Source organism: Salvelinus fontinalis, chromosome 25, assembly GCF_029448725.1.
Source record: "Salvelinus fontinalis isolate EN_2023a chromosome 25, ASM2944872v1, whole genome shotgun sequence".
In the NCBI taxonomy this organism is placed as follows: Eukaryota; Metazoa; Chordata; class Actinopteri; order Salmoniformes; family Salmonidae; genus Salvelinus; species Salvelinus fontinalis.
Window position 1 is genome coordinate 23,660,087 of NC_074689.1, and position 121,896 is coordinate 23,781,982.

At 45.5% G+C, this 121,896-nt stretch overlaps 1 protein-coding gene across 1 annotated transcript; it reads left to right on the plus strand.

Annotated features, from left to right (window-relative positions):
• Positions 1 to 60,962: 60,962 nt before the first annotated feature.
• Positions 60,963 to 119,157, plus strand: LOC129823002 (serine/threonine-protein kinase 17A-like). Its single transcript, XM_055881653.1, has 7 exons — positions 60,963 to 61,544; positions 93,499 to 93,711; positions 109,118 to 109,262; positions 113,176 to 113,302; positions 113,412 to 113,460; positions 115,221 to 115,400; positions 117,663 to 119,157. The coding sequence occupies exons 1-7, from the start codon at positions 61,369 to 61,371 to the stop codon at positions 117,994 to 117,996; spliced, it is 1,224 nt and encodes a 407-aa protein (XP_055737628.1). The 5' UTR covers positions 60,963 to 61,368; the 3' UTR covers positions 117,997 to 119,157.
• The last annotated feature ends 2,739 nt before the right edge of the window (positions 119,158 to 121,896 follow it).

Genomic DNA, 121,896 nt, shown 5'->3' on the forward strand with positions numbered 1-121,896 from the left:
ATTTAACCCAACATAGAAACACATAACATAGAATGCCCACCCCAACTCACGCCCTGACCAACTAAACACATACAAAAACAACAGAAAACAGGTCAGGAACGTGACAGATCTGCTAAGCCATTACAATTATAACTGGCTATACTTATTTCCCCACTTACCATAATGATACCCACATTTCAATTATACTTACTACAACCAATGTTTGTAAACTTACCATTAAAAAGCACCATGATGATTAAGTGTCCATATAGCTGTACTATAATAATTTGCACTGTTAAGCACTAGCTGCAACTTTGTAAACCTCCAATTGTCCTAATATTCCACCCACTAAAACCTCCCCCCCATATCTAGATCTGTTGTCACTAAGACCATCAGACCATCTCCCTGACTCATGACACACCTTTGCATCCTAAGGCAAACCCATGGCCGCCAACTGGTGTTAGCCAGAGGGAAATCTGGGCGGTCCCATGATAACATAAATATCTATGAGGATGCTTAAGAGAACTAACCAAATAACATGGACAACAGTCAGAAAAAACAAATAGTAACAATAATATATTATATGAATAGAAATAACAACAGCAGAATCTTATAAATGCTCATTTTTGAAAGTCCTAGCAAGACTATATGCATGTCAACCCAGCGTGCTCAGTTCATGTCATGAGTTTTTGCTTGTGTCTGTCCGGAGTGATTATGTGTTATTATCTTTGATAAAGAAATACCGGAGGAAAGTGGAAAGCATACCTAAGCACACGTGAAAAAAATGTGCTGCGTCAACCTCTCTCTTTAATATAACTTATAATTGGATGAGGCGATGGAAGCTATCAAATCATTCGGAATTGTTTTCAACATTCCAGAAACGACAGTTGAAAGTTCCACATGTTTAGCAAGTAAAGCATCATAACGTGATATTACCTCTGCAAGCTCCTTGTAGTTGCCCTTGTTTCCCTCTCGTCGTGTCTTCCTAAAAGCAAATTCTTACATGCCTTGCTTTTGTTTTTTAATTTAGCTGAGCGATCAATGTTCTTCAAGTCACTGCACCCACCTTTCGACCAAGGCTCAGATTTTCCAAAAAGCAGATAAGGCCAGCAATACAGGCGGCCTGATGAAAGGCTCCCTGTTAACCAGTTATACTTTTGATTCAAGTTAGTATTGAACACCCTCAACTTTTTCATCCGTCTTCATTCATCTGATCTCAGGCAGAGGTCGACCATCGCTTTTAATTCGCACCTTTTCCGTGTACTCCAGAAAGGGGCTCTTCAACTAAAAGTCCACAACATTATTGGCAGCGTTGGCCGTTCTACCATTCTGGCGGAGAAAACTGCACACTCGCGCTGGTAGCTAGCTACTGAAGTTAGCAAAGCAAATTTAAATAAATTGCACTAACTGAACACAAAAATAAAGTTCTAAAAACCAAGAAAACTATTTATAATATACCTCCTCCGTCTCCTGTAATTTTAAAAAACAAATTTGAATTGAATAATATGCAAAAAATGCTTAACTATCAGTCTACACTCATATTATCTATCCAACAATGTCACCAAGCCTTTCAACACATAGAACCCCCATAATGCTCTGTGGCACAATCCTAATACAACTCACTAGGTTCGTTCTCTGATCCCAATTCTCCTAGGTTTTGTATTGAAGTCAATGTAGCCAGAAGAGGATGGAAGCTAGCTGTCCTCCGGCTACACAACACCAGACAGTGCTGTTGAAGTTACTATAGACCTTCATTGCAAAACAGTGTATTTTAATAAATTATTTGGTGACATATGAATACAGTTGAAGTCGGAAGATTACATACACTTAGGTTGGAGTCATTAAAAGTCGTTTTTCAACCACTCCACAAATTTCTTGGAATCATTTTTCCAACAATTGTTTACAGACAGATTATTTCACTTATAATTCACTGTATCACAATTCCAGTGGGTCAGACGTTTACATACACTAAGTTAACTGTGCCTTCAAACAGCTTGGAAAATTCCAGAAAATTATGTCTTGGCTTTAGAAGCTTTTGATAAGCTAATTGACATAAATTGAGTCAATTGGAGGAGTACCTGTGGATGTATTTCAAGGCCTGCCTTCATACTCAGTGCAACTGGACATGGCGACAAAGATCGTACTTTTTGGAGAATTGTCCTCTGGTGCGATGAAACAAAAATAGAACTGTTTGGCCATAATGATCATTGTTGTGTTTGGAGGAAAAAGGGGGAGGCTTGCAAGCCGAAGAACACCATCCCAACCGTGAAGCACGGGGGTGGCAGCATCATGTTGTGGGTGTGCTTTGCTGCAGGAGGGACAGGTACACCTCACAAAATGGCTGGCATCAAGAGGAAGGAAAATTATGTGGATATATTGAAGCAACATCTTAAGACACCAGTCAGGAAGTTAAAGCTTGGTCACAGATGTGTCTTTGTCACGTAGAGTAGGCCAGAAGGCTAAACTGGAAAACCTAACCTCTAGCAAAATAAAAAGATGGCGGAACAGCAAAAGTTCTTCTGTGCAAAGGTGTTTATTTACAAGGTGATTCCGGAACAAAAAACAACAGTACTGCCATCAAACGTCTACCTTATGGGACAGCTTAAAACAATGCTGTCCCATCCACAGCTCGATCCAAAATGCCTCTCCCATGAACTGAAAGAGAGGCTCCTTTTGTAGGGCTAGCCCCTCCCCTCAGAACAATTAACACTAATTAATTAAGCAATTACCTTGTCAAACGTACATTTTCCATTAACTAAACATACTAAAGGATATACATTGCAACACGGTTTTAAACAATATCACAACATAATATTTGCAACATTACATCACTACTGACAGTATCTTTCAATATGCCCATATACATTAATAATGAGCCATTTGGGCCAGGCACTATAAAGCCAGCCCAATCCCTTAGCTCGGGTCCTTTTCCAGCATACCCGGAAGCTACAGAGATGGAGAGAGAGGAACAGAACAAACAAACAAAGCGCTCATCCACAACATTGATAAGTATAATAAATATTGCATATCTTAAATATGAACACTGACAAGTGTGAAATGTATGTACTAAGAAAGAAGTTAATTTGTGTGTCGACCCACATTGTTAACTTATCTTATAACGGAGCAGGGAGGAATGATGAATGTGTGCGTGCGTTAAAGAACCAAATGCTGCCCGCGGCCAGTGACGGACTTCTACGTCACAGTCTTCCAAATGGACAATGACCCCAAGCATACTTCCAAAGTTATAGCTAAAGGACAACAAAGTCAAGGTATTGGAGTGGCCATCACAAAGCCCTGACCTCAATCCCATAGAAACTTTGTGGGCAGAACTGAAAAAGGTTGTGCGAGCAAGGAGGTCTACAAACCTGACTCAGTTCCGCCAGCTCTGTTAGGAGGAATGGGCCAAAATTCACCAAACTCATTGTGGGAACCTTGTGGAAGGCTACCCAAAATGTTTGACCCAAGTTAAACATTTTGAAGGCAATGCTACCAAATACTAATTGAGTGCATGTAATCTTCTGACCCACTGGGAATGTGATAAAGAAATAAAAGCTGAAATAAATCATTCTCTCTACTATTATTCTGACATTTGACATTCTTAAAATAAACTGGTTATCCTAACTGACCTAAGACAGGGAATTTTAACTAGGATTAAATGTCAGGAATTGTGAAAAACTTGGCTAAGGTGTATGTAAACTTCTGACTTCAACTGTATATTTAGTATAGTTTTATGTTTCACCATTTTTATTTGTATGAAATTTCACTGAGGAGGATGGTCCTTCCGTTCCTCCTCTGAAGAGCCTCCACTGCTGTATGTGTATATTTTGCTGTCTGCTTCTTCTCCAGGACGGACCTGTCATTTACAATTAAAATTGACCATTGAGGGTGACAAAACCACGGGCAGAGGGAGCGAGAGAGGTGCAAATGACATTCAGCTGCTAGAGATTTTAAGTGGTGGTGCAGCGGCGGTGGGGGTTAGGGAACATTAACTAGGTGCCAGTGCAGGGAGGAATCAGTGGCTTCATTGTTGCTTTTAGTGCAAGCAGCAACTCAAGCGCAGCAGATACTAGCAGATCAACCAAGCCAGAGTGTTCCACTACGACGCTGCAGCTGAAACCTGATAGCAGGCTAGCAGTGGCACAACCGGACGGTTGGTTCAAGGTGATCCAATTCAACCCCCCTCCACGCCAAGGCAATTTTTTTCTTCCGCTGAACTGTGACCGATTGGACGCACTTCAGCAAATCTACTTTCACAGAGGACTTAACATCACAAACCCTGTTATAGTACGCCCAGTGGTTACCCGTGCTCTGGGACACTGCAAACACACATCACCTTTCTTATCTACATTTCAAAACCACCACAACCCTACAGTGAAATGCCAATTTGTTTTATTTATCTGCAATATTCACTGGGCAGGATCCTCCTCCGGTCTCTAACGTTTTGGATGGAGTTCAAACCTTTCTCTCTCTCTCTCTCTGATCCCTGGCTGAGGGAGAGGGTGTTTAAGAGCCTTGGACAGTGCTCAGATTCTGTTGCCGCCTGCCTGGTCTCATTCAGCACCATGGACAGCAGCAGAGACAGCCCTGAGACAGAGAGGAAGGGAGAGAGTTAGAGAAAAAAAGAGGGAAGGAAGGAAGGAAGGAAGGAAGGAAGGAAGGAAGGAAGGAATTGAGGGAGAGAGATAGTTTTGGGAAGGAGGAGAGAAGAGAAACAGATAACGACTGACTTAAGCAAGCGAGAGGATTCACATGTCAAAAACCTTTTCCTTCAAGAGACCAATGTTGTTATACATTGAAGACATAATCCAAGCTCTATACTCCATTAGAAGATGTCTGTTCATGACATCAAAGTTTAATCCCCCCCCCCCCCCCCCCCCCAAAGAGAGAGTCTTCAGAGTATGTTCACATTGGGCTTGTAGTCAGGGAACAGAGCGGTTGACTAAAGAGGATTTTGGCTGAATTCCCAGAAGGAAACACTGGTGTTTTGTCCATTATAAAGGCTCTTTAAAGCAGAACTCTGTCATCAAGATTGTTTTTTAAAAAGTGCATGTACTTTTGAAGGTTTCATCGATGAGAAGCCATACCTAACAAAATATATACTGTGTCTTCTGCTATTCTTAATAGCTCTATTGGTAACACCATGAATGGTCGTGAAAAACATGATTTTAATCTCGGTTACCCAGAAGTAAAATTTCTTGCGAAAGTTGTCCCTTCCCGTTTAACCACCGTTTACACATGAATCTGTCCACAAGAGATTAGAATGCTAGTAGTCTAAGTAACAAAACCCAAACAGCAGTTATCATTATGACGTCATTACCGGAATTACCATATCATTCCTCGGGAAAAAAGAAAAACTGTAAACAGCTAAATTGTATAATAGAGTCTAACCAATCGAGTGATATTATTACCAAGCCAATGGGCACTAACATAACATATCTTTAAACTTTGTGTCCCTGCCTACGGACGTGCTGGAGATGGAGGTGAAGGACAAGTTTTCTAAGAGCTGGCTCATCATCAAACGTTTCCTGGGCAAGCTGTCAATGCCGGTGTAGAGGCTACTGGAGAAGCATGCCATCGGGTAGGTCACCTGACCTGACAACAGCCACAGCCACACCTACACACTCAGTCCCACTCGGCTGTTAGTTATCAGACAGTCTAGAGATCCATGTCCCCTGTGTATACAGTGTGGATATGGTTATGCCAGTCAACAATAAAGAATGGCACCGGAGGAGATGGCTGCCGTTTTATGGGCTCCTAACCAATTGTGCGATTGTGTGTGTTTTTTTTTCGAGTTATTTGTAACTTATTTTGTACATAATGTTTCTGCTACCGTCTCTTATGACCGGAAAAATCTTCTGGACATCAGAACAGCGATTACTCACCTGGTACTGGACGACGAGTCGGACGCGAATGATTTACTACAGACACCGGACAAGGCCCAAATCCCTGTCATTAGTATGAAGAAGAGATGGAGATATAGGGGACATAGGTCGGGATGCCTTGTAAGAATCCGACGGCGAGTTATATGAATTTTGAATTATACGTCCTATTTATTTATTTATTTATTTATTTATTTACTGTCCTATCATGGTGGAACAGTGTTTTAAAATAAATTGTACATTTGATTTATTTATTGTCCTATCATGGGGAACGACATTTTTTAAATAAATTATATATTTCATTTATTTATTTATGATCCTATTTTGATGGAACTGTCCACAACCCTATACCCTAGACACCCACCTGAATGACCCAGATACTAAGGAGAAGTCCCTAACTGTTTTATGGGCCTGCTGTAAGCAGTCTGTATGTAGCCAAAATGTGGTCAGAAACCTAGAGCAGCACTGCCCCCTCAAGATTCTGAGCCTGCTTGGCAGGGTTGGTCCTGCAAAGCCAAAGCCCCCTAAAGGGAGAGCATAATCAACAAGGAAATTCTCAAAGCTGCTAATGAGAACCTTGACGACCTTGTACCTAGCCGGTGGGGATTCCGGTGGGGGGTGCCCCCACCCAGGCAGTGGCAGTGCTGGCAACACTAGCTGCAGTAACCCATGGGGAGGGGGTCACACTCGGACATTCAGAGAGGGAGTATATTATTGTGGCCCTGGTGGCACAAAATCAAAAGTCTGACTGCGTGGAGATGCTTGGGAATATGGTCAATACGGGGGACCATGATGTGGGTGTTTCAGAGAAATGGTGTACATTTGACCTCCATCATCTAGGACGTAACAATGGTTAATAAACTCTCTCCATTTCTGCCCATTTTCTTGCACAGTCTTGCAGGCCTTCTCATACAGCTGCAACTGTATATGCATTCGTAAATCAAGACCTTTCTTGAGTTGGGCTCTGGGATGGTGCAACTGTTGAGAATATGAGCCTATAGGTGTGTGGGGGGAAAGGGTTGAGTGTGTATGACTGTGTGGGTGTATGTGCGTATCCGAAAACTGTTGTGAAGGAGTTAAAGATGTTAGGGGCAATAAAGGATGATTCACAATAATTGTTTGCTAATATAATAATTGCTTGCAATAATGTCCTTTTGGTAATGGTGAGACTGGTGAGAGGTAAAATCCTTTGCATAAATTTCCTACATTACTACAAATGTTAATAGCTAATTATGGAAAATAAAAAACTGGATTTTTAAAATATCATTTTTTTTTATGGCTATATATAATCCAAATCGAGGTGAGGGCGATGGAAATGCATTTGGCAGTTGATCTACTTCTGTTCTGTAAATGGCACTGTGTGCTCTTTTTGAAGAATGGATCCCAGTATTTTCAGGGCTATGGGATACGAGGGGTCGGGGGTGGTCTGTCGGGCATTGGGATGACAACCGAACTCGGGATGAGGAGGGCTTAGAAAATAAACAAACAGCTATGTCCTGTTCCAGGAAACAGCAATATAAAGTCTTCTTGGATAGAAACATGAGAAGGTTGAAAGTGCTTGTTAAACAGAAGGGAAAAGGTGGAAAAGAAAAGCACATAAGTGATCCTTTTGTTACAGACCTGTGTAAAAACTGCTTGGCACCATGTGACCATTAGTTGTTATACTTATCACCATGTTATTGACAATACAGACAAATACTTTTATGAATAGTGGGGACCAATTGGAGGTTTACTTAGTAGCAATGTAAATATCATAGTACAGCTATATAGACACTCAATCATCATGTTACTTTTTAATGGTACTTTTACAAACATATATATTTTGATAAATAGAATTGAAAGTTGTGTCTCATTATGGTAAGTGGTGAAATAAGTATAGCCAGTTCCAATTGTCATGGCTTTGCAGATAAGAAGAAAAGACGATCAGTATTTACCTGGCTAAAAGACAAGGAAAATATTAGCTCTTGTTTACAGGAAACTTATTCACCAATTTTAGATTAAGTTTTGTGGACAAAGGACTGGGGGGGCGAAATATATATCTCCCATGGGCAAAGAAATTCAAAATGGGTGATGGTTTTAATTAATAGTCATTTTGATCCAAATGTGCAAATTGTCCAAACAGATCCTCGAGGTAAATGGATTAGTTTAAATATGTTATCGGACAATAAACAGATATATCTTATTAACCTATACGGTCCAAATAATGATGATCCAAGCGTCTTTGAAAATATATATAATAATTCATCAACTCTACAAGCAACACTAGACTCACACTAACACTAGATTTTAATACGGTCTTAAATACCTCTATGGATCGGAAAGGAAATCACACTACAAATCACTACTACTAACTATCACCCTCAGGCACTTAAGGAAATCATGAATGTCATGGATATATTGTAATTAGTGGATATATGGAGACTTAAATACCCTAGTGAGATATACATGGCGGAGGCTTAATCAAGCTAGTCATCTTGACTACTTTCTTATGCAATTCTCTCTGGCACCAAAAGTTTAAAAAGTGTTGATAGGGGACAGAATGCGGTCGGATCATCACATAATTGGCATTGCGCCAGACAAAGCATTTTCCTTGATGGCCAAAAAGCTCAATTTTAGTGTCATCTGACCAGAGTACCTTCTTCCATATGTTTGTGGAGTCTCCCACATGCCTTTTGGTGAACACCAAACGTGATTGCTTATTTGTTTCTTTAAAAACATCTTGACGCACAGATCCCGTTAGCGATCTATTCAAGTAGACTGGGATTTTGCTGTAATCTGTTTCCTAATTCATTTCTAGCCAGATGAAATAGTTTCCTGTTTTGATTAATTTTATAGACTGGGTTAGGTCTGCTCTATACCAAGTTAGCACACCCCCTGAGTCTCTTCCCTGTTTCAAACCTGGTAGTTTGGTGGATGGGACTACCAGCTCTCTGTAACCTAGAGGGCAACCAGTGGGTCCTTCTCCTCTTTCCCATGTTTTTGTAGGATGACAATGTGTGTATTTCCAATTTCTTTGATGAATTCCAGGTTTCCTGCTCTTTAGGCCAAAGGCAGATGACTTCAGACCTTATATTCCAGGATGAGATAGTAAGAGCTTTGTGTTCCATAGTGTCTAGTGTTGTTTTGGTGTGGTTTAGGCCCGGACCATCACAATAGGTGTGAGCAGAGCACGTTGATCATGTGATACATGCCTATTAGGTCACAGGATGGGGCTTGGGTGGGTGTATTAGTGGGGCTTGGGCCTGTTGCTCTGTTCACAGCCTGGGCATATGTGTGGCTGTCATGTTGAGGTCCTTGCTGCATGGGCAGGGGGCATGTGGGGGGCAGAAGGGGCATTAGACTGATCTGGGGGGGTCTGTATAGGGTGTGGCTAGGGTTTATTTGGGAGGTGTCGACTGGTGTGGGTGGGGGTTTGGCTGGTGGTGCTGTGGTGTCCTCTTAGGTAGATCTTCTTGGTGCAGGTCTGAGAGGGTGTCTTGGTGGTCTGGACGGGGTGTCCGTTTCTCTGTTGCTCTGTTGTGTGAGGTGCTGGGGCTGCGGTTGAGGGTAGGTGCCTTCATAGTTCTTGCAAAGGACTGCTGCCTTGTAGAGGTGGACCTGGTCATAAAGGTTGTTCAAGTCCAAGGTGGAGTGGAGGGCCATGTAAACATTTTGTTATGAGGCACAGTCCCGGGAAATGTGTGTCCTCAGTGGGTGTGGGGGGGTTGTCAGGACGGGGGGGGGGGGGGGGGGGGGGGGGGGGGGGGCAGATGGGGGAGTCTGCTGGGTTGGTGGATCCTGTCTGTCCTGCTGTGGTGTTAAGACTGTGGTCGATGTCTGAAGTGGACTGTTCTGTTGGCTTCTCTGGAGGGGACGGCTAGCTGTCTCATGAGTGGTTCATTGTCACACCTCAGTTTTCTCACCTCCTCCTGCAATGCTGTTAGCTGGGCTGTGTGTTCCTCTCTCTCCACCTTAAGGTCTCTCACCTCAGACCGGAGTGCAGCCAACTCTCTCTGTTGTTGTGCTGGTCTGTTTGTTTTGTCTGTGCTGTCTGGAGTGTGTGGACTAGCTCTCTGAGCTCCACCATGTCTCTATCCAGCTCTATGAATGTATCCCTCTCAATGATGGAGGAGCAGTGCAGTTGTGGGAAGATTTCAGTGCTGGGGGGGGGTGACTATCCTCGACTGCAGGACAGTTTGAAGAGGTGTGATCAAACTCGCCCTGGGTGGTGGAGTCGTCACCAAGAGACAAGCTGCTCCTGCCGTGCACTCTCTTTGATTCTGTGGAAGTCCTTTTGGAAATGTAGGATGTTGCCCTGCACTACCACTGTTCCATTGTTGTACAGGTTGACAGAAGGTGTATCAGTCTCAGGGTCCTCGTGTTACACTATTCTGCTTTTCCACCCTCCGCCAATACCCTCTCTCGTAAAAGAGGGGTAGTGTGACATGCCCAGAGATGGTCTGTGTGGAATATTAGGTTGCTTACGCTCCCATTTTTGTAGCAGTCTGCAAAACGTTTCTCTGGATTGTCTATGAGGACTCTCTCTCTCTCTCAATTCAATTCAATTCAATTCAAGGGGCTTTATTGGCATGGGAAACATGTGTTAACATTGCCAAAGAAAATGAGGTAGACAATACACAAAAGTGAAACAAACAAAACTAATTAACAGTAAACATTACACATACAGACGTTTCAAAACAATAAAGACATTACGAGTGTCATATTAAATATATACAGTGTTGTAACAATGTACAAATGGTTAAAGCACACAAGTTAAAATAAGTAAGCATAAATATGGGTTGTATTTACAATGGTGTTTGTTTTTCACTGGTTGCCCTTTTCTTGTGGCAACAGGTCACAAATCTTGCTGCTGTGATGGCACACTGTGGAATTTCACCCAGTAGATATGGGAGTTTATCAAAATTGGATTTGTTTTCGAATTCTTTGTGGATCTGTGTAATCTGAGGGAAATATGTCTCTCTAATATGGTCATACATTGGGCAGGAGGTTAGGAAGTGCAGCTCGGTTTCCACCTCATTTTGTGGGCAGTGTGCACATAGCCTGTCTTCTCTTGAGAGCCATGTCTGCCTACGGCGGCCTTTCTCAATAGCAAGGCTATGCTCACTGAGTCTGTACATAGTCAAAGCTTTCCTTAAGTTTGGGTCAGTCACAGTGGTCAGGTATTCTGCCACTGTGTACTCTCTGTTTAGGGCCAAATAGCATTCTAGTTTACTCTGTGTTTTTGTTGATTCTTTCCAATGTGTCAAGTAATTATCTTTTTGTTTCTTCATGATTTGGTTGGGTCTAATTGTGCTGTTGTCCTGGGGCTTTGTGGGGTGTGTTTGTGTTTGTGAACAGAGCCCTAGGACCAGCTTGCTTAGGGGACTCTTCTCCAGGTTCACTCTCTCCCTCCTTCTCTCTCGCTCTCTCTCTCTCTCTTGCTCTCTCTCTCTCTCTCTCTCTCTCTCTCTCTCTCTCTCTCTCTCTCTCTCTCTCTCTCTCTCTCTCTCTCTCTCTCTCTCTCTCTCTCTCTCTCTCTCTCTCTCTCTCTCTCTCTCTCTCTCTCTCTCTCTCTCTCTCTCTTTATATATACAGTCAAAGTTGGTAGTTTACATACACTTAGGTTGGAGTCATTAAAACTCATTTTTCAAACACTCAAACTATAGTTTTGGCAAGTTGGTTAGGACATCTACTTTGTGCATGACACAAGTCATTTTTCCAACAATTGTTTACAGACAGAATATTTCACTTATAATTTACTGTATCACAATTCCAGTGGGTCAGAAGTTTACATACACTAAGATGACTGTGCCTTTAAACAGCTTGGAAAATTCCAGAAAATGATGTCATGGCTTTAGCAGCTTCTGATAAGCTAATTGACATACTTTGAATCAATTGGAGGTGTACCTGTGGATGTATTTCAATGCCTACCTTCAAACTCAGTGCCTCTTTGCTTGACATCATGGGAAAATAAAAATAAATCAGCCAAGACCTCAGAAAAAAATGGTAGACCTCCACAAGTCTGGTTCATCCTTGGGAGCAATTTCCAAACGCCTGAAGGTACCACATTCATCTGTACAAACAATAGGATGCAAGTATAAACACCATGGGACCACGCAGCCATCATACCGCTCAGGAAGGAGAGGCGTTCTCTCTCCTAGAAATGAACGTACTTTGGTGCGAAAAGTGCAAATCAATCCCAGAACAACAGCAAAGGACCTTGTGAAGATGCTGGAGGAAACAGGTACAAAAGTATTTATACACACAGTAAAACGAGTCCTATATCGACATAACCTAAAAGGCCGCTCAGCAAGGAAGAAGCCACTGCTCCAAAACTGCCATAAAAAGCCAGACTGCAGTTTGCAACTGCACATGGGGACAAAAATTGTACTTTTTGGAGAAATGTCCTCTGGTCTGATGAAACAAAAATAGAACTGTTGGGCATAATGACCATCGTTATGTTTGGAGGAAAAAGGGGGAGGCTTGCAAGCCGAAAAACACCATCCCAACCGTGAAGCACGGGGAGGCAGCATCATGTTGTGGGGGTGCTTTGCTGCAGGAGGGACTGCTGCACGTCACAAAATAGATGGCATCATGAGGACGGACAATTATGTGGATATATTGAATCAAAGTCTCAAGACATCAGTCAGGAAGGAAGCTTGGTCGCAAATGGAAGCTTGGTCGCATCAGTCAGGAAGCTTGGTCGCAAATGGGTTGGAAGCTTGGTCGCTTCCAAATGGACAATGACCCCAAGCATACTTCCTAAGTTGTGGCAAAATGGCTTAAGGACAACAAAGTCAAGGTATTGGAGTGGCCATCACAAAGCCCTGACCTCAATCCTATAGAAAATGTGTGTGCAGAACTGAAAAAGCCTGTGCGAGCAAGGGGGCCTATCAACCTGACTCAGTTACACCAGGTCTGTCAGGAGGAATGGGTCAAAATTCACCCAACTCATTTTGGGAAGCTTGTGGAAGGGTACCCGAAACATTTCACCCAAGTTACAATTTAAAGGCAATGCTACCAAGTACTAATTGAGTATGTACACTTCTGACCCACTGGGAATGTGATGAAAGAAATACAAGCTGAAATAAATCATTCTCTCAACTATTATTCTGACGTTTCACATTCTTAAATTTATGTGGTGATTCTAACTGACCTAAGACAGGGAATTTTTACTAGGATTAAATGTCAGGAATTGTGAAAAACTGAGTTTAAATGCATTTGGATAAGGTGTGTGTAAACTTCGGACTTCAACTGTATAAACATTGAGTGTACAAAACACGAGAAACACCTTCCTAACAGAACAGCCTCAATTCATCGGGGCATGGACCACAAGGTGTTGAAAGCTTTCCACAGGGATTCTGGCCCAGGTGTGACAAGTTGGCTGGATGTCCTTTGGGTGGTGGACCATTCTTCATGGGAAACTGTTGAGCGTGAAAAACCCTGCAGCTTTTGACACCGGTGCGTCTGGCACATACCCCGTTCAAAGTCTCTTAAATATGTTGTCTTGCCCAGTCACCACTCTAAATGTCACACATACACAATCCATTCTCATTTGTCTTTTGGCTTAAAAATATGTTTTAAACCTGTCTCCTCCCCTTCATTTACACCAGGGGTTCCCAAACTTTTTTGGCCCACAACCTCATTTTGATATTTGAAAATGATTGCGAACCAAACCATGTGAAAATATGTAACTAACAGCCAATGTTTACTTTTTTATTTCGGGCTATGGCTGCTAATTGAAAAACAGTCTAACAGTATTTTTGATTGTCTTCTCAACTCACCATCACATACTTTTAATATGGGGCTATGCCAGTTAATTACAAATTAATCTGACATAATTTATCTTGTCTCAACACCACTAATGAGATGGGAGTGCTTGATGCATGTCGCGTCGCACCTCACCTCTGCTGTCACATCCAATCTGGATCAATACTAGGTTTTAATGCAGAAGAGAGCACTGAATCCAGCTTCACACAGATATGAGCTGGCGAAGAGTACCATGAGTTATAATGCTCAGAGGGAGACGTAGTGAACCGTGAATGTCCGCACCATTCGATCACATGACAGCTCAATAAGCTGTTCGATTTCACTTACCGGCATGTCAACTGAGCCAGGGTCACAGTCTAATGGGTTGAGAAGTAGGTCCCAAAGTGCTGTCCCAAGCATTGGAGGTGAGCAGTCATCACTCGTGTGGGACACTTACTGATGCTGTGTTCTGTTAGAAACATGCACAGCCAAGTGAAGGCGGGCAAAGTTAGCTTTTGAAAGTGTCTCTCCAATAAGACATCTATCCTCTGAATCCACTGATTTGGTCACTCATCTGTAGAATGTTTTTGCATTTCCTCTGCATGCTTGCGTTCAGTTCATTCACTTTCCCAAATATTTATGTTACATAGGCAAGCAGACACGTTTTATTATTTCATTACACAGAAAGTCAACAGTCTTTTTAACATCCATTGCGAATGACAACAGTTCCTCTCTCAATGTGAAAAACCTTTCCAACACTCCCCCTCGATAACCATCAAGCATTGGTGTGAAATAGAACATTGTCATACTCTGATCTCATATCTCCACATAATTTTGCGAACAGGCGTGTGTGCAGTGGATGTGGTTTGATGTAGTTTACAATCGATGTTACCTGCTGCAGTATATCTCTGAGTTCTGTGCTCAGCTCTTTTGCTGCCAGTTGCTCTCGGTGTATCCATTATAGCTCAGTGGGTGTATCATACAATGCGTCTATATGTCAGAGGGAGACACATTCATAACTAGAGTGTAGAGGCCTGTCGCCGTCCCGCCATAGATGGATGGAGCCCTATCTGTGCCAAAGCCCACCATTTGATCCCATGGAATGTGTTTTTCGTTAATGTAGCCACGCAGCACACTGAACAACCCCCGGGCCGTTTCATGCTCGGGAATCGTGAGACAGAACAACATGTCCTCTTGAATAGCATACCACAACATGTAGCGAACAAAAGTCAATGCATCTCGGCCCTCACAGCTAACGTCCATTTAGAGATCATACGGTGGGAAGTTGAGTTGTTCAGTCAGTTTCCTCTTGATTGCTAGCTATAGCATCAATTCTTCGTTTAACAGGGTTATCTGATAAAAGGTATTGATGTGAGTTTCTGAGCCTCTGCCTCCCCACTGTTTTCACCATATCAATTGCAGCCAGTTATATCAAAGTCTCTGCAATAGTTTTCATAGAGTAGCAGGCTTAGCCATTCTCTGTGGTAATGATTCAAGTGCAACGGTCAAGTGCAGCCTTTTCCCATGATCTAAGGATGCTCTCTCGTTGAATTTTATCTTTTAGATTTGAATAAATTTCATTTAGATTTAAGGTTAAACATATTACTATGATTTTTGATATACAATGACAATATAATATATGCAGTACCAGTCAAAAGTTGAGACACACCTACTCATTGCAGGGTTTTTCTTTATTTTTAAATATTTTCTACATTATAAAATAATAGTAAGGACTTCAAAACTATGAAATAACACATATGTAGTAACCTCTAATTGAGAGTCATATTAAGAGTCATATTAAGGTAGGTGTTTTCACACTGTTTGTTGTGGGTGGTTGTCTCCTGTGTCAGTGTCTGTATGTTACGCCACACGGGACTGTTCTCGGTATGTTTGTATGTTTGTTTTTGTGTAGTCAGTTTTTCCTGTTATTGCGTTCTTCGTGTTTCATGTAAGTTCGTCGTCCAGGTCTGTCTACATTCGTTTTGTTATTTTGTTAGTTTATAGTGAAGTTCGTGTTTTCGTCTTTTCTGTAAATAAATAATGTCAACTTCAGAAGCTGCGTTTTGGTTCAATCCATGCTCCTCCTCTTCGGATGAAGAGGAGGAGGAACACCGTGACAGTGAGTAAAACAGAACTCATTTGGCACAAACTTCCTGACCAGGAAGTGGAAAATCTGAAATCGATGCTCTCTTCTGGGTCCTGCCTATAAATGGGCATGATACCTATTAGTATACATGCACGTCATACACCTTCCCCTGGATGTCAAGATGCAGTGAGAGAAGAAATGGAGTGTTTATCTTGGTCTGAGATGGAATACGTCCTCTTGGAATGACGTGTCACCCATTTCCTGTTTTCAGGAAGGCGCGAGGTTGGACCTGGATTTGCCTTCTGAATAGCTTTCGTTATAGGCGACTATTATCTCCGGCCTTGATTTTATTTGATACATGTGACAATATCATCGTAAAGTATGTTTTTTCAATATAGTTTTATTAGATAATTGAAATTTTTTCGGGACGTTAGGCGTGTTGCGTTGTCTGCGTTTGTTGACGATGGAGAGCTTTGCGCCACTTCGCTAGTGTGCTTGCTAATTCAAGAGGGAAAAATGCCATTCTAAAACCAAACAACGATTGTTCCCGACAAAGGACCCCTTGTACAACATTCTGATGGAAGATCATCAAAAGTAGGACCCATTTTATGATGTTATTTCATATATCTGTCGTACATGTGTACTATTAGTTTGCGCCCAGATTTTGGGCACTCTCTCGCCATAACGTAAACTGGATGTTGTAATGAAGTTATTTTTAGAATTCTAACACGGCGATTGCATTAAGAACTAGTGTATCTATCATTTCCTATACAACATGTATTTTTTAGTTACGTTTATGAATAGTTATTTGGTCAGAATAGGTGATTGTCATAAAAATATCCGGACTTTCTGGGAAAAAGTAGCTACGTTAGCACAATGTATAACCACTGATTTCAGCTCTAAATATGCACATTTTCGAACAAAACATAAGTGTATGTATAACCTGATGTTATAGGACTGTCATCTGATGAAGCTTATCAAGGTTAGTCAAAAATTATATATCTTTTGCTGGTTTGTTACGATCGCTAACTTTTGCTGCTGGTAAATGGCTTGTGTTTCTGGCTATTGTGGTAAGCTAATATAATGCTATATTGTGTTTTCGCTGTAAAACACTTAAGAAATCGGAAAAATTTGCTGGATTCACAAGATGCATGTCTTTCATTTGCTGTACACTATGTATTTTTCAGAAATGTTTTATGATGAGTAATTAAGTATTTGACGTTGGTGTCTGTAATTATTCTGTCTGCTTTCGGTGCAATTTCTGATTGTAGCTGCAATGTAAACTATGATTTATACCTGCAATATGCACATTTTTCGAACAAAACATAGATTTATTGAATAACATGTTATAAGTCTGTCATCTGATGAAGTTGTTTGTTGGTTAGTTTGGTTGGTTCTTGGTTAGTTAGGTTGGCTTTGTGCATGCTACCTGTGCTGTGAAAAATGTCTGTCCTTTTTTGTATTTGGTGGTGAGCTAACATAAATATACGTGCTGTTTTCGCTGTAAAACATTTTAAAAATCGGACAAGTTGGCTGGATTCACAAGATGTGTACCTTTCATTTGGTGTATTGGACTTGTTAATGTGTGAAAGTTAAATATTTCTAAAAAATATATTTTGAATTTCGCGCCCTGCACTTGAAGTGGCTGTTGTCATATTGTGGGCGGCCTCGGGCTTGCAGCCAGAAGAAGTTTTAACATCTATTTAATGAACGGTAGCTAGCAGCAGACCCATGACAAGTGAGCGGTGTCGAGTAGCTGATGTCCTGTACGGTAAACAGTGACGCGAAAAAAGGAGCATGAGAGACGGTCTGTGGTTAGGCTGGCAAACATGAGTAATTTCCTCGAGCCGTCATGATAGATTTTTATTTTACTATTTTGGTACAAACATTTACCCGCCAGTGCGCCAGATAGCCTTCTGAGATTTACTCTCCAAACGGAAAATCTACCCGCATTTGGTGCTTGGCGGGTGTTAATTTCAGACCCTGATCCTACCCATCCATCTCTCCGTCTATCAGTCCTACCAATCCATCTGTCCGTCTCCCTGTCCTACCAATCCATCTGTCCGTCTCCCAGTCCTACCCATCCATCTGTCCGTCTCTCACTCCTACCAATCCATCTGTCTGTCTACCATTACATTGATTCATCCATGGCGTTTTCTGTTCGACCATTCACACCATAGTGGTTTGACCTTGTAGAAGTGTTATTTCTTGTCGCGCTGGTTCCACTGGAGTCACGATTTAGATGTGGCGTGTTTTATGTTTGACAAGGAGGGTTTGCTCTACATGCGTTGCCAGGTAGGGTTTCTATGAACTACTATATGCTACGATGTGGCACCCTGGGTTACTGTTCATCTAACCATCTCACACATCAGGCACCACAGCCCTCACCACCGCCGTTTTCATAGTGACAGGCCGTAGAGTGGCAAAGAGGCAAAGGCAACTTGTATTTATATCAGCAGGGTGTCTGATACCTGTGGAGCACAATGTAAAGGCTGAGAAGGGTCTGCAGGACTACAAGTTCCATGAAACCCTTGAGAAGAGATGAATGTGACGGCAACTGGAAAATTTAGTTTTCTCGCTAACATGGACATGGGAGTGAGAGAGGGAGCGAGAGAGAGAGAGAGAGAGAGGCAGAGAGAGAGGCCGAGAGAGCGAGTGAGAGTGCGAGTGAGAGAGCGAGAGAGAGGGGTGGCAGGAGTGAGGTGACAGGAGAGAGAGAGGGGTGGAGGGAGAGAGAGAGAGAGAGAGAGAGAGAGAGAAAGAACGAGAGAGAGGTTTGGTGGGAGAGAGCGAGAGAGAGAAGGAGAGAGAAGGGTGGAGAGAGAGCTAGTGAGAGAGGGACAGAGAATAGGGGTTGAGGGTGAGAGAAGATGAAGAAGAGAGTGAGAAGAAAGGAGGATGAAGAGGAGAGAGAGTGAAATATTTAAAGGGATGTGTTTGGAAAGTTTGGGGGTATAGGGTATTGGCACCCTCTGAAGATGACGAGAGGGAGGAAGGGGAGGGATGATGAAAAAGAGAGTTTGGAGTTTGGCTGGGGTGAGGCACAGCTTCTGAACCCCCTGGGGGTTTAAAGAAGAGATCGTGGAAAGTCAGGGAAAATGAAATATGTGGAGAGAAAATATTTAGATTTGATTAGGATCCCTTTTAACCGACGCCAATGGCAACAGCTAGTCTTACTGGGGTGTGACACATTACGAAAAATACATAACAGGCAAAAAACATTTTTTTTTACATTAATCTTAAAACATTAACATGCAGTGTGTGTGTGTGTGTGTGTGTGTGTGTGTGTGTGTGTGTGTGTGTGTGTGTGTGTGTGTGTGTGTGTGTGTGTGTGTGTGTGTGTGTGTGTGTGTGTGTGTGTGTGTGTGTGTGTGTGTGTGTGTGTGTGTGTGTGTGTGTGTGTGTGTATGCATCTATCAGTTCCACATACATGTCAGTACACACACAACAAGGAGGTCACATGGGGGAGAGGCGTTGTGCCATGAGGTGTTGCCCTTATTTAACACTAACAAGATAGACCATAGAAACCAGATTTACTGTTCACTAACAAGATAGACCATAGAAACCAGGTTTACTGTTCACTAACAAGATAGACCATAGAAAGTTGTGTTGATGCTGAGAACGGAATGTATGTTTTTAAATAACATTCTTGGAACGTTCTCTGAACATAACTAAAGTTTTCATGTGGTCTTTTTATGGAACGTTTTCTTAACGTTCTCGGAACAATTTGAGAACATTTCTTTAAATAGAACCACTAGGAAACGTGTACGAAACGTTATGCTGAAGTACTGAAACACAGAGGAACATTATTTCTTAATGTTCTCTAAACTATTTGAAAACATTCCCAGTGTCAAACCAGCTGGAGAATGTTCCTAGAACATTACCAAAATTGAAATGAAATGTAAACATGTTTGAACTTTTAGTAAACGTTCTGTTACTAAAGTAATGAAATATCAAGAAAATAATGTTTTTGTCAAGTTCCTTAAATGTGCTGAGAATGTTCCAAAACCAAGCAACTATCCTGCACCGTTCCCAGAACGCTGTGGCAAGGTTGTACGCAAAATAACCACAAGACAACCATGCATTCACCAATCTCCAAGAAACACATGGTTCTCAGAACGTTATGTGCTAGCTGGGATGTACGGTGGACTATGTGGTGAGAAGGAAGCTTAATAAGGGAGGTACTTGTTTAGAATTGTCAAGCTCTGTCTGGTTTTGGGAGTCCACTTGACATGCTGGCTCTTGACTACAACTCTTGTCCTCCATTCAGTCGTTCATGTATTCATCATAGCTAGTCATCAGACTTGAACTCTCACGTCACAACAGATGCAATTTGGAAAAACCTTCAAGTTTTAAACACAATCGTATTATATATATTTTTTAATCTGGAACGACTCCTTATATTTTCACTTCCAGTTTGCAATTATCAACAGTATGTGTCAACATCAGGAACACTGGTGAAGTGTCACTTTGCTCTCGATGACCTTCACTAATGTGTGAAATCTGTGGGCGAGGGTTCTCTGTTGCTATGGAGGTGTGTACGTATAAGTGATTTCTATAGGGATCACCAAAGCTGACAAGGATTACATTCCAAATGGCACCCTATTCCCTATTTAGTGCACTACTTTTGACCAGGGGGCCCATAAGGTTCTGGTAAAAGTAGTGCACTATATTGGGAATAGGGTGCGATTTGGGGACGTAACCAAAGACTAGACGGTCATGTGATGGTCACCATTTACTGAGAGTCAGCACCGTAAATACGGTAGCGGAGGATGCCTCACTTCCTGAGTTGTGTGAGCAGAGAGGGGGTCCACTTCAGTGCATCAGATGGCCAGAATGGGTTGATTGAGCATCTCTTAGGATGCCTTGCCTTAGTCATATCATGCGCTGGCCAGTTGGATTTCCAGTCATGAAGTCTGTAACTAGTGTTTGTGTGACTTCACCTCTGTGTTAAGCCGAGTCAGCCTCCTCTGTGTGTGTTGTGCTGCCATCTAGTGGACATGCTAGGACATGCAGCCCAACCTAACTGATATCGCTGTGATGTGATTCTTCCTTCCAAAGTTTTCTCTCTCTCACGCACAATCACGCACACAGTGGTGGATTTAGGTATAGGGGATATGGGCAGCCACACAATTTTTTGGGGAGTGGTGACATTTGCGCAATCGGCTTTCTATCGCTCATTTGCACGTCACGTCAATGATATCATGTCACCATGTGGGACTGTGGGTCAATTAAAACCTTGTCGCTCTGATTCTAGTTTGTGAGCTAGGCAGGCTACTGCCTGGGAAGGTCTCTCACTCAGAAGTACGGGATGGGGAAGGGGGTTGGGGTAGCTTGACCTCAGGTCTCCGCACTGGAAGCCCGAGGTTGGGGAAGCGGGGGAATCTATCAAATAGCGCACCTAACTTTGTACAGTACTAATGCAATTAGTCAAATCAGTCACACTACGAAATGCTACCAAATGAAACACAATTCATTCATAATACTGTGAATATATAGTTTCACAGACATATTGTTGCATTTTATTCTGGTTCGTTTAAAATCGAATCAACAGTGTGAACAGTAGCAGATCAAGTGAACAGTAGCAGATCAAGTGAACAGTAGCAGATCAAGTGAACAGTAGCAGATCAAGTTAACAGTAGCAGATCAAGTGAACAGTAGCAGATCAAGTGAACAGTAGCAGATCAAGTGAACAGTAGCAGATCAAGTGAACAGTGTGTACAGTAGCAGATCAAGTTAAAAGTGTGAACAGTAGCAGATCAGGTCAACAGTGTGAACACTAGCAGATCAAGTCAACAGTGTGAACACTAGCAGATCATGTGAACAGTAGCAGATCAAGTGAACAGTGTGAACACTAGCAGATCAAGTGAACAGTGTGAACAGTAGCAGATCAAGTGAACAGTGTGTACAGTAGCAGATCAAGTCAACAGTAGCAGATCAAGTGAACAGTAGCAGATCAAGTCAACAGTAGCAGATCAAGTGAACAGTGTGTACAGTAGCAGATCAAGTCAACATTGTGAACAGTAGCAGATCAAGTTAACAGTGTGAACAGTAGCAGATCAAGTGAACAGTAGCAGATGAAGTGAACAGTAGCAGATCAAGTCAACAGTGTGAACAGTAGCAGATCAAATCAACAGTGTGAACACTAGCAGATCAAGCCAACAGTGTCAACAGTAGCAGATCAAGCCAACAGTGTGTACAGTAGCAGATCAAGTGAACAGTAGCAGATCAAGTCAACAGTGTGTACAGTAGCAGATCAAGTGAACAGTAGCAGATCAAATCAACAGTGTGAACACTAGCAGATCAAGTGAACAGTAGCAGATCAAATCAACAGTGTGAACAGTAGCAGATCAAGCCAACAGTGTGTACAGTAGCAGATCAAGTCAACAGTAGCAGATCAAGTGAACAGTAGCAGATCAAGTGAACAGTAGCAGATCAAGTCAACAGTAGCAGATCAAGTCAACAGTAGCAGATCAAGTCAACAGTAGCAGATCAAGTCAACAGTAGCAGATCATGTCAACAGTAGCAGATCATGTCAACAGTAGCAGATTATGTCAACAGTAGCAGATCAAGTGAACAGTAGCAGATCAAGTGAACAGTGGCAGATCAAGTCAACAGTAGCAGATCAAGTCAACAGTGTGAACAGTAGCAGATCAAGTGAACAGTAGCAGATGAAGTGAACAGTAGCAGATCAAGTGAACAGTAGCAGATCAAGTGAACAGTGTGAACAGTAGCAGATCAAGTCAACAGTAGCAGATCAAGTGAACAGTAGCAGATCAAGTGAACAGTGTGAACAGTAGCAGATCAAGTGAACAGTAGCAGATCAAGTGAACAGTAGCAGATCAAGTGAACAGTGTGTACAGTAGCAGATCAAGTCAACATTGTGAACAGTAGCAGATCAAGTTAACAGTGTGAACAGTAGCAGATCAAGTGAACAGTAGCAGATCAAGTGAACAGTAGCAGATCAAGTCAACAGTGTGAACAGTAGCCGATCAAATCAACAGTGTGAACACTAGCAGATCAAGCCAACAGTGTCAACAGTAGCAGATCAAACCAACAGTGTGTACAGTAGCAGATCAAGTGAACAGTAGCAGATCAAGTCAACAGTGTGTACAGTAGCAGATCAAGTGAACAGTAGCAGATCAAATCAACAGTGTGAACACTAGCAGATCAAGTGAACAGTAGCAGATCAAATCAACAGTGTGAACAGTAGCAGATCAAGCCAACAGTGTGTAGTGTAGCAGATCAGGTCAACAGTAGCAGATCAAGTCAACAGTGTGAACAGTAGCAGATCAAGTGAACAGTGTGAACAGTAGCAGATCAAGTGAACAGTGTGAACAGTAGCAGATCAAGTGAACAGTGTCAACAGTAGCAGATCAAGTGAACAGTGTGAACAGTAGCAGATCAAGTGAACAGTAGCAGATCAAGTGAACAGTAGCAGATCAAGTGAACAGTGTGAACAGTAGCAGATCAAGTCAACAGTAGCAGATCAAGTGAACAGTGTGAACAGTAGCAGATCAAGTGAAAAGTGTGAATAGTAGCAGATCAAGTGAACAGTAGCAGATCAAGTGAACAGTAGCAGATCAAATCAACAGTGTGAACACTAGCAGATCCATCCAACAGTGTCAAAAGTAGCAGATCAAGCCAACAGTGTGTACAGTAGCAGATCAAGTGAACAGTAGCAGATCAAGTCAACAGTGTGTACAGTAGCAGATCAAGTGAACAGTAGCAGATCAAATCCACAGTGTGAACAGTAGCAGATCAAGCCAACAGTGTGTACAGTAGCAGATCAAGTCAACAGTAGCAGATCAAGTGAACAGTAGCAGATCAAGTGAACAGTAGCAGATCAAGTCAACAGTGTGAACAGTAGCAGATCAAATCAACAGTGTGAACACTAGCAGATCAAGCCAACAGTGTCAACAGTAGCAGATCAAACCAACAGTGTGTACAGTAGCAGATCAAGTGAACAGTAGCAGATCAAGTCAACAGTGTGTACAGTAGCAGATCATGTGAACAGTAGCAGATCAAATCAACAGTGTGAACAGTAGCAGATCAAGTGAACAGTAGCAGATCAAATCAACAGTGTGAACAGTAGCAGATCAAGCCAACAGTGTGTACAGTAGCAGATCAAGTCAACAGTAGCAGATCAAGTCAACAGTAGCAGATCAAGTCAACAGTGTGAACAGTAGCAGATCAAGTGAACAGTGTGAACAGTAGCAGATCAAGTGAACAGTAGCAGATCAAGTGAACAGTAGCAGATCAAGTGAACAGTGTGAACAGTAGCAGATCAAGTCAACAGTAGCAGATCAAGTGAACAGTAGCAGATCAAGTGAACAGTGTGAACAGTAGCAGATCAAGTGAACAGTAGCAGATCAAGTCAACAGTAGCAGATCAAGTGAACAGTGTGTACAGTAGCAGATCAAGTCAACATTGTGAACAGTAGCAGATCAAGTTAACAGTGTGAACAGTAGCAGATCAAGTGAACAGTAGCAGATCAAGTGAACAGTAGCAGATCAAGTCAACAGTGTGAACACTAGCAGATCAAGCCAACAGTGTCAACAGTAGCAGATCAAACCAACAGTGTGTACAGTAGCAGATCAAGTGAACAGTAGCAGATCAAGTCAACAGTGTGAACAGTAGCAGATCAAATCAACAGTGTGAACACTAGCAGATCAAGCCAACAGTGTCAACAGTAGCAGATCAAACCAACAGTGTGTACAGTAGCAGATCAAGTGAACAGTAGCAGATCAAGTCAACAGTGTGTACAGTAGCAGATCATGTGAACAGTAGCAGATCAAATCAACAGTGTGAACAGTAGCAGATCAAGTGAACAGTAGCAGATCAAATCAACAGTGTGAACAGTAGCAGATCAAGCCAACAGTGTGTACAGTAGCAGATCAAGTCAACAGTAGCAGATCAAGTGAACAGTAGCAGATCAAGTGAACAGTAGCAGATCAAGTGAACAGTGTGAACAGTAGCAGATCAAGTGAACAGTGTGAACAGTAGCAGATCAAGTGAACAGTGTGAACAGTAGCAGATCAAGTGAACAGTGTGAACAGTAGCAGATCAAGTGAACAGTGTCAACAGTAGCAGATCAAGTGAACAGTGTGAACAGTAGCAGATCAAGTGAACAGTAGCAGATCAAGTGAACAGTAGCAGATCAAGTGAACAGTGTGAACAGTAGCAGATCAAGTCAAAGGTAGCAGATCAAGTGAACAGTGTGAACAGTAGCAGATCAAGTGAAAAGTGTGAATAGTAGCAGATAGTGAACAGTAGCAGATCAAGTGAACAGTAGCAGATCAAGTCAACAGTGTGAACAGTAGCAGATCAAATCAACAGTGTGAACACTAGCAGATCCATCCAACAGTGTCAACAGTAGCAGATCAAGCCAACAGTGTGTACAGTAGCAGATCAAGTGAACAGTAGCAGATCAAGTCAACAGTCTGTAAAGTAGCAGATCAAGTGAACAGTAGCAGATCAAATCCACAGTGTGAACAGTAGCAGATCAAGCCAACAGTGTGTACAGTAGCAGGTCAAGTCAACAGTAGCAGATCAAGTGAACAGTAGCAGATCAAGTGAACAGTAGCAGATCAAGTCAACAGTGTGAACAGTAGCAGATCAAATCAACAGTGTGAACACTAGCAGATCAAGCCAACAGTGTCAACAGTAGCAGATCAACCCAACAGTGTCAACAGTAGCAGATCAAGCCAACAGTGTGTACAGTAGCAGATCAAGTGAACAGTGTGAAAACTAGCAGATCAAGTGAACAGTAGCAGATCAAATCAACAGTGTGAAAAGTAGCAGATCAAGCCAACAGTGTGTACAGTAGCAGATCAAGTTAACAGTGTGAACAGTAGCAGATCAAGTGAACAGTAGCAGATCAAGTCAACAGTAGCAGATCAAGTGAACAGTAGCAGATCAAGTCAACAGTGTGAACAGTAGCAGATCAAGTGAACAGTAGCAGATCAAGTGAACAGTAGCAGATCAAATCAACAGTGTGAACAGTAGCAGATCAAGTGAACAGTGTGAACAGTAGCAGATCAAGTGAACAGTGTGAACACTAGCAGATCAAGTGAACAGTAGCAGATCAAGTGAACAGTGTGAACAGTAGCAGATCAAGTGAACAGTAGCAGATCAAGTGAACAGTGTGAACAGTAGCAGATCAAGTGAACAGTGTGAATAGTAGCAGATCAAGTGAACAGTAGCAGATCAAGTGAACAGTGTGAACAGTAGCAGATCAAGTGAACAGTAGCAGATCAAGTGAACAGTGTGAACACTAGCAGATCAAGTTAACCGTGTGAACAGTAGCAGATCAAGTGAACAGTAGCAGATCAAGTGAACAGTGTGAACAGTAGCAGATCAAGTCAACAGTAGCAGATCAAGTGAACAGTGTGAACACTAGCAGATCAAGTGAACAGTAGCAGATCAATTGAACAGTGTGAACAGTAGCAGATCAAGTGAACAGTAGCAGATCAAGTGAACATTGTGAACACTAGCAGATCAAGTGAACAGTAGCAGATCAATTGAACAGTGTGAACAGTAGCAGATCAAGTGAACAGTAGCAGATCAAGTGAACAGTAGCAGATCAAGTGAACAGTAGCAGATCAAGTGAACAGTAGCAGATCAAGTCAACAGTAGCAGATCAAGTCAACAGTAGCAGATCAAGTCAACAGTAGCAGATCAAGTCAACAGTGTGAACAGTAGCAGATCAAGTGAACAGTAGCAGATCAAGTGAACAGTAGCAGATCAAGTGAACAGTGTGTACAGTAGCAGATCAAGTCAACATTGTGAACAGTAGCAGATCAAGTTAACAGTGTGAACAGTAGCAGATCAAGTGAACAGTAGCAGATCAAGTGAACAGTAGCAGATCAAGTCAACAGTGTGAACAGTAGCAGATCAAATCAACAGTGTGAACACTAGCAGATCAAGCCAACAGTGTCAACAGTAGCAGATCAAGCCAACAGTGTGTACAGTAGCAGATCAAGTGAACAGTAGCAGATCAAGTCAACAGTGTGTACAGTAGCAGATCAAGTGAACAGTAGCAGATCAAATCAACAGTGTGAACACTAGCAGATCAAGTGAACAGTAGCAGATCAAATCAACAGTGTGAACAGTTGCAGATCAAGCCAACAGTGTGTACAGTAGCAGATCAAGTCAACAGTAGCAGATCAAGTCAACAGTAGCAGATCAAGTGAACAGTAGCAAATCAAGTGAACAGTAGCAGATCAAGTCAACAGTGTGTACAGTAGCAGATCAAGTGAACAGTAGCAGATCAAGTCAACAGTGTGTACAGTAGCAGATCAAGTGAACAGTAGCAGATCAAATCACCAGTGTGAACAGTAGCAGATCAAGCCAACAGTGTGTACAGTAGCAGATCAAGTCAACAGTAGCAGATGAAGTGAACAGTGTGAACAGTAGAAGATCAAGTGAACAGTAGCAGATCAAGTGAACAGTAGCAGATCAAGTCAACATTGTGAACAGTAGCAGATCAAGTGAACAGTAGCAGATCAAGTCAACAGTGTGTACAGTAGCAGATCAAGTGAACAGTAGCAGATCAAATCAACAGTGTGAACACTAGCAGATCAAGTGAACAGTGTGAACAGTAGCAGATCAAGTGAACAGTAGCAGATCAAGTGAACAGTAGCAGATCAAGTGAACAGTGTGAACAGTAGCAGATCAAGTCAACAGTAGCAGATCAAGTGAACAGTAGCAGATCAAGTGAACAGTGTGAACAGTAGAAGATCAAGTGAACAGTAGCAGATCAAGTGAACAGTAGCAGATCAAGTGAACAGTGTGAACAGTAGCAGATCAAGTGAACAGTAGAAGATCAAGTGAACAGTAGCAGATCAAGTGAACAGTAGCAGATCAAGTCAACAGTGTGAACAGTAGCAGATCAAGTGAACAGTAGCAGATCAAGTCAACAGTGTGTACAGTAGCAGATCAAGTGAACAGTAGCAGATCAAATCAACAGTGTGAACACTAGCAGATCAAGTGAACAGTGTGAACAGTAGCAGATCAAGTGAACAGTAGCAGATCAAGTGAACAGTGTGAACAGTAGCAGATCAAGTCAACAGTAGCAGATCAAGTGAACAGTGTGAACAGTAGCAGATCAAGTGAACAGTAGCAGATCAAGTGAACAGTGTCAACTAGCAGATCAAGTGAACAGTAGCAGATCAAGTGAACAGTGTGAACAGTAGCAGATCAAGTGAACACTAGCAGATCAAGTGAACAGTGTGAACAGTAGCAGATCAAGTGAACAGTGTGAACAGTAGCAGATCAAGTGAACAGTAGCAGATCAAGTGAACAGTGTGGACAGTAGCAGATCAAGTCAACAGTAGCAGATCAAGTGAACAGCGTGAACAGTAACAGATCAAGTGAACAGTAGCAGATCAAGTGAACAGTAGCAGATCAAGTGAACAGTAGCAGATCAAATCAACAGTGTGAACAGCAGCAGATCAAATCAACAGAGTTGACAATAAAGTGCCTCGATGCGATAAGGTGTCTCAATGGTCCACAGACACACTGTGATGTCACTTCCTGTTCCTGTCCAGGTACCAGAACATCTATAGAACCATGGTGACTTAGGATGAGTGTTGCGGGCAGAGGTTAGAACGAAGTGGCAGCACAGAAACAGACTCTTCACCACAGGCCAGTGGTGTGTCTTTACCTCACCCCTGTTACACATAATCTAATCAATGCCATGATATTGACATAATCATATTGTATTGTCAATGTACTGTAATACTGTATACAGTATTGTGTTTTATACATCATATGTGACCCGATTCAGGAAACTAGGCGTATGTCGTAAGTCACGACTTCATAGAAGAGCCATTTGAACGAAAAAAAAAAAATGTTTTTATCGAAATGCGTTTTTGGGCAGAAATACCTTCTGGAACATGTGTACTTTCATGTGCCTTAATAACAAACGTGTATGCCATATGTAAATGTCAATACAATTGTTAAATTTCGAGCCTTGTTGGTTAAGCCACAGAAAAATACAAAGATAGCAACCTTTTCTACGATACATATCGTACATATATTGCTGTATATTTAACAAGTACTTTCTCTGTGTGCAGAGCTGAGAAGAGACGGTTCCTCGTCCCCGGTCAGCCATTGGAAAGGTCACCCTGTTCCTCCAGTGCCCCTCAAGTTCCTCACCCACCTCGAGTTCTTCACGGTCCTACACGTTAATTACGTAAGTGCTGTTCAGACAGGAATAGTGCTTCGCTCTTTGGATGTAATGTTTGACTGTCAGATCAACCATTATTTACCATCTCATTCTACCTACTGGTGATTCATTCCCCCTCTGAGTAAGTAAAACACTGCCCCTTGATTCCTACAGTATGTTGGTCTCTGTTGAACGACACAGTTCACCTCTGTCTCACCCTCGATCCTACCAGTGTACATGATGACACGGCACGTGTTAACGCTGACCTTGTTGCCCTAGTAACACGGCCCTAGTGTTTCCCCTTCCTCCCTCAGAGCACAGCACAAAAGACAGGTCCATTTTCAGATGACGCAACACTGCTGTTGCCTTGGTAAACTATGTGTATTACTGGCGATGGTCCTGGGACTTCACGGTCCTCTCACGGGCCGTGACCTCATCAAGCTGAGCCCAGCTGTTACGGTCAGGTCGACAGGGCGGTGTTCCATACCGATGAGCGATCTTTTAATAGTCTGGTTATTGATCCGTCAACTGTTGGAGTCGGCGCTCGCTGCAACTTCCTGTCAAAGCAAGAGGAGCAGATGTAAACGTCGGGACCTGTCAACTGAGAGCGAGAGAGAGAGGCGAAGAGGGAGAAATACTTCCCCTGGGCTAAAAAGGTGTTTATAGACATTTGATCTGATGGAAAGGTCAAATCGTGTTTAGTACTTACAAGGTCACCCGGTCAGATAACTGGTTGTTTGTGTCTCTCGTTTTTCACATTCCGTGACATTTTATTTCAGGTTGTGTCTGACAGCATACTGTAAACATAACCTTTCTGTGTAGACTGAAATCATTTATCTAATGACGTCTAGAATGTTTGTGTGGAGAGGACCTTCTGTGTGCATTTCACATTGAATCCAATAGCATTCAGTAGCACTACAGGCCAATGGGACTTTTATACTATCACACTATAGACACATCATGTTATGTCACGTGTTCTCTGTGTCCTGCACCAGGGTGCTTACCGGATACTCACCAACAGTACCTGTCTGAAGCACATGATCCTGAAGGTCCGGGCAGGACGCACATAACTTTGAGAGCAACCAGCACAACAGGGGACCTGGTGACTTTCCTCAACAAGTTTGCCGACACCCAGCTGAAGCTGCCCCGAGGATAGGAGATCAAGACAGACCCACAGGGCAAGGTAAAGGGCTGGACCTATTTTCATAAAGCCTCTCAGAGTACGGGAGATGATCTAGGATCAGGTCCCACCCTGTCCATGTGTAATCTTATTCATTTTGATCTTTAAAGGCTAAACTGATTCTCGACCAGCTGTGCACTTTCCTTCTAAAATGTTTTATGAATACAAGCCCAGCTCAATCATCTAGTCCATAAAAATCTCCTAGTTCTGTTACATTGGACAGGTGGTGCTATATCTGAAATGGCCAATAATGGAGATTCAGTTTATTCGACTTTCATTCCACAATTCCGCAGTTGAAGTCAAATGGAAGCTTAAGTCATCTGATGTTAGGATTCCACCTACACCACAGTGGAAGCTTCAGTTATCTGAAGATAGGATTCCACCTACACCACAGTGGAAGCTTGAGTTATCTGAAGATAGGATTCCACCTACACCACAGTGGAAGGCTCCATCCTATATCAATCTCTGTCATTTTTTTCCTCTTATTTTCAGGTCGTTTTTCGTGGACCACAACAGCCCGGCAACGACCTTCAGTGACCCCAGGATCCCCGTACAGAACGGCCATCTGCCCAACCACCGGACCCACCGGACCCACAAGCAGCACATGCTCAGGAGATGTGAGGGTTAGGGTTAGAGGTTACACAGCTACAGGAGAGGTGAGGGTTAGGGTTAGAGGTTACACAGCTACAGGAGAGGTGAGGGTTAGGGTTAGAGGTTACACAGCTACAGGAGAGGTGAGGGTTAGGGTTAGAGGTTACACAGCTACAGGAGAGGTGAGGGTTAGGGTTAGAGGTTACACAGCTACAGGAGAGGTGAGGGTTAGGGTTAGAGGTTACACAGCTACAGGAGAGGTGAGGGTTAGGGTTAGAGGTTACACAGCTACAGGAGAGGTGAGGGTTAGGGTTAGAGGTTACACAGCTACAGGAGAGGTGAGGGTTAGGGTTAGTGGTTACACAGCTACAGGAGAGGTGGGGGTTAGGGTTAGGGTTAGAGGTTACACAGCTACAGGAGAGGTGAGGGAAAAACACTTTTTGATAAACTACTAGACAAATCTGACACAATGCATTCATACCCAAGTGGATCTGTGTCTGTGAATCAGGGTTGGGTTCAATTCGGCCGTCAATTCAGGAAGTGATTTGAAAATTAAATAAAAAGTTTGAAATAAATAGTTGTACCTTTCAGTTTATTGTCGAGTCATCGAAAATAGATGTCCCTTTTTGAATTACTGACTTGGAATGTCAGTTTACTTCCTGAATTGATTGACTCCCTTCAATAGTGGGAATGCATACCGATGGCGGCCCCGTGGACTTACCACAAATTCCTTGTTTTGCTAAGTTCGCTCTGTTGTATATTGCTCTGCATTACTCTTTTTTTTGTACGGTCGTTAGCAGAATATACATGATCTCAATTTTAGCTTCAAGACACCGGCAATTTGAAAAAAATGAAAAGGTAGATTGTGCTGATTTATTGGCACATTGAACCATATCGCACCCCGTTGTTTAAAAACACCGCGGATAGTGTTAAAACAATGATGCCATATCTGAATTCTACCATCTTTATGCATGTTTGCCATTGGAATTGACTCCAACCCTTCTCTGAATAAACGTTCAGCATGCTGGGGATTATAAACATATTAATGGTGATGATGATAATGCTGATGATGATGATAATGCTGATGATGATGATAATGGTGATGATGATAATGCTGATGATGGTGGTGGTGATGATAATAGTGATGATGGTAATGCTGAAGATGATCATGCTGACGATGATGATAATGGTGATGATGATAATGCTGATGATGGTGGTGGTGATGATGATTATTTTAGGTGTTTAGGCATCCGATGTGTCCCGGAGTCGAGTAGCGTCCCTGATTCACAGACCTGGGAACAGCCTGGTAGTCGCCATACGAAGCCAGCACCACTCTGACTCCACACCGTGAGGTACGCCATGTAACTACTGCAGCAGCAGAGTCGATATTGTTCAGTTGTTGTGTTATATTTTACAATCCTTTTACTCTCTCCCTATTCATAGTCACACTTATTTTGTCCATTTGTGTACAGGCATTTAGCAGACTTTCATTCAAATGATCTTGACAACGGGCTCCCGAGTGGCGCAGCAGTCTAAGCCACTGCATCTCAGTACAGACCCTGGTTTGATTACAGGCTGTATCACAACCGGCCGTGATTGGGAGTCCCATAGGGCGACACACAATTTGCCCAGCGTCGTCCGGGTTAGGGTTTTGCCGGGGTAGGCCGTCATTGTAAATAAGAATTTGTTCTTGACTGACTTGCCTAGTTAAATAAATATATATATTTTTTAAACATACCGAAATTCAGTGTAGGTGGTCCATGCAAGAATCCAACCATCCTACCAACTGAACCACCCCAAGTGTTTCTAGTGAGGGCCAAACCAGAAGCAGACAGCTTGTTTCAATGGAGAGTCTCTCTGCTGATGACATGATTTTGGGACCTCTCGTCCCCTGAAAGACATCTTCTTCTCTATATCCTAATTACCATGAAAACTGATCCTGAATCAGCCAGGCCACAGACACAGCCCTATCCAACACAGAGGGTGCCGCGCTCAAAGACATCCTGGCATTCCACGACAATTCTCTTCACCCTCGTTCCCCTCATATACACTACCAGTCAAAAGTTTCGGCACACCACTCATTCAAGGGTTTTTCTTTTTTTTTACTATTTTCTACATCGTAGATGAAATAATAACACATGGAATCATGTAGTAACCAAAATTGTGATATATAAAATATATTTTATATTTGAGATTCTTCAAAGTAGCCACCCTTTGCCTGGATGACAGCATTGCACAATCCTGGCATTCTCTCAACCAGCTTCATGAGGTAGTCACCTGGAATGCATTTCAATGAACAGTTGTGCCTTGTTAATTTGTGGAATTTCTTTCCTTCTTATTGCATTTGAGGCAATCAGTTGTGTTGTGACAAGGTAGGGGTGGTATACAGAAGATAGTCCTATTTGGTAAAAGTCCAAGTCCGTAGTATGGCAAGAACAGCTCAAATAAGCAAAGAGAAATGACACTCCATCAATACTAGACATGGTCAGTCAATCCGTAAAATGTCAACAACTTTGAAAGTTTCTTCAAGTGCAGTCACAAAAACCATCAAACGCTATGCAGAGGATAAGTTCATTCGAGTTAACTGCACCTCAGATTGCAGCCCAAATAAATGCTTCACAGAGTTCAAGAAACAGACACATCTCAAGATCAACTGTTCAGAGGAGACTGTGTGAATCAGGCCTTCATGGTCGAATTGCTGCAAAGAAACCACTACTAAAGGACACCAATAAGAAGAGAATTTATTGGGCCAAGAAACAAGAGCAATGGACATTAGACTGTTGGAAATCTGTCCTTTGGTCTGATGAGTCCAAATTTGAGATTTTTGGTTCCAACCGCCGTGTTTTTGTGAGACGCAGAGTAGGTGAACGGAAGATCTCCGCATGTGTGGTTCCCACCGTGAAGCATGGAGGAGGAGATGTTATGGTGTGGGGGTGCTTTGCTGGTGACACTGTCAGTGATTTATTTAGAATTCAAGGCACACTTAACCAACATTGCTACCACAGCATTCTGCAGCTATATGTCATCCCATCTGGTTTGCACTTACTGGGACTATCATTTGTTTTTCAACAGGACAATGACCGCACACACCTCCAGGCTGTGTAAGGGCTATTTGAGCAAGAAGGACAGTGATGGATTGCTGCATCAGATGACCTGGCCTCCACAATCACCCAACCTCAACCCAACTGAGATGGTTTGGGATGAGTTGGACTGCAGAGTGAAGGAAAAGCAGCCAACAAGTGCTCAGCATATGTGGGAACTCTTTCAAGACTGTTGGAAAAGCATTCCAGGTGAAGCTGGTTGAGAGAATGCTAATAGTGTGCTGCAACGCTGTCATCAAGGCAATGGGTGGCTACTTTGAAGAATCTCAAATATAAAATATATATTGATTAGTTTAACACTTTTTTGGTTACTACATGATTCCATATGTGTTATTTCATAGTTTTGATGTCTTCACTAATTTTCTACAGTGTAGAAAATAGTCAAAATAAAGAAAAACCCTTGAATGAGTAGGATGTGTACAAACTTTTGACTGGTACTGTAAGTCTATGGTTCCCTCACATCCTCCTGCCTCTTGTTACGCGGAATGAAGCTGGAGAGACGAAGCAGGTACGGAGAGTAACATTTAAGAAATTACGGACATATAACGAGACAGGCACAGCGTCAGCAAACAGAATCTAAGACAAGAAACAATCAATGCAGCAGCAGGGAACAGAGCAAGGAAACAGACAATTATAGGGGAGGAAATGACAGGTGATAAGTGAGTCCAGGTGAGTCCAATAACGCTGATGCGAGTGACGAGGGAAGGCAGGTGTGCGTGATGGATGACAGGAGTGCGTGATGCAGGGTAATATGGCGCCCTCAAGCGCCAGGGGAAGGGAAGAGCGGGAGCAGACGTGACACCTCTGTAGCGTTCCAGCGAGCTGTGCGGCGCTGTCTGGAATTAAAAAGACCAGAGCTCCACAGAATGCCTCTCCTCTCCTCAGACATGACAGGACTAGGACAGAGTGACGGGAAGTTTTATTATGACAGCCATCTTCTGTCGGTATGTTTTTTTCACGGGGGTAGTTGTGTTCACACAGACATAAATTATTTAGATGCATGTTTTGAGTGAAGACCGGGTGACATTTTCTCATAACGGAGGATAAGATGTGCGACCAGACACTTGCCCCTACTCTGTCAAACAGTAAAGACGTAGAATTCAGTAACATACAGATGACCAATGTATTTAGCATCTGTTGGATTATGTAGAATAAGTATCATCTTTTGAAGTTCCCCGGACCATCTTGAGTTACTAACAGAACATCTATTTCTTACAATAGTTTGTATCTACCACATATTTTCAAAACAATTTTAAAGATAAACAAAAACAAAGATGGGATCATATTAAAGCAGGATGTAATATTATATTTTAGTGATTTGTGTGAATAAGAATAACCTTAAAGAAATCTCCTATCAATAATATAACACTTAAATGTATGAGTCAGCTGGGGCCTCCCCAGTACTAAAGTACTGCATCGAATAATAGTGAAGACATCAAAACTATGAAATAACACATATGGAATCATGTAGTAACTCCTCTTTCTATTCTGGTTAGAGACAGTTTGCGCTGTTCTGTGAAGGGAGTAGTACACAGCTTTGTACGAGAGCTTCAGTTTCTTGGCAATTTCTCGCATGGAATAGCCTTCATTTTTCAGAACAAGAGTAGACTGACAAGTTTCAGAAGAAAGTTATTTGTTTCTGGCCATTTTGAGCCTGTAATCGAACCCATAAATGCTGATGCTCCAGATACCCAACTAGTCTAAAGAAGGGCAGTTTTATTGCTTCTTCAATCAGAACAACAGTTTTCAGCTGTGCTAACATAATTGCTAAAGGGTTTTCTAATGATCAATTAGCCTTTTAAAATGATAAACTTCGATTAGCTAACACAACGTGCCATTGGAACACAGGAGTGATGGTTTCTGATAATGGGCCTCTGTACGCCTATGTAGATATTCCATGAAAAATATGCCGTTTCCAGCTACAATAGTCATTTACAAAATTAACAATGTCTATACTGTATTTCTGATCAATTTGATGTTATTTTAATGGACAAAAAAAGTGCTTTTCTTTCAAAAACAAGGACATTTCTAAGTGACCACAAACTTTTGAACGGTAGTGTATATATATATATATAATGGTGTGTATATAGACATTATGGACAGTTTATGAATAGAAAAGGTGTGTAAAGTAGTTATATAGATTGAGCCTTGACTAGAATACAGTATATACATATGAAGTGGACAGCAGTAGTTATATAGGATGAACCAGGACTATAATACAGTATTATACATATGAAGTGGACAGCAGTAGTTATATAGGATGAACCAGGACTATAATACAGTATTATACATATGAAGTGGACAGCAGTAGTTATATAGGATGAACCAGGACTAGAATACAGTATATACATATGAAGTGGACAGCAGTAGTTATATAGGATGAACCAGGACTAGAATACAGTATATACATATGAAGTGGACAGCAGTAGTTATATAGGATGAACCAGGACTAGAATACAGTATATACATATGAAGTGGACAGCAGTAGTTATATAGGATGAACCAGGACTAGAATACAGTATATACATATGAAGTAGACAGCAGTAGTTATATCGGATGAACCAGGACTAGAATACAGTATATACATATGAAGTGGGTAAAACAGTATGTAAACATTATTACAGTGACCAGTGTTCAATGACTATGTACATGTGGTAGCAGTCTCTAAGGTGCAGGGTAGAGTACCGGGTGGTAGCCGGCTAGTAACAGTGACTAAGTTCAGAGCAGGGTACTGTGTGGAAGCCAGTCTGAAGGCCTGGAGATAGAAGCTGTTTTTCAGTCACTCGGTCCCAGCTGTGATTCCAGCTGTGGATTGTTTACAGTCCACAAACCAGCCAACAGCCATAATTTGATGCTTTTATAGTCCACCGACCCAGACGGACAGAATTGGTGTTTATTACAGTCTGTCTACCATGTTTGTGAGGAGAGAAAACCCTGTAATCTGCATAGATTAGGATGGGATAAAGATGAAACACTTTGAGAGCTATCTGTGGGTATTTCTGTATAGATTGTTGGGATGAGTTCCTTAATCATGAAATACAATGGAACGTGATACCTAGATTAAGGCAGCCCTTCGCACCTCCCTGATTCAGAGGGGTTGGGCTAAATGTGGAAGACACATTTTTAGTTGAATGCATTCAGTTGTACAACTGACTAGCGCTGTGTTCGAATACCCATAGTAACATAATGTATACTACAAACTGACTAGGTATCCCCCTTTCCCTTTCCTTACATTCAAGTTATCCATAATATTTGGACTATTTGTGAACTATCCCTTTTAACCCTCTCGCCCTCTCTCTCTCTCTCTCTCCAGCCCTCTCCACTCCCTGTCGCTCTCTCTCTCTCACTCTCTCTCTCTGACTCTCTCTCTCTCCCTCTTTCTTTCACTCTCTCTCCATCTCTCACCGCTATCCATCTCCCTCTCTCTCCATCTCTCACTGCTGTCCCTTTCTCTCGCTCTCTCTCTCTCTCTCTCTCTCTCTCTCTCTCTCTCTCTCTCTCTCTCTCCATATCTCACCGCTGTCCCTCTCTCTCTCTCTCTCTCCATATCTCACCGCTGTCCCTCTCTCTCTCTCTCTCCATCTCTCACCGCTGTCCCTTTCTCTCTCCATCTCTCACCGCTGTCCCTTTCTCTCTCCATCTCTCACCACTGTCCCGCTCTCTCTCACTCTCTCCATCTCTCACTGCTATCCCTCTCTCTCTCTTTCTCTCTCTCGCCATCTCTCACTGCTGTCCCTTTCTCTCTCTCGCCATCTCTCACCGCTGTCCCTCTCTCTATATATAGTATATATATATATAAAGTTGAAGTCAGAAGTTTACATACACCTTAGCCAAATACATTTAAACTCAGTTTTTCACAATTCCTGACATTTAATCAGAGTAAAAATGCCCTGTCTTAGGTCAGATAGGATCACCACTTTATTTTAATAATATGAAATGTCAGAATAATATTAGAGAGAATGATTTATTTCAGCTTTTATTTCTTTCATCACATTCCCAGTGGGTCAGACGTTTACATACACTCAATTAGTATTTGGCAGCATTGCCTTTAAATTGTTTAACTTGGGTCAAACGTTTCGGGTAGCCTTCCACAAGCTTCCCACAATACGTTGGGTGAATTTTGGCCCATTCCTCATGACAGAGCTGGTGTAACTGAGTCTGGTTTGTAGGCCTCCTTGCTCGCACACACTTTTTTCAGTTCTGCCCACACATTTTCTATGGGATTGAGGTCAGGGCTTTGAGATGGCCACTCCAATACCTTGACTTTGTTGTCCTTAAGCCATATTACCACAACTTTGGAAGTATGCTTCGGGCATGATGCTGCCACCCCCGTGCTTCACGGTTGGGATGTTGTTCTTCGGCTTGCAAGCCTCCCCTTTTTTCCTCCAAACATAACGATGGTCATTATGGCCAAACAGTTTTATTTTTGTTTCATCAGACCAGAGGACATTTCTCCAAAAAGTACGATATTTGTTCCCCATGCGCAGTTGCAAACCGTAGTCTGGCTTTTTTATGGCGGTTTTGGAGCAGTGGCTTCTTCCTTGCTGAGCGGCCTTTCAGGTTCTGCCGATATAGGACTCGTTTTACTGTGGATATAAATACTTTTGTACCTGTTTCCTCCAGCATCTTCACAAGGTTCTTTGCTGTTGTTCTGGGATTGATTTGCACTTTTCGCACCAAAGTACATTCATCTCTAGGACACAGAACATGTCTCCCTCTTGAGAGGTATGACGGCGGCTTGGTCCCATGGTGTTTATACTTGCGTACTATTGTTTGTACAGATGAACGTGGTACCTTCAGGCATTTGGAAATTACTCCCAAGGATGAACCAGACCAGACTACAATTTTTGGTCTGAGGTCTTGGCTGATTTCTTTGGATTTCCATGATGTCAAGCAAAGAGGCACTGAGTTTGAAGGTAGGCCTTGAAATAGATCCACAGGTACACCTCCAATTGACTCAAATTATGTCAATTAGCCTATCAGAAGCTTCTAAAGTCATGACATAATTTTCTGGAATTTTCCAAGCTGTTTTTAGGCACAGTCAACTTAGTGTATGTAAACTTCTGACCCACTGGAATTGTGATGTAGTGAATTATAAGTGAAATAATCTGTCTGTAATCAATTGTTGGAAAAATGACTTGTGTCATGCACAAAGTAGATGTCCTAACTGACTTGCCAAAACTATAGTTTCTTTACAAGAAATTTGTGGAGTGGTTGAAAAATGAGTTTTAATGACTCCAACCTAAGTGTATGTAAACTTCCGACTTCAACTGTATTCATATGTCACCATATCTACAACAAAATCCATGTGTACGTGTGTGTATAGTGCGTATGTTATTGTGTGTGTGTACGCATGTATCTGTGCCTATGTTTGTTTTGCATCACAGTCCCCGTTGTTCCATGAGGTGTATTTTTTGTTGTTGTTGTCATTTTTAATCTGATTCTACTCCTGGCATCAGTTACCTGGTGTGGAATAGAGTTCCATGTAGTCATGGCTTTAAGTAGTACTGTGCACCTTCCATAGTCTGTTCTGGACTTGGGAACTGTGAAGAGAACTCTGGTGACATGTCTTATTGTGTGCTGTGTGCTAGCTGTGTGCTAGCTGTGTGCTAGCTGTGTGCTAGCTGTGTGCTAGCTGTGTGCTAGCTCGGTGCTTTCCACATGTCAATAACTCTCACAAATACAAGTAGTGATGAAGTCAATCTCTCCTCCACTTTGAGCCAGGAGAGATTGACATGCACAATATTAATGCTATCTCTCTGTGTACATCCAAGGGCTAGCAGTGCTGCCCTGTTCTGAGCCAATTGCAATTGCCAAGTCCCTTTATGTGGCACCTGACCATATGACTGAACAGTAGTCCAGCTGTGACAAAAATAGAGCCTGTGGGACCTGCCTTGATGATAGTGCTGTTAAGAAGGTAGAGCAGCGCTATATTATGGACAGACTTCTCCCCATCTCAGCTACTGTTGTATCAATATGCTTTGACCATGACAGTTTACAGTCCAGGGTTACTCCAAGCAGTTGCTCAATTTCCACATTATTTATTACAATATTTAGTTGAGGTTTAGTGATCAGTGAATGATTTGTCCCAAATGCAATGCTTTTAGTTGTTTTAATATTTAGGACTAACTTATTCCTTGCCACCCATTCTGAAACTAACTGCAGCTATTTGTTAAGTGTTGCAGTCATTTCAGTCGTTGTAATAGCTGACGTGTATAGTGTTGAGTCATCCACATACATAGACACTCTAGCTTTCCTCAAAGCCAGTGGCAATTCATTAGTAAAGATTGAAAAAAGTAATGTGCCTAGACAGCTTCCTTGGGGAATTCCTGATTCTACCTGGATTATGTTGGAGAGGCTTCTATTAAAGAACACCCTCTGTGTTCTGTTATACAAGTAACTCTTTATCCACAATATAGCAGGAGGTGTAAAGCCATAACACATGTTTTTCCAGCAGCAGATCATGATTTATAATGTCAGAAGCCACACTGAAGTCTAACAAAACAGCCCCAACAAGGAAACCGAATTCCAAGAAGAGCATTCCAATTGTAGTGAATATACTGAATTGACTGTAATTGAAATGGAACAGACCCAAACCCTGGCGAGGAATTTTTTTTTATACAAAATTTAACCAGGGGAGTCTCGTTGAGATATGAATCTCTTCTTCAAGTGAGCCCCGGCCAAGAGACTATTAATTAATAAAAAGAAGAACTTGAACCAGATGTTTTACAGTGGGCCTCTGTAGATCTTTAACCACTTAGACCAAATATTTAAGAGCACCATGCAGCTGGTGTATATAAAATTGCAGAATGGTTATTATCTCTCATTAGCATTTTATTTTGGGTCTAGGGGGGGTCATGTAAAACCGAGCATTGTTTAACCTCAACATTTAACTTTCCCCTTGACACAAGACATAATGATAATACTAAAACATGGTATGCTGTATTCACTGTCTGTGTAAACCTTGAAGCAGTGGGGACTAGCTAGTCCCTGTTTTACTGCTTGTGGAAATGCAGCCTTGTCAGCTCAGTTCATTTGGCACCGGTATTGAGAGCCTAGAGCAATGAAAGTTATTATCAGACATGAAATGGTTGCCATAGCATCCCTATTAGCCTGTTGTTGGAGGCTGGACTTGAAACAATGAGGGCAAGGTTTGTAGCTTGGCACCCTGCCGAGTCATTAATTACCAATCACACGTTGAAAGTAAATGAGTGTCTATTATACTGTTGCCTAACTGCATCCATTATATGCCCTGACAATAGACCCTTCCTGAAATAGATGATTGCACTTTTATCTGTTTTCGCCGTTTGGAAGACTTTATTAAAAAACAAATATTAACCTGTTTATCCAGGCGAGTCAATTAAGAGCGCATTTTTATTTACAATGACGGCCTGAAAGACAAAGACAGGTTTATGTCACTTGTCCTGTCCAAGACCATGCCTGTCAATAGTCTTTCCTTTCTGGGTTCCACTTCAGTGGACGTATTCTAAGGGCTAGCCCTGATCCACTAGTATCTACTACAGATGCCTTCTTCACACGCTCCTTCTACAAGGCCCTCCTCAGGCCATGGCTGCATTTAGCCATGATGGCGATTGCCATGATGCATTTCAGTCACTTCAAACCAGTCACTTCTTCAGATTGAAATACTGTCAAAAATACTGTCGGACTGATTTGTAATAGACTGTCATAGCCCCAATTAATAAAGTAAACAGTGACCGTTGATTACATCACATTTTTTTTTACATGGTGGGATCACGGAAATAAATGTTGATATCAAAATGGGGTCGCAGGCCCAAAAACGTTTGGTAACCACTGTCCTACACACACATGTCCTGTGTCACAATCTACCTCCCACGCCCCACACACCCCTCCCCTCTATACTATGTGTACTAACATGACTATGCTAAACGTCAACTAAAGTCCTACCGTTGCATCATACCAATGAATGAATCAATCAATGTGTGTCAATCAATCAGTGTTCCCACGGAGCCATAGACCTGAGTGATCTGGAGTGCCTGGATGAGGAGTCTCCAGTGGATGAAGGACACTGACATCACTGACATCCTGGACCTCACCTTCACCGACAATGAGGTCTTTGGTCAGGTCAGTCTAAATTAGGGCAACGGTTCCCAACCTTTTCCGTTCCGGGGTACACCAAATCACTGTTAAAAGCTCTTGAGGACCACCATTTGCAGAGTGACTTATATATCTTGCCGGTCAAATTTAGAGTCAATGTTATCAATTAATGTAACAGATTAAAATGCCTACAATTATTATTATAAAGTACTGTATTGTGAAAATAATATTCAATTGCATATAATGCGATTGATAATCCCAACGTTATCCTTTTTTAGAAGAAAAACTATCTATTAAAAAATAAATATTACATTTTAAAAAATGTAAACATTTGCAGGCCACCTCCTGGGATCAGTCTTATACACTCTTCAAACATACAGTTCTCTGATATCATTAAATGACAAACAAAAATGTTCAATGCCGAAAAGTAAGCCTATTGTTTGTTTGGCCCATCAATAAATCGATCAGATTTTGGCAGCAACAGAGTGCTTGTTTTATAATTTAAATTTAAATGTTTATTTTCCGTCATAGGATGCAACCTTTCCAACAAGTCAGTTAGTCAACTTTATTCCCTGGTTGAGCTGCTCCGGTCAACTGTAAGTGCTATTATTTTGAAATGGAAATGTCTAAGAGCAACAGCGGCTCTTCCATTAATTGATAGGCCACACAAGCTCACAGAACGGGACCAACGAGTGCTGAAGCGCATGGTGTGTAAAAATCATCTATCTTTGGTTGCAACACTCACTACCGAGTTCCAAACCCTCTCTGGAAGCAACGTCAGCACAATAACTGTTTGTCGGGAGCTTCATGAAATGGGTTTCCATGGCCGAGCAGCCGCACACAAGCCTAAGATCACCATGCACAATGCCAAGCATCGGCTGGAGTGGTGTAAAGCTTGTGGCCATTGGACTATGGAGCAATGGAAACTGACATATCTGGGTTTGACAGATGCCAGGAGAACGCTACCTGCCCCAATGCATAGTGCCAACTGTAAAATTTGTTGGAGGAGGAATAATGGTCTGGGGCTGTTTTTTATGTTTTGGGCTATGTCCCTTAGTTCCAGTGAAGGGAAATTTTAATGCTACAGCATACAATGACATTCTAGACAATTCTGTGCTTCCAACGTTCTGGCAACAGTTTGGGGAAGGCCCTTTCCTGTTTCAGCATGACAAAGCGAAGTCCATAAAGAAATGGTTTGTTGAGATAAGTGTGGAAGAACTTGACTAGCCTGCACAAAACCCTGACCTCAACCCCATTGAACACCTTTAGGATGAATTCGAACACCGGCTTTGAGCCAGGCCTAATCGCCCAACATCAGTGCACAACCTCACTAATGCTCTTGTGGCTGAATGGAAGCAAGTCCTCGCAGCAATGTTCCAACATCTAGTGGAAAGCCTTCCGAGAAGAGTGGAGCCTGTTATAGCAGCAATGTTCCAACATCTAGTGGAAAGCCTTCCGAGAAGAGTGGAGCCTGTTATAGCAGCAATGTTCCAACATCTAGTGGAAAGCCTTCCCAGAAGAGTGGAGCCTGTTATAGCAGCAATGTCCCAACATCTAGTGGAAAGCCTTCAGAGAAGAGTGGAGCCTGTTATAGCAGTAAAGGGGGGGACTAACTCCATACAACTCCACAACTCCTTAATGCCCATGATTTTGGAATGAGATGTTCGACTAACAGGTGTCCACATACTTTTGGTCATGTAGCGTATAAGCAACATGGCAGATCCTTCTCATTACCATGTTGCTTACACCTATCCAGTCTCTTCAGGTTTGTCAACGCCAAAGTTAGGGTATCCAGAGGGTTGGTGTCAGAGACATTATTCTATCCCACCATTAATAACAGGTGAATTCCATTCGTTTGTGGAACAATCATCCATTGGCCTCAGCTGGTCATCACAGGGACGGTTGAGATCGACCTCAACGACTGGAGGACCAACACAGAGTACAGAGGAGGTGAGACAGTACAGATCTTTCTGTTCTGGGATAGCCATCTTGTGAAGTGTCCTAGGGAAATATGTATAAAAAGCACTATAGACCTTATGTTCAAACTGAAAGTGACATGGCTTCAGACAAAACAGAGGAGCGAGGAAAGCACAATATTAAAACAAAGACCAGGTAAAGGACCAGGTAATGGACCAGGTAATGGACCAGGTAATGGACCAGGTAATGATCCAGGTAATGGACCAGGTACTGAACCAGGTAATGATCCAGGTAATGGACCAGGTAATGGACAAGGTAATGGACCAGGTCATGATCCAGGTAATGGACCAGGTCATGATCCAGGTCATGATCCAGGTAATGATCCAGGTAATGGACCAGGTAATGATCCAGGTAATGAACCAGGTAATGGAGCAGGTCATGATCTAGGTAATGGACCAGGTCATGATCCAGGTAATGGACCAGGTAAAAACCCAGGTAATGGACCAGGTAATGATCCAGGTAATGATCCAGGTAATGAACCAGGTAATGATCCAGGTAATGGACCAGGTAATGAACCAGGTAATGGACCAGGTCATGATCCAGGTAATGATCCAGGTAATGATCCAGGTAATGGACCAGGTAATGATTCGGGTAATGATCCAGGTAATGGACCAGGTAATGATCCAGGTAATGATCCAGGTAATGGACCAGGTAATGATCCAGGTAATGGACCAGGTAATGATCCAGGTAATGGACCAGGTCACGATCCAGGTAATGGACCAGGTCACGATCCAGGTAATGATTCAGGTAATGGACTAGGTAATGATCCAGGTAATGGACCAGGTAATGATACAGGTAATGGACCAGGTAACGATCCAGGTAATGGACCAGGTCATGGACCAGGTAATGGTGTCACAATAGCGTGTATAAGTGGCAGAGGAAGTCAGGCGCAGGAGAGTCAAAATAGAGTATAGCATGGAGTACTTTAATTAAAGTCCCAGTAATTTGCTCCATAACACTCACGGAAAAATATAATACAAATCTGGGTACGAAGACCCATCGCACACCTATACACAAACAACACAACACTTGACAACGAACAATCTCTGACAAACACATGAAGGGAAACAGAGGGTTAAATACACAACAGGTAATGAATGGGATTGACAACAGGTGTGTGGGAAGACAAGACAAAACCAATGGAAAATGAAAAGTGGATCGATGATGGCTAGAAGGCCGGTGAAGTCGACCGCCGAACACCGCCCGGACAAGGAGAGGCAACGACTTCGGTAGAAGTCGTGACATTACCCCCCCCCTGACGCGCGGCTCCAGCAGCGCGTCGACACCGACCTCGGGGACGACCCGGAGGGCGAGGTGCAGGGCGATCCGGATGGAGGCGGTGGAATTCTTTTAACATAGAAGGATCTAAAACGTCCTCCACCGGAACCCAGCATCTCTCCTCCGGCCCGTACCCCTCCCAGTCCACGAGGTACTGAAGGCCCCTCGCCCGACGTCTCGAATCCAAAATGGATCGAACAGAGTACGCCGGGACCCCCTCGATGTCTAGAGGAGGCGGAGGAACTTCACGCACTTCAGCCTCCTGGAGCGGGCCAGCCACCACCGGCCTGAGGAGAGACACATGGAACGAGGGGTTAATACGGTAATTAGTGGGCAGTTGTAACCTATAACATACCTCGTTCACTCTCCTCAGGACTTTAAACGGCCCCACAAACCGCGGACCCAGCTTCCGGCAGAGCAGGCGGAGGGGCAGGTTTCGGGTCGAGAGCCAGACCCTGTCCCCTGGTGGGAACACCGGGGCCTCACTGCGGCGACGGTCTGCGCCAATTTTCTGGCGCCTTATGGCACGCTGAAGGTGGACGTGGGCTGCCTCCCAGGTTTCCTCAGCGTGCCGAAACCAATTGTCCACCGCAGGAGCCTCGGTCTGACTCTGATGCCAAGGAGCCAGAACCGGCTGATACCCTAATACACATTGAAAAGGAGTAAGGTTAGTGGAGGAGTGACGTAGCGAGTTCTGGGCCATCTCTGCCCAGGGCACGAACTTCGCCCACTCCCCCGGCCGGTCCTGGCAATAGGACCGCAGAAACCTGCCCACATCCTGGTTAACTCTCTCCACCTGCCCATTACTCTCGGGGTGAAAACCTGAGGTAAGACTAACCGAGATCCCCAGACGTTCCATGAACGCCTTCCAGACCCTTGATGTGAACTGGGGACCCCGATCAGACACTATATCCTCAGGCACCCCATAGTGCCGGAAAACGTGTGTAAACAGGGCCTGTGCAGTTTGTAAGGCCGTAGGGAGACCGGGCAAAGGGAGGAGACGACAGGACTTCGAAAACCGATCCACAACGACCAAGATCGTGGTGTAACCCTGTGAAGGTGGAAGATCAGTCAAAAAATCCACCGACAGGTGCGACCACGGCCGTTGAGGAACAGGTAAAGGTTGAAGCTTACCTCTAGGCAGGTGTCTAGGAGCCTTGCACTGGGCGCACACCGAGCAGGAGGAAACATAAATCCTCACGTCCTTAGCTAAAGTGGGCCACCAGTACCTCCCATCAAGACAGCGCATCGTCCGACCTATCCCAGGATGACCAGAGGAGGGTGACGTGTGAGCCCAATAGATCAATCGGTCGCGGACAGCAGACGGAACGTACAGACGACCAGCTGGACACTCAGCAGGAGAGGGCTCTGCACGTGACGCCCGCTCAATGTCCGCGTCCAGCTCCCACACTACTGGCGCCACCAAACACGAAGCTGGGAGTATGGGAGTGGGATCCATGGACCGCTCCTCTGTGTCATACAGCCGAGACAATGCGTCTGCCTTGACGTTCTGGGAGCCTGGTCTGTAAGTAAGAGTAAACACAAAACGAGTGAAAAACATGGCCCACCTTGCCTGGCGAGGATTCATTCTCTTCGCCTGCCGGATGTACTCCAGATTGCGGTGGTCAGTCCAGATGAGAAAAGGGTGTTTAGCCCCCTCAAGCCAGTGCCTCCACACCTTCAAGGCCTCTACGACAGCTAACAGCTCTCGATCCCCCACATCATAGTTTCGCTCCGCCGGGCTGAGCTTCTTCGAAAAAAAAGCACAGGGGCGAAGCTTCAGTGGCACACCCGAACGCTGAGAGAGCACTGCTCCTATCCCAGCTTCGGATGCGTCCACCTCTACCATGAATGGCAAAGAGGGATCCGGATGAGCCAACACAGGCGCCGAGGTAAACAGAGTCTTCAGGTGTCCAAAAGCCCTGTTCGCCTCAGCCGACCACTGCAAGCGCACCGGGCCCCCCTTTAGCAGTGAGGTAATGGGAGCCGCAACCTGACCAAAACCCCGGATAAATCTCCGGTAGTAATTGGCAAACCCCAAAAAACGCTGCACCTCCTTTACCGTGGTTGGAGTCGGCCAATTACGCACGGCTGTAATGCGGTCGCTCTCCATTTCCACTCCTGAAGTGGAAATCCGATGCCCTAGGAAGGAGATGGATTGTTGGAAGAACAAGCATTTCTCAGCCTTGACATATAGATCATGCTCCAACAGGCGACCAAGCACCCTGCGCACCAGGGACACATGCTCGGCGCGGGTAGCGGAGTATATCAGAATATCATCTATATACACCACTACACCCTGCCCGTGCAGGTCCCTGAAGATCTCATCTACAAATGATTGGAAGACTGATGGAGCATTCATCAACCCATATGGCATGACCAGGCACTCATAATGACCTGAGGTGGTGCTAAATGCCGTCTTCCACTCATCACCCTTCCGAATACGCACCAGATTATACGCACTCCTGAGATCCAATTTTGTGAAGAAGCGTGCCCCGCGCATTGATTCCATAACTGTATTTATCAGAGGTAGCGGGTAACTATATTTCACCGTGATTTTATTGAGACCTCGATAATCAATGCACGGGCGTAAACCGCCATCCTTCTTCTTCACAAAAAAGAAACTCGAAGAAGCGGGTGAAATGGATGGCTGAATGAACCCCTGACGCAGGGATTCAGAGATATATGAATCCATAGCCACCGTCTCCGCTTGCGACAGGGGATACACGTGACTCCTGGGATATGCAGCGTCTACCAGGAGATCTATCGCACAATCCCCCTGTCGATGGGGTGGTAATTGAGTCGCCTTCTTTTTACAGAAGGCGAGTGCCAAATCGGCATATTCAGGGGGAATGCGCACGGTGGAGACCTGGTCTGGACTTTCCACCGTAGTAGCACCAACGGAAACCCCTAAACACCTACCTGAGCACTCTCGCGACCACCCCGTGAGAGCCCTCTGTGGCCAAGAAACAGTGGGGTTATGACACGCTAACCAGGGTAGACCTAGCACCACAGAATACGCAGGGGAATCAATAAGGAAAAGACTAATCTTCTCCTTGTGACCCTCCTGCGTTATCATATTCAACGGTGCGGTGACCTCCCTGATAAAACCTGACCCTAATGGTCGACTATCTAAGGCATGAATAGGAACAGGCATATCACAGACACAATAGGAAGCCCTAAACTATGAGCTAATTTTTTATTAATGAAATTTCCAGCCGCGCCTGAATCTACTAGCGCCTTATACTGGGACTGCAGGGAAAAATCCGGAAAAGTGACAGAAACAAACATAAGTGCAACAGAGGGCTCTGGATGAGAATGGTGCCTACTCACCTGGGGTGATGCCAGAGTGCCCTGCCTGCCTTCTCTATTCCCAGAGGAACCAACCCGGCACCGACCAGCAGTGTGATCTCTGCGACCATAGATGGTGCTCGAGTGGGAACCCCCTCCGGTCTCCCGGCGCACCGTCCCTCCCAATTCCATTGGTTCGGGAGAGAGGGTGCGGGAGGATGGAACAACCAGACCCCGATCTAGACGTCCACGAGTAGCCAGCATGTTGTCCAGCCTGATGGACATGTCCACCAGCTGGTCGAAGTTAAGGGTGGTGTCTCTACAGGCCAGCTCCCGACGGACGTCCTCGCGTAGGCTACAACGGTAATGATCGATCAGGGCCCTGTCGCTCCATCCAGCGCCGGCAGCCAAGGTCCTAAACTCCAAAGCAAACTCCTGGGCACTCCTCGTCCCCTGCCTCAGATGATAGAGGAGCTCACCCGCCGTTTTTCCTTCGGGAGGATGGTCGAATACTCTCCTGAAATAAAGGGTGAACTCCTCAAAATGGTCCAACGCCGCATTCTCCTCTCTACACACAGCGCTGGCCCACTCCCGGGCTTTCCCGGTGAGGCATGAGACGAGGGCGGAACCCTTCTCCCGGTCGGATGGTACTGGGGAGACCGTGGCCAGATATAAGTTCAGTTTAAGGAGGAAACCCTGGCAGCCAGCAGTATCTCCGTTGTAACCCGTGGGTAGGGGTAAACGGATTTTGTTAGGTTCAGGTGGGGAAAACGCGTTAACGGTAAATCCCAGTTGTGGCAGTGGAGGCGCTGGAGAAACTCCCTGTCTCTCCCAGCGATCCATATTCTGGACAATACGATCCATGATGGCGCTCAAACAGTCAATCTCCTTCGCTTGTTCCATAACGCGCTTTTCCACCTCCATGGCCGTCGTGTCCTCTCCTGCTGACTTCATATATTATAGGGTCAGAGATTCTGTCACAATAGCGTGTATAAGTGGCAGAGGAAGTCAGGCGCAGGAGAGTCAAAATAGAGTGTAGCATGGAGTACTTTAATTAAAGTCCCAGTAATTTGCTCCATAACACTCACGGAAAAATATAATACAAATCTGGGTACGAAGACCCATCGCACACCTATACACAAACAACACAACACTTGACAACGAACAATCTCTGACAAACACATGAAGGGAAACAGAGGGTTAAATACACAACAGGTAATGAATGGGATTGACAACAGGTGTGTGGGAAGACAAGACAAAACCAATGGAAAATGAAAAGTGGATCGATGATGGCTAGAAGGCCGGTGAAGTCGACCGCCGAACACCGCCCGGACAAGGAGAGGCAACGACTTCGGTAGAAGTCGTGACAAATGGACCAGGTAATGATCCAGGTAATGGACCAGGTAATGGACCAGGTAATGATCCAGGTAATGATCCAGGTAATGATCCAGGTAATGGACCGGGTAATGAATCAGGTCATGATCCAGGTAATGGACCAGGTAATGGACCAGGTAATGATCCAGGTAATGATCCAGGTAATGATCCAGGTAATGGACCGGGTAATGAATCAGGTCATGATCCAGGTAATGATGAAGGTAATGGACCAGGTAATGATCCAGGTAATGGACCGGGTAATGAATCAGGTCATGATCCAGGTTATGGACCAGGTAATAGACCAGGTAATGATCCAGGTCATGGACCAGGTCATGATCCAGGTAATGGACCAGGTAATGGACCAGGTAATGATCCAGGTAATGATCCAGGTCATGATCCAGGTCATGATCCAGGTAATGGACCGGGTAATGATCCAGGTCATGGACCAGGTAATGGACCAGGTAATGATCCAGGTAATGATCCAGGTAATGATCCAGGTAATGAACCAGGTAATGGACCAGGTAATGGACCGGGTAATGAATCAGGTCATGATCCAGGTAATGGACCAGGTAATGGACCAGGTAATGATCCAGGTCATGATTCAGGTCATGGACCAGGTAATGGACCAGGTAATGGACCGGGTAATGAATCAGGTCATGATCCAGGTAATAGACCAGGTAATGATTCAGGTCATGATTCAGGTCATGGACCAGGTAATGATCCAGGAAATGATCCAGGAGATCATGCTCTGTTTAATGTAAAGTGTCACTTTCTGAAGGCATAAATCAGTCAGTGTCCTTTCTGCATTACAATGTACTACAGTCCATATGTTCCAATTGACAGGGATGCTACAGTACACTAATGACAGAGCATTCAACGGCAAGTAAAACAACACAGCATCAATCTCACGGCCTCGTTAGCACACATGCCCCATGTCACCTGACCTAAGACTAAGAGAGAGTGTCTGTGACTGACTACGGCTACGTCCTGTCTGTGACTGACTACGGCTACGTCTTGACTGTGACTGACTACGGCTACGTCCTATCTGTGACTGACTACGGCTACGTCGTGACTGTGACTGACTATAGCTACGTCATGACTGTGACTGACTACGGCTACGTCCTGTCTGTGACTGACTATGGCTACGTTGTGACTGTGACTGACTATGGCTACGTTGTGACTGTGACTGACTATAGCTACGTCGTGACTGTGACTGACTACGGCTACATTGTGACTGTGACTGACTATAGCTAAGTCATGACTGTGACTGACTACAGCTACTTCTTGACGGTGAGTGACTGCGGCTAAGTCATGACTGTGACTGGCTATGTCTTGACTGTCACTAACTGTGGGTTGACTGACTACGGCTACATCGTGACTGGTACTGACTACGGGGTGACTGACTAAGGCTATATCGTGACTATGACTGACTACGGCTACATTGTGACTGTGACTGACTACGGCTACGTTGTGACTGTGACTGACTACTTCGTGACTGTGACTGACTATGGTTACAGCTTGACTATGACTGACTATGGCTACGTTGTGACTGTGACTGACTACGGCTACGTTGTGACTGTGACTGACAACTTCGTGACTGTGACTGACAACGGTTACATCTTGACTGTGACTGACTAAGCCTAAGTCTTGACTGTGACTGACTATGGCTACGTCATGACTGTAACTGACTACGTCATGAATGTGACTGACTATGGCTACGTCGTGACTGTTACTGACTACGGCTACGTCTTAACTGTGACTGACTAAGCCTAAGTCTTGACTGTGACTGACTATGGCTACGTCGTGACTGTGACTGACTATAGCTATGTCGTGACTGTGACTGACTATGGCTACGTCGTGACTGTGACTGACTACGTCGTGACTGTGACTGACTGTAGCTATGTCGTGACTGACTACGGCTACGTCGTGACTGTGACTGACTATGGCTACGTCATGAATGTAACTGACTACGTCGTGACTGTGACTGACTACAGCCACGTCGTGACTGTGACTGACTACGGATACATTGTGACTGTGACTGACTACTTCGTGACAGTGACTGACTATGGTTACATCTTGACTGTGACTATGTGACTAGCTATGTTGTGACTGTGACTGACTACGGCTACGTCGTGACTGTGACTGACTATGGCTACGTCATGACTGTAACTGACTACGTCGTGACTGTGACTGACTACGGCTACGTCGTGACTGTGACTGACTACGGATACGTCGTGAATGTGACTGACTATGTCTTGACTGTGACTGACTGTGGGGTGACTGACTAAGGCTACATCGTGACTGTGACTGACTATGGCTACATCGTGACTGTGACTGACTATGGCTATGTTGTGACTGTGACTGACTATGGCTACATTGTGACTGTGACTGACTACTTCGTGACAGTAACTGACTATGGTTACATCTTGACTGTGACTGACTATGGTTACATCTTGACTGTGACTGACTACGGTTACATCTTGACTGTGACTGACTATGCCTAAGTCTTGACTGTGACTGACTATGGCTACATTGTGACTGTGACTGACTACTTCGTGACAGTGACTGACTATGGTTACATCTTGACTGTGACTGACTATGGTTACATCTTGACTGTGACTGACTACGGTTACATCTTGACTGTGACTGACTATGCCTAAGTCTTGACTGTGACTGACTATGGCTACGTCGTGACTGTAAGACTATGCCTAAGTCTTGACTGTGACTGACTATGGCTACATCGTGACTGTAAGTGACTACGTTGTGAGTGTGACTGACTACGGTTACATCTTGACTGTGACTGACTACGGTTACATCTTGACTGTGACTGACTATGCCTAAGTCTTGACTGTGACTGACTATGGCTACGTCGTGACTGTAACTGACTATGTTGTGAGTGTGATTGACTACGGCTACGTCTTCACTGTGACTGACTACGGCTACATCTTCACTGTGACTGACTACGGCTACGTCTTCACTGTGACTGACTACGGCTACGTCTTCACTGTGACTGACTACGGCTACGTCTTCACTGTGACTGACTACGGCTACGTCTTCACTGTGACTGACTACGGCTACGTCTTCACTGTGACTGACTACGGCTACATCTTCACTGTGACTGACTACGGCTACGTCTTCACTGTGACTGACTACGGCTACGTCTTCACTGTGACTGACTACGGCTACGTCTTCACTGTGACTGACTATGGCTACGTCGTGACTGTAACTGACTATGTTGTGAGTGTGACTGACTACGGCTACGGCTTCACTGCGACTGACTACGGCTACGTCTTCACTATGACTGACTACGGCTACGTCTTCACTGTGACTGACTACGGCAACGCCGTGACTGTGACTGACTACGGCTACGTCTTCACTATGACTGACTACGGCTACGTCTTCACTGTGACTGACTACGGCAACGCCGTGACCGTGACTGACTATGGCTACGTCTTCACTGTGACTGACTACGGCAACGCCGTGACCGTGACTGACTACGGCCACGCCGCCACTGACTGCAGTTACTTATTGATTACCATTGCATACAATTTCTCTCAGCCTCCTTTGAACAGACAGATGTGGCGGAGAGGCCGGCAAAGCCGGCGAAGCCTGAAATTCCCATAAATGTCTGTAAATCATGAATCACCCAGAAGGGCGTGCTCCAGCTGCCAGGCCGCTCATCTGGTACTCATTACAGCTAAGTTCTTAATTGGCCAAACTCATCATCTGTTCAATTGAAACCGTTTGACCCAGTTGTTTGGCCAAAACCTCAATCTGCTGTGGATGGATGGATTGGATCACGAGCAGGACTGGAAAGAGCCTCCAGTCAGCCGCCTCCTTTTCACCACAGCCTCCAAAGCAAACAGCACCCTGTTTAGACTGCAGTTTGTCTTATAAAGTGGAAGCATTCCAAATGGAGAGAAAGGGGCGGACGTTACATTTGCCCTCAGAATGTAAGCTAGCTTTTCAGTCTTTCAGTATTATTAATCATGACGGTGACTTGCAGTTATGTACTGTAACACATTTCTCAAACACTAAGGCTGTGTTGAGAGGCAGCCCAATTTTGATCTTTTGGATAATTATTGGGTCTTTTGTCCAATCAGATCAGATTTTTTTGCCAATAATTGGTCAAAAGATCAGAATTGGTCTGCCTGTGTATACGCAGCCTAAGTAAGGGGGTAACTCAATCCCTTCCACCAGCCTTGTGTAGCACCTACCTGTATGTACGGTTGATACAGAGCAGTGAGGATAACCACGGTTTGGTACCACTCACACCTACACAGACTGACCCCACCAATGACCCCAAATGAACCCTATGCCCCTCCCCTCTTCACTCCTCTGCAGATTACCATGATGACTACATTGTGATTCTGGGGTTCTGGAGTGCGGTGGAGCACTTCAACAAACGAGCAGAGGCACCTCCAGCATGCCCTACGAGGGCTTCTCCGCCCTACAAGGAAGCAACGGCCTGCGGCAAGGTCAAATCGCTACCCAGGTACTAGACAGGAAATACAACCAAATTGTGCTTATCGAATATAGAAAATTATATAGTTTGGCTATAGAATGCACAAATCATATAATAATCATATCTGTCTAGGACAAGTTTTACCCTTGTCAGCTGATTCTTAGTAAAAGCAAAGTACATTATAAGTAGTATCAGCAGTGCAGTGTTCCTATGATTCTTATAAGCATCAGTCTCTCTCACCCTTTTTACTTACCTTACCTGACTCCCCTTACCCTTACCCTTGCCATTACCTGACCCCCCTTTACCCTTACCATTACCTGACCCCCCTTACCCTTACCATTACCTGACCCCCCCTTACCCTTACCCTTACCATTACCTGACTCCCCCTTACCCTTACCCTTACCATTACCTGACCCCTCCTTACCCTTACCCTTACCCTTACCTGACCCCCCCTTACCCTTTCCTGACTCCCCTAACCCTTACCCTTTCCTGACCCCCCCTTACCCTTACCTGACCTAACTTACCCTTACCATTACCTGACCCCCCCTTACCCTTACCATTACCTGACCCCCCTTACCCTTACCCTTTCCTGACCCCCCCTTACCCTTACCCTTACCATTACCTGACCCCCCTTACCCTTACCCTTTCCTGACCCCCCCTTACCCTTACCTGACCTAACTTACCCTTACCCTTACCTGACCCCCCCTTACCCTTTCCTGACCCCCCTAACCCTTTCCTGACCCCCCTAACCCTTTCCTGACCCCCCTTACCCTTACCTGACCCCCCTTACCCTTACCTGACCCCCCTAACCCTTACCCTTACCATTACCTGACCCCCCTTACTCTTACCTGACCTAACTTACCCTTACCCTTACCTGATCCCCCCTTACCCTTTCCTGACCCCCCTAACCCTTTCCTGACCCCCCTAACCCTTTCCTGACCCCCCTAACCCTTACCCTTTCCTGACCCCCCTTACCCTTTCCTGACCCCCCTAACCCTTACCCTTTCCTGACCCCCCTTACCCTTTCCTGACCCCCCTTACCCTTACCTGACATAACTTACCCTTATCATTACCTGACCCCCCCTTACCCTCACCTGACCTAACTTACCCTTACCACTACCTGATCTCCCTTTACCTTACCTGACCCCCCTTAGCATTACCTGACCTCCCTTCCCCGACCTCCCTTACCTTTACCTGAGCTCCCTTACCGTTACCTAACCTCCCTTACCCTTACCATTATCTGACCCCCCTTAGCATTATTTGACCTCCCTTAAAAACCTCTGTTAAAACCAGTCACCTACAATCCTCTTCATTCTCCAGTCTCTACCCGCAGTGCACCCCCACTGTTGGACGTCGGAGGGAACCTGCCTACGTCATTCAGGCCATCCTTGATTCCAAACTCCTGAGAGGTCGCATCCACTACCTAGTGGACTTGGAAGGTTATGGGCCTGAAGATTTGTCAGGAGCCTCCCTTGGGAGGGGGGGGGGGGGGGGGTACTGTAAGGTTCGTAGCCTTGTTTCTTTGTGTTCTGGAACGTTGCCCTGTTTCTTTGTGTTCTGGAACGTAGCCCTGTTGCTTTGTGTTCTGGAACGTAGCCCTGTGTCTTTGTGTTCTGGAACGTAGCCCTGTGTCTTTGTGTTCTGGAACGTAGCCCTGTTTCTTTGTATTCTGGAACGTAGCCCTGTTTCTTTGAGTTCTGGAACGTAGCCCTGTTTCTTTGTGTTCTGGAACGTAGCCTCGTTTCTTTGTGTTCTGGAACGTAGCCCTGTTTCTTTGTGTTCTGGAACGTAGCCTCGTTTGACCATTGTCTACCTGTGTTTGACCATTGCCTGCCTGTGTTTGACCATTACCTGCCTGTGTTTGACCATTGCCTGCCTTTGTTTGACCATTGCCTGCCTGTGTTTGACCATTGCCTGCAAGTGTTTGACCATTGCCTGCCTGTGTTTGACCATTACCTGCCTGTGTTTGACCATTGCCTGCCTGGGTTTGACCATTGCCTGCCTGGGTTTGACCATTGCCTACCTGGGTTTGACCATTGCCTGCCTGTGTTTGACCATTACCTGCCTGTGTTTGACCATTGCCTGCCTTTGTTTGACCATTGCCTGCCTGGGTTTGACCATTGCCTGCCTGGGTTTGACCATTGCCTACCTGTGTTTGACCATTGCCTGCCTGTGTTTGACCATTGCCTGCCTTTGTTTGACCATTGCCTGCCTGTGACAACGATTCCTGACTTCTGCTAAGGCCTAATAAACATCCACCGCGCTCTGTGGGTGAATCTACACCTTTTTCTCCCTGAGTACTCATAACAAAACGGAAAAGTAGAAGCAATTATATATTTGTTCATGTTATATTCAAATCACTTCCTGAATTGACTACCTTCAATTCAAATCACTGCCAATGTGTCATGTAGAAAATAAGTAGTTTTGTTGGAATTGTCTTGCATTGTATATATTTTTTTTAAGTGCTATTTTTACTGGCTTTATGAAGAAGTTGATCCATAGAATATCCTGGGCATCCCTTGGTAAAAGCATCTACTATGTTATTTAAGGGAGATGCTATTGATATTAACTATTCAAATATTTAAGACCATAGCTTGATCAGAGCTTTCAAAATAAATGATGCAGCGATAATTAAATATGGAGAGTCGTGTAGCTGTACTGTACTGTAAGTTTGTTTGAGGACCTTATTTGTGTGAATTTCTAAATCAAACTATTTATTTGCATATTTTTTTAAATGTTACATCCCCTTGGAAACAGCAAAGTAAAACAGTAGTCTTTAATTCATAAGTTGAAAAGTGGCAGAAAAGTTGTGATTTATACTGTAAATGAAGTAGATTCAAATTCAAATTGATACCTTTATGATATGACTTATATATTGCAAAAAGAGGGAGCCTGTTGGGAAACCATTGGTCCTTCGTTCTCTCTCTTTTAACTACCTTGTCCTGTATGACTTTGTCTTGCAGAATTGAGACATTGTAAAATACATGTTTATGATGAAATCCGATTTGCTTTGGTTTGATACTTCTACTACTGCTACGACTGCTACTACTTCTACTACTACTGATACTACTGCTACTACTACTAATGCCAGTACTGCTATTGCTACGGCTACTGTTACTACTACTACTGCTACTACTACGACTGCTACTACTGCTACTACTGCTACTGCTACTACTAACTACTGCTGCTGCTACTACTACTACTACTACTGCTACTACTAACTACTACTGCTACTGCTACTACTACTACTACTAGTGCTACTACTGCTACCACTGCTACTAGTACTTAGGTTACTACTACTACTACTACTACCACTACAACGTCTACTACTACTACTAAAACTGCTACTATTACTATTACCACTACTACTACTACCACTACTACTACTAAATACTACTACTACTACTACTACTAAAGCCACTACCACTACTACCACCACCACCTCTACTACTACTACTACTACTACTACTACTACTACTTCTACTACCACTACCACTACAACTAACATTACTACTACTACTACTAGCACTAGCAAAACTACTACTACCACTACTACCACTAGTACCACATCTACGCCTGCTACTACTACTACCACTAATAATACCACCACTACTACCAGTACTACTACCACTACCACTACCACTACTACCGCTACTGCTACTACTACTACTAATATTACTACCAGTTATACTACTACACTACTACTACTACTACCACCACTACCAATACTCACACTACCCCTAAAACTACAACTACTCCCACGTCTACTACTGCTACTGCCACTACTACTACTACTACTACCACCACTACCACTACTACTACTGCTACCACCGCTACTACCACCACTACTAGTACTACTACCACTACCACTAACACTACCTCTACTACAACTACTACCACCACCACTACCAATACTACCACTACCGCTACCACTACTGCCATTACCACTACCACCACTACCAGTACTACTACTACTACTACTGCTACTACTACTACTGCCACTACCACTACCACTACTACTATCGTTACTACTACTACTAATACCACCACTACTACTACTTCCACTACTACCTCTACTACTGCTTCTGCTACTACTACTATTACTACTGCTACAATACTACTACAACTATAACTACCATTACCACTACTGCTGCTGATACTACTACAATTACTACTGCTATTACTACCACTACTACCACTTCTACCAATACTACTACTTCTACAACCCCAAACACTAGTAGCAGTACTACCACTACTACCACTACTACTACTACTACTACTACTACTACTACTACTACTATTATTATCATTGCTACTACCACTACCACTTATACTACTAACACTACTACAACTACTACTACTACTACTAACACTAATTCTGCTACTATTACTACCACTACTACTACTACTACTACTACTACTACCACTACTACTACTACTACTACTACTACTACTACCAATACTACTACTACTACTAGATAAACAATAAAGTATTATATTGTAATCTACTCTTCTATCTTCTATTCTGATGACTCTCACAGGTTAATGTGTTCAGGTTTGTGTACATTGCCCAGATTTTACTATGACAAAACACTATGAAAACGGATACAGGTTAGACAAGGGGAATGTATTGACAATCGATGGATTACATCTTCCTGGGAATTCTCCCAGCTCCCAGTGACCTAATGGTTGTGCTGTGTCCGATTACCAGTTAGGAGATTTAAAGCTAATTGAAGTTAATTGAATAAGACTGTTGGCACTGCAGCCACTGTAAGCAGATCTAACTGGTATGGAGCAATGATTTATATATAAACAATAGATGACTAATAGAGGGTGCTGTTTTGAAGCCACCAGGCCTCAATCTTGTTACTCCTCCTCCATTGTAAAAAAATATGTTGGAAGCTATGGAAATGCATTTATTAATGTGTACATTTGTTTTTGCCACATTTATTATATTACAGACCTTAATACATATGTTTTTCTCATTTTTATTTCACCTTTATTTAACCAGGTAGGCTAGTTGAGAACAAGTTCTCATTTACAACTGCGACCTGGCCAAGATAAAGCAAAGCAGTGCAACACAAACAACAACACAGAGTTACACATGGAGTAAACAAACATGAGGTCAATAATACAATAGAAAAAGTCTATATACAGTGTGTGTAAATGAGGTAAGATAAGGGAGGCAAGGCAATAAATAGACCATAGTGGTGAAATGATTACAACATAGCAATTAAACACTGGAGTGATAGATGTGCAGAAGATGAGTGTGCAGGTAGAGATACTGGCGTGCGAAGGAGCAAAAAAATAAAATAAAAATAACAGTATGGGGATGAGGTAGTTGGATGGGCTATTTACAGATGGGCTATGTACAGGTGCAGTGATCTGTGAGCTGCTCTGACAGCTGGTGCTTAAAGTTAGTGAGGGAGATATGAGTCTCCAGCTTCAGAGATTTTTGCAGTTTGTTCCTGTCATTGGCAGCAGAGAACTGAAAGGCGGCCAAAGCAGGAATTGGCTTTGGGGGTGACCAGTGAGATATAACTGCTGGAGCGTGTGCTACGGGTGGGTGCTGCTATGGTGACCAGTGAGCTGAGATAAGGTGGGGCTTTACCTAGCAAAGACTTATAGATAACCTGGAGCCAGTGGGTTTGGTGACGGATATGAAGCGAGGGCCAGCCAACGAGAGCATACAGGTTTCAGTGGTGGGTAGTATATGGGGCTTTGGTGACAAAATGGATGGCACTGTGATAGACTGCATCCAATTTGCTGAGTAGAATGTTGGAGGCTATTTTGTAAATGACATCGCCGAAGTCAAGGATCGGTAGGATAGTCAGTTTTACGAGGGTATGTTTGGCAGCATGAGTGAAGGATGCCCTGTTGCGAAATCGGAAGCCGATTCTAGATTTCATTTTAGATTGGAGATGCTTAACATGAGTCTGGAAGGAAAGTTTACAGTCTAGCCAGACACCTAGGTATTTGTAGTTCTCCACATACTCCAAGTCAGAACTGTCCAGAGTAGTGATGCTGGACGGGCGGGCAGGTGTGGGCAGCGATCGGTTGAAAAGCATGCATTTAGTTTTACTTGCATTTAAGAGCAGTTGGAGGGCACGGAAGGAGAGTTGTATGGCATTGAAGCTCGTCTGGAGGTTAGTTAACACAGTGTCCAAAGAAGGGCCAGAAGAATACAGAATAGTGTCATCTGCGTAGAGGTGGATCAGAGAATCACCAGCAGCAAGAGCAACATCATTGATGTATACAGAGAAGAGTGTCAGCCGAGAATTGAACCCTGTGGCACCCCGATAGAGACTGCCAGAGGTCCGGACAACAGGCCCTCCGATTTGACACACTGAACTCTGTCTGAGAAGTAGTCGGTGAACCAGGTGAGGCAGTCATTTGAGAAACCAAGGCTGTTGAGTCTGCTGATAAGAATGTGGTGATTGACAGAGTCTAAAGCCTTGGCCAGGTCGATGAATACAGCCCATATTATGTGAGTTAAACATAAACATTAAAAATGAAGTACTAATGTTAACAAAAAACACTTAAATACATAAATGTTGTCCTTGAACCATTTCAATTAAATGCTGTAGAATTCCATTCATTCTTATGGAGGACTGCGTTTCTGAGGAGGGCCAATATGGCCGACAACAGTCTTCAAATCCACTCATTGGCCAATGCATAAAAGACAATCCAGGGTTTATATACATTATTGATGTGGAGAGCCCTCCCCCTGCCTGTTGTGAAGAAGCATGCGCCACCCTATTTGGTCAAATTGCTTGTCAATCAAGAGTGCTACCACGGTGACAGAGACAAAGTATCTGACTGTAAATTTGAAATATATTATTTAATCCGTTGTTCAGACAGATGAGCGAGCGAAATCAGATTATACGGCCCGGTTACAAACAGTCAGTTGAGTTTAAAATATTGATACATTGTTGCACGCTTCGACATCATTTAATTAAACATGAAAGTAACCGTTTTCTCCTCTGAAATATCCATGAGGGATGCGATCTTATTTTATCACTCCTAAAGCAGTGAAGTACTGCTACTTTTGCGGTCATATTTTAGCCAACGTCTACTACTAGTCTTCCAGCCTACTAGGGAAGTTCGGGTTGCTGTCGTTGTCTGATTTGTTTTAAAGTGACAGGAGGAGACAGCACGCTGTAAAACATTCAGCCCTGATCGTATCGACACGATGATTCCTGAATGTCCCCGGAGCGGAGAGACAAGGAACCGAATGCAGTGCCACTATGGCCAGGTAGCCGAACCAAACCAGAACTGTTTTGGGCTACTTTCCGAGATCAAAACTCTTATCAAGAATGAACCATTCACTGACCACTACACCATCATTCCGGGCAGAGAGCTTGGCAGGTAACTAACGTTAAATACGTTTTTAGTAAACAACGTTACTGTAGATCTGGTGCTGAGCATCTATCCAGCTTGTCAGTTTGTCTCTCTGTGAATTGTCTGAAGAACTTCTGAGCTACAGCGGCTGTCTGTTTCCATACTTCTGATAATGCTGAAGATGTCATGTAATTTTTTTTGCCATTTCTTGGAATAGTTGATATTCAAATATCACCGTTTCTGGCTGTGGTATAGCTATCTGTAGTTAGTTGTGGTAGTCAGAGCTCCTTTCCCGCTGTCATTGTGTAGGTATGTCTGCACCACAAGTTATTTAACTTTATGGCATGATATTCTGTCCAGCAGTTAAGGGTTGCAACATGTATTTTTGATTGCACACATCGGTGTAAATTGGGGAATCCATTGAAGGGATTTGCGTCAATGTCACCGTGCACTTGGAGACAAGCCATTAGTGCATTTAATGTTCAACCTTGCATTTTTTATTTTTTTATTTCACCTTTATTTAACCAGGTAGGCTAGTTGAGAACAAGTTCTCATTTGCAACTGCGACCTGGCCAAGATAAAGCATAGCAGTGTGAACAGACAACAACACAGAGTTACACATGGAGTAAACAATAGACAAGTCAATAACATGGTAGAAAAAAGAGAATCTATATTCAATGTGTGCAAAAGGCATGAGGTAGGCAATAAATCGCATATAGGGTGCCAGCTGAAAAATCATGTCTCTCTTGTTTGAGAATGCTGGAGAAGGCTATGCATGGCAGGCTATAGCGGTGGGCTTGCAATTTCTCCATAACAAGGTCACTCGAGTCGTCATATCTTTGCTGTGTGTTTGATCTGTGAGCTGATGTGTCTGATAAATTGTAAAAAGCCTCACTGAAGGACATGGGTTCTTTTCTGTGATGAAATCCCCTCCGTTTTCAGCCAGTCTTGGGGCGGATTCCTTTCCTTCCTATAAAAAAATGCAGTTCACAAACACTTGATTTAAATATCTACATTTATCTAAGCAAATTATTTGGCAATGGGCTGTATGTTTCAAATTGCCTTTAGTTGCAGCAGCGACTTGGCCTAAACGCAGCTCCCTCCGTGTTTACAAAGTACGATGAAACACCCGGTAAATACAGCATAGCCTGCTGTATTTACCCTCTCAATTCAATGATGCCAAGGGAAATACTTCCAAGACTATCTCGTCATTGGCACTTTGAAACTCCTAACTTCACAACTGAATAATGGCTTTAGTCCACTTCATGGGAAAGTCTGTGGTTCTTTCTCTGCTTCACTGACAGAAAGAAGGGGGATTCCAGTGTGTTTTTTTTAATGAGTGGAAATAGCTCAGCCTCCTCTTTCCACACAGCTCTCTTAACATACTAGTCAAAGTCAGGGCATAGTATCTTTTGCCCTGTGAGCATTGTAAACAGCGCCACTTAGACTAGGCAATGCAAACACCACACTCAACCTTGTGAATGGCACCATGGTGACCCCAAGCAAAACCTACAGCAGGTTATATATATATATATATAGATATATATATATATTTTTTAAATTGTTTTACATAAAATACTGTATAAACACCAGCCAATCAGCTCCATGTGATTTACATTTTGGAAATCTGTTCCAAAGTATTCCCATGCATAATAGAGAGATATATAAATATATGTGATTTTATACAAATGTACGCAAAGTTTTAAATGATTATGTTTTAGTCATATGTTATATCTGTTTGGGTTTCTTGTGGTCAATTTGCAGTCTACAATTGATTTGTAATTATGTTCCGGCCCCCTGACCATCCACTCGAGAAGAAAAAAGATCGGCCCACAGCTAGTTGATGATTCCTGACCTACGGTATATCTCCTCTGAGATTGGATTAAGCTGATAAGAAGTGTGTTAGCCCTGTTGGATGTCAAAGGCATTGTCCTTTATAGAAGGCATTTGAGCTATGTATGTCTGTCTGACGTTTTAAGCCATTTATTTCATAAGAGGGACATTCAGAATGTGGTTTTGCATCACATGACCTGCCGTTGCGTCTGAGATTAGCCAAAGGCACTCACTACAAAGTGTTTGACTAAACCACATCCGAATCAGATCATCGTTCCCTCTGGCCAGTGACCAGCTGCTAGGGAAGTTCCCATCTGGTGACTGGACACAAGCATCCTCTGGCCAGTGACCAGCTGCTAGGGAAGTTCCCATCGGGTGACTGGTCACAAGCATCCTCTGGCCAAAGCCCCACAATCTCTAGCTGATGTTTGTTGCTATGAACGTACTTACTCTTAATTAATTTATCATGGATCATCAAACTGTAGAAAAGTATTTTTTAAATGTGAACCCCATACTATTTCTGTCTGTAGGATCATCTCTTCATGGTATCTGATTGGCTGCCTCTGCTATATGTGTTGTTGTTTGGCAAAATACCATGGAAACTGCTATCTAGCCTGAGACTGAAGCTTAGGTACTGGGAACAAGAGTTACATTTTGCCATAGGGGAACTTCATGGAACATTGGCTAGAGTATTTTTAGAAAAGGCTCACAAGGAATCCCTGTTCCCAGGTCTCAGATGTAGCTGGAATTCACTTTAGTCCTGAAACCACCTCTGTTACTGTGACACTCAACATTTCCCATTAAGTTGAATTAGGCCGAGCACATGTCTAACGTGTTTTATATGGGGCAATAATCCGATTTACAAATAGATTTTTCAGCCATAAGGCATGGATGTCATGAAGTTAGCTGGAGATGCATGATGCCTAACAATCTACAGTGGCCATACTGTACCTACTGATATTATGACCGTTAGTCCTTTATCACCTCGATGAGAAACATTTCATTACGATGTCTGGATGCCTGAATTGAGGCACTAGTGCGAGCCGTGCGTAGATATCATGTGTTTTGTTTTGGTTGGCCTTGTATGCTTATTTCTGTAAATCATGTGATTAAGGAAGTTATCTGGCTGTAAAGCTGAAGTAAGCACTTGACTAATAAATTACCCTACTAAGCTGTTTCATTTGGTTGGGTTGTTTGTAAGTACGCCAGCCGCCAGGAGATTATGAACCTGGTTATTTAGCCTGGAACTCAATTTGAGTTGTGTGTTCTACTGTGCTCGTGTCACCTGTGTGTGCTACTGTGCTCGTGTCACCTGTGTGTTCTACTGTGCTCGTGTCACCTATGTGTTTCTACTGTGCTCGTGTCACCTGTGTGTTCTACTGTGCTCGTGTCACCTGTTTGTTCTACTGTGCTCGTGTCACCTGTGTGTTCTACTGTGCTCGTGTCACCTGTGTTTAGTCTTTTCTGCGTATTTCAAATCAAATGGGGTTTTATTTGTCACATGCGCCGAATACAACGATGTAAACTTTATTGTGAAAAGCTTGCTTACGAGCCCTTCCAATGATGCAGAGTTAAATAAATAATAATAAAAATAGTAGCATGAGGAATAAAATACAAAAGAATGGAGCTATATACAGGAAGTACCAGTACCAGATCAATGTGGAGCTATATACAGGAAGTACCAGATCAATGTGGAGCTATATACAGGAAGTACCAGATCAATGTGGAGCTCTATACAGGGAGTACCAGATCAATGTGGAGCTATATACAGGAAGTGCCAGATCAATGTGGAGCTATATACAGGAAGTACCAGATCAATGTGGAGCTATATACAGAAAGTACCAATACCAGATCAATGTGGAGCTATATACAGAAAGTACCAGATTAATGTGGAGCTATATACAGGAAGTACCAGTACCAGATCTATGTGGAGTTATATACAGGAAGTACCAATACCAGATCAATGTGGAGCTATATACAGAAAGTACCAGTACCAGATCACTGTGGAGCTATATACAGGGAGTACCAGTACCAGATCAATGTGCAGCTATATACAGGGAGTACCAGATCAATGTGGAGCTATATACAGGGAGTACCAGATCAATGTGGAGCTATATACAGGGAGTATTAGTACCAGATCAATGTGGAGCTTTATACAGGGAGTACCAGTACCAGATCAATGTGGAGCTTTATACAGGGAGTACCAGTACCAGATCAATGTGGAGCTATATACAGGGAGTACCAGTACCAGATAAACGTGGAGCTTTATACAGGGAGTACCAGATCAATGTGCAGCTATATACAGGGAGTAGCAGTACCAGATCAATGTGCAGCTATATACAGGGAGTACCAGATCAATGTGGAGCTATATACAGGGAGTACCAGTACCAGATCAATGTGGAGCTATATACAGGGAGTACCAGATCAATGTGGAGCTATATACAGGGAGTACCAGATCAATGTGGAGCTATATACTGGGAGTACCAGATCAATGTGGAGCTATATACAGGGAGTACCAGATCAATGTGGAGCTATATACAGGGAGTACCAGATCAATGTGGAGCTATATACAGGGAGTACCAGTACCAGATCAATGTGGAGCTATATACAGGGAGTACCAGATCAATGTGAAGCTATATACAGGAAGTACCAGGTCAATGTGAAGCTATATACAGGGAGTAGCAGATCAATGTGGAGCTATATACAGGAAGTACCAGATCAATGTGGAGCTATATACAGGGAGTAGCAGATCAATGTGAAGCTATATACAGAAGGTACCAGTACCAGATCAATGTGAAGCTATATACAGGGTGTACCAGTACCAGATCAATGTGGAGCTCTATACAGGGAGTACCAGTACCAGATCAATGTGGATCTATATACATGGAGTACCAGTACCAGATCAATGTGGATCTATATACATGGAGTACCAGTACCAGATCAATGTGGAGCTCTATACAGGGAGTACCAGATCAATGTGCAGCTATATACAGGGAGTACCAGTACCAGATCAATGTGGAGCTATATACAGGGAGTACCAGTACCAGATCAATGTGCAGCTATATACAGGGAGTACCAGTACCAGCTCAATGTGCAGCTATATACAGGGAGTACCAGCTCAATGTGGAGCTATATACAGGGAGTACCAGTACCAGATCACTGTGGAGCTATATACAGGGAGTACCAGATCAATGTGGAGCTATATACAGGGAGTACCAGATCAATGTGGAGCTATATACAGGGAGTACCAGCTCAATGTGGAGCTATATACATGGAGTACCAGTACCAGATCAATGTGGAGCTCTATACAGGGAGTACCAGATCAATGTGCAGCTATATACAGGGAGTACCAGTACCAGATCAATGTGGAGCTCTATACAGGGAGTACCAGTACCAGATCAATGTGCAGCTATATACAGGGAGTACCAGATCAATGTGGAGCTATATACAGGGAGTACCAGATCAATGTGGAGCTATATACAGGGAGTACCAGCTCAATGTGGAGCTATATACAGGGAGTACCAGTACCAGATCACTGTGGAGCTATATACAGGGAGTACCAGATCAATGTGGAGCTATATACAGGGAGTACCAGCTCAATGTGGAGCTATATACAGGGAGTACCAGATCAATGTGGAGCTATATACAGGGAGTACCAGATCAATGTGAAGCTATATACAGGAAGTACCAGATCAATGTGGAGCTATATACAGGGAGTACCAGTACCAGATCACTGTGGAGCTATATACAGGGAGTACCAGATCAATGTGGAGCTATATACAGGGAGTACCAGATCAATGTGCAGCTATATACAGGGAGTACCAGTACCAGATCAATGTGCAGCTATATACAGGGGGTACCAGATCAATGTGGAGCTATATACAGGAAGTACCAGTACCAGCTCACTGTGCAGCTATATACAGGGAGTACCAGTACCAGATCAATGTGGAGCTATTTACAGGGAGTACCAGATCAATGTGGAGCTATATACAGGGAGTAGCAGATCAAATGTGGAGCTATATACAGGAAGTACCAGATCAATGTGGAGCTCTATACAGAAAGTACCAGATCAATGTGGAGCTATATACAGGAAGTACCAGATCAATGTGGAGCTCTATACAGGGACTACCAGTACCAGATCAATGTGGAGCTATATACAGGGAGTACCAGATCAATGTGAAGCTATATACAGGAAGTACCAGATCAATGTGGAGCTATATACAGGGAGTACAAGTACCAGATCACTGTGGAGCTATATACAGGGAGTACCAGATCAATGTGGAGCTATATACAGGGAGTACCAGATCAATGTGGAGCTATATACAGGGAGTACCAGTACCAGATCAATGTGCAGCTATATACAGGGAGTACCAGTACCAGATCAATGTGCAGCTATATACAGGGAGTACCAGATCAATGTGGAGCTATATACAGGGAGTACCAGATCAATGTGGAGCTCTATACAGGGACTACCAGTACCAGATCAATGTGGAGCTATATACAGGAAGTACCAGATCAATGTGGAGCTATATACAGGAAGTACCAGATCAATGTGGAGCTATATACAGGGAGTACCAGATCAATGTGCAGCTATATACAGGAAGTACCAGATCAATGTGGAGCTATATAGAGGAAGTACCAGATCAATGTGGAGCAATATACAGGGAGTAACAGATCAATGTGGAGCTATTTACAGGGAGTACCAGATCAATGTGGAGCTATATACAGGAAGTACCAGATCAATGTGGAGCTATATACAGGAAGTACCAGATCAATGTGGAGCTATATACAGGGAGTACCAGTACCAGATCAATGTGCAGCTATATACAGGGAGTACCAGTACCAGATCAATGTGGAGCTATATACAGGAAGTACCAGATCAATGTGCAGCTATATACAGGGAGTACCAGTACCAGATCAATGTGGAGCTATATACAGAAAGTACCAGATCAATGTGGAGCTATATACAGGAAGTACCAGATCAATGTGGAGCTATATACAGGAAGTACCAGTACCAGCTCAATGTGGAGCTCTATACAGAAAGTACCAATACCAGGTCAATGTGCAGCTATATACAGGGAGTACCAGATCAATGTGCAGCTATATACAGGAAGTACCAGATCAATGTAGAGCTATATACAGGAAGTACCAGATCAATGTGGAGCTCTCTACGGGGAGTACCAGTACCAGATCAATGTGGAGCTATATACAGGAAGTACCAGATCAATGTAGAGCTATATACAGGAAGTACCAGATCAATGTGGAGCTATATACAGGAAGTACCAGCTCAATGTGGAGCTCTATACAGAAAGTACCAATACCAGGTCAATGTGCAGCTATATACAGGGAGTACCAGATCAATGTGCAGCTATATACAGGAAGTACCAGATCAATGTGGAGCTATATACAGGAAGTACCAGATCAATGTGGAGCTCTCTACGGGGAGTACCAGTACCAGATCAATGTGCAGCTATATACAGGAAGTACCAGATCAATGTGGAGCTATATACAGGAAGTACCAGATCAATGTGGAGCTCTATACGGGGAGTACCAGTACCAGATCAATGTGGAGCTCTATACAGGGAGTACCAGTACCAGATCAATGTGGAGCTAAATACAGGAAGTACCAGGTCAATGTGGAGCTATATACAGGAAGTACCAGATCAATTTGGAGCTATATACAGGGAGTACCAGTACCAGCTCAATGTGCAGCTATATACAGGGAGTACCAGCTCAATGTGGAGCTATATACAGGGAGTACCAGATCAATGTGGAGCTATATACAGGAAGTACCAGATCAATGTGGAGCTATATACAGGAAGTACCAGATCAATGTGGAGCTCTATACAGGGAGTACCAGTACCAGATCAATGTGCAGCTATATACAGGGAGTACCAGATCAATGTGGAGCTATATACAGGGAGTAGCAGATCAATGTGGAGCTCTATACAGGGAGTACCAGCTCACTGTGCAGCTATATACAGGAAGTACTAGTACCAGATCAATGTGGAGCTATATACAGGGAGTATCAGTACCAGATCAATGTGGAGCTATATACAGGAAGTACCAGATCAATGTGGAGCTATATACAGGGAGTACTAGTACCAGATCAATGTGGAGCTATATACAGGGAGTACCAGTACCAGATCAATGTGGAGCTATATACAGGAAGTACCAGATCAATGTGGAGCTATATACAGAAAGTACCAGATCAATGTGGAGCTATATACAGGAAGTACCAGTGCCAGCTCAATGTGGAGCTCTATACAGAAAGTACCAATACCAGGTCAATGTGCAGCTATATACAGGGAGTACCAGATCAATGTGCAGCTATATACAGGAAGTACCAGATCAATGTGGAGCTATATACAGGAAGTACCAGATCAATGTGGAGCTCTCTACGGGGAGTACCAGTACCAGATCAATGTGCAGCTATATACAGGGAGTACCAGATCAATGTGGAGCTATATACAGGGAGTAGCAGATCAATGTGGAGCTATATACAGGGAGTACCAGATCAATGTGGAGCTATATACAGGGAGTAGCAGATCAATGTGGAGCTATATACAGGGAGTAGCAGATCAATGTGGAGCTATATACAGGGAGTACCAGCTCACTGTGCAGCTATATACAGGAAGTACCAGATCAATGTGGAGCTATATACAGGGAGTACCAGTTCACTGTGCAGCTATATACAGGAAGTACTAGTACCAGATCAATGTGGAGCTATATACAGGGAGTATCAGTACCAGATCAATGTGGAGCTATATACAGGAAGTACCAGATCAATGTGGAGCTATATACAGGGAGTACTAGTACCAGATCAATGTGGAGCTATATACAGGGAGTACCAGTACCAGATCAATGTGGAGCTATATACAGGAAGTACCAGATCAATGTGGAGCTATATACAGAAAGTACCAGATCAATGTGCAGCTATATACAGGGAGTACTAGTACCAGATCAATGTGGAGCTATATACAGGGAGTACCAGTACCAGATCAATGTGGAGCTATATACAGGGAGTACCAGATCAATGTGGAGCTATATACAGGAAGTACCAGATCAATGTGGAGCTATATACAGGGAGTACTAGTACCAGATCAATGTGGAGCTATATACAGGGAGTACCAGTACCAGATCAATGTGGAGCTATATACAGGAAGTACCAGATCAATGTGGAGCTATATACAGGAAGTACCAGATCAATGTAGAGCTATATACAGGAAGTACCAGATCAATGTGGAGCTCTCTACGGGGAGTACCAGTACCAGATCAATGTGGAGCTATATACAGGAAGTACCAGATCAATGTGGAGCTATATACAGGAAGTACCAGATCAATGTGGAGCTATATACAGGAAGTACCAGATCAATGTGGAGCTATATACAGGAAGTACCAGCTCAATGTGGAGCTCTATACAGAAAGTACCAATACCAGGTCAATGTGCAGCTATATACAGGGAGTACCAGATCAATGTGCAGCTATATACAGGAAGTACCAGATCAATGTGGAGCTATATACAGGAAGTACCAGATCAATGTGGAGCTCTCTACGGGGAGTACCAGTACCAGATCAATGTGCAGCTATATACAGGAAGTACCAGATCAATGTGGAGCTATATACAGGAAGTACCAGATCAATGTGGAGCTCTATACGGGGAGTACCAGTACCAGATCAATGTGGAGCTCTATACAGGGAGTACCAGTACCAGATCAATGTGGAGCTATATACAGGAAGTACCAGGTCAATGTGGAGCTATATACAGGAAGTACCAGATCAATTTGGAGCTATATACAGGGAGTACCAGTACCAGCTCAATGTGCAGCTATATACAGGGAGTACCAGCTCAATGTGGAGCTATATACAGGGAGTACCAGATCAATGTGGAGCTATATACAGGAAGTACCAGATCAATGTGGAGCTATATACAGGAAGTACCAGATCAATGTGGAGCTCTATACAGGGAGTACCAGTACCAGATCAATGTGCAGCTATATACAGGGAGTACCAGATCAATGTGGAGCTATATACAGGGAGTAGCAGATCAATGTGGAGCTCTATACAGGGAGTACCAGCTCACTGTGCAGCTATATACAGGAAGTACTAGTACCAGATCAATGTGGAGCTATATACAGGGAGTATCAGTACCAGATCAATGTGGAGCTATATACAGGAAGTACCAGATCAATGTGGAGCTATATACAGGGAGTACTAGTACCAGATCAATGTGGAGCTATATACAGGGAGTACCAGTACCAGATCAATGTGGAGCTATATACAGGAAGTACCAGATCAATGTGGAGCTATATACAGAAAGTACCAGATCAATGTGCAGCTATATACAGGGAGTACTAGTACCAGATCAATGTGGAGCTATATACAGGGAGTACCAGTACCAGATCAATGTGGAGCTATATACAGGAAGTACCAGATCAATGTGGAGCTATATACAGAAAGTACCAGATCAATGTGGAGCTATATACAGGAAGTACCAGTGCCAGCTCAATGTGGAGCTCTATACAGAAAGTACCAATACCAGGTCAATGTGCAGCTATATACAGGGAGTACCAGATCAATGTGCAGCTATATACAGGAAGTACCAGATCAATGTGGAGCTATATACAGGAAGTACCAGATCAATGTGGAGCTCTCTACGGGGAGTACCAGTACCAGATCAATGTGCAGCTATATACAGGGAGTACCAGATCAATGTGGAGCTATATACAGGGAGTAGCAGATCAATGTGGAGCTATATACAGGGAGTACCAGATCAATGTGGAGCTATATACAGGGAGTAGCAGATCAATGTGGAGCTATATACAGGGAGTAGCAGATCAATGTGGAGCTATATACAGGGAGTACCAGCTCACTGTGCAGCTATATACAGGAAGTACCAGATCAATGTGGAGCTATATACAGGGAGTACCAGTTCACTGTGCAGCTATATACAGGAAGTACTAGTACCAGATCAATGTGGAGCTATATACAGGGAGTATCAGTACCAGATCAATGTGGAGCTATATACAGGAAGTACCAGATCAATGTGGAGCTATATACAGAAAGTACCAGATCAATGTGCAGCTATATACAGGGAGTACTAGTACCAGATCAATGTGGAGCTATATACAGGGAGTACCAGTACCAGATCAATGTGGAGCTATATACAGGGAGTACCAGATCAATGTGGATCTCTATACAGGGAGTAGCAGATCAATGTGGAGCTATATACAGGAAGTACCAGATCAATGTGGAGCTACATACAGGAAGTACCAGATCAATGTGGAGCTATATACAGGGAGTACCAGATCAATGTGGAGCTATATACAGGAAGTACCAGATCAATGTGGAGCTACATACAGGAAGTACCAGATCAATGTGGAGCTATATACAGGGAGTACCAGATCAATGTGGAGCTACATACAGGAAGTACCAGATCAATGTGGAGCTATATACAGGGAGTACCAGATCAATGTGGAGCTATATACAGGAAGTACCAGATCAATGTGGAGCTACATACAGGGAGTACCAGTACCAGATCAATGTGGAGCTATATACAGAAAGTACCAGATCAATTTGGAGCTATATACAGGGAGTACCAGTACCAGATCAATGTGGAGCTATATACAGGGAGTACCAGTACCAGATCAATGTGCAGCTATATACAGGAAGTACCAGATCAATGTGCAGCTATATACAGGGAGTACCAGATCAATGTGGAGCTATATACAGGGAGTACCAGATCAATGTGGAGCTATATACAGGAAGTACCAGATCAATGTGGAGCTACATACAGGGAGTACCAGTACCAGATCAATGTGGAGCTATATACAGAAAGTACCAGATCAATTTGGAGCTATATACAGGGAGTACCAGTACCAGATCAATGTGGAGCTATATACAGGGAGTACCAGTACCAGATCAATGTGCAGCTATATACAGGAAGTACCAGATCAATGTGCAGCTATATACAGGGAGTACCAGATCAATGTGGAGCTATATACAGGGACTACCAGTACCAGATCAATGTGGAGCTATATACAGGAAGTACCAGATCAATGTGGAGCTTTATACAGGGAGTACCAGATCAATGTGGAGCTATATACAGGGAGTACCAGTACCAGATCTATGTGGAGCTCTATACAGGGAGTACCAGATCAATGTGGAGCTCTATACAGGGAGTAACAGATCAATGTGGAGCTATATACAGGGAGTACCAGATCAATGTGGAGCTATATACAGGGAGTACCAGATCAATGTGGAGCTATATACAGGGAGTACCAGTACCAGATCAATGTGGAGCTATATACAGGGAGTACCAGATCAATGTGGAGCTATATACAGGGAGTACCAATACCAGATCACTGTGGAGTTATATACAGGGAGTACCAGCTCACTGTGCAGCTATATACAGGGAGTACCAGATCAATGTGGAGCTATATACAGGGAGTACCAGATCAATGTGCAGCTATATACAGGAAGTACCAGATCAATGTGGAGCTATATACAGGGAGTACCAGTACCAGCTCAATGTGGAGCTCTATACAGAAAGTACCAGATCAATGTGGAGCTATATACAGAAAGTACCAATACCAGGTCAATGTGCAGCTATATACAGGGAGTTCCAGATCAATGTGCAGCTATATGCAGGGAGTACCAGATCAATGTGGAGCTATATACAGGAAGTACCAGATCAATGTGGAGCTCTCTACGGGGAGTACCAGTACCAGATCAATGTGCAGCTATATACAGGAAGTACCAGATCAATGTGGAGCTATATACAGGAAGTACCAGATCAATGTGGAGCTATATACAGGGAGTACCAGTACCAGATCAATGTGCAGCTATATACAGGGAGTACCAGATCAATGTGGAGCTATATACAAGGAGTACCAGTACCAGATCAATGTGCAGCTATATACAGGGAGTACCAGTACCAGATCAATGTGCAGCTATATACAGGAAGTACCAGATCAATGTGGAGCTATATACAGGAAGTACCAGTACCAGCTCAATGTGCAGCTATATACAGGGAGTACCAGTACCAGCTCACTGTGCAGCTATATACAGGGAGTACCAGTACCAGATCAATGTGGAGTTATGTACAGGGAGTAGCAGATCAATGTGGAGCTATATACAGGGAGTACCAGATCAATGTGCAGCTATATACAGGAAGTACCACTACCAGATCAATGTGGAGCTATATACAGGAAGTACCAGATCAATGTGCAGCTATATACAGGAAGTACCACTACCAGATCAATGTGGAGCTATATACAGGAAGTACCAGATCAATGTGGAGCTATATACAGGAAGTACCAGATCAATGTGGAGCTATATACAGGGAGTACTAGTACCAGATCAATGTTGAGCTATATACAGGGAGTGCCAGTACCAGATCAATGTGCAGCTATATACAGGAAGTACCAGTAAAGGTGTGCAACCACTTGTAGTTTAGTTCGTCAAGGAATTTGGTTGGTAAGAGTGCTAAAAGTGTCAGTCTTGCTGTAGTCTAACTGTTTGGAGCTTTTTAAGTCTTTTTCTATATCATGGTTACAGTTAAAAACAACTATCACATGCCTCAGACAGCATACAAATGAAATCAAGATAACCCAGCATTAAATAGAGAGGGGCTAGATCACGTTAACCCAGCATTAAATAGAGAGGGGCTAGATCACGTTAACCCAGCATTAAATAGAGAGGGGCTAGAGCACGTTAACCCAGGATTAAATAGAGAGAGGCTAGTGCACGTTAACCCAGGATTAAATAGAGAGGCTAGTGCACGTTAACCCAGGATTAAATAGAGAGATAATAGAGCACGTTAACCCAGGATTAAATAGAGAGGGGCTAGAGCACGTTAATCCAGGATTAAATAGAGAGAATAGAGCACGTTAACCCAGGATTAAATAGAGAGGGGCTAGAGCACGTTAATCCAGGATTAAATAGAGAGAATAGAGCACGTTAACCCAGGATTAAATAGAGAGGGGCTAGAGCACGTTAATCCAGGATTAAATAGAGAGAATAGAGCACGTTAACCCAGGATTAAATAGAGGCTAGAGCACTTTAACCCAGGATTAAATAGAGGCTAGAGCACGTTAACCCAGGATTAAATAGAGGCTAGAGCACGTTAACCCAGGATTAAATAGAGAGAGGCTAGTGCACATTAACCCAGGATTAAATAGAGAGAATAGAGCACGTTAACCCAGGATTAAATAGAGAGAGGCTAGAGCACGTTAACCCAGGATTAAATAGAGAGAGGCTAGAGCACGTTAACCCAGGATTAAATAGAGAGAGGCTAGAGCACGTTAACCCAGGATTAAATAGAGAGAGGCTAGAGCACGTTAACCCAGGATTAAATAGAGAGAATAGAGCACGTTAACCCAGGATTAAATAGAGAGAGAATGGAGCACGTTAACCCAGGATTAAATAGAGGCTAGAGCACGTTAACCCAGGATTAAATAGAGAGTGGCTAGAGCACGTTAACCCAGGATTAAATAGAGGCTAGAGCACGTTAACCCAGGATTAAATAGAGGCTAGAGTACGTTAACCCAGGATTAAATAGAGAGAATAGAGCACATTCTACTGCTCTCTGGTGAAATCCGTCACATTTATTTCCACTTTGCTTCATCTCTTTTGGATCTTGCCAGGCCTGCTCTAATAAATTTAACTAGGTTTACATCTTCAAACAATAGCCATATGGGATATTCAGTTCTTCTAGTAGTTTCGTCTCTATGCCAAAATTAAAGTTGGTTCATATTCCTAAGGGCTGTATGACTGAAAGTAGTGTTAAAACTTTTCAAATAATCCTTTCATATCACCATTGAATGTTTTGAATAAAAGTACTGATGTTTTCCCCATAACATTCCAGTGGTCAGTAGATCCTTCAGTGTCTCATCAGGGGAGAAAAAAAGCTCTGTCATCATGTATTAATAAGAGAGTGTGTTGTTACTTCCCCGAAGGGTTAGACTGCAGTTACAGCAGGCTGTGGGCGGTGGTACGCCCTCCCATACTCCCCCAGCATCTAAAACATCAAGTCATCTGCACACACACTCCTTGGGATAGCTCACATCGTTGTGTGTGCCTGCCTGTCAGTGTGGTCCCGGTCCACAAACCCCCTTTACTAACCCCTATCATGTTCTGAACAAAACCTTGTCTGTTTCTCCATGGAGAACCTATGTGTCTTGACAGTCAGGCAGGATACCATGACATCATCGGCCAAGCTTTTCATGTTGTTTGAGTCTCGCGGCAGGGCCGGAGGCAACATTTGCTGAGCGCCGTGGAAACAGCCAACCGCGGAGAAATGAGGGGGGGGGGGGACATGTGAAAGCCAAGTTTGTTATTGAACCCCATCCGCGAGATCCCTCTGTACTCTCTTGTCAAGAGATGATGGGATGGGCAGGGCAGGGAGGGGTGTATGTCACTCTATTCTTCCTCCCTTCAAAGTAATTTAATGACGTTGATTTATCTTTCTGTCCTTCTACAGCTGTTACACGCCTCAGCAAGAAATCTCTCATTTCTGTCATCAACTGGGCCTAATCCGTTTTCTATTGATTATTAACGCATGCCGTTGAGACCCTGTGGGATTAATCCGGTGCTACATGCTATGATGTTACCTTTCTCCCTCAGCAAATTCAATTTGTCATGCCCTTTCACATGTACTGAGCCTGGGCAGAGAGAGAGAAATCCAGGCGAGGAAGTCTAACACCAGTATGGAAATTGTTCATCTCCACATAGGCGTGGCGAGTGAACAGCGTGTTTTACTGTGGCCGATTAACCACCATGTAACGGATCCTGAGCCGCACTGACAAGACACGGTGGGATTTAGAAACCGACATCCCCAAGGCAGGGCGACGAGGCAGCCCAGGGGACGGCGATGAGGTAATGCCCTTTCCCAAGGTATTCAGAAAATGTCCCTCTCTGTGCCCAAAGAACAAATGAATAGGCAACCCCTGTCTTCCTCTCTCTCTGTCCCACTCCTCTACACACAGGGGGTCACCATAATGTCAGAGTTCATTAGACACGGAGTAAACAGGCCTCTGGTTTCAGTCCTGGAGCTCAAAGGCCCTTTTCTTATTGAGCAAAATGAGCAGTCAGTAGGAGCTCTTTGCTCTGCCTTGCTGTTTGTTCTAAAGGTGATGAGGCCATTGCCTCATTTACTCTCCGTGTGCCCGTTGATGATTAATGGAGCTCTTTGAGAAGATGGCCGCGCCTACTCAGGTACTCATACTGGCCGTGTGAAAGATTAGGATTTCAGCAACCCCCCCCCCACCTCCCCATGTAAAGTGATTGTGTTTGTAGTGAGTCTAGTGACCTATTGCCAGAACATACTTAAAAAGCATTAAAAACATGGGCTTTTGCTCCTATGTGCAACTGCTGGGGAAAGCAATTCTGCTGCCAGGTCAGATCCCCAGGATTAAAGCCCTCTCTCGCTCTCTGACATCTGAGGACACTGCTATAAGTGGCAGGTAGCCTAGCGGTTAAGAATGTTGGGCTGGTAACCGAAAGGTAGCTGGCTCGAGTCCCCGAACTGACTTGGTAGAAAAAGCTGTCTGTGACCTTGATCAAGGAAGGCGCTTTATTCAAGGTCCCAGTTGTAAATGAGAACGTGTTCTCAACTGGCCTACCTGGTAAATAAAGGTGAAATAAAAATAATAAACTCTTGTCTGCTCTTGTAAGTCGGTCTGGATAAAAGCGTCTGCTGAATGACTATAATGTAGTGTGGCTTTTGGTACCCGTCAACTCTTCTGTCAGCTGGAGACCTTGTCTGCATTCTATAGAACTTGCACTGTGATGCCAGTGTTTTTGATGCGATTGACTGGCCCCGAGATAGCCGAACAGAAGGTTTTTACCGTTTACCGTACACCTACCGGTTAGATGATCGGGCCGCTCCATCAGTCCATCACTAACATAGCAACAACTTTAATGCCATGATTATACAGGTAATAAGAGCCCTAAGAGAACTCGCCTCACTTTTTTTAAGCATCGTTCTGTCAGAGCCATCAGATTTAATAGACACCTGATGACCTCTTATCACTCTACCCATACCAACTGTGTGTCACTCTTACATATTGGCCCAATCGTCTATGTAGAGGCCATTTGGAGGGGACGATCCTGCCGAGTCTAATTCAATAAAGTTAAGCTCTGTCAACAACTTTGTCTCAAGCCCCCCCCCCTCCCCCACCCCACCATAGTTTGGTGGAGAGATGTTATATTCCTTGAATTGCCACTCTTTTAACCTGTAAGTTAACCTACATACTTACATTGAGGTGACTTTCCCCACTCAAGGGCTACCGTGTGGAATATTTTCAGAATAAAAGGAGAGCAGCCGTTCAGCTCTTGGCATGCAAAACCTTATTGTATTAAACCTGCTTTCTGCTTGGATGCCTGCCACTGCAAAAAATATGTATGGAAATAAAGATGTCAATTTAAATAAAGCGTGTGATGAATTATAAAAAAAAGGGGATCTTTAGCCCAAAAGCTCAAATGGTCCAAACGTGCAGTTTTACAGTTTTGGTCCAAAAAAACGTAACCTTAGTGCCTCTTGATGAAGTCCAGTGGTTTAGGGCCAAAGCCATCTGTTCTGAATCGACCGTTCCTTTACATTGACTGTGACCCAGCAGTCACCTGCGTTCTGTGTACACATGACAGCCATCTCATTCAGGGTGTTGTCCGTGTGAGGCCACCGGCTTTGGAAATGTGCTGACATGGCTGCAGAAAAGGCTGTGGTCTGTTTTTAAAAAGTTTCTCCGTGTACACAAGCCTTAAATCAAAGGCTTATGTGTGCTTGTTGAACTTGGAACATTTTGCTATAGTGCGCACTGCTTGCATTGACGGTACAGTATGTTGTGAGTTTTCTCCTCAATAGCATGCAGATAGTGGCCCAGCTATACGCAATATAAATAGGCTAGCTGTCTCTCCCCTGGTGTGAGCCTTAGAGCATTCCAAGTCTAGGCCCCCTGTCCAGCACCCTACCTACCGACTTGATGAACTTCACACAGCATTGGAGGCATCCTAAACGTCTTGGTACCAAAGCCTCATGACCTTCCAGTGGGTGAGAGATCAGACAGGATGAGGCTGCACTGGGGGGGGCGGGGCGTTGGTTAGGCTGGGGCTGGGCCGCACCACTGGGGGGCAGGGCGTTGGTTAGGCTAGGGCTGGGCCGCACCACTGGGGGGGCGGGGCGTTGGTTAGGCTAGGACTGGGCCACACCACTGGGGGGGCGGGGCGTTGGTTAGGCTAGGGCTGGGCCGCACCACTGGGGGGCGGGGCGTTGGTTAGGCTAGGGCTGGGCCGCACCACTGGGGGGCGGGGCGTTGGTTAGGCTAGGGCTGGGCCGCACCACTGGGGGGCGGGGCGTTGGTTAGGCTAGGGCTGGGCCGCACCACTGGGGGGGCTGGCGATGGTTAGGCTAGGGCTGGGCCGCACCACTGGGGGGGCGGGGCGTTGGTTAGGCTAGGGCTGGGCCGCACCACTGGGGGGGCGGGGCGTTGGTTAGGCTAGGACTGGGCTGCACCACTGGGGGGGCGGGGCGTTGGTTAGGCTAGGACTGGGCCGCACCACTGGGGGGGCGGGGCGTTGGTTAGGCTAGGACTGGGCCGCACCACTGGGGGGCGGGGCGTTGGTTAGGCTAGGACTGGGCCGCACCACTGGGGGGCGGGGCGTTGGTTAGGCTAGGGCTGGGCCGCACCACTGGGGCGCGGGGCGTTGGTTAGACTAGGGCTGGGCCGCACCACTGGGGGGCGGGGCGTTGGTTAGGCTAGGGCTGGGCCGCACCACTGGGGAGCGGGGCGTTGGTTAGGCTAGGGCTGGGCCGCACCACTGGGGGCGGGGCGTTGGTTAGGCTAGGGTTGGGGGGCGGGGTGTTGGTTAGGCTAGGGCTGGGCCGCACCACTGGGGGGGCGGGGCGTTGGTTAGGCTAGAGCTGGGCCGCACCACTGGGGGGCGTGGCGTTGGTTAGGCTAGGGCTGGGCCGCACCACTGGGGGGCGGGGCGTTGGTTAGGCTAGGGTTGGGGGGCGGGGTGTAGGTTAGGCTAGGACTGGACTGGGCCGCACCACTGGGGGGCGGGGCGTTGGTTAGGCTAGGGCTGGGCCGCACCACTGGGAGGCGGGGCGTTGGTTAGGCTAGGGTTGGGGGGCGGGGTGTTGGTTAGGCTAGGGCTGGGCCGCACCACTGGGGGGCGGGCGTTGGTTAGGCTAGGGCTGGGCCGCACCACTGGGGCGCGGGGCGTTGGTTAGACTAGGGCTGGGCCGCACCACTGGGGGGCGGGGCGTTGGTTAGGCTAGGGCTGGGCCGCACCACTGGGGGGCGGGGCGTTGGTTAGGCTAGGGCTGGGTCGCACCACTGGGGGGCGGGGCGTTGGTTAGGCTAGGGCTGGGCCGCACCACTGGGGGCGGGGCGTTGGTTAGGCTAGGGTTGGGGGGCGGGGTGTTGGTTAGGCTAGAGCTGGGCCGCACCACTGGGGGGGCGGGGCGTTGGTTAGGCTGGGGCTGGGCCGCACCACTGGGGGGCGGGGCGTTGGTTAGGCTAGGGCTGGGCCGCACCACTGGGGGGCGGGGCGTTGGTTAGGCTAGGGTTGGGGGGCGGGGTGTAGGTTAGGCTAGGACTGGGCCGCACCACTGGGGGGCGGGGCGTTGGTTAGGCTAGGGCTGGGCCGCACCACTGGGGGGCGGGGCGTTGGTTAGGCTAGGGCTGGGCCGCACCAACAGGGGGGCGGGGCGTTGGTTAGGCTAGGGTTGGGGGGCGGGGTGTTGGTTAGGCTAGGACTGGGCCGCACCACTGGGGGGCGGGGCGTTGGTTAGGCTAGGGCTGGGCCGCACCACTGGGGGGCGGGCGTTGGTTAGGCTAGGGCTGGGCCGCACCACTGGGGGGCGGGGCGTTGGTTAGGCTAGGGCTGGGCCGCACCACTGGGGGGCGGGGTGTTGGTTAGGCTTGGGCTGGGGGGCGGGGTGTTGGTTAGGCTAGGACTGGGCTGCACCACTGCCCCCACGCAAACCTCATCTAGGGCAGGGTTTATTTCTTTACATAAGACGATTGATTAGCACCCTGCCTCTATACTAGGGCTGGGAATTACCAGGGACACTCACAACACAATATTATCACCATACTGAGGGACCTCACGACACAATATTATCACCATACTGAGGGACCTCACGACACGATATTATCAGCATACCATATCATCACCATACTGAGGGACCTCACGACACGATATTATCACCATACCATATCATCACCATACTGAGGGACCTCACGACACAATATTATCACCATACCATATTATCACCATACCATATTATCACCATACTATATCATCACCATACCATATCATCACCATACCATATCATCACCATACTGAGAGACCTCACCATACCATATTATCACCATACCATATTATCACCATACCCTATTATCACCATACCATATTATCACCATACCATATTATCACCATACCCTATTATCACCATACCCTATTATCACCATACCCTATTATCACCATACTATATCATCACCATACCATATTATCACCATACCATATTATCACCATACCATATTATCACCATACCATACTGAGAGACCTCACCATACCATATTATCACCATACCATATTATCACCATACCATATTATCACCATACCATATTATCACCATACCCTATTATCACCATACCCTATTATCACCATACCCTATTATCACCATACTATATCATCACCATACCATATTGTCACCATACCATATTATCACCATACCATATTATCACCATACTGAGAGACCTCACCATACCATATTATCACCATACCATATTATCACCATACCATATTATCACCATACCATATTATCACCATACCATATTATCACCATACCCTATTATCACCATACTGAGAGACCATACCATATTATCACCATACTGAGAGACCTCACCATACCATATTATCACCATACTGAGAGACCATACCATATTATCGCCATACTAAGAGACCATACCATATTGTCACCATACTGAGAGACCTCACCATACCATATTATCACCATACCATATTATCACCATACCATATCATCACCATACCATATCATCACCATACCATATTATCACCATACCATATCATCACCATACCATATTATCACCATACCATATTATCACCATACCATATTATCACCATACCCTATTATCACCATACCATATTATCACCATACTGAGAGACCTCACCATACCATATTATCACCATACCATATTATCACCATACCATATTATCACCATACAATATTATCACCTTACCATATTATCACCATACCATATTATCACCATACCATATTATCACCTTACTGAGAGACCTCACCATACCATATCATCACCATACCATACTGAGAGACCTCACCATACCATATTATCACCATACCATATTATCACCATACCATATCATCACCATACCATATTATCACCATACCATATAATCACCATACTGAGAGACCTCACCATACCATATCATCACCATACCATACTGAGAGATCTCACCATACCATATTATCACCATACCATATTATCACCATACAATATTATCACCTTACCATATTATCACCATACCATAGTATCACCATACCATACTGAGAGACCTCACCATACCATATCATCACCATACCATATCATCACCATACCATATTATCACCATACAATATTATCACCTTACCGAGAGACCTCACCATACCATATCATCAACATACCATATTATCACCATACAATATTATCACCATACTGAGAGACCTCACCATACCATATCATCAACATACCATATTATCACCATACCATATTATCACCTTACTGAGAGACCTCACCATACCATATTATCACCATACCATATCATCACCATACTGAGGGACCATACCATATTATCACCATACCATATTATCACCATACTGAGAGACCTCACCATACCATATTATCACCATACCATATTATCACCATACCATATAATCACCATACTGAGGGGCCATACCATATTATCACCATACCATACTGAGAGACCTCACCATACCATATTTTCACCATACCATATTATCACCATACCATATTATCACCTTACTGAGAGATCTCACCATACCATATTATCACCATACCATATTATCACCATACCATATAATCACCATACTGAGGGACCATACCATATTATCACCATACCATACTGAGAGACCTCACCATACCATATTATCACCATACCATATTATCACCATACCATATAATCACCATACTGAGAGACCTCACCATACCATATTATCACCATACCATATTATCACAATACTGAGGGACTTTACAATACTTAGGTGCCGATAAGTATTGCGATTCTCACGATTCTATATGTATATATTCTATATGTATTGCGATTCGATACTGAGATTTTCCAAGCATAATGCTCCCAATATGTCTGCTACAGAGGGACAAGAGAGAGCCATGATAACTAGTTTTGATCATTCATAGAAAAGTGCTGAAAACAAATTGCAATATTGTCAAAACGATGCGATACGATATGTCATCCAAAAATGATATCCGATATGTCACTGTATTATTTAGGTTTTAAGAAGCCTTACGGCAGCAGGGGCTGGCTTAGTGTATCAGTCGTGGAGGTACGAAGGATTGGCTCAGCCACGCCGTCGTCAGGTGAAAGCCTGTACGACTCAGCCACGCCGTCGTCAGGTGAAAGCCTGTACGACTCAGCCACGCCGTCGTCAGGTGAAAGCCTGTATGACTCAGCCACGCCGTCGTCAGGTGAAAGCCTGTACGACTCAGCCACGCCGTCGTCAGGTGAAAGCCTGTATGACTCAGCCACGCCTTTCGTCAGGTGAAAGCCTGTATGACTCAGCCACGCCGTCGTCAGGTGAAAGCCTGTATGACTCAGCCACGCCGTCGTCAGGTGAAAGCCTGTATGACTCAGCCACGCCTTTCGTCAGGTGAAAGCCTGTAAGACTCAGCCACGCCTTTCGTCAGGTGAAAGCCTGTAAGACTCAGCCACGCCGTCAGGTGAGATCCTGTAAGACTCAGCCACGCCTTTCGTCAGGTGAAAGCCTGTATGACTCAGCCACGCCGTCGTCAGGTGAAAGCCTGTATGACTCAGCCACGCCTTTCGTCAGGTGAAAGCCTGTATGACTCAGCCACGCCGTCGTCAGGTGAAAGCCTGTAAGACTCAGCCACGCCGTCAGGTGAGATCCTGTAAGACTCAGCCATGCCTTTCGTCAGGTGAAAGCCTGTAAGACTCAGCCACGCCGTCGTCAGGTGAGATCCTGTAAGACTCAGCCACGCCGTCGTCAGGGGAAAGCCTGTACGACTCAGCCACGCCGTCGTCAGGTGAAAGCCTGTAAGACTCAGCCATGCCTTTCGTCAGGTGAAAGCCTGTAAGACTCAGCCATGCCTTTCGTCAGGTGAAAGCCTGTAAGACTCAGCCACGCCGTCGTCAGGTGAAAGCCTGTAAGACTCAGCCACGCCGTCGTCAGGTGAAAGCCTGTAAGACTCAGCCACGCCGTCGTCAGGTGAAAGCCTGTAAGACTCAGCCATGCCTTTCGTCAGGTGAAAGCCTGTAAGACTCAGCCACGCCGTCGTCAGGTGAAAGCCTGTAAGACTCAGCCACGCCGTCGTCAGGTGAAAGCCTGTACGACTCAGCCACGCCGTCGTCAGGTGAAAGCCTGTAAGACTCAGCCACGCCGTCGTCAGGTGAAAGCCTGTAAGACTCAGCCACGCCGTCGTCAGGTGAAAGCCTGTAAGACTCAGCCACGCCGTCGTCAGGGGAAAGCCTGTAAGACTCAGCCACGCCGTCGTCAGGGGAAAGCCTGTAAGACTCAGCCATGCCTTTCGTCAGGTGAAAGCCTGTAAGACTCAGCCATGCCTTTCGTCAGGTGAAAGCCTGTAAGACTCAGCCACGCCGTCGTCAGGTGAAAGCCTGTAAGACTCAGCCACGCCGTCGTCAGGTGAAAGCCTGTACGACTCAGCCACGCCGTCGTCAGGTGAAAGCCTGTAAGACTCAGCCATGCCGTCGTCAGGTGAAAGCCTGTAAGACTCAGCCACGCCGTCGTCAGGGGAAAGCCTGTAAGACTCTCTTCAGCTAGGTTCTCTATAGCACCAAAACTATTTATTCTGAACTTGACTGATTAGACGCAGCCCGCTAAGATGTTATGAATGCAAAAGAGTACATCTGCTCTCCGCATTGCTTTTGGGCTTTCATTGGATGCTGTGACTGGGGAGGAGTGTGTAGTGTCCACGTCACTGTGTCACTGACCTTGTCACCTTGCTCACACTGAGTCACAGCTGTGTCACACTGACTTCAGACAATAACAAACGCCTCAGCCACATCCTCAAGAGTATGATTTACACAACCATCTGAAAACCAGCTTTTTTACCGACTTCTTCCCATAGAAACCCAACCTAGAGAATTCCACCCTCAAATATCTAGCCTAACCCAAGGCATTTAGTCCTCTGTGGACAAGGCAAAGAGGTTCGTTTTTTTTTTTTAAATCCTCCAGTCTTTATATTTTTCAAAGGGAAGTGTTTTCAAAAGTAAAGGTGGACCCAGCTGTATGTAGTACATCTGTGCTGGACAGAGCCCCAGCCCAGTCCTCATCATGGCCACCTAATCATCCCCAGTTTACAATTGCCCCCCCCCCCCCCCTCTCCCCTGTAACTAACTATTCCCCAGGTCGTTACTGTAAATGAGAATGTGTTCTCAGTCAACTTACCTGGTAAAATAAATACAAAATAAAAAGTCTAGGACTGTGACGGTAATGACATTTTGTCTGCCAGTGATTGTCACGCAAATAACTGCCGGATTGACCGTTAATTAACATAAACACTAACATAAACAAATTTAGCATCTCCTAGCCTCCACACATGCCACTGATTTAATTTTTGTATTTTTATTTTACCATTATTTAACTAGGCAGTAAAGAACTTTAATTTTTTCAACGATGGCCTAGGAACAGTGGGTTAACTGTCTTGTTCAGGGGCACTGAACATTTTAAAAAGTCTAATATATTCATGTCATATAGCCTTCACCATCACAATAATGCATTATTTATTTTAGAGAAGTCTAAAGAAACATGATATGAAGAAAATGTAGTCTATTTTCAGATTAGCAGAATAGCATACTTAGCATGAGTTGTCCCATTTACAAGTATTTAGCTACACCCTCAATAACATCTGCTAAATACGTGTATGTGATCAATACATTTGATTTGATGTTAAGCAGACAATAATCAGACAATTTTAAGTAAATTAGGCCCTAATCTATGGATTTCACATGACTGGGCAGGGGTACAGCCATGGGTGGGCATGGGAGGGCATAGGCCCACCCACTTGGGAGCCAAGCCCAGCCAATTTAAAATGTGTTTTTCCCCACAAAAGGGATTAATTATCGACAGAAATACACATCAGTTTTATCAGCTCTCCGGGTGGCTGGTCTCAGACGATCCTGCAGGGGAAGAAGTCAGATGTGTAGGTCCTGGGTTGGCGTGGTTACACGTGGTCTGCGGTTCTGAGACCGGTTGGATGTAGTGCCAAAATATCTAAAATGACATTGGAGGCGGCTTATGGTAGAGAAAATAACATAAAATTCTCTGGCAACGGCTCTGGGTGACATTCCTGCAGTCAGCATGCCAACTGCACACTCCGCTTAACTTGAGACTGTGGCATTGTGTTGTGTGACAAAACTACACATTTTAGAGTGGCCTTTTAGTGTCTCCAGCACAAGGTGCACCTGTGTAATGATCATGCTGGTTAATCAGCTTCTTGATATGCCAGACCTGTCAGATGATGGATTATCTTGGCAACGGAGAAATGCTCACTAACAGGGATGTAAACAAATTTGTGCACAACATTTGAGACGAATAAGATTTTTGTGCGTATGAAACATTTCTGGGATCTTTTATTTCAGCTCATGAAACATGGTACTAACACTTTATTTTATATTTTTGTTCAGTATATTTTATAGTATGAAGAATAAAATTGAACATAGCTGAATAAAATAGAAATTATATTTTCTCCAAATGATTTAAGGGTTGCGTTCACACAGCTATTCTGTGTTGAGCGGTTAACAAAGAAACAGCTACTCCTAAACTCAGCAAAAAAAGAAACATCTCTTTTTCAGGACCCTGTCTTTCAAAGATAATTTAAAAAAAATATCCAAATAACTTCACAGATCTTCATTGTAAAGGGTTTAAAACTCCTTATGGCTTGCGGGCAGTATTTTGACGTCTGGTTGAGAAGCGTGTCCAAACTAAACTGCCTGTTACTCAGGCCCAGAAGCTAGGATATGCATATAATTAGTGGATTCGGATAGAGAACACTCTAAATGTTCCACAACTGTTAACATAATGTCTGTGAGTATAACAGAACTGATATGGCAGGCAAAAACTTGAGGAAAATCCATCCAGGAAGTTTTTTTGTTGTTGATGTGGGTAGTTTCAATTGAAAGCCTATAGAGTATCTAATGGGTTAGGACCCAGATTGCAGTTCCTATGGCTTCCACTAGATGTCAACAGTCTTTAGACATTGTTTCAGGCTTGTTTTCAGAAAAATGAAGGAGAATGAGACCTTTCTGTCAGTGGACTGTAGAATCATGCAGTGCTGGTTTGCGCGCCCTTCGTTGTTTTTCCTTTCTATTGAATACGCCGGTTGAAATATTATTGATTATTTAGACTATTGACAACCTGAGGATTAATTATAAACATCGTTTGACATGTTTCGACGAACTTTACCGGTACTATTAGGATGTATTCGTCTGCATGTTTTGACCGCCTTTGAGCCAGTGGATTCCTGAACAAAACGCGCCAACAAAACAGAGTTTTTGGGATATAAAGAGCGACTTTATCGAACAAAATGAACATTTATTGTGTAGCTGGGACTCTTGTGACTGCAACCATATGAAGATCTTCAAAGGTAAGTAATTCATTATATCTCTATTTCTGACTTTTGTCATTTATTTACTTAGTTGTAAAATGTTTGTATGCTTTTGTAAGCGGGGCGCTGTGCTCAGATAATCGCATGGTATGCTTTTGCCATAAAGCCTTTTTGAAATCTGACAAAGCAGCTGGATTAACAAGAAGTTCATCTTTAAACCGATGTATAACACTTGTATATTTTATGAATGTTTATTATGACTATTTCTGTATTTTGAATTTGGCGCTCTGCAATTTCACCGGATGTTGTTTAGGTGGGTCGCTAGCGGAACGCCTGCGCCAGAAGAGTTAACCTCTTTCAGCTAGGGGGCACTATTTTTATGTTTGGAAAAATAACGTTCCCAAGGTAAACGGACTATTTCTCAGGCCCAGATCGTAGAATATGCATATAATTGACAGATTAGGATAGAAAACACTCTAACGTTTCCAAAACGGTCAAAATATTGTCTGTATATATTATATATTTAACAAGACTAAAAACACCATTATTATATCACCAACTTGGCTGTTTTGTTGTAGTTTTCCCAGAAATACACTGTCCAGTAAGTTGTGTTTTTCCCCCTTTGAGGTTCTCTAGAGTTCAAAACCAACTCCATTTCATCCAGTCCGTTTCCACTCCTGCCCCGACAACATGACGCTCAGCATGGTGGCGTCAGGCAGGCATGACTGCACTGGATGTTTCCTCTTCGCTAGTCAGATCTATCCCTCTTGGCTTCCCAGTCTCTAGCACGCCATCGCAGTATTGTACATGATGCAGGCTAGTGACACTGCTCTCAGGAGAAAGCACAGTATTTTACACAGTATTGTCCATGATGCAGGCTAGTGACACTGCTCTCAGAAGAAAGCACAGTATTGTACACAGTATTGTACATGATGCAGGCTAGTGACACTGCTCTCAGGAGAAAGCACAGTATTGTACACAGTATTGTACATGATGCAGGCTAGTGACACTGCTCTCAGGAGAAAGCACAGTATTGTACACAGTATTGTACATGATGCAGGCTAGTGACACTGCTCTCAGGAGAAGAAAGCGAGGATGCCCCTATCCATCCATCCATATCAACATACAGTAAAGACAGCCTGAGACATGTGACTGCTGTTCAGTAACTCAACCTTCAAGACCGCTGTGTTTCAGGGTTTGTGGTCAATTCCATGGAAATTCTAGTCAATTCTGGAAGTGGAGTGAAATTCCAATTTCTCTTCAATGCTTTTCAATGAGGGAAATTGGAATTGGAATTTGGTTTACTTTCTAAATTGATCCCAATCCTGCTGTTTCCTTTCCCTGAAAGACACGAGTGTTGACTGAGGACAATCTTACACCATTTAACTTTATCTGCGTGTGCAATGAGGAGTAAAGCAGTTCGGACACAAAAAGGAGCATGGTTTGTGGTTGAGGTTCTGAGTTTCAAGCTCTAAGGCTTGTATGAGGGGAGCGAAGGTCAGGGAAGGATTTTAGGGTGGGTGTTTACTCAAAGTCCACCCTTGGCAGCTTGGCCCACTTCCAGAGGTCAGTCTCTCTCGACGGCCACTCTGTTTTGACGTGATCTGTAAAAATCCTTGTGTGTGTGTGTTTGTGGGCACTCATGGCTATCGCTCACAAAAACACTGTGTGTTAATCAGCCTCCCAAAGTCATCCCAGCCTCCCGAAGTCATCATTCTTTAGACCTGTTTACCAGAGATTTGGCTGGCTCTGGACTGTTCCACGGCAAACCTCTCAGTTCAAATAACCTTTCCTAGTCCTGGCAAATACACTCCCCTTAGTTAAGTCAATACCACTTAAATTGTATATAAATGTGAGGTATGTTGCGTTGGCCTGGAAACAATACAACAACACAATAGTATCACTGTCTACTAGAGGTCGACCGATTATGATTTTTCAACACCGATACCGATTTTATTGGAGGACCAAAAAAAAGCCAATACCGATTAATCGGCCGATTAAAAATAAAATAATAATAATATTTTTTTTATAATAATAATAATTTGAAAAAAGATTTCTTTTTTGTAATAATGACAATTACAACAATACTGAATGAACACTTATTTTAACTTAATATAATACATCAATAAAATAAATTTAGCCTCAAATAAATAATGAAACATGTTCAATTTGGTTTAAATAATGCAAAAACAAAGTGTTGGAGAAGAAAGTAAAAGTGCAATATGTGCCATGTAAGAAAGCTAACGTTTAAGTTCCTTGCTCAGAACATAAGAACATATGAAAGCTGGTGTTTCCTTTTAACAGGAGTCTTCAATATTCCCAGGTAAGAAGTTTTAGGTTGTAGTTATTATAGGAATTATAGGACTATCTCTCTATACGATTTGTATTCCATATACCTTTGACTGTTGGATGTTCATATAGGCACTTTAGTATCGCCAGTGTAACAGTATAGCTTCCGTCACTCTCCTCGCTCCTACCTGGGCTCGAACGAGGAACACATCGACAACAGCCACCCTCGAAGCAGCGTTACCTATGCAGAGCAAGGGGAACAACTACTCCAAGTCTCAGAGCGAGTGACATTTGAAACGCTATTAGCGCGCACCCCGCTAACTAGCTAGCCATTTCACATCGGTTACACCAGCCTAATCTCGGGAGTTGATAGGCTTGAAGTCATAAACAGCAGAGCTGCTGGCAAAACGCACGAAAGTGCTGTTTGAATGAATGCTTACGAGCCTGCTTGTGCCTACCATCGCTCAGTCAGACTGCTCTATCAAATCAATAACTTAGTTATAACATACAGAAATACGAGCCTTAGGTCATTTAATATGGTCGAATCCGGAAACTATCATCTCGAAAACAAAAAGTTTATTCTTTCAGTGAAATACGGAACCGTTCCGTATTTTTTCTAACGGGTGGCATCCATCAGTCTAAATATTCCTGTTACATTGCACAACCTTCAATGTTATGTCATAATTACTCAAAATTCTGGCAAATTAGTTCGTAATGAGCCAGGCGGCCCAAACTGTTGCATATATACCCTGACTCTGCGTGCAATGAACGCAAGAGAAGTGACACAATTTCACCTGGTTAATATTGCCTGCTAATCTAGAAGAAAAAAGAAACGCACACCTATGTAGGCGAGGTGCTGGCTAGCGGAGTAGAAAACTAGAAAATAAAGGAGAGCCGCACACTCTAGGAGCTCAGATGCAAAAATATTTAATTACCAACGTTTCGACAGGCAAGCTGTCTTCATCAGGGTAATATTGCCTGCTAACCTGGGTTTCTTTTAGCTAAATATGCAGGTTTAAAAAGATTATACTTCCGTGTATTGATTTTAAGAAAGCCATTGATGTTTATGGTTAGGTACAGTCGTGCAACGATTGTGCTTTTTTCGCAAATGCGCTTTTGTTAAATCATCCCCCGTTTGGCGAAGTTGGCTGTCTTTGTTAGGAAGAAATAGTCTTCACACAGTTCGCAACGAGCCAGGCGGCCCAAACTGCTGAATATACCCTGACTCTGTTGCAAGAGAAGTGACAAATAAATTCATGTTAGCAGGCAAATAAATTCATGTTAGCAGGAAATATTAACTAAATATGCAGGTTTAAAAACATATACTTGTTTATTGATTTTAAGAAAGGCATTGATGTTTATGGTTAGGAACCTTTTTCGCGACTGCGCACTGCATCGATAATATGCAACGCAGGACACGCTAGATAAACTAGTAATATCATCAACCATGTGTAGTTAACTAGTGATTAGGATTGTTTTTTTATAAGATAAGTTTAATGCTAGCTAGCAACTTACCTTGGCTTCTTACTGCATTCGCGTAACAGGCAGGCTCCTTGTGAGGCAGGTGGTTAGAGTGTTGGACTAGTTAGCCGTAAGGTTGCAAGATTGAATCCCCGAGCTGACAAGGTAAAAAATCTGTCATTCTGCCCCTGAACAAGGCAGTTAACCCACCGTTCCTCGGCTGTTATTGTAAATAAGAATGTGTTCTTTAACTGACCTGCCTAGTTAAATAAAGGTGTAAAAAAAAAAAAAAAAAAAAATAGATTTCCGATTGTTATGAAAACTTGAAATCGGCCCTAATTAATCGGCCATGTGGAGGGGTTACTGGTTACTCGAGGTAATTGAGGTAATATGTACATGTAGTTAGAGTTAAAGTGACTATGCATGAATCATAAACAGAGAGTAGCAGCAGTGTAGAAGAGGGGTCTGGGTAGCCCTTTGACTAGCTGTTCAGGAGTCTCATGGCTTGGGGGTAGAAGCTGTTAAGAAGCCCTTTGGACCTTGACTTGTCGCTCTGGTACCGCTTGCCGTGCGGTAGCAGAGAGAGCAGTCTATGACTAGGGTGGCTGGAGTCTGACAGTTGACAGCAGCCAAGAGGGGGGGGCGGATGTGGGTGTGTCATCTTGATGTGGGTGTGTCATCTTCATGCACTCCTTTCTCTCAGAGAGGACCCTCTATTCCCTATGTGTCCTGGTCAAAAGTAGTGCACTACATAGGGAATAGGGTACCATTTGGGACACAACACTCGCTGTGTGTTCTTCACACCAGACCAGGCCCCTGCTCCTGTATCATCACAGTCCACATTCAAAGTGGGTCAGAGCCACAAAGCAGACAGTTGTAACGATGAGAAAAAGGGCCCACTTGGGTTCTGGGGACGGGGGATGACTTCATCCTGTAGAAATGCCAAGGAGACAAAGGGATGTTAAGCTCCAACGATAACAAGTGTGCCCGTTTCAGAATCACTAGAACACCCCTCTCTTTCTCTCTCTCATCAACGCCATCACACACACACAGCTCAGGTCTCTTCTCTCACTGAGATGAAAGGGTTCCACGGGGGGGAAATAAGTTTGTGTAAATACGCTGCTTGTACATTGGTTCCTTTGATTTGTAACGGCATTCAGCTCTAATGAGATGCACTGGGATTAGTTCATTTAGTTTCACAAGACTTGAAATTCAAACGTTCATTGCGGCTTTGTGTCATTCTTGTGAGTTGGTAGAAAGACAGTATTGGGTCAGTGGAACTAGGTCATGTAGTCAACATGGGATTAACAAATGAAAGACTGCCTTCGGTTACCATAGTCACAGTTACCATGGTTACAGTTACCGTAGTTAAAAGGCTTTATAATAACTTTTGATGGTGAATAAATTAACCTACTGTAGATGACATGAGGCTTTTCCAGCCGCTTTCTAGTCTACGTTATTCTGTGAACTAGAATACAACCTCTCAGTGAAACACAACTGTTAACGCAACATCCTCTTCTCCTCAGGGGGAAGTTTGCCGTGGTGAGGAAGTGTGTGGAGAAGTGCACGGGGCAGGAGTACGCCGCCAAGTTCATGAGGAAGAGGAGGAAGGGCCAGGACTGCAGGCTGGAGATCATCCACGAGGTGGCCGTTCTGGAGCTCGCCACGGCCAGCCAGCGGGTGGTCAACCTGCACCAGGTCTACGAGATGGCCTCCGAGATGGTGCTCGTCCTCCAGTTGTGAGTATAGCACTATGCCAATATGTTGTGGGAACAATGCCACGTCCTCGGCGTTATGGTGCAGAGAGGATGCAGAGGTCTGCCCCTCTTTCAGTTGTTTTAATCCTCTTCAGACATGGACAACATCTGGTTATGTACGTACTGTACACTCACACAGCCTGAGTGTCTCGGTAGTCTCAATATGGCTCCATCACCTTCTTCTACACTGATCTGAAGAAACAGGATAGGTGATGAGATCTCATACAAAGTGTTATTCAGGTCATGGAAAAGGAAGCTCAACTCCTACGTATCACTTTTGACCCACAGAATGTACGAGACAGGCTCACGGGCACAGCAGACTGATCTCCTAGCTTCCTGACGCCTCACCTGGCTGGTGAATAATAAAAAGCTCATGACCCAGATGGTTCATTGAAAGGCAGCAGGTCCACGGCAAGCCATTAAATATTGAGACTGCAGTGAAACCCTGTCCTCCATGACTAGCCCTCTTTCCTGTACACAGAGACACAGAGACACAGAGAGAGAGAGGACTGAGAAAAAGAGAAGGAGAATGACAGTACAGGAGAAGGGGGTTACTGTACATAGGCAAGGAGAAATAATTGCAGGACTAGGATAAATACAAATAAAAAATTCACTATTGTGTCAGTGACTTATGTGAGGTAGAGACATAGAACTAGAATGAAACCGAGGGAGGGACAGAGAGGCCTCCCTGGATAGAGGGAGGGAGGGAGGGAGGGACAGAGAGGCCTCCCTGGATAGAGGGAGGGAGGGAGGGAGGGACAGAGAGGCCTCCCTGGATAGAGGGAGGGAGGGAGGGACAGAGAGGCCTCCCTGGATAGAGGGAGGGAGGGACAGAGAGGCCTCCCTGGATAGAGGGAGGGAGGGACAGAGAGGCCTCCCTGGATAGAGGGAGGGAGGGAGGGACAGAGAGGCCTCCCTGGATAGAGGGAAGGAGGGAGGGACAGAGAGGCCTCCCTGGATAGGAGGGAGGGAGGGACAGAGGCCTCCCTGGATAGAGGGAGGGAGGGAGGGAGGGACAGAGAGGCCTCCCTGGATAGAGGGAGGGAGGGAGGGACAGAGAGGCCTCCCTGGATAGAGGGAGGGACAGAGAGGTCTCCCTGGATAGAGGGAGGGAGGGAGGGACAGAGAGGTCTCCCTGGATAGAGGGAGGGAGGGAGGGACAGAGAGGCCTCCCTGGATAGAGGGAGGGAGGGAGGGACCGAGAGGCCTCCCTGGATAGAGGGAGGGAGGGACCGAGAGGCCTCCCTGGATAGAGGGAGGGAGGGACCGAGAGGCCTCCCTGGATAGAGGGAGGGAGGGACCGAGAGGCCTCCCTGGATAAAGGGAGGGAGGGAGGCACAGAGGCCTCCCTGGATCAAGGGAGGGAGGGAGGGACAGAGAGGCCTCCCTGGATAAAGGGAGGGAGGGACAGAGAGGCCTCCCTGCATAAAGGGAGGGAGGGAGGGACAGAGGCCTCCCTGCATAAAGGGAGGGAGGGACAGAGAGGCCTCCCTGGATAAAGGGAGGGAGGGACCGAGAGGCCTCCCTGGATAGAGGGAGGGAGGGACCGAGAGGCCTCCCTGGATAGAGGGAGGGAGGGAGGAACAGAGAGGCCTCCCTAGATAGAGGGAGGGAGGGAGGGACAGAGAGGCCTCCCTGGATAAAGGGAGGGAGGGAGGGACAGAGAGGCCTCCCTGGATAGAGGGAGGGCAGGAGACAGAGAGAAGTCTCGCTGGATGGAGAGGGGTAGGGAGAGAGAGGGGGAGGGAGAGAGAGGCCTCCCTGGATTGAGGGAGGGAGAGCAGGAGAGACAGAGCGAGTAAAAATCGTAGGCCATAGAGAGCAGTAATCCAGTCCCAAAAACCAGGGCAATACTCCCCATGCCTCAGTGAGCACTGGCTATTTCAACAACGTGCCATCCCCCTCCTCTCTTCCCCTCTGCTCGTCTCTGCTGCACTGGATGGGGCACACAGACACACACAGGCATTGTGTTGGGGATTGGGTTTCTCCTGTGTCACATGCTGACATTGAACTTTGGGTTTGTTATGGCGAGAGATTTGTCAGGGATCCATCACACTGATTGGCTGATTGGTTTCCCAGACATGATCCATACTGGTCACCAGGCTCTTTGGGTTCAAACTCACTGTAGAAGAAAAACTATTAGCCTACTGTACCTAACCAATAATAACATCTGAGTCAAATCAAACTACCTGGCTTTTTTCTATTACAATATTGGAATATTAAAATATGAACACGCTTTAATTAAGAACTTCTAAACAGTCCTTTCAACGTATCAAAGATATGTTTATGAGTGGTAGAGAGATACCAGTGTTGTTGACCAATGAGACCTGCCATGGTTCTCATGTGCCCCCCTCTGTGTGTGTGAAAGACTGTCCTGTGGTGTGGAGAGATAGAGGGAGAGGTCACAGCATCTAGTCCAACAGAACTTCCCTCTCTTCCTGCCCGTGGAAACTACCCCGCCTGGCCGTGGAAACTTCCCCCGCCACAGCTGTTTCTCTGGACTCGTGTGCCTATATGTGCATGCACTCTTGAGTGTGTCCCTTCTTCCCTCCTTCCCTTCTTCCCTACATGGCACCTTGAGTCTATTCTCTCCTCCCACAAGGCAGTTTGACTGACTGCAGCAGCTCTCTCTCTCTCTCTCTCTCATTGGATGGTGTATCAATACACCCAGTCACTACAAAGATACAGGTGTCCTTCCTAACTCAGTTGCCGGAGAGGAAAGAAACAGCTCAGGGATTTCACCATGAGGCCAATGGTGACTTTTTAACCGATAGTTGAATGGCTGACAGGATAACTGAGGCTGGATCCAATCTACACTGGAGTTGCTTACCAAGAAGACAGTGAATGTTCCTGAGTGGCCGAGATACAGTTTTGACTAAAATGTGCTTAAAAATCTATGGCAAGACTTTAATATGGTTGTCTAGCAATGATCACCAACCAATTTGACAGAGCTTTAAGAATTTTGAAAATGAAAATCGGCAAATGTTGCACAATCCAGGTGTGGAAACTCTTAGAGAATTACCCAGAAAGACTTACAGCTGTAATAGCTGCCAAAAGGTGATTCTAACATGTTTTGACTCAAGGTTGAATACTTGAAAACTTAAGATATATTAGTGTTTTATTTTTCAAAAATTCTAACATTTGTAAAAAATAAAAAAATGTTTCTCCCACTTTGACATAAAAAAGACATATACATTTTTCTCTCACTTTGTAACACAACAGAATGTAGAAACTGTCATGGGGTGTGAATACTTTCTGAAGGCACGGTATGCTTTAGAATGACAATAGGTTACCTGGGAGAAAAGTGATTTATTCTCTGGATGGAACATTTGTAAAAATACGAGGAAAATATTCAACCCAAGTGTGGTGTGTGTCTGTTTCAGAAGAGCAGAAACAAATGTCATTCTACTTAATGAAACGCTAAAGGGGAGACCATTACCGTCTCCACTCCATCTCCCGCCCTCTCACTCTCTGCCTTTCTTATGTTAAACTACTAAACTACTTCATTGGGCCGCGACACAGTGTTTGAGCTGTAAAATTTCATATTTTTCCCCCCCAGCAGAATCTCTTGCCTAGCACAAGTGGCCCTCGTTGCCCTCACGTTTCAATGCCCCCACCTACATGCGCAAACACACACACACACACACACACACACACACACACACACACACACACACACACACACACACACACACACACACACACACACACACACACACACACACACACACACACAGAGCTACTGGGCTTTAAAACAGTTTGCCGTCAATCATAAGGTTGTTTCAGTGTGAGGGCGGGTGTTCTGTTGACTGAGGGGTGACTGTTCTGTGGTCAACCAGTCAAATAGTCCTATATCCAGTCACAGAGGGGAGGGAGGGCCTGTCTGATGGAAAACCCCAGGCCATACAAATACCATGGGAATGCTCTAACTCTGCCAAAAAGAATGCCCTAACTCTGCCCTAAAGGATGCCCTAACTCTGCCCTAAAGGATGCCCTAACTCTGCCCTAAAGGATGCCCTAACTCGGCCCTAAAGGATGCCCTAACTCGGCCCTAAAGGATGCCCTAACTCGGCCCTAAAGGATGCCCTAACTCGGCCCTAAAGGATGCCCTAACTCGGCCCTAAAGGATGCCCTAACTCGGCCCTAAAGGATGCCCTAACTCGGCCCTAAAGGATGCCCTAACTCGGCCCTAAAGGATGCCCTAACTCGGCCCTAAAGGATGCCCTAAAGGATGCCCTAACTCGGCCCTGAAGGATGCCCTAACTCGGCCCTGAAGGATGCCCTAACTCGGCCCTGAAGGATGCCCTAACTCGGCCCTGAAGGATGCCCTAACTCGGCCCTGAAGGATGCCCTAACTCGGCCCTGAAGGATGCCCTAACTCGGCCCTGAAGGATGCCCTAACTCGGCCCTGAAGGATGCCCTAACTCGGCCCTGAAGGATGCCCTAACTCGGCCCTGAAGGATGCCCTAACTCGGCCCTGAAGGATGCCCTAACTCGGCCCTGAAGGATGCCCTAACTCGGCCCTGAAGGATGCCCTAACTCGGCCCTGAAGGATGCCCTAACTCGGCCCTGAAGGATGCCCTAACTCGGCCCTGAAGGATGCCCTAACTCGGCCCTGAAGGATGCCCTAACTCGGCCCTGAAGGATGCCCTAACTCGGCCCTGAAGGATGCCCTAACTCGGCCCTGAAGGATGCCCTAACTCGGCCCTGAAGGATGCCCTAACTCGGCCCTGAAGGATGCCCTAACTCGGCCCTGAAGGATGCCCTAACTCGGCCCTGAAGGACGCCCTAACTCGGCCCTGAAGGACGCCCTAACTCGGCCCTGAAGGACGCCCTAACTCGGCCCTGAAGGACGCCCTAACTCGGCCCTGAAGGACGCCCTAACTCGGCCCTGAAGGACGCCCTAACTCGGCCCTGAAGGACGCCCTAACTCGGCCCTGAAGAACGCCCTAACTCGGCCCTGAAGAACGCCCTAACTCGGCCCTGAAGAACGCCCTAACTCGGCCCTGAAGAACGCCCTAACTCGGCCCTGAAGAACGCCCTAACTCGGCCCTGAAGAACGCCCTAACTCGGCCCTGAAGAACGCCCTAACTCTGCCCTGAAGAACGCCCTAACTCTGCCCTGAAGAACGCCCTAACTCTGCCCTGAAGAACGCCCTAACTCTGCCCTGAAGAACGCCCTAACTCTGCCCTAAAGTACGCCCTAACAATTCAATTCAATCTGCTTTATTGGCATGTGAAACATATGTTAGTATTGCCAAAGCAAAACTAACTCTGCCCTAGACTATAACAGACTAAAACAGCTTTAAGTGGATTCCTGTGGTGTCCTAGCCTGTCCTGAACTAGCCTAGGGGGCTGGAGAGGGGTTAGTGTTAGCATTAGCAAACGCAGAGAGATAATTGGTTGGCCTGCTAGAGTAGCATCCTAAACTAATGCCAAGGTCACCACACTGCATGACCTCTGCTAACAGTCACTTCAGTCCATATGGAGCCCCTCCGTGACTTGACCGCTCACCTGAACAAGGCTAAAACATTCCGTGTGTGGGGGATGCTACTCACTCGATGGGTCGCTACTGGAATGACCATTCTTTAGGACGTTAGATTGCTCTAATTAACATTTGTTCATATTTCTCCAAGTTCTTTTTCTTTTTTCTTTTACCTTTATTTAACTAGGCCGTTAAGAACAAATTCTTATTTTCAATGACGGCCTAGGAGACTCATAGTTCAGCCTTAGTGTTGTCACGATACCAGAATTTTGACTTTGATCCTGATACCAGATTCAGTATTACGATAGTCGATACTCGATTCCAAAATGATACCAAGGAAAAAATAAAAGGTGTATTAGCTCAAGTCCCAGAATGCCACTTGATCCAGACAAATCAACTCAGCTACTGCTCTGTTCAATAGTTGGGCGTCTTTTGAGTTCAATATTATTTATTTTAAAGTTGATGAGACAGTCATGCAAATGTAATGATATAATTATACAATCATACAATTCATTTGACTTTGGTAAATAAACAATCTAACTACATAACATAATGGTAATAATGTATTTGAATGGTAATTATCTATTGATAAACTGGGTAAATCAAGATACAGTCTAAGCTTATCCACAATACAGCTGAATGCATATTGAATAGCAGTGTGTGCATGCATTGAGTTATTGAGCTTGTTTTGGCTGATTACATGGGGCTACAGATGACACTGTTATTTTATTGTACTGATCAAAAACATTTGGATAGAAGTAGCAATCTCTTCTTTTTATAAAAGCCTTGTCTCCTTAAACCCAGTAAGTAGGTAGTTCGTGACAAGGCACACGCCCAGCCCCACAGTCCGTTAGGTGAGGAAGAGACGGGACTGACGGAAGAGACGGGACTGACGGAAGAGACGGGACTGACGGAAGAGACGGGACTGACGGAAGAGACGGGACTGACGGAAGAGACGGGACTGACGGAAGAGACGGGACTGACGGAAGAGACGGGACTGACGGAAGAGACGGGACTGACGGAAGAGACGGGACTGACGGAAGAGACGGGACTGACGGAAGAGACGGGACTGACGGAAGAGACAATTAGGTGAGTTAATCAAGTTTGTGGTAACAATAAGCTTTGAAATCAACATATGTTGTTTTATGGTTTGCATATTATCACAAAGAAAGACTAGTGAATTGATGATAGCTTTAGCTGAAATGTTAGCCGTCAAAGCTGGACGCTACCAGTATCTTCTTCCATTGTTACAACACTTTACCTGTATGGACATTGTTTTGTGAACAGTAATGAACAGTTTCAACATTTCTACATACCGTGTTGCATTATTCAAGTGTTTTAACTTCTGTGCATCATGAGTAGAGATCTAACATGATACAGCCCAGACTCCCAGTTCATCATGAGTAGAGAGGTAACATGATACAGCCCAGACTCCCAGTTCATCATGAGTAGAGATCTAACATGTTACAGCCCAGACTCCCAGTTCATCATGAGTAGAGATCTAACATGTTATAGCCCAGACTCCCAGTTCATCATGAGTAGAGATCTAACATGTTACAGCCCAGACTCCCAGTTCATCATGAGTAGAGAGGTAACATGATACAGCCCAGACTCCCAGTTCATCATGAGTAGAGATCTAACATGTTACAGCCCAGACTCCCAGTTCATCATGAGTAGAGAGGTAACATGATACAGCCCAGACTCCCAGTTCATCATGAGTAGAGAGGTAACATGATACAGCCCAGACTCCCAGTTCATCATGAGTAGAGAGGTAACATGATACAGCCCAGACTCCCAGTTCATCATGAGTAGAGATCTAACATGTTATAGCCCAGACTCCCAGTTCATCATGAGTAGAGATCTAACATGATACAGCCCAGACTCCCAGTTCATCATGAGTAGAGAGGTAACATGATACAGCCCAGACTCCCAGTTCATCATGAGTAGAGAGGTAACATGATACAGCCCAGACTCCCAGTTCATCATGAGTAGAGATCTAACATGTTATAGCCCAGACTCCCAGTTCATCATGAGTAGAGAGGTAACATGTTACAGCCCAGACTCCCAGTTCATCATGAGTAGAGATCTAACATGATACAGCCCAGACTCCCAGTTCATCATGAGTAGAGAGGTAACATGTTACAGCCCAGACTCCCAGTTCATCATGAGTAGAGATCTAACATGTTATAGCCCAGACTCCCAGTTCATCATGAGTAGAGATCGAACATGATACAGCCCAGACTCCCAGTTCATCATGAGTAGAGATCGAACATGTTATAGCCCAGACTCCCAGTTCATCATGAGTAGAGAGGTAACATGATACAGCCCAGACTCCCAGTTCATCATGAGTAGAGATCTAACATGATACAGCCCAGACTCCCAGTTCATCATGAGTAGAGATCTAACATGATACAGCCCAGACTCCCAGTTCATCATGAGTAGAGATCTAACATGATACAGCCCAGACTCCCAGTTCATCATGAGTAGAGATCTAACATGATACAGCCCAGACTCCCAGTTCATCATGAGTAGAGATCTAACATGATACAGCCCAGACTCCCAGTTCATCATGAGTAGAGATCTAACATGATACAGCCCAGACTCCCAGTTCATCATGAGTAGAGATCTAACATGATACAGCCCAGACTCCCAGTTCATCATGAGTAGAGATCGAACATGATACAGCCCAGACTCCCAGTTCATCATGAGTAGAGATCGAACATGTTATAGCCCAGACTCCCAGTTCATCATGAGTAGAGAGGTAACATGATACAGCCCAGACTCCCAGTTCATCATGAGTAGAGATCTAACATGATACAGCCCAGACTCCCAGTTCATCATGAGTAGAGATCTAACATGATACAGCCCAGACTCCCAGTTCATCATGAGTAGAGATCTAACATGATACAGCCCAGACTCCCAGTTCATCATGAGTAGAGATCTAACATGATACAGCCCAGACTCCCAGTTCATCATGAGTAGAGATCTAACATGATACAGCCCAGACTCCCAGTTCATCATGAGTAGAGAGGTAACATGTTACAGTCCAGGAGGGAGGGAGGGAGATAGAGACTGGGGGAGATAGAGACTGGGGGAGATAGAGACTGGGGGAGAGAGAGACTGGGGGAGATAGAGACTGGGGAGAGAGAGACTGGGGGAGAGAGAGAGAGAGACGGAGGGCGAGAGATGGACGGATGGAGATGCATTGAGACGGAGAGCGATGAGGGGGGGAAACAGAGATGGAGGGAGACGGAGAGAGATGAGACGGAGAGAGATGAGACGGAGAGAGATGAGACGGAGAGAGATGAGATGGAGAGAGATTAGACAGAGATAGATTAGACAGAGAGATGGGAGGGAGAAAAAGCATTTTTTCCCCCTTCTTTTTTTGACAGTTGCTTGATATTTTGAGGCACTAGAGCAAACCCGGAGACATGAGGAGGAGGAGGAGAGGGACCGGGAGCGGCGTGGGCTTCAGATGAGGGACAGCCTGAAATTATAGAGCGCTAATCAAGCAATTACAGTATGAGGCAGAAGGAGGGAGGGAAGTCAAATGGGGGGGGATTAGCGAGCCAGGGTCCAAAGTGCTCTTTTCCAGGCAGGATGGCGAGGGCAGGGGCTGGATGAGGGAGTGTGGCCTCATTGGGCTCTCCTCTCTGGGCCCCAGCTGGGAGTTCATTATCGCCGTAGTGCTCCACGGTGGCACGCGAGGTCCCGGGCCGTGGCTTCCAGCCCAGAGAGAGAGAGAGAGGGAGGGGAGGATATGAGCAATGAGGGAGGGTTAATCTCATCTCCGGACTGGAGCAAGGGGGATAGCCCGTCTCCAGTGAAGCTACACTGAGCTCTTTCTCTCCATCTTCCATTGATAAAGTGGCTAGTCTTTGTGTTGCTTGTTCGAGTGGAAACAAAACAGGTTACCAGAAATAGACCAGACGGATCCTGTGTTCCGATTGGCTGAAATGGGTTGGTGATAAAAGTTGGATCGATCTTTCCCGGCGGTGCATCATTGATTTAATTAATCCATGGCACAGGGAAGGGGGGCCAATACAAATATACAGTAGTGGATTCAAAAACACAATGTGCAAGAGAGCACATAAACTTTATGTCAAAGGGTTCCAGGCCTTGTCTAACAAGTGGGGTTCCTTTCAGCAGGCAACATAATGAACATGACCGCTTGTAGAACCACAACTCATACCACTGACTGGGAGAAATGTTTCCATCCAGGAAGATGAGAAGGATGGAGGGATGACTTGTTCTCTAGATTTCTCTCTCACTCAGCCTCCCAGAGGAGCTTAAAGCTGTGACTTACCCACAGATCACCTACTGACTGTCACCTGGTCACCTACTGACTGTCACCTACTGACTGGGAGAAATGTTTCCATCCAGGAAGATGAGAAGGATGGAGGGATGACTTGTTCTCTAGATTTCTCTCTCACTCAGCCTCCCAGAGGAGCTTAAAGCTGTGACTTACCCACAGATCACCTACTGACTGTCACCTGGTCACCTACTGACTGTCACCTACTGACTGGGAGAAATGTTTCCATCCAGGAAGATGAGAAGGATGGAGGGATGACTTGTTCTCTAGATTTCTCTCTCACTCAGCCTCCCAGAGGAGCTTAAAGCTGTGACTTACCCACAGGTCACCTACTGACTGTCACCTACTGACTGTCGCCAGGTCACCTACTGACTGTCACCTACTGACTGTCGCCCGGTCACCCACTGACTGTCGCCCGGTCACCCACTGACTGTCGCCCGGTCACCCACTGACTGTCACCAGGTCATAAAATGTAGGACAGATAAAAGTGGATCCCTGATACACTGTTGGCTGTCTAATTCCAACACTACTAGACAAGGCAGAGCATCTCGTTCTCTGGTCCCTTATGCAGTTACTGAGTCCAACCTGCTGCACTAAGAGCTATTTCTAAATCGTAGAAATTTCAAGAACTTGTTTTGCTCATGTGATGTTTGTGTGTGTGTGTGACATCTTGGCATTAACAGGTCATGAGTGTGGTACGTGCCCTCAGATTAGAAGGGCGTTGAACACTCGGCCCTACAGTACCACTCGGCCCTACAGTACCACTCGGCCCTACAGTACCACTCGGCCCTACAGTACCACTCGGCCCTACAGTACCACTCGGCCCTACAGTAACACTCGGCCCTACAGTACCACTCGGCCCTACAGTAACACTCGGCCCTACAGTACCACTCGGCCCTACAGTACCACTCGGCCCTACAGTACCACTCGGCCCTACAGTACCACTCGGCCCTACAGTACCACTCGGCCCTACAGTACCACTCGGCCCTACAGTACCACTCGGCCCTACAGTAACACTCGGCCCTACAGTACCACTCGGCCCTACAGTACCACTCGGCCCTACAGTACCACTCGGCCCTACAGTACCACTCGGCCCTACAGTACCACTCGGCCCTACAGTACCACTCGGCCCTACAGTACCACACCACAGTAGTGCAACGACTGGCCCAGACGTGCTCTCATCATCCAAAACAGCAATGACCTAGTTATGAATCTGCCAGATTTCTATTCCCTCTCGACCCTGGTGCACTCAGTGGTTAGAGGCCCAACTGGCTATAATTACTGGCCCTGATAACAGAGGAACCATTTTGAGCCTTCAGTGTCTGTGGATAATACAGAGAGACAGCGACGCTCTGAGAAACTGTCCCCAAAAGCCCCGGCCACCGGGAAGCGTTTTGGTTCTGTGTCGTATTGTCTAATGACTTTTCTCTGCCAGTTGGATGTGTCTGCTGTCCCGCCTTATACTGGTCTTCAGTTTAAACAGAATTCGCTCTGTTGTTTTGGTACCAAGCTGCTAACTTTTAAAACATTCAGATTTGTATATGTTTTAAGCTTTAAAGTAGTTGGGGCAGTTTCTTTGCCCAAATGGTGGGTCAGGATTTTCAGGTCTCTCCAGAGATGTTAGATCGGTTTCAAATCCGGGCTCTGGCTGGGCCACTCAAGGACATTCAGAGACTTGTCCCGAAGCCACTCCTGCATTGTCTTGGCTGTGTGCTTAGGGTCGTTGTCCTGTTGGAAGGTGAACCTTCGCCCCAGTCTGAGGTCCTGAGCTCTCTGGAGCAGGTTTACATCACGGATCTCTCTATACTTTGCTCCATTCAACTTTGCCTTGATCCTGACTAGTCTCCCAGACCCTGCTGCTGAAAAACAACCCCGTACATGATGATTCTGCCACCTCCAGGCTTCACCGTAGGGATGGTGCCAGGTTTCCTCCAGACTTGACGCTTGGCTTTCAGGCCAGAGTTCAATGTTGGTTTCATCAGACCAGACAGTCTTGTTTCTCATGGTCTGAGAGTCCTTTGTCAAACTCCAAGCGGGCTATCATGTGCCTTTTACTAAGGAGTGGCTTCCGTCTGGCCACTCTACCACAAAGGCCTGATTGGTGGAGTGCTGCAGAGATGGTTGTCCTTCTGGAAAGTTCTCCCATCTCCACAGAAGAACTCTGGAGCTCTGTCAGAGTGACCATTTGGGTTCTTGGTCATCTCCCTGACCAAGGCCCTTCTCCCCCAATTGCTCAGTTTTGCCGGGCGGACAGCTCTAGGAAGAGTCTTGGTGGTTTCAAACTTCTTCCATTTAAGAAGGATGGAGGCAACTGTGTTCTAGGGTACCTTAAATGCTGCAGACATTTTTTGAACCCTTCCCCAGATCTGTGCCTTGACACAATACTGTCTCTGAGCTCTACGGATAATTCCTTCGACCTCATGGCTTGGTTTTTGCTCTGGAATACACTGTCAACTGTGGGACCTTATATAGACTTGTGCGTGCCTTTCCAAATCATGTCCAATCATTTGAATTTAGCACAGGTGGACTCCTGATTTTAATTTAGAGTCTCATAGCAAAGGGTCTGAATACTATATACACTGCTCAAAAAAATAAAGGGAACACTTAAACAACACAATGTAACTCCAAGTCAATCACACTTCTGTGAAATCAAACTATCCACTTAAGAAGCAACACTGATTGACAATAAATTTCACATGCTGTTGTGCAAATGGAATAGACAAAAGGTGGAAATTATAGGCAATTAGCAAGACACCCCCAATAAAGGAGTGATTCTGCAGGTGGTGACCACAGACCACTTCTCAGTTCCTATGCTTCCTGGCTGATGTTTTGGTCACTTTTGAATGCTGGCGGTGCTCTCACTCTAGTGGTAGCATGAGACGGAGTCTACAACCCACACAAGTGGCTCAGGTAGTGCAGTTCATCCAGGATGGCACATCAATGCGAGCTGTGGCAAAATGGTTTGCTGTGTCTGTCAGCGTAGTGTCCAGAGCATGGAGGCGCTACCAGGAGACAGGTCAGTACATCAGGAGACGTGGAGGAGGCCGTAGGAGGGCAACAACCCAGCAGCAGGACCGCTACCTCCGCCTTTGTGCAAGGAGGTGCACTGCCAGAGCCCTGCAAAATGACGTCCAGCAGGCCACAAATGTGCATGTCTGCTCAAACGGTCAGAAACAGACTCCATGAGGGTGGTATGAGGGCCCGACGTCCACAGGTGGGGGTTGTGCTTACAGCCCAACACCGTGCAGGACGTTTGGCATTTGCCAGAGAACACCAAGATTGGAAAATTCGCCACTGGCGCCCTGTGCTCTTCACAGATGAAAGCAGGTTCACACTGAGCACATGAGCACATGTGACAGATGTGACAGAGTCTGGAGACAACGTGGAGGACGTTCTGCTGCCTGCAACATCCTCCAGCATGACCAGTTTGGCGATGGGTCAGTCATGGTGTGGGGTGGCATTTCTTTGTGGGGCCGCACAGCCCTCCATGTGCTCGCCAGAGGTAGCTTGACTGCCATTAGGTACCGAGATGAGATCCTCAGACCCCTTGTGAGACCATATGCTGACACATGCACATTTGTGGCCTGCTGGAGGTCATTTTGCAGGGCGCTGGCAGTGCACCTCCTTGCACAAAGGCGGAGGTAGCGGTCCTGCTGCTGGGTTGTTGCCCTCCTACGGCCTCCTCCACGTCTCCTGATGTACTGGCCTGTCTCCTGGTAGCGCCTCCATGCTCTGGACACTACGCTGACAGACACAGCAAACCTTTTTGCCACAGCTCGCATTGATGTGCCATCCTGGATGAACTGCACTACCTGAGCCACTTGTGTGGGTTGTAGACTCCGTCTCATGCTACCACTAGAGTGAGAGCACCGCCAGCATTCAAAAGTGACCAAAACATCAGCCAGGAAGCATAGGAACTGAGAAGTGGTCTGTGGTCACCACCTGCAGAATCACTCCTTTATTGGGGGTGTCTTGCTAATTGCCTATAATTTCCACCTTTTGTCTATTCCATTTGCACAACAGCATGTGAAATTTATTGTCAATCAGTGTTGCTTCCTAAATGGACAGTTTGATTTCACAGAAGTGTGATTGACTTGGAGTTACATTGTGTTGTTTAAGTGTTCCCTTTTATTTTTTTGAGCAGTGTATATAAGGTATTTTGGTTTCTATATTTTTTTAAAATTAAATTTCTAAAAACCTGTTTTTGCCTTGTCATTATGGGGTATTGTGTGTAGACTGATGAGGAAAACATTTATATAATCCATTTTAGAATAAGGCTGTAAAGTAACAAAAAGTGAAGGGGTCTGAATACTTTCTGAATGCACTATTTATCATACATCATTGTATACCTAAAGCTACAGTCCAGACCTAGTATAACAGTAATGCTTCCGTCCCTCTCCTCGCCCCATCCTGGGCTCCAACCAGGGAACCTCTGAACACATCAGCAACGGCCTCCCACCAAGCATCGTTACCTATCGCTCCAGAGCAAGGGAAACAAGGTCTCAGAGCGAGTGACGACACCGATTGAAATGCTACTAGCGCCCACCGGTTACGCTAGCTGTAAGGCAGCATTAACCCTGACCACCAATCAGGAGAAACACAGCACTCACACAGTCATCAATCAGGACAGGTTATCCAAGACTCCCACACAACACAGCAAACCACTGGTCTAGGTCAAGACACTATGGACCGAGACAGAGTAGTGAAATGCAAAATGAAAGGTTTGACTGTTTGTACATGTAAGATGTGTTTTGTACTTGATGTGACTTCATTGCAGAGATGTGTTTTGTACTCGAGGTCTATGTGACTTCAATGCAGAGATGTGTTTTGTACTCGAGGTCTATGTGACTTCAATGCAGAGACGTGTTTTGTACTCGAGGTCTATGTGACTTCAATGCAGAGATGTGTTTTGTACTCGAGGTCTATGTGACTTCAATGCAGAGATGTGTTTTGTACTCGGTCTATGTGACTTCAATGCAGAGACGTGTTTTGTACTCGAGGTCTATGTGACTTCAATGCAGAGATGTGTTTTGTACTCGAGGTCTATGTGACTTCATTGCAGAGATGTGTTTTGTACTCGAGGTCTATGTGACTTCAATGCAGAGACGTGTTTTGTACTCGAGGTCTATGTGACTTCAATGCAGAGATGTGTTTTGTACTCGAGGTCTATGTGACTTCAATGCAGAGATGTGTTTTGTACTCGGTCTATGTGACTTCAATGCAGAGACGTGTTTTGTACTCGAGGTCTATGTGACTTCAATGCAGAGATGTGTTTTGTACTTGAGGTCTTCCAATGCACACCAGCAGATAGCAAGCCTGACAAATCAGACAAGATGAGATCTTTAACCAGTCAATGTGTGTCCACAGTGCGGCCGGAGGGGAGATCTTTAACCAGTCTGAATGTGTCCACAGTGCGGCCGGAGGGGAGATCTTTAACCAGTCTGAATGTGTCCACAGTGCGGCCGGAGGGGAGATCTTTAACCAGTCTGAATGTGTCCACAGTGCGGCCGGAGGGGAGATCTTTAACCAGTCTGAATGTGTCCACAGTGCGGCCGGAGGGGAGATCTTTAACCAGTCTGAATGTGTCCACAGTGCGGCCGGAGGGGAGATCTTTAACCAGTGTGTAGCGGAGAGGGACGAGGCCTTTATAGAGGAGGACGTTAAGAGGCTGTTGAGACAGATCCTAGAGGGAGTCTCCTTCCTCCACAGGAACAACGTGGTGCACCTGGACATCAAGGTCAGTCCCCGACCCCTGTTAGACGCTGTACCTTATTTAATTAGGATCCCCAGCAGCTGCTCTTCCTGGGGTCCAACCTTTTATCAACGTTCACTTCTTATGTATGTTAGAACGGGTGGGGAAACATTTTGGCTTGAAGGGCCACGTCGCGACTAAAACATTCAGAAGAAGGCCGCACAGATTTTTTTTGTGTCGATTCCTTTGTCAAAAGACATTTGTGTGCCAGAAAAAGCCAGTTATCTGAAAAGATATACTCTCCAGTTTTAGAAGTTCAAGAGGTCCACATTTGAGCAATTAAGTCAGATAAACTCATGGATACCATTGTGTTGTCTCTGCCTGCAGTTTGTAAGGAGATGAAGGTAGTTTCTGGAGCCATTGCTAAGTAGGCCAAAATATCTCTTTAAAGATGGAGGCAAGCTTTAATACCATGGTTTAGATCCTCTACCAAACATACAAGCAAGTTAGTCCCCACTAGACCTCCTCTCTAATGCTGCTGTCCAGTTAGCCCCACTAGACCTCCACTCTAATGCTGCTGTCCAGTTAGCCCCACTAGACCTCCACTCTAATGCTGCTGTCCAGTTAGCCCCACTAGACCTCCCCTCTAATGCTGCTGTCCAGTTAGCCCCACTAGACCTCCACTCTAATGCTGCTGTCCAGTTGGTCCCCACTAGACCTCCTCTCTAATGCTGCTGTCCAGTTAGCCCCACTAGACCTCCTCTCTAATGCTGCTGTCCAGTTAGCCCCACTAGATCTCCTCTCTAATGCTGCTGTCCAGTTAGCCCCACTAGACCTCCTCTCTAATGCTGCTGTTCAGTTAGTCCCACTAGACCTCCTCTCTAATGCTGCTGTCCAGTTAGTCCCACTAGACCTCCACTCTAATGCTGCTGTCCAGTTGGTCCCCACTAGACCTCCTCTCTAATGCTGCTGTCCAGTTAGCCCCACTAGACCTCCTCTCTAATGCTGCTGTCCAGTTAGCCCCACTAGACCTCCTCTCTAATGCTGCTGTCCAGTTAGTCCCACTAGACCTCCTCTCTAATGCTGCTGTTCAGTTAGTCCCACTAGACCTCCTCTCTAATGCTGCTGTCCAGTTAGTCCCACTAGACCTCCACTCTAATGCTGCTGTCCAGTTAGTCCCACTAGACCTCTCTAATGCTGCTGTCCAGTTAGCCACACTAGACCTCCTCTCTAATGCTGCTGTCCAGTTAGCCCCACTAGACCTCCTCTCTAATGCTGCTGTCCAGTTAGTCCCACTAGACCTCCTCTCTAATGCTGCTGTCCAGTTAGTCCCACTAGACCTCCTCTCTAATGCTGCTGTCCAGTTAGCCCCACTAGACCTCCTCTCTAATGCTGCTGTCCAGTTAGCCCCACTAGGCCTCCTCTCTAATACTGTTGTCCAGTTAGCCCCACTAGACCTCCTCTCTAATGCTGCTGTCCAGTTAGCCCCACTAGACCTCCTCTCTAATGCTGCTGTCCAGTTAGCCCCACTAGACCTCCTCTCTAATGCTGCTGTCCAGTTAGCCCCACTGACCTCCTCTCTAATGCTGCTGTCCAGTTAGCCCCACTAGACCTCCTCTCTAATGCTGCTGTCCAGTTAGCCCCACTAGACCTCCACTCTAATGCTGCTGTCCAGTTGGTCCCCACTAGACCTCCTCTCTAATGCTGCTGTCCAGTTAGCCCCACTAGACCTCCTCTCTAATGCTGCTGTCCACTTAGCCCCACTAGACCTCCTCTCTAATGCTGCTGTCCAGTTAGTCCCCACTAGACCTCCTCTCTAATGCTGCTGTCCAGTTAGCCCCACTAGACCTCCCCTCTAATGCTGCTGTCCAGTTAGCCCCACTAGACCTCCACTCTAATGCAGCTGTCTAGTTAGCCCCACTAGACCTCCACTCTAATGCTGCTGTCTAGTTAGCCCCACTAGACCTCCTCTCTAATGCTGCTGTCCAGTTAGTCCCCACTAGACCTCCTCTCTAATGCTGCTGTCCAGTTAGCCCCACTAGACCTCCACTCTAATGCTGCTGTCCAGTTAGCCCCACTAGACCTCCACTCTAATGCTGCTGTCCAGTTAGTCCCCACTAGACCTCCACGCTAATGCTGCTGTCCAGTTAGTCCCCACTAGACCTCCTCTCTAATGCTGCTGTCCAGTTAGTCCCCACTAGACCTCCTCTCTAATGCTGCTGTCCAGTTAGCCCCACTAGACCTCCTCTCTAATGCTGCTGTCCAGTTAGCCCCACTAGACCTCCACTCTAATGCTGCTGTCCAGTTGGTCCCCACTAGACCTCCTCTCTAATGCTGCTGTCCAGTTATCCCCACTAGACCTCCTCTCTAATGCTGCTGTCCACTTAGCCCCACTAGACCTCATCTCTAATGCTGCTGTCCAGTTAGTCCCACTAGACCTCCTCTCTAATGCTGCTGTCCAGTTAGCCCCACTAGACCTCCTCTCTAATGCTGCTGTCCAGTTAGCCCCACTAGACCTCCTCTCTAATGCTGCTGTCCAGTTAGCCCCACTAGACCTCCTCTCTAATGCTGCTGTCCAGTTAGCCCCACTAGACCTCCTCTCTAATGCTGCTGTCCAGTTAGCCCCACTAGACCTCCTCTCTAATGCTGCTGTCCAGTTAGTCCCACTAGACCTCCTCTCTAATGCTGCTGTCCAGTTAGCCGCACTAGACCTCCTCTCTAATGCTGCTGTCCAGTTAGTCCCACTAGACCTCGTCTCTAATGCTGCTGTCCAGTTAGCCCCACTAGACCTCCTCTCTAATGCTGCTGTCCAGTTAGCCCCACTAGACCTCCTCTCTAATGCTGCTGTCCAGTTAGCCCCACTAGACATCCACTCTAATGCTGCTGTCCAGTTAGCCCCACTAGACCTCCTCTCTAATGCTGCTGTCCAGTTAGCCCCACTAGACCTCCTCTCTAATGCTGCTGTCCAGTTAGTCCCACTAGACCTCCTCTCTAATGCTGCTGTCCAGTTAGCCCCACTAGACATCCTCTCTAATGCTGCTGTCCAGTTAGTCCCACTAGACATCCTCTCTAATGCTGCTGTCCAGTTAGTCCCACTAGACCTCTCTAATGCTGCTGTCCAGTTAGCCCCACGAGACCTCCTCTCTAATGCTGCTGTCCAGTTAGTCCCACTAGACCTCCTCTCTAATGCTGCTGTCCAGTTAGCCCCACTAGACATCCTCTCTAATGCTGCTGTCCAGTTAGCCCCACTAGACCTCCTCTCTAATGCTGCTGTCCAGTTAGTCCCACTAGACCTCCTCTCTAATGCTGCTGTCCAGTTAGCCCCACGAGACCTCCTCTCTAATGCTGCTGTCCAGTTAGCCTCACTAGACCTCCTCTCTAATGCTGCTGTCCAGTTAGCCCCACTAGACCTCCTCTCTAATGCTGCTGTCCAGTTAGCCCCACTAGACCTCCACTCTAATGCTGCTGTCTAGTTAGCCCCACTAGACCTCCACTCTAATGCTGCTGTCCAGTTAGCCCCACTAGACCTCCACTCTAATGCTGCTGTCCAGTTAGCCCCACTAGACCTCCACTCTAATGCTGCTGTCCAGTTAGCCCCACTAGACCTCCACTCTAATGCTGCTGTCCAGTTAGCCCCACTAGACCTCCACTCTAATGCTGCTGTCCAGTTAGCCCCACTAGACCTCCTCTCTAATGCTGCTGTCCAGTTAGCCCCACTAGACCTCCTCTCTAATGCTGCTGTCCAGTTAGTCCCCACTAGACCTCCTCTCTAATGCTGCTATCCAGTTAGCCCCACTAGACCTCCTCTCTAATGCTGCTGTCCAGTTAGCCCCACTAGACCTCCTCTCTAATGCTGCTGTCCAGTTAGCCCCACTAGACCTCCTCTCTAATGCTGCTGTCCAGTTAGCCCCACTAGACCTCCTCTCTAATGCTGCTCTCACGCTGCTCTTCTCTCCAGCCCCAGAACATTCTGTTGACCTGCAATGCTCCTCTGGGGGACATTAAGATCGTGGACTTTGGTCTGTCCAGGATGGTGAGCAGCAGTCAGGAGCTCAGAGAGATCATGGGGACCCCGGAGTATGTGGGTGAGTAGAGCAGCGGACACACAACCTCTGACCTGACCAGCGGCCATGTTGTTATGACCATCATGGTGACTCCAAGTCTTCAGTTAATAAGTCATTTTTTATTTTGCAGCTCCAGAAATCCTTGATTACGAAGCAATTAGCACAGCAACAGACATGTGGTAAGTGACCTTTCACAGTATCTTAGTGCAGTGGTTCTCAAACCTCTCCTCAGGGACCCTCAGCCATTCCATGTGTTTGAGAGCTAGCACACAGTAACTTGGTGCAGTGGTTCTCAAACCTCTCCTCGGGGACCCTCAGCCATTCCATGTGTTTGAGAGCTAGCACACAGTAACTTGGTGCAGTGGTTCTCAAACCTCTCCTCGGGGACCCTCAGCCATTCCGGGTACTTCATCTATTCCAGAGCTAGCACACCTGATTCAACTGGTCAACTAATCATCAAGCCCTTGACTAGATCAATCCGGTGAGCTAGTTCAGAGCTACAACAACATTGTGAAACGTTGAAGAGAGGATTGAGAACCACTGTCTTAGTTCAACAGTATGTGTTATGGCTTGTGATTTGTTTTATCCAATAGCTTCTTTGAGACAGAGAGAGATACAATGGAGAACTTCACACGTGTAAGAAAACAGAACCATTCCCTGAAATGATAATGAGTTTATCTAAGAGAGAAATTATTCAGCTCATTTCCAGTGGCTGTATATACACTATATACACAAAACTATGTGGACACCACTACAAATTTGTGGATTTGGCTATTATAGCCACACCCGTTGGTGACAGGTGTATAAAATCAAGCACACATCCATGCAATCTCCATAGACAAACATTGGCAGTAGAATGGCCCGTACTGAAGAGATCAGTGAATGTCAACGTGGCACCGGGATAGGATGCCACCTTTCCAACAAGTCAGTTTGTCACATTTCTGCCCCTATAGAGCTGCCCCGGTCAACTGTAAGTGCTGTTATAGTGAAGTGGAAATGTCTAGGAGCAACAACGGCTCAGCCGCGAAGTGGTAGGCCACACACGCTCACAGATCGGGAACACCTAGTGCTGAAGTGCGTAGCGTGTTAAAAGTCGTCTGTCCTCGGTTGCAACACTCACTACTGAGTTCCAAACTGTCTCTGGAAGCAACGTCAGCACAAGAACTGTTCGTCGGGAGCTTCATGAAAGGGGTTTCCATGGCCGAGCAGCCGCACACAAGACTAAGATCACCATGCGCAATGCCAAGCGTCGGCTGGAGTGGTGTAAAGCTTTGTGGCCATTGGACTCTGGAGCAGGGGAAACGCTTTCTCTGGAGTGATGAATCACACTTCACCATCTGGCAGTCCGACAGACGAATCTGGGTTTGGCGGATGCCAGGAGAACGCTATCTGCCCAAATTCCTAGTGCCAACTGTAAAGTTTGGTGGAGGAGGAATAATGGTCTGGGGCTGTTTTTCATGGTTCGGGCCCCTTAGTTCCAGTGAAGGGAAATATTATTGCTACAGCATACAATGACATTCTAGACGATTCTGTGCTTCCAATTTTGTGGCAACAGTTTAGGGAAGGCCCTTTCCTGTTTCAGCATGACAATGGTTTGTCGAGATTGGTGTGGAATAACTTGACTGGCCTGCACAGAGCCCTGACCTCAACCGCATCGAAAACCTTTTGGATGAATTGGAACACCGACTGTGAGCCTGGCCTAGTCGCCCAACATCAGTGCCTGACCTCACGAATGCTCTCCGCAGCAATGTTCCAACATCTAGTGGAAAGCCTTCCCGGAAGAGTGGAGGCTGTTATAGCAGCAAAGGGGAGGACCAACGTTATATTAATGCCCATGATTCTGGAATGAGATTTTCGATGAGCAGGTGTCCACCTACTTTTCGTCATGTAGTGTGTGTATATATCTGTCTAATTGTTTGTCACTGTATGTATCTGCCAGGAGTATTGGGGTGCTGACCTATGTGATGCTGACCGGTACCTCTCCCTTCCTGGGGGAAGACAAGCAGGAGACCTTCCTCAACATCTCCCAGGTCAACGTCAGTTACCAGGAGGACGAGCTGGAGCATGTAGACCAGGCCGCCATCGCCTTCATCAAGCTCCTGCTCGTCAAAGAACCCCAGTGAGTAATGTGGTCATTGGAGGGTGCAGGGGAGGGGGTTCTAAGCTGACATATGGAATTGTTTTAAGAAGGTCATACAATGGATCATTTAGCTATTTGATTTAGAATTTTAGGTATAAAAAAAATTTAAAAAACAATTATTTGGTAAAATATTGAATTTGGCATTTACTACTATAGCCCAAAGAAACGCATTGAATAACACATTCATAAATGCAAAAAAGGCAGTCAAAAAATGTCATAAGGAATAAGGTTTTGAAGTGTCTGTCCTATATCTAAGAGATACACATTTAACCCCTTATTTTTGGCACAAAACGACCTCCGTACTGCCATTCATGTGTACCTTTAGATGAGTCCTGTTGGGCTAGTGGGGGTTGTAGAGCAAAACGAAGAACAGTCTTTTTTTTTATTATTACTTTTTTTTAAATCCCCTTTTCTCCCCAATTTTCGTGGTATCCAATCGCTAGTAATTACTATCTTGTCTCATTGCTACAACTCCCGTACGGGCTCGGGAGAGACGAAGGTCGAAAGCCACGCGTCCTCCGAAGCACAACCCAACCAAGCCGCACTGCTTCTTAACACAGCGCGCCTCCAACCCGGAAGCCAGCCGCACCAATGTGTCGGAGGAAACACCGTGCACCTGGCCCCCTTGGTTAGCGCGCACTGCGCCCGGCCCGCCACAGGAGTCGCTGGAGCGCGATGAGACAAGGATATCCCTATCGGCCAAACCCTCCCTAACCCGGACGACGCTAGGCCAATTGTGCGTCACCCCACGGACCTCCCGGTCGCGGCCGGCTGCGACAGAGCCTGGGCGCGAACCCAGAGACTCTGGTGGCGCAGCTAGCACTGCGATGCAGTGCCCTAGACCACTGCGCCACCCGGCAGGCCCTAGAAGAACAGTCTTGAAGGAGTTCCCACATATGCTTGTTGGCTGCTATTCCTTCACTCTGCGGTCCAACTCATCCCAAACCATCTCAATTGGGTTGAGGCAGGTGATTGTGGAGGCCAGGTCACGTCTCCATCACTCTCCTTCTTGATCAAATAGCCCTTACACAGCCTGGAGGTGAGTTCGGTCATTGTCCTGTTGAAAAACAAATGATAGTCCCACTAAGCGCAAACCAGATGGGATGGAATATCGCTGTGGTAGCTATGCTGGTTAAGTGTGCCTTGAATTCTAAATAAATCACTGACAGTGTCACCAGCAAAGCACCATCACACCTCCTCCTCCATGCTTCACGATGATAACCACACATGCAGAGAGCATCTGTTCACCTAATATGCGTTTCACAAAGACATGGCGGTTGGAACCAAAAATCTCAAATTTGGACTCATCAGACCAAAGGACAGATTTACACCGATCTTCTTCTTATTGGTGTCCTTTAGTAGTGGTTTATTTGCAGCAATTCGACCATGAAGGCCTGATTTCAGGCAGTCTCCTCTGAACAGTCAATGTTGAGATGTCGGAAATTGAACTTCATGAAGCATTTATTTGGGCTGCAATCTGAGGTGCAGTTAATTGCCGATATCTGAGGCTGGTCACTCTAATGAACTTATCCTCTGCAGCAGAGGTAACTCTGGGTCGTCCTTTCCTGTGGCGGTCCTCATGAGAGCCAGTTTCATCATAGCGCTTGATGGTTTTTGTGACTGCACTTGAAGAAACGTTCAAAGTTCTTGAAATGTTCCGGATTGACTGACCTTTGTGTCTTAAAGTAATGACGGACTGTAATTTCTCTTTGCGAGCTGTTCTTGACATAATATGGACTAGGTATTTTATTCTGTATACCATTCCTACCTTGTAACAACACAACTGATTGGCCCAAATGCATTAAGGAAAGAAATTCCACAAATTAACTTTTAACAAGGCACACCTGTTTATTGAAATGCATTCCAGGTGACTACCTCATGAAGGTGGTTGAGAGAATGCCAAGAGTGTGCAAAGCTGTAATCAAGGCGAAGGGTGGCTACTTTGAATAATCTCAAATCTAAAATGTATTTTGATTTGTTTAACACTTTTTTGGTTACTACATGATTCCATATTTGTTATTTCATAGTTTTGATATCTTCACTATTATTATACAATGTAGACTGCCAGACCACAAACATCTAGTATATATACAGTAGGATAGGCCCCTTCAAATCAAATCCACATCCTTTGTGTTGAAAGTGCTATGTTTGGTCAAACCAACCAAACCATTAGAGAAGGTGAATATGGAGGTAAAAGTTTTCAATGATTCCCTGGCCTCACACAGTCCTTTCTCCCAACAGGAACCGTGCCACAGCTGAGGAGTGCCTGCAGCACCAGTGGCTCCAGCCAAAAGAGAAAAGGGAAGCCGAGGCGACAGTAGAGGTGAAAGAGACTATAAGCCCCACCAAGTGCACCTCTGAGCCAGCCAACCCCGAGAGCCACATCAGGGGTGAGGAGGAGGAAGGCCCCGAAACGGAGGAGCTGATCGTGATGGCGGCCTACACACTGGGCCAGTGCCGCCAGTCAACAGACAAGGAGGTCATGACCCCCGACCAGAAGGCCATCTCCAAACGCTTCAAGTTTGAGGAGCCCTTCAGCGCCCTCCAAGAGGTTCCTGGAGAGTTCATCTACTGAAGGACTCACACACACATCTCATCCTCTACACTAGGTGGTCCTGGAGAGCTAGTGGTGGTGTTGGGTCTCCCTTCTGCCCTTCACTGACACACCAGATAATTCAGATCGTCACGGCCCTGATTAGTTGCTTAGTAGAATCAGGTGCATTAGTGATGGGTTGGAGCCAAAGCCTGCACCAACCAGTAGCTCGCAAAGAACCTGGGTGGAAAAACTCCTGCTCTTACATCTAGAAAAAAGCAGTTAATCACATTGCACTTACAAACCAGAAGAAACATCTCACACTTTTCTAACCCACCTCACGGTCTGAATTCGTAACCCAAACTGTTTTTTTGTCCCTTATTTTTTCATATACACCCTGTCGTTACTCCTGACTGAGCCTTGTTGTGACGTTTCTCCAGACTGAGCCTTGTTGTGACGTTTCTCCAGACTAAGCCTTGTTGTGACGTTTCTCCAGACTAAGCCTTGTTGTGACGTTTCTCCAGACTAAGCCTTGTTGTGACGTTTCTCCAGACTAAGCCTTGTTGTGACGTTTCTCCAGACTAAGCCTTGTTGTGACGTTTCTCCAGACTAAGCCTTGTTGTGACGTTTCTCCAGACTAAGCCTTGTTGTGACGTTTCACCAGACTAAGCCTTGTTGTGACGTTTCACCAGACTAAGCCTAGTTGTGACGTTTCACCAGACTAAGCCTTGTTGTGATGTTTCACCAGACTAAGCCTAGTTGTGACGTTTCTCTAGACTAAGCCTTGTTGTGGTGCTTTGTTTTCTTTTTCTTTGGTGCCTTGCTGGGAGAATTAGAGAAGGAATTGCATATTTTTTGTCCATGTTTTGTCTGACATGTATTTTCTTTATGTTTAAGGTTATAGATATCTTCTGTAAGGGGAAAGGGGGGGGGGGGGTTAATTATATATATATATAAAACGTTATGTTGATATAAGCGTACGTCTCTAAATAATTCTGTTGAATAAGCCATTGCACACGTTTGACCCAGAGCTGGGAACATCCCATGTGTTTCTATCTCTTCACCAATAATTGCCACTTGCATATGCAGAGAGCGCTTGGTTTTCTTTCCTAACTCTCAAATAATAGTCATAGTCTCCATCAAACAAGAAGCTTCTTATTATGGGATGTTCTACTGTAAATAAAGATATATCTCTTAAACCTTTTTCTGAGTACCATTTTATTTTTTATACTGAATTATGGCCTAGAATGAAGATGTATTTATTTCAGAGGAGATGATGCGTGGACACACTGGCAGCTGTGCCCGCTGGGTTCCTGCTCCCCTGGGTCCCTGCTCCCCTGTGTGCCCCGCTCCCCTGGGTGCCCACTCCCCTGGGTGCCCTCTCCCCTGGGTGCCCCGCTCCCCTGGGTTTTTACCGCTCCCCTGGGTTTTTACCGCTCCCCTGGGTTTTTACCACTCCCCTGGGTTTTTACCACTCCCCTGGGTTTTTACCACTCCCCTGGGTTTTTAACCGCTCCCCTGGGTTTTTAACCGCTCCCCTGGGTTTTTACCGCTCCCCAGGGTTTTTACCGCTCCCCAGGGTTTTTACCGCTCCCCAGGGTTTTTACCGCTCCCCAGGGTTTTTACCACTCCCCTGGGTTCCCCGCTACCCTGGGTTTTTAACCGCTCCCCTGGGTTTTTAACCGCTCCCCTGGGTTTTTTACCGCTCCCCTGGGTGTCCCGCTCCCCTGGGTTTTTAACCGCTCCCCTGGGTTTTCCCGCTCCCCTGGGTTTCCCCTGGGTTTTTTCCCGCTCCCCTGGGTTTTTTCCCGCTCCCCTGGGTTTTTACCACTCCCCTGGGTTTTTACCGCTCCCTTGGGTGCCCGCTCCCCTGGGTTTTTACCGCTCCCTTGGGTGCCCGCTCCCCTGGGTGCCCACTCCCCTGGGTGCCCTCTCCCCTGGGTGCCCCGCTCCCCTGGGTTTTTACCGCTCCCCTGGGTTTTTTACCGCTCCCCTGGGTTTTTACCGCTCCCCTGGGTTTTTACCACTCCCTGGGTTTTTACCGCTCCCCCTGGTTTTTACCGCTTCCTGGGTTTTTACCGCTCCCCTGGGTTTTTACCGCTTCCTGGGTTTTTACCGCTCCCCTGGGTTTTTACCGCTCCTCTGGGTTTTTACCGCTCCCCTGGGTTTCCCGCTCCCCTGGGTACCCGCTCCCCTGGGTTCCCCGCTCCCCTGGGTCCCCGCTCCCCTGGGTTTCCGCTCCCCTGGGTTCCCGCTCCCCTGGGTTTTTACCACTCCCCTGGGTTTTTACCACTCCCCTGGGTTCCCCGCTCCCCTGGGTTCCCCGCTCCCCTGGGTTCCCCACTCCCCTGGGTTTTTACCGCTCCCCTGGGTTTTTACCGCTCCCCTGGGTTTTTACCGCTCCCCTGGGTGCCCACTCCCCTGGGTGCCCACTCCCCTGGATTCCCCGCTCCCCTGGGTTTTTACCGCTCCCCTGGGTGCCCACTCCCCTGGGTTCCCCGCTCCCCTGGGTTTTTACCGCTCCCTTGGGTGCCCGCTCCCCTGGGTTTTTACCGCTCCCTTGGGTGCCCGCTCCCCTGGGTGCCCACTCCCCTGGGTGCCCTCTCCCCTGGGTTCCCCGCTCCCCTGGGTTTTTACCGCTCCCCTGGGTTTTTACCGCTCCCCTGGGTTTTTACCGCTCCCCTGGGTTTTTACCGCTCCCCTGGGTTTTTACCGCTCCCCTGGGTTTTTACCGCTCCCCTGGGTTTTTACCTCTCCCCTGGGTTTTTACCGCTCCCCTGGGTTTTTACCGCTCCCCTGGGTGCCCACTCCCCTGGGTTTTTACCGCTCCCCTGGGTTTTTACCTCTCCCCTGGGTTTTTACCGCTTCCTGGGTTTTTACCGCTCCCCTGGGTTTTTACCGCTTCCTGGGTTTTTACCGCTCCTCTGGGTTTTTACCGCTCCCCTGGGTTCCCCGCTCCCCTGGGTTCCCCGCTCCCCTGGGTCCCCGCTCCCCTGGGTTACCGCTCCCCTGGGTTCCCGCTCCCCTGGGTTTTTACCACTCCCCTGGGTTTTTACCACTCCCCTGGGTTACCCGCTCCCCTGGGTTCCCCACTCCCCTGGGTTTTTACCGCTCCCCTGGGTTTTACCGCTCCCCTGGGTTTTTACCGCTCCCCTGGGTGCCCACTCCCCTGGGTGCCCACTCCCCTGGGTGCCCACTCCCCTGGGTTTTTACCGCTCCCCTGGGTGCCCACTCCCCTGGGTGCCCACTCCCCTGGGTTTTTACCGCTCCCCTGGGTTTTTTACCGCTCCCCTGGGTGCCCACTCCCCTGGGTTCCCCGCTCCCCTGGGTTTTTACCGCTCCCCTGGGTGCCCACTCCCCTGGGTGCCCTCTCCCCTTGGTTTTTACCGCTCCCCTGGGTTTTTACCGCTCCCCTGGGTGCCCACTCCCCTGGGTGCCCACTCCCCTGGGTGCCCACTCCCCTGGGTGCCCGCTCCCCTGGGTTTTTACCGCTCCCCTGGGTTTTTACCGCTCCCCTGGGTGCCCGCTCCCCTGGGTTTTTACCGCTCCCCTGGGTTTTTACCGCTCCCCTGGGTGCCCTCTCCCCTGGGTTCCCCGCTCCCCTGGGTTTTTACCGCTCCCCTGGGTGCCCTCTCCCCTGGGTTCCCCGCTCCCCTGGGTTTTTACCGCTCCCCTGGGTGCCCTCTCCCCTGGGTTCCCCGCTCCCCTGGGTTTTTACCGCTCCCCTGGGTTTTTTACCGCTCCCCTGGGTTTTTACCACTCCCCTGGGTTTTTACCACTCCCCTGGGTTCCCCGCTCCCCTGGGTTCCCCGCTCCCCTGGGTGCCCACTCCCCTGGGTTTTTACCACTCCCCTGGGTTTTTACCGCTCCCCTGGGTTTTTACCGCTCCCCTGGGTTTCCGCTCCCCTGGGTTTCCGCTCCCCTGGGTTCCCCGCTCCCCTG

Bases quoted from the DNA above. Each gene is read 5' to 3' on its own strand.
- LOC129823002 (XM_055881653.1), top strand. From the start codon at position 61,369: ATGATTCCTGAATGTCCCCGGAGCGGAGAGACAAGGAACCGAATGCAG. The intron at 93,712-109,117 runs GTGAGTATAGCA...ATGTGTCCACAG, and splicing joins ATGGTGCTCGTCCTCCAGTT to TGCGGCCGGAGGGGAGATCT. The intron at 109,263-113,175 runs GTCAGTCCCCGA...TCTTCTCTCCAG, and splicing joins TGGTGCACCTGGACATCAAG to CCCCAGAACATTCTGTTGAC.